Source organism: Grampus griseus (genome assembly GCF_964374135.1).
Source record: "Grampus griseus genome assembly, chromosome: 11".
In the NCBI taxonomy this organism is placed as follows: Eukaryota; Metazoa; Chordata; class Mammalia; order Artiodactyla; family Delphinidae; genus Grampus; species Grampus griseus.
The window spans coordinates 43,686,414-43,827,928 of NC_139005.1; the positions used below are offsets into that span (position 1 = coordinate 43,686,414).

The window sequence follows — 141,515 nt, forward strand, 5'->3', positions numbered from 1 at the left end:
TATCTAATCTTCTAAGATTTAAAGTCTGTCATTAATTTACCCTTGTTAATCTCAGTTAATTTGGTTCTTCTTTATGGGGCCTATTTCCCAGTTTAGTCTTAATAATTCAACAAATAAATCAGCATATTTATTGAGTGGCTATTGTGTCTAAGAGGTGGTGTTCTAGATCATTGTTTCTCAATATGTGTCCAACAGAACATTTGCACCAAAACCTCCTAGAGTACTTGTTAATGCACACTTCTAGACCCCACTGCAGACCTGCCAATCCTGAATCTCAGGAGACAGGGATTGATCTCAGTTTCTTAAGCACCTTTAAGAATCATTGTACTTAAGTGGTGGTTCTCAAACCTGGGAGAGCATTGAATTTAACCTGGAGGGCTTGTTAAAACAGAGTGCTGGATACTACCCTGGAGTTTTGGATTCAGTAGGTTTGGAGTGGGACCTGAGAATTTGCATGTCTGATAAGTTTCCAGGTGATGTTAATGTGACCACACTTTGAGAATCATTGTGCTAGAGGGATATAAAGAAGTGTTAGATACAATTCCTGTCATTAAGGAGCTTATGATGTAGTTGGGAAGATAAGACATGTACTTAAAAATATAACAAGGAATACAGTGTTATATAATGTTTGACAATGAATGGGGTAGTTTGGAGGAGTTGGAATTTAATCTAGGCCCTAAAATGTGAATAGGCTTAAGGTTCAGGAGAGAATAACATAGGCATTCTTGATGGGGATATAAAAGAGGGAAAGTATAAAGGTGGATGGGCCTGGGGTGGTTGATACTTTTTGTCTGGTGTGGAGCTTTATATAGGGCACTAGTGGAAGGGTAAGGCCAGAAAGGTTGGTGGCAGACTGTGAAGAGCCTTGAAAGCCTGCCCCTCTCCCCCACTTCCACACATTTTACAGTCTTACCAAAAATGCTGCACAGCTAGAAAGAGGAAGTCTCCCCTGCTGAGTGTGCAAGAGGAAGCACAGAAGATTTGGAGGCCTGTGAGGTGTAATGACTGCTTTCAGCCATGAGCCAATTGTAGAGGCAACGGGAAGACCAGCGCACCAACCAGGCTGGGTGCCTCCGCCCAGAGGGTGTCACCACCCAAGCTGAAAGTGTTTGGGGAGATCAGGCATTGCTGTCTGGATGCTCCTCTCTCTCCGTGGCCATCATGTCTTTGACTTCTGCCTACCAGCATAAATTAGCAGAGAAGCTCACTATCCTGAATGACCGAGGTCAGGGGGTTCTCATCCGGATGTATAACATCAAGAAGGTAAGCATAGGCAAGTGGACTAGTACTAACTATTCCAGCAGTTGTAAGGCAGGGAACCCTGAGGCAGGTCCAGCCGTTAGGCTTGCTCCTCTTTCTCACTAGTTTAACTGGCCTTCAGTCACTCGGATTATGTAGGACAGCCAGTGCTGGGAGGCAGAAGCGGAGGCTTTTTTTCAGGGCTTCCGCCTTTCTTGGTATGATTCTCACCCCCAACGAGGGTGTCTGCTTCCTGCTGGGGTTAGAGATGGGATGGGAAATAACTGTGTTCCGGGTCTCCTGGATAAAAGTCTGGGTCTAGAATTCTGGGTCTTATTGTTTAGTGCTGGTCCCCCACACTCTGAAGACAGCCAAAGTTGGGTCTCTGGCAAAAACTTTTTCGTGCAAGTACTTTCCCTAAAAGGAAAAAATAGATACGCTATTTGGATTAAAAAAAGAGTAGGTACCTTCTGAGGGACTTAGGCTCTGAGACAGTTGTTGCTGTGGTTATATATATATGTGTGTTTAGGATAGGAACTTCGGAATTGGGAGAAGCTGGTGGCAAGAGGTGGGCTAGGGGCTGGGCCTAGTGAAGTTGAGAGATAAAGACGGGTGGGAGTGGGGAATTTCTGGAAGAGAAAATAGGGGACTTGGGGGGAGGGGACTTTGGTGCATTTCATAATAAAACAAATCACTGGGGACATAGTTTCTCTGTCTCCATGCCCCCTATAAATGCCCTTTGGGATAAGATGCTTATATAATGGACATAATTGTGACACTGATTCTCCCACAGAGTCTAAGTTCTGAGCAGCTGTTTTTCTCCTTCCGGCTTCAGCTGAGGGGTGAGGAGAGAGCTTCCTCTTTGTGCCGGGCGAGCAGATGTTAAGCTTTACCCAGCAAGACGAAATGCTGAGGTTATTTAGCTCTTCTGATAGTTGGCTTAATGTCCTGGAACTTGTTCCTGACCTACTCTTATGCTTTTATAATTAATTCCCAGATTCCCTTTCCCTAAGAGAGATTGTGTGAGAATGCATGATGCAGGAAGAGGTATGTTTCCAAGGAGCGGGAGAAAGGGTTGAAATATAGTGTTATTTATTTGTGCAGACTTGTTCAGACCCCAAATCCAAGCCCCCTTTCTTACTGGAAAAGTCCATGGAATCATCTCTCAAGTACATCAACAAGAAATTTCCCAACATAGATGTCCGAAACAGCACGGTGAGAATGCTGTCCCTCTTCTCTCCTTTCTCTGAAATAACTCTGTGCTTGGATGGTTCAAACTCTCTTTTGACTGCCTCTCTTTGAACTTGGCAGGGGATGGACTAGCCTTCTTTTAGTTTTCCTAAGCTCAACCACAGGGCTTCAGGTTGTTGTAGTCTTAAGAATTCTGAGATAAGATGGGATTCTCCTAGGGTAAACTGGAGCAAAACATTGCCCCTTTCTCCATTGTAAGATTCACAAGAACACTTTGTTCTTTCCAAGAAAGACGGCTCTATCGATGAAGCAGTTGCATATATTTTATTGTTGTTTCTATTTCCCCCTCAGTGTTTTCTTGGTTATTGTCTTAGAGTTATGCATCTAGTGTCATATCCCTTACTTCTCCCTTATTAAATGTTAGCCCTAGATTTCTTACCATCTTACCTATAGCATCTTCTCATTCAGCTTCTTTTGACTTTGATATGAATAATAAACCTCTTTAGCTGAAAGAGACCTTGAAATTTCCTCTCACTTCACAATCTATATCCAGTCAGGATCGCATGCAACCATCCTGCCTAGATAGAGAATATTCTCTGTTTAAAAACCTTCCGAGTTCGAAGACTTTCCAGCTTCCTCTGTCAGTGTATTTTAACCCTCTTTAAGAATGTTTTAGGTACAACCCCTGTTCTTCTTGGGTTACTTTGATCAATTGTCTTCTTAATTTGTGTTTTTTATTTTGTTTCTCTCAGCAACATTTAGGACCAGTACATCGGGAAAAATCTGAGATAATTAGATTCCTCACCAACTACTACCAGTCATTTGTGGACGTTATGGAATTTCGGGTGAGCTCTCTCTAGCCCAGGTCCCCAATGTTTGGACGTTCTTTTATGTTCCTTATTCCCGTTTCTTGAAAAAATAAGATGTATTGATATATGGAGGGATATCTAAGTTGTATTGTTAAATGAAAGTGAGTTGCAGAATAGTGTATGATACAATTTTATTTTTGTTTTAAAAGATACATAAACTTATATACACATAGTGTTAGTATATATATATATATATAGGAAAGATGTGGAATAGTTCACATTAATCTGTTAAAAATACCTGCCTTTGGGGGTGGATTATTATGATTGGCTTTAACTTATTACACTATACATTTTTGTATTATTTGAGTTAAAATTTTAAGTATTCTTAACCAATAGTTTATTACAAATCTACTGAAAAATTTCAAGAATGGTACAATGAACATTGTTCTACTCTCCCCCTGGATCTCCTGATTTTTAGTATTTTGCCATGTTTGTTTACCTTTTTTTTTTTCTTGAACCATTTGAGTTAGTTGCAGGCATCGTGACATTTCCCTCCCTGAACACTTTAGCATACATCTGCTAAGAGCAAGAATATTTTCTTACCTAACCTTAATACAATTATCGTACTCAGGAAATGTAAAATTGCTACAATGTTGTAGTTAATATATAGCCCATATTCATATTCCTCTAGTTGTCTCAAGGATCATACATTGAATTTATGATGTCATGTCTCTTAGTTGTCATGTCTCTTTAGTCTTTAATCTAGAATAGTTCTCAGCCTTATTTTGTCTTTCATGACACTGACCTTTTTGAAGTGTCCAGACTAGTTATTTTTCAGAATTTCCCTCAGTTTGGATTTGTCTAATTGTTAACAGTGTTTGGTAGCATAATACATGGATGATAAATTGAGTTTTAAACAATGAGCATGTACTATTTTTGTAAACATAAACTGTGAAAAATTATTTAGTACAATGTTTTTGAAGGGCAGATCGATATGGTGTTTCAAAAGTCTTAAAAATATATACTTTTAAATGTAACAATTCTAATTCTAGAAATTTGTCTTAAGGAAACAATCAGAAGTGCAAAGGTATATGTACAAGAATGTACTCTGTTGCATTACTTATGATAGTGACAACTTGATAATCATATATTCAAGAAATAGAGGCTTAGTTAAAAGTTCAGAGTATATGTCTATAAATGAATATTATACAGCTGTTAAGGATAACACGTATTTATATTAATCGGCATGGAAAAATGCTCTTCACATGTTCTTTAGTATAAAAGCAAATTACAATGTAGCTTACGACAGGAGATGTCCCTAAAATGTATATTTACATAGATAAATATGCATGTAAATAAGGCTGGAACTTCTTTACACAGTGAGATTATGAGTGGCTTTAAAAATAAATTGAAATTATGTTTGTATTTTCTAATTATTCTGCAATGAACACCTATTGTTTATGTATTCAAGAAATAACACAAATTTTAGTCATCTGAGCCATTTAAGTTTGTGATGGTATTATAATATTTTTTCAGGTGGTACAAGAGTATGGGACCCTGCTTTGGGTGTCCTGTATTTTCTCTAGGGAGCTAATCCAGGCTGTTCATTAGATCATGCAGTGAAGAGGGAGGGTCAGGTCAGAGGTTAATTCATTTGGAATTGAGAGTAGTGATTAGGAAGAAGGTAGGCACTGGTGGAGGTAGTAGAAGAATGCTGGAAGCATATAAAAAGTCTGTTACTAGAAAATTTGTCCAAAGGAGATTTTAGGATATCTCTGGTTGCTGCAGTGGTAAAGTTCTGAGCCCAAGGAATCTAGTATGCCTCATTCAGGGCAGGAAGGGAAATAGAGACACGGAGGTATTGTGCATTGTAAGGTAGGTAGGCTCTGAATCAGACAGACCTGGTTTTAAATCTCAGCCTTATCACTTACAAACTGTATGGCTTTAGACAAGAAACTCTTTGACTCCCAGTTTCTTTATCTATAAAAGGGGAAATGAGATTTACTACATGGGGTATTTGTGAGAATTAAATGAGATAACACATTGAAAACATCTAGTACAGTGTTTAGCATATAATAAAGTAATAGGCCAAACAGATGTTAAATCCATTCCCTTCTGATTCTGTCTTTACAATGTAGTGACACTGGTTGTATGAGAGGCTGAAAGCAAACTTCAGTTATATCTTATATCCCTTGGGAACTGGGTTGCAGGAAGGAGTTGTAGACAGGCCCTCCCAGCAAAGGAGGCAGCATAGACCTAGACAGAGGTCTTGAGATCATGTAGTATAGACAGAAGATCATGGCCTCTGGGTTCTAATTCTGATACTTTGCCTTACTAGTTTTGTGATCTTTGGGGAGTTTCTTAACTGCTCTTAGCCTCAGTTTCCCCATATGTTACTTTAGATACAGCCTTTTGGGGAAGGTAACTTGGAAACATTTTTCCCCATACATTTAATAAGTTTGCAAATGTATACACCTGTGTAACAACCGCCACAAAGTACAGAAAATTACCATCAACCCAAAGCTTCCCTGCACCTTTTTTTCCTCAGTCCATCCCTACCTCCCTGACTCCTGGCCCCAGGCAACCACTGGTCTGCTTTCCAGATTAGGTTTTTCTTTTTCAGGGGTTCATATATATAATTAGAATCTATATAGCATGTTTTCTTTTGTGTCTGGCTTCCTTCACTCAGCATGTTTTTAAGATTTGTTTATGTTTCATGATTCATTTCCTATTTTTGCTGAGCACTATTTCATTGTATGGATACAATCTGTTTATCCACTTACCTGTTGATGGACTTTTGGGTTGTGTCCAGTTTCTGGCCATTATGCACAAGTTGCCATAAACATTTGAGTACAAATCATTTTTCATTTCACCTGGGTAAATAATCTAGAAGTTGAATTGCTAAATCATATGGTATGTATATGTTTAATTTTATAAGAAACAGCCAAACATTTTTTCCAAAGTCGTGGTTCCATTTTCCCTTCCCATCAGCAATATATTAGTGTTCCAGTTGCTCCACATTCTCATCAACACTTGCTTTTAGTCATTCTTTTTTTTTTGTTTTTTGGCCGTGCCAAACAGTTTTCGGGATCTTAGTTCCCTGAACAGGGATTGAACCTGGGCCACTGAAGTGAAAGTGCCAAGTCCTAACCTCTGGACCACCAGGGAACTCCCGAATTTTAGTCATTCTGATGGGTGTGTGTAGTGATATCTTCTCGTGATTTTAATTTGCATTTCCCTGATGACTAATATTATTGGGCGTCTTTTCATGTGCTTGTTCGTCATTTTTATATTTTTAATTGTAAAGAGCCCGTTCAAATCTTTTGGCAACATATTTTAAAAATAAAAATATATATACCCTTTGATCTAGCAGTTCCACTTTTGTAGAAATGAAAGTATCAATGTGCAGTGGATAGGGCCAGGAATTGGAACAAAGCAAACACTCATCAGTGGAAAAAAGGCTGAATGAACTGGCCGTACCATGGGCTATTATGCAGCCATTAATAAGAAGTACATTAGTGCTCTACCAGATGACTTGAGGACTTTTAGCAGGTAAGGTTGAATAAGAAAAGTAAAATGATAAGAACAGTGTAATATTATCTCTAATTTTTAACACAAATGATTTTCAAAAAGACCCCTCTCTCTCTTTTTCTCCCTATCTAATAGGATTATATAAATAGGATGAAAATTAAGAAAGGACATACCAGGTTGTTAAACTGGTTTACCTGAGTGTTGGGCAGGATGGAGGGTGGGTGCTGATGTTGCGGGGAGGGAAGTGTCCACAGTAAAACTGCATATTTATTTAGGTAAAATTATGTATGAAAAGAAAAAGAATCCCTCTCACACTGAAATGAGGTTAAATGAAGTATATGCAACTTACCTAGTAAGTACTTAGTACATAGTAGGTGATCAGTAAACAGAAACATGTAGAAAGTTGGGTAGTTTTCCCATTTGTTAATGATTAACTTCTGAGAATAAGAGACAGAATCAAAGAACAGACTGATTTTGGGATTCATCAATAAAAATGAGTCTGATTTTTGGTAGTTTAGAAACAGCCTATCAGATGGTCTGCATCTTGTAACCTTTTTTTGTGGAGGAAGGGGGCACTGGGATGATAAGATCAGGGAAAGTGTGCATAATGTAGTAGTGACTTGTGCCTGTGGAGACATGGGCATCCAGTAGGGTAGACTAATAGGGGCCCACGGACAGCTTACGGAGGAGGAACTCCCTCTACTCAGCAACCCGCTCTTATGTTATTCAGTGGCTCTCTAGGACCTCCAAGGGAGAGAACCTTCCCTCAAATTCTGGTAGTACATGTCATCTTCTCTTTATTCTTTATTCATTCTCATCTCCGATTCTACCCCCAGGATCATGTATATGAACTTCTCAACACGATTGATGCCTGCCAGTGCCATTTTGATATTGTAAGATTCTTGGCAATTCTCTTCTATCCTAGAGCCACGGAAATTGTTTCTGTTGGGACAGTGTGGGGTGAGATGGGACTGGAGGAATGGCTATTCCCCCAGGACTATAATATAATATATATAATATAATATATACTGTATAATGAATGAATGGCTATTAATTCCAGGACTATAATTCTTTTGTAAAAATGTTGAAGTTAAAGTGTATTTACGGGCTTCCCTGGTGGCACAGTGGTTGAGAGTCCGCCTGCCGATGCAGGGGACATGGGTTCGTGCCCCAGTCCGGGAAGATCCCACGTGCTGCGGAGCGGCTGGGCCCATGAGCCATGGCCGCTGAGCCTGCGCGTCCGGAGCCTGTGCTCCGTGGCGGGAGAGGCCACAACAGTGAGAGGCCCGCGTACCGCAAAAAAAAAAAAAAAAAAAAAAAAGTGTCTTTACATGTTAAGCAGATCAGCAATGTGATTTATTTAATCCAGAATTCACATAAAAATCTTCTTATTCTACCTCCTCCAACCTCTAAATGCCACCTTATTTCCTGGCCTCCTTATATCTTGAGCTCACTTTTAGCTCCTGAATTTTGTTAAAATTTTCTCCTTCTGAATTTGCAGTCTTGTCAGTTTCTCCTTCTAAATAGATCTTTCCAGAGTCTGTTTAGCACTGTCTGGAATGGTTGGGGAAATAGTGGTTAATAGGCCTTGCTGTTCTTGGGTTCCTATGTATTTTCCTTGTAGAATCTCAACTTTGACTTCACTCGGAGTTACCTGGACTTGATAGTGACCTATACCTCAGTTATTTTACTTCTGTCACGGATTGAGGATCGACGGGTGCTCATTGGCGTGTACAACTGTGCCCATGAGATGCTGCATGGACATAGGTGAGTTGAGATATACAAGATGAAGAATCTCATACATGGTGCTATGAGGTAAAGGTGGATCCAAGAGAAATAGATGGCATGCTTTCTCATGTTAGAATCTATAGTCTATATGATAACCCAGGCAAAGTAAAACAATTGCCCTGTCTCTAATGAATTTTTAATCCTGGGCTGGCTGCCACTCTGCTTTTGAGGTTATTGCAAAAGGCAAAGAAAATTCTTTTTAATATTGGTAGGAATAATATTAGTAAAGTTAAAGCCATTAGAGGTAAGTAATGTTTGAAAATACATTTGGAGCCAAATATAAATGGATTTTGGATTATCTGCAATTCTTTGCCTTTCCATTAGTGCAAATAAAAGTATTTAAGGGCTGAAAAAAATAAAGACCAGAGGGATCAGAGGGGACCGTGGAACATTGTTCTATGTATGATGTGTATTCCCATGTGCCTGCATGAATACCTAGGCACATGACTTATCATTCGCTTTGAATGTATATATATTCTTTTGGGTTGTATACAGATTTGGGTCCAGCCATATTACTTGATTTGTGACTAATCAATATGAATTTATAGAACACCTATCATGTGTCCAACCTTATTTCAGGTGCTTATAATGAAGAGACTTTCATGGACCAGCACCAAATCATGTGATTCTATCTTAGTTATACCTGGGCCTGGAGTGGGTTATCTGTATATGTAATTCACAGTTTAGTATCTTTGGAGGTGGTGGAGAATACCAGACTATGTACACATCATTATCCTATATGCAAACATGAGAGTTTACATCATGTTTAAGGGAGGGCTGTAACTCCTTTTTCCTATGCTTCCAGTGACCCCAGTTTTGCCCGTCTTGGTCAGATGGTCTTGGAGTATGACCACCCTCTGAAGAAGCTGACAGAGGAGTTTGGGCCTCACACAAAGGCAAGTTTCTTGAGAGAGTGGAGAATTCCTCAGGCAGAAGTATGTTGTCCCCATCATTGACATTGGAGATTCATTTTTTTTTCTCCACAGGCTGTGAGTGGAGCCCTGCTTTCTTTGCACTTTCTGTTTGTCCGAAGGAACCAGGGGGCTGAGCAGTGGCGTAGTGCCCAGCTTCTAAGTCTCATCAGCACCCCTGCAGCCATGATTAACCCTGCTAATTCAGACACAGTGAGTTCCCTTTTCCTCTTGTCAGTGGAAGTATTCTCTTTCCAAGGCCATCTCTTTAGAGGGTGCTTCTTTTCAGGAAGTATCAGTCCTAAGAGTGCTTTAGCCCTCTTCTAGGATATGCCTCTGAGTTGATCACCTCTTGTGGCTAAAAAAATCATAGTTGGGTTGGAGATTTTCTTTGGACCAGGATTAGTGTGTGCCTGCCCACAGAAGGAATTTAATAAATGTTCATAGAATGAATGAATGGATGAAACTGGGTCATTAGGCACCTATTCAGCCCAGCAGGAACTTGAGCATAGATGTCAATTAATTAACAAATGTTTTTATTCAACTACTATCGGCCCAAGGTCCTTGCTTCAAAGAATTTATAATCTAGTAGGAAGATATGCCATGTATTCATAAAAATACAACTGACGGTACAAGAGTATGAGAAGCACCAAACAAGTGACGTATACTTTACATGGTAAAAGAATCCAAGGGAGACGGAAATCATGAGATTTTGAGTATTACTCTCCTGAATTGTTGAAGAGAAGTTATGTCAAACCATTTGTTTGTCCTCACTTCTAGTCCAAGTTCCTTTTTCTTTTCTCAACTATATTCTTTTCTCCTCACTCCACTTCTAGTGCCTCACCTCCATTACTGGCAGCTTTCCCAGATATTGGCTTATCAATGTGCCCTTATCCAGTCTGGTAAAATAAAAGTTGGTTTTAATACTCAAACTCTAGCTTGACTGCCCTTGTCTCGACTGCCTTAGTCTTTAGCGTAGACCAAGTTAAATAACTGCTAGACCATCTCCGCCTCTCTTCTCATAGATGGCCTGTGAGTACCTGTCTGTGGAAGTGATGGAGCGCTGGATTGTCAGTAAGTTTTGTGGGATGAGGTGGGAACAGACATAGCATGTTATATGGAGATCAAATTCTAAAAGTCTTCCTCTGCACTGTTTTACCCACCCACAGTTGGGTTTCTTCTTTGTCACGGGTGCCTCAACTCCAATAGCCAGTGCCAGAAGCTGTGGAAGCTGTGTCTGCAGGGTTCCCTGTACATCACCCTCATACGGGAGGATGTGCTACAAGTGCACAAGGTCACCGAGGATCTGTTTAGCGGTTTGAAAGGGTGAGATATGAGGTCCCAGCTAATCTTTTAGCCCCTCCTGACATCCTTTTTTTTAGGGATTTTTAGCCCCTCCTTTAGACATCCTTTTCTAGTCTCCATAAGTGTCCCAAGTACAGGTGTTAAGGAATAATTCTAATTATTGAACAAATATTTATTGAATACATTCTATTTACTAGGTACTTCACTTGATACATTAGTTAGTAAGATAGCATAGAGGTTAAGATAACGGATTCTGAAACCAGATTACCTGTGTTTGAATTCCAGCTCTACCACTTACTGGCTATGTGATCTTGGGCAAGTTACTTAGCTTCTCTATGCCATGCCTCAATTTGTCTATAAATAATAATAATGCTTCCCTATGACCTACCTCATAGGGTTGTTATGAGGAATGAAAGAGTAACTATTTATAAAGCATGTAGAAAAGTGCCTGGTACTTTGTAAGTGCAATATATGTGCTTATTAAATGAAAAAAGACAGAATCTCTGCTCTCAAAGAGCTTGCAAATTAGTGAAAAATAAACTGTTGTGATATAATAAGGGATTATGATGTATAAACCTAAAGTGCTTTAGAAGGATACTTAAACTGGCCCTGGAGGATCCAGGAAAACCTGGAGACAGATAGACCTGAAGAATTAAAAAGGGGAAGCGTGTGTGTGTGTGTGTGTGTGTGTGTATGTGTGTGTGTGCTGGAGTGGTGGGGGTAGGGATGGAAAGGCAGGGAAATTGCTTAAGGCAGAGAAAGATACTTTAGGCAGAGAAACTATCAAGATTTCGAGGCAAAAAGGAGCATGGCAAGTTCTAAGAAATTCATATAGCCCAGGTTACAAAAATGAAGATGTTGTCAAGAGACAGATTTGGAGAGGTAAGCTGGGGCCTTGGATGTCCTGTCATGGGGTTTGAGCCTGTTCTAAAAAGGCTAGGGAGGGACTTCCCTGGTGGCACAGCGGTTAAGAATCTGCCTGTCAGTGCAGGGGACACGGGTTTGATCCCCGGTCTGGGAAGATCCCACATGCTGTGGAGCAACTACTGAACCTGTGCTCTAGAGCCCGTGCGCCACAACTACTGAGCCTGCGCGCCTAGAGCCCGTGCTCCGCAACAAGAGAAGCCACCGCAGTGAGAAGCCCACGCACCACAACGAAGAGTAGCTCCCGCTCGCCGCAACTAGAGAAAGCCCGTGCACGGCAACGAAGACCCAACACAGCCAAAAAAAAAATAATAAATTTATTTTTTTTAAAAAAGAGATAGGGAGCCATTGAGTGATTTTTCTTTTTTTTTTTATAATTTTTTTATAATCTAGTAGATTATAATGAACATGTAAAGGTGTGCATATATTTTCAACCTTATATAAGCAATTGATAAAAAGCAATGGATCCACATTCTACATTATATTCTTTTTTTTTTTTTTTTTTGGCTGCGTTGGGCCTTTGTTGCTGCGCACGGGCTTTCTCTAGTTGCAGCGACTGGGGAATACTCCTTGTTGTGGTGCACGTGCTTCTCATTGCGGTGGCTTCTCATTGCAGAGCACAGGCTCTAGGCGCGTGGGCTCAGTAGTTGTGGCTCACAGGCTCTAGAATGCAGGCTCAGTAGTTGTGGCACACGGGCTTAGTTGCTCCACAGCATGTGGGATCTTCCTGGACCAGGGCCCAAACCCGTATCCCCTGCATTGGTAGGCAGATTCCTAACCACTGTGCTACCAGGGAAGCCCCTCTACATTATATCCTGAAGTTATTTTTTTTTTTTTACCTTATTTTGGATATCTTTGCGTGTCAGTCTACAGAGACTTATTCTTTTTAACATTCAAACAGTATTTTATTATGTGGTTGTAACATAATTTATTTATCCAATCCACTATTGATGGACATTTGAAGTGTTCCCTCACTCCCTCCTTTTTTTTTTTAAAAAAAAAAAAACCTTTACAAACAATGTTGAAATGAACATCCTTAGACATATATCTTTGTGAACATTTCTATAGGGTAAATTCTTACAGGTGGAATTGCTGGGGTAAAGGATATGCATATTTCAAATTTTAATAGCTCTTCCCAAATTGTCCTCCAAACAGATGTATTATCTACCATCTATGAGAATACTTATTGATCATACTCTCAACAACTGAGTATTATTAAAAATTCATTGCCAGACTTAAGAGAGAGTAAATCTAAGATTAATAATTAGAAGTTACAGGAGGTAAATAGATACAGATATATAGAAACACTTTCTAATGATTACCACTTCTGGGGAATGGAAGGGATGTCTGAAGCGTGTGTTGTTCCCCATCATTAAGAACAACACTAACATGTAAGATTTATAGTTTAGGGAGTTCTTTGCCATAAATGATCTAATTTGATCTTCATGTTACTTATACTCAGGTATATGTTTAATATATTCTTTTTTTCTTTTTTTTTTTTGGCTGTACCACGCGGCATGTGGGATCTTAGTTCCCTGACCAGGGATCAAACCCGTGCCCCCTGCAGTGGAAGTGCTGAGTCCTAACCACTGGACTGCCAGGGAAGTCCCAATATCTTCTTTTATAAATGAGAAAATAGAGGCTCAGTCTCAGTGTCACTCAATTAATAAGAGATGAAATTAGGAAATCATTCCAGATTTTTTGACTCTTAATCCTCTCACTTTCCATCATACCACGTAGAGGATGAAATAATTACCCACCAGGAATGCTGTGGAGTTGAATCCTGATTTGATTAAGATACTTTCCAACTCTAAATTTCTTTGATTCTGTGCTAAGCTCAATAAGGGGTGGTTTGGAGAAGAGAAACGAAAGGTTATAAATTCGACTAATGTGGTGGCAACAGATGCAATTCAAGAGAAGACAGATATAAGGGACATAGAGAGCACAGAGCCTAAAGTAGCGTGGGACTTTTGAGCATGGGTCAGTAGTTGAAAAAAAGAAGTATGGTCAGGAGAGTCAAATGTTACGGAGAAACAAAGAACAATGAAAAGGCCATCTAATTTGGTGGTTCAAAAGTTGACGGTGACCTAAGAGAGAGCAGTTTGTTTAGTGTCTAAGATCATATGGGCTTCAAGGGTCAGTGAAAGGTGAGGTGAAAAAGAGTAAAGGTGTCTCTCTGGAGGAGTTTGGTGGTGTGGGAGAATGAGCAAAGTTCAGTAGATTGTCAGGGTCAAGCGAGGGTCCTTTTAGAATAAGCGAGGCTTATTGGGAGAAGAGAATAAACCAGTAGAGAGAGAGAGAGATTGAAGTGAAAAAAGGGTAACTGATAAGGTTAAATTCTAAGAGGAGGTGGGTGGGAATGGGACCCAGGGGAGAGCTGGAGTAACTACTTTTTTTTTTTTAAATAAATTTATTTATTTATTTATTTTTGGCTGTGTTGGGTCTTCGTCTCTGTGCGAGGGCTTTCTTTAGTTGTGGCAAGCAGGGGCCACTCTTCATCGCGGCACGCGGGCCTCTCACTGTCGCGGCCTCTCTTGTTGAGGAGCACAGGCTTCAGATGCGCAGGCTCAGTAGTTGTGGCTCACAGGCCTAGTTGCTCCGCGGCATGTGGGATCCTCCCAGACCAGGGCTTGAACCCGTGTCCCCTGCATTAGCAGGCAGATTCTCAACCACTGCGCCACCAGGGAAGCCCTGGAGTAACTACTTTTACTTGAGAGCAGTGTCATATTTATGCACTGCTTCTTTGTATTTCCCTCAAACCTGGAAGAGTACTTCAGCTTGAAGGTGTCAAGGCAGGAGCACAGGACAAGAAATCTAGTTCCAGCTTTGCCATTAAAACCCTATGTGACCTTGGGCAAGTCAGTTTTCTTCTGCAGGTATTATTTTCTTTATCTGCAAAATAATGATGAGAACTAGATAATCTCTAAACTCTATGAATCTCTTGTTAATAGGTCAGGGTAAAAAGTAAGGTTTGGAAAGATCCTGATGGTGAAGGCTGCCCATGCCCCTGCAGGCTGTAGTTTGGAATCTCTGAGGACTGGGAAGGTGGGAAAAGGCCTTTAGCTGGTGGTATGGCCAACCCTTCTGTGTGTATGTCAATCCTCAGGTACGGCAAGCGAGTGGCAGACGTAAAGGAAAGCAAGGAACATGCAATTGCAAACAGGTAAAGGCGGGCAATGAGCTCTTCCAGAGGGGATGGAATAGGAATCTCTCCTGAGATTGTTCTCTCCTCTCCTTGTTCTCACCCAAGTTTCTGTACAGCCTTATTGTCTCAACCCAAGAACTTGCTGCTGCCCCACAGATTCTTGTGTTTCCTTACCAGGTCTAACTGTGGCATTGAACCTTCCTCCTAGCTGACACCCCTTCCTAAATGCAGCTGTCTTCTGCACTGCCTTTGGAAGATTTTTAAGGGTGGGTGAGGCAATATTCTCTAGTTTCCACTTTCTTTCCTCAGTGGCCAGTTTCACTCTCAAAGGCGTCAATTTCTGCGGATGGCTGTGAAGGAGCTGGAGACTGTGTTAACCGATGAACCAGGACTACTGGGTCCCAAGGCAAGAGAAAGAAACGTTGGGAGGGGGACGATGTTCAATGATAAAAGACTCCTATGTGGGGGATGACTTGGCATTCATGAGTTTTTGCATTTCTGAGTTTTTTATTCTGTTTGTGTATGTATATCCTGATTCCCTTGAATCTTCTTAGAGTACCCTAAAACTTCTTGTATCTCTTTTTTGGGCACTATCATAGTATATCATATATTATAGCTATTTGTGTACTTGCCTTATCCTCTATTTGACTGTGAACTAATTGAAGACAGATAGTTTTTTGTGAGTCTCTGTGTTTAATATTGGATACCACTGTTGGTATGGTTACACCGTTGTTTCCATATGCATATTTTCATGATAGTCTTCTCTGTGCTTTGAAATCCATTTATAAAGTTGAAAATTCTCATAGTCCCTGTCCCCTCCTTAGGCCCTTTTTGCTTTCATGGCCCTGTCCTTCATTCGTGATGAGGTCACTTGGCTGGTTCGCCACACAGAAAATGTCACCAAGACGAAGACACCTGAGGACTACGCTGACTCGTTAGTACTTGGCATGGTTAAGAATCTTGACCTTAGATGGACTGGGAAAAGGGACGGGGGGACATCAAGTGACCTCGGGAGGTCTCAGTTTCTGCCCTGTTGTCGCTGTCTTTGTTTCGGGTCACGTTTTCAGTCTCATACAGCTCTCTGTTCTCATCCTCGACTTTGTAGGAGCATTGCAGAACTGCTTTTCTTGTTGGAGGAGATTAGGGCTCTGGTCCGAAGACACGTCAAGGTGATAGAGCAATACCACCTTCAGTACCTGGCCAGATTTGATGCTCTTGTGCTCAGTGACATCATTCAAGTATGTTTAATTGATGATACTTTGGAAATTTGGGGGTGATCCCTGGTCATTTTCCCCTGGGGGCCACCCTGGCTGAATCTCATGCTCTGTAGATTGTGTGTCAAAAAGCCTGATTTTCCCCTCTACGTTTGTTAAAATTTAAAAAAAGGACTAATAACCATAGCAATTATTTTCCCCAAGTGAGGCTGCACAGAAATAGGAGAGAAGAGTAAAAGGCAGTTGGGTGTTAGCATGGCAGGGAACTCAGGGAGGTTCCTCCCTGTCTTGTTTGGCTCTTTCTCTCTGTTTGTGGCACTTGGCAGCTCTTCCTACCTTCATACACTGACTGAGCCTTGTGGTCTTGTTTCTCTCTTGGCGGAACTTATACCTTCTTGACGGTAACTCCACCTTCTCTTTTAGAACCTGTCTGTGTGTCCTGAGGAGGAGTCCATCATAATGTCCTCATTCGTCAATACTCTCTCCTCTCTGAATCTCAAGCAAGGTAACTGGAGGGAATTGGAGGAGGAAGAGTGATGGCAAACATCTTTTTTTCTAGAAATATTGATCTCTTGAGCCAGGGAATAGCCAAGATGACTTTGAAGAGGACCTATTATACCATTCCATGCAGTTGGATAGAGGTGCTGTTTTATTATTTCCTTTTAAACTTCTATTTTTCTTACAGTTGATAATGGAGAAAAATTTGAATTTTCTGGATTGAGGCTGGACTGGTTCCGTCTACAGGTAGGTCTGTTTCTGTTAATGGTCCCCCATTCTCAAGGTTTTCTCTCCCTCACAATCCCTTCTCTTTCTAACTCCTAAGCTCTGCTGTATGGAATGATTCAACACTGAAAACTGCTGATTGGACAGGACAAATACCAGCCAAACTGTAGTCCCAAGACTGGGAGTCTTTTTCATTTATCTTGTTTTTCTCCACCCTTTTCCGAACTCCAACCATAGGCGTATACCAGTGTGGCTAAGGCTCCCCTGCACCTGCACGAGAACCCTGACTTAGCCAAGGTGATGAACCTCATTGTCTTTCACTCTCAAATGCTGGACTCAGTAGAGAATATGCTGGTGGAAACTTCTGATTTATCTACTTTCTGGTATGTCCTGACTCAGAGCTCTTTATCAATTGACCCGATCTCTTGCCTGGCCTCTGTGGAGGACTCTAATTCCCCCAGATACACAGGAAAGGCTTGTTTTCTTTGAGATCTCTTTAAAGACGGATGCTCAAACTCCACAGCTTCTTCTTTCCAGCTTTTATCAAGTGGTAGGAATTTGAAGTTGATTCCCTTTTGTGTTGGCTTTCTTTAGGAAAGCCATTTGGACTTTACACAGCATTCTCTTCTCTGGGATAATTCATTGATTATCTTTTCCTCACGGTTATATGTGGAACCTCCTTCTTTTTATTCTTGGGACATTGTGATTTAAAAGAGACATAGAAAACTTGGGAGTTTAGTGGAGAGGACTGAAAATAATTGGGAGGGCTGGGGAACAGGGTCTTTAGAGAATGCAAATGAGTTTGTCTTCCTTGGGTATCATTTGGCCTTTACTAAGTGACCACTGTTGTTCATAACTCTACCCTTTGAGGGATCAAACACACAACACAATATGTTGGCTCTGCTATCTGCATTCAGCATGAGTGGGAAGGTATAATACCCACGTGTGAAAAGGACATCAACATAATAATGGCAAATGTGCATGATGTTGAGAGAATACAGGGTTGAGGAAAGATCAGCCTCATGAAATTAATCAGAGAAAGTTTTCTGGAGCCCGAGTGTCAAGTTTTGAGAGAGATGTGAATTAGTAATACTGAGGGACTTCTAAATCAGGGCCCAAATTATGCAGAGGTTCTGAGGGAGGAATAGCAAATTTTGTATAAGAAAAGGGAAGGAGGTATTATTGGGTTGGCCAAAAGGTTCCTTCGGTTTTTAACGTAAAAATGAAACACACATTTTTCATTTTCACCAAGAACTTTATTGAACAATGTATTAACCCTTTTGTTCCACTACCTTCTGCCATTTTTCAGGCAGCTTCATAATTCCATCTTCCCAAAACTTTTTATCTTTTTGCTCAAAGAACTGTTCCAGGTGCCTTTTACAGTCTTCCAGGGAATTGAAATTCTCTCCATGAAGAGAATTTTTGTAAAGACCGAAATAAATGGAAATCTGAAGGTGCAATACTGCGGGTGGATCAGAACTTCCCAGCCAAGCTATAACAGTTTTTGCCTGGTCATCAAAGAAACACGTGGTCTTGCGTTATCCTGATGGAAGATTATGTGTTTTCTGTTGACTAATTCCGGATGCTTTTCGTTGAGTGCTGCTTTCAGTTGATCTAACTGGGAGCAGTACTTGTTGGAATTAATCATTTGGTTTTCCGGAAGGAGCTCATAATAGAGGACCCTCTTCCTGTCCCACCATATGCACCTTCTTTCGATGAAGCCCGGCCTTTGGTGTGGTTGGTGGTGGTTCGCTTCGCTTGCCCCACGATCTCTTCCGTTCCACATTATTGTACAGTATCCACTTTTCATCGCTCTTCACAATTTGTTTTAAAAATGGAACTTTTTTTATGTTTAAGTAGAGAATCACATGTGGAAATATGGTCAAGGAGGTTTTTTTCTTGCTTGAGTTATGTGGAACCCAAACATCAAAGCGATTAATGTAACCAAGCTGGTGCAAATGATTTTCAGCTCTTGATTTGGATATTTTGAGTATGTCAGCTATCTCCTGCGTGGTATAACATTGATTGTTCTCAATTAATGTCTCAATTTGATCGCTGTCAACTTCAACTGGTCTACCCGACCATGGAGTGTTGTCCAGCGAGAAATCTCTGGCACGAAACTTTGCAAACCACTTTTGACAACTTTGAGCAGCCACAGCACCTTCTCAATATACTGCACAAATCTTTTTCTGCGTTTCAGTTGCGTTTTTACCTTTCTTGAAATAATAAAGCATAATATGCCCCAAATGTTGCTTTTTTCCTCTCATCTTCCATACTAAAATGGCTACACAAAAATTCACCAATTTTGATAAGTTTTTTTTTAAAGGCATGCTGATATGACAGCTGTCACAATACAATCTAACAAAAGTTGTTTCGAATGAAGTTAAAGACAACTAAGTGCTACTAGAGCCATCTTATGGGAAAAAACCAGATGAACTTTTTGGCCAACCCAATACTAACCTGTCCTGGGATCCAGTAAAAATGTCTGAAAGGGTTGAGTTTCTTGGGTTCCCGTCTACCTTAAGGGTAGGGAAATTAAGGAGGGAGGGATGAATATCAATAAATATTTGTTGAAAGAATGAATATTCTCTCTATCTCAAAGGGACCAGCTCCTAAACCCTGATTGTAAGTGTCCTTCCCCCTTTTCCGCAGCTTTCATCTTCGTACATTTGAGAAGATGTTTGCTATGACCCTGGAGGAACCTGCCATGTTGCGTTATGCCATCGCTTTTCCCCTGATTTGTGCTCACTTTGTCCACTGCACTCATGAGATGTGCCCAGAGGAGGTGAGTACTCTGAACTCCAAACCCTGTCATCTCTTTAATCACATCTCATTCTTATTCCCCCAAAACACAATTCCAAGGGTTGATTTTGGTCCCAGGAAGGGTACAAACCTAGGTATCTGATGCAAGTCCCTAAATGTCTCAGCTTTATGTAGAATGTGTACTCTCTCTGGGTCTCATTTTCTTCTTCTGTGGGAGTGGGTGGCTCAGGCTGGGCCTCAGAACAGTATTATGAGGAAGAAGTGGTTGTCCTGGTGATGACAGCTTCTTCCTTGGGTCCTCTTTCCCAAAGTACCCCCACCTGAAGAACCATGGCCTTCATCACTGCAACTCCTTCCTGGAAGAGTTGGCCAAGCAGACCAGCAACTGTGTCCTGGAGGTCTGTGCTGAACAGCGAAACCTGAGTGAGCAGGTAGGCTCAGCCCTCTCTCTGTTTCAGTCTGCCCTCTGCAGTCCCTTGGTGCCTTCCCCTCTATCTACCTTTATCTTCTTCTCAAACATCAAGTTCTCTAACCCTTTCAGGTAGGGCTAGGGCTTTTGTGTACATGAGTTTATGGCAGGCTTCTTTTTTTAGTGTAGTCCCATCGGCAGTCTTTACTCCCTTGGGACTCAATAGAGGTGTCTAAAAATACTCTAATTTGAACAGCTGCACTGCAACAAAATCTGTGCTTTCATTTGAAGTGTTCCAAGAGATGAGTTAACTTTCTAATTTACTTCCCCTCCTCTCTCTGCCCTGTGTACACATACTTAGAACAGTGGCCCCAGATCACCTGTCTTGTCTCACCTTTCTGTCCATCTGCACCCTAATCTGTAGCTATCTGAACATTTTCAGGCACCTCCTCTGTGTTTATCCCCAGGGCTGCTTTTGTGTCTTTTTTTTTTTTTTTTTTGAGGAGTCATCCTTCTTGATTTTATTAGTATTTTGAATTATGTTAATAGATTTGAATATTGAATCACTAATTCAACATACTTCACCATCATAGTGTTATTCTTCCCTTTGCTTCTGGATTCTGTTTGCTGATTTTCAGCTGGAAATTTCTGCTTTGCTTTTGTGTCTTTGTCTGTTGTTTTCCCCTCCCCTCCGTTGACTGACTCCTGGCACCCGGTCATGATTAGCTCAACCTAAGTTTATAGGAAATTTGAAAATGAAGAACTTGTTCCGCTGTTGCCCTGGATTCTTTCAGGTTTCCTAGGCTACCCACCCTTCCTGGGTTTGAGTCAGGCTTTGTAGCAACTTTGGTAGGAGGAGAGTCAGGTTGTGTGCGTGTGCGTGCGTACGTGTGTGTGTGTGTACATATGCACAGTTATATTATTACTTAACCTTCCCATTTTCTCATATGTAAAATGGGGATAAAAATAGTTTCTTTTTATTTTTTTTAATTTTTGGCTGTGTTGGGTCTTCGTTGCTGTGTGTGGGCTTTCTCTAGTTGTGGTGAGCGGGGGCTACTCTTCGTTGCTGTTTGTGGGCTTCTCATTGTGGTGGCTTCTCTTGTTGCAGAGCATGGGCCCTAGAGTGCGCAGGCTTCAGTAGTTGTGGCACGTGGGCTCTAAGGCATGCAGACTTCAGTAGTTGTGGCGCACGGGCTCAGTAGTTGTGGCACACAGTCTCAGTAGTTGTGGCACACAGGCTTAGTTGCTCTGTGGCATGTGGGATCCTCCTGGACCAGGGATTGAACCTGTGTCCTCTGCATTGGCAGGAGGATTCTTAACCACTGTGCCACCAGGGAAGTCCAAAAATAGTTTCTTAAAAGAAGTATCATAAAGGTGAAATGAAATAGCATATGTTAAATATTTGGTATGCGATTCTCAATCGATGTTAGCTGCTATATTATTGGGTATTTATTGGGCACTAAGCCCTGTGCTGGGTTTTGGGGATGTTAGCTGCTATATTATTGGGTATTTATTGGGCACTAAGCCCTGTGCTGGGTTTTTGGGATAGGGTCCCAGAAGGAAAGGTACACAATTCCTGCCCTTGGGGAATGTCCCAATTTAAGGGAGAAAGGTGTACAAATACATGTTTGAAATAAATTTAAATAATTAATGCAAGGAAGATATGTAAACAAGTACAATCATGGGTATATTCATCGCTCAACTTGAATACCTACTACATACAAAGGACACAGTTAAAGATATTTGCTCAGTGCTGTATCAAGGTTGACTAAAACATTATGTATTATTTTCACACACACCAAAACTTTTGCAAATGAGTATTGACCCCTCCAAAGTTATCATTTTGAATAAATAGTGATGTTGCCTTACTAATGGAGTTGTGTTTTTGGAACTACTTTCAGAATCTACCACAGACAGCTTTGCATAGTTTCAAGGTTGACACACCTTTGCCCATCAAGGTAGACTTGATTTTTTGGAAACAGTAGAAGCTTGGATTTTAAAAAAAACAAGTGTGACTATTAAGTAAGAAAACCAGTTTTCTCATGGCTGCTATCGTGCTCTAAGAGTAATTCCAAATGAAGAGATGTATGGAAGGAAAGAGAGGGAAAGGCAGAACGAGAAAAGAACAGACAATAAGGGAGGGACCTATTTATAACTGTTAGATGGATTACTCGGCAGTTTTAGGAACGAATCTCATTTCTCCATTCACTTGTGTTTGTTTCTAAAGCTTCTACCTAAGCACTGTGCCACTACCATCAGCAAGGCCAAAAACAAGAAAACCATGAAGCAGAGGCAGACTCCGAGAAAAGGAGAGCCTGAGAGGGACAAACCAGGAGCTGAGAGTCACCGGAAGAACCGCAGCATTGTCACCAAGTGAGGACCTAGGCCTTAGGTCCAGCAGGGCCTAAGGGCACTACCAGCAGGGCACTACCTCAAAGAAGGGAGAATAGGAAAGAGGGAAGGTGATGCAGCAAAAGAGTGCGGAAGTGGTGGTGGGGAATGACAGATATGGAAAAGCGCTTAAATATGAATTTTCTACTTTGCCTTTGAAGTCACCATCAATGTGTACTCTTCTAGGCTGAGTTTTTCCAGAAGATGAAAGGGATCTGAGGGTCATGGGCCTGACAGATCCTCCCCAAATACTAGCAGGCAGTGCCAGACCTGTAATGGAGGCTCATTTTACTTTCTCAATTTTACTCAGCATGGACAAGCTACACCTAAACTTGACAGAATTGGCACTGACAATGAATCATGTACACAGCTTCTGTGTATTTGAACACACCATCTTCCCTTCTGAGTATCTCAGCAGCCATCTGGAGGCCAGACTCAACAGGTACCACTCTTTTGTTGTCTTCTGTTTGCTTAGTATGGTCGTTCTCAAAGCTGGGTTCCATTAGATCCATCTTGGTGGTCATTCTGATGCAGTCAATCTGGCATAGGTTCCAAGCATCTCTATTAAAAATAAATAAAAGAACCCAGACTTCCCTGGTGGTGCAGTGGTTAAGAATCTGCCTGCCAATGCAGGGGACACGGGTTTGATCCCTGGTCTAGGAAGATCCCACATGCTACAGAGCAACTAAGCCCGTGTGCCACAACTACTGAGCCTGTGCTCTAGAGCCTGCGAGCCACAACTACTGAGCCCGTGTGCACAACTACTGAAGCCCGTGCGCCTAGTGCCCATGCTCCGCAACAAGAGAAGCCACCACAATGAGAAACCCATGCACTGCAACGAAGAGTAGCCTCTGCTCGCCGCAACTAGAGAAAGCCCACGCGCAGTAACAAAGACCCAATGCAGCCAAAAACAAACAAACAAACAAACAAATAAAAGAACCCCAAACCTTTATAGGTTTCTTTTTTTTTTAAGATTCATTTTATTATTTATTTATTTACTTATTTTATTTTATTTATTTATTTATTTTTTACTTATTTTATTTTTGGCTGCGTCGGGTCTTAGTTGCAGCATGCTGGATCTTCGCTGAGACGTGTGGGATCTTTCGTTGCAGCACGTGAGCTTCTCTCTAGTTGTGGTGTGCGGGCTCCAGGGCACGTGGACTCCATAGATGTGGCTTACGGGTTCCAGAGCGCATGGACTCTGTAGTTTGTGGCACACAGGCTCTCTAGTTGAGGCGCTCGAGCTTAGTAGTTGTGGTGCACGGGCTTAGTTGCCCCGCGACATGTGGGATCTTAGTTCCCTGACCAGGGATCGAACCCATGTCCCCTGAATTGTAAGGCGGATTCTTTACCACTGGACCACCAGGGAAGTCCCTCTATAGGTGGTTTTGTTGAACAACCAGAACTGGTCATCACTGGTTTAGTAGGGTGACTGGGGCCTTTGCAGTCAGCAGATCTGTGTCGATGCTGTTAGCTAAGACATCAGAGCAGGTTATCTAACTTGTTTGAGCCTTAATTTCCTACCCTATAGAGTAAGGATAATGATATTTACCTTATAATGAGAATTACCTGTAACTGAGAATTGGTAGAGAATTAAAGATAATAATGAGTGACATATATAGGCCTCAACAAAATAAATTCCCTTCCTTCCGCTTTGCCTCTCATTCTGTTGCTCCCTGAAGCTGCAGGAACATTCCTTATATTCAAATTGGGCACTATAGTAGGCAAATTAGGGGAGTGAGGGGAAAAATTTTTTATGAATAATCTCCTAGTCTTCTGTGTTTCATTTTGCAATACGTAGTATATTTACTCATTCACTTAACAAGTATTTATTGAACATCTATTGTGTGTCATCAGTGTTCTCAAAGCTGTTAATACAGCAGTATACAAAAGAAATAAAGACTCCTGGCCACATAAAGCTTACCTTCTAGCGGGAGAGACAAGCAAAATAAGAACGTAGGATATATGGTAGATTAGAAAATAAGTGCTAAGCAGAAAGTTTAAAGCAGGAAAAGGAGATGGGAAGTGTGTAGTGGTGGTGGTGGTGAAATTTTACATAGGGTGGCCAGGGAAGGCCTGCTTGAGAAAGTGACATTTGAGTGAACTCCTGAAGGAATTGAGGAAGCCAAGTGGGTGACTATCTGGGGAAAGGACATTCTGGGCGGAGGAAACAGCAAGTGCGAAGGCTCTGAGGTGGGAACATGCCTGGTGTGTTCAGGGAACAAGGAGACCAGTATGAGCCAGGGGGAGACTGGTAGGACGTGAGGTCAGAGAGGCTGGAGGAGTGGCAGACTGACGGTTCAGGTGGCTCTATGCCATCGTAAGGATTTTGGCTTTGATCCTGAGTGAGACGGGGAGCCTAGGCATGGTTTGAGCAGAGCAGGAACATGATTTCACTCAACATTTCAGTAGGTTCACTCTGTCTGCACTAGGGGGGCCAAGGACAGGCGTAGGGAGAACAGTTAGGAGTCTGTGCCTTGACTGTAGGAGATGCAGGCTAATTTTTCAATTAGTTTTTTGCTTGGGTGACAGTAAAATTAGTTTGTTTTCATTCCGTACACTTTAGCTATATGGAAGGAAGTGTCTCAGGTGCATGTAAAATGTCAAGAAGATGACAATTTGATGATCATCCATGTGTAAACCTTCAGAAGCTGGCAATGGTTTCTAGGCCCTGGAGCAGCATGTCACTGGCATCATTGTTCCTAAAGCCTGGAAGTTGGCCTAAAGGTTTGGCCTCAATGAAAACTCTAAAATAGATTAGGCTTGCCTCCCATCTGTCCCTTCCGTAGTATTTTTCCTCAAGTGGTACCTCTTCTCTTTTCCTTTTCATCTGGGGAGTAGGCCCTCCTGTTCCCTTCCCCTCCCCTGCCATAAAGTTTTCCAAAAACACAGAACAAACAAAAAACGCCCAAACATCTGTGGCTTTAGGGAGAACCTGATGGACTCTTTCATACTGATGTGCAGATGACTGACAAAAGCTTGTGCTGGCAAAGTCTAATGTTCCTCTTTCCCCTACTGTTTACATTTTAACAAGGAAGAAAGCCTCAGGCAGAGGACTGACTCTAACTGTGAATTCTCAGGTTCCTGGGGAAGGTATTTTGGAAGGGGCTGGGAGTCCAGTAAGGAGGGGTGTTCCTGGTGTGCCCCTAAAATAATAGTGTGAACAGTTATTCTACCTTCTCTAAGGTTGGCTATAGATGTGTGCCAACCAAGTGTACCCTCTCTCCACCTGGCATCCCGTGGCCACTTGGGATTGCACTGCACCTCTAAGGATTTCTGGGTGTGGTTTTCCATTTCTGACAGTCATTGGAACTAATTCTTTCTGAGGAGAAAAGACAAATGCTGGCCCTGAGAATGCAGGAGGTTGTAAGCAAGCACGTACTGTTAGATGGCATTTGGGAGCCCAGGTCTTTTACCACCTGATTTAATTTCTCCAGAGGAGGCAGAAGAGCATGGTGATTGAGAATCAAATGTTATTTGATTCAGGTCCCAGCTTTGCCACTTGCTAGCTGTGTGGTCTTCACAGACCACCACAGCTGTGTGGTCTGTCTCAGTTTCTTCATCCGTAAAATGGGGATAATAATTGTACCTACCTTATTGGGTTGCTGTGAGATTTGCATGAGATAATGCGTGTAGTTAGATCATAGTACAGCACGCAGAACACAGTATAAATGTGATAACTGTTACTATGTTTGTCATTATGATTGTGATTATGGTTTTTGTCACCTAGAGCCATTGTGTGGCTGGCTGGCTACAATGCCACAACCCAGGAGATCGCCAGGCCTTCTGAGCTCTTGGTAGGAGTCAAAGCGTACATCGGTTTCATAAAGTCACTGGCCCAGTTTTTGGGTGCAGATGTGTCCAGAGTCATCCGCAACGCCCTCCTGCAGCAGACGCAGCCACTGGACTCGTGTGGGGAACAGACTATCACCACTCTGTACACAAACTGGTCAGTGTTGCTTATCCTCTCTCGCTGCCTTGCTTCTTTGTTAGCACTTTTTCCTTTATGCAGTAGGACCTCGGGACCAGGCATTTTAGCTCCTAGGGTCATAGACCCCCAAACAGAAGCCTGTTTCTGCCCGAGGACTGGAGCTGTAAGCTGGGGCAAACTCAGATCCCCTCTGTCCACCATGAGGTCTCTTTCTAAGCTTCCATGTAACATCCATTGATCTACTCTGTAACAATTTGACCCTTTTCCTCTTAATCTGCCGTTCTTAACCTTCCTTTTCTGGATTCTTACTGTTTTCATTTCAAATGATCTCTCTTCCTCTTTCTGAAGTTCTTTTTTATTTCTCTCTTTGTCCAGTTTCTCCCCCTGGAGACCATTCTGTCTCACACCATCTCTCCGGAGCACTGCCTCCTTACCTCCCGACATGACCGTGTCGCGTCTAGTAGATTGCTCTTCATAGCGAAAGGGGCCTCCTCCTCCAGACTGGAGGAGGCAGGGGTCAGCAGTATTTCCTTTGAGGGTTAAGGATGGAGAGGAGCTGGATTCCTACCTCCCTAAGCCACTGGGTGGCGTTCTTAATCCAGTATCAGCTCGGCAGGAGCCCGCCCGGCTGCAAAGAACCCCCTGAGGAGGGAGAAAGACTGAGACAAGGTTTACAATAAAATGCCAACAGGGGCCTGGCAGGTAAGGTAAATGGGTGTTGTGGGCTAGGTGGGGACTTTGAGTAGTTGGAGAGGGCATGCCCCTCTGAAAGGCGACGGCCACCACTTAGCCCCATCTGATCGCTGCCCCACTAAATCCATATTTTAATGTAAAATCTCTCAGTTTCAAAAACTTGACAACTGATTCAACTTAAAAGAGAAAAACCTCACGTTTGAGTGCTGGTTTTGACCTACCCGTGGTTAGCTTGTGACTTTTGTAAGACCTAGGCCCGGAGCTCGTGCCTGGGTGAGTGGCAGCATTGCCACGCCCTCTCCTGACACTGGCTGGAGGCCTTCTCAGCTTGCCCAGAGGTCAGGAGGGCATATTTGGAGACTGGATGACAAGTGTTCACGGGGCCTCTCTCTGTCCAGGAGGTTTGACTTGAGACCTGCTTCCAGGGTCCTAGGCCCTTAGTCCAACACTCTCATTGGAGAGGCTGAGGCTAAGTATATTTCAGAGGAGCCCAATTAGTAGGAATTTTTGTCTTGTCAGCTTAGGCTTGTCTCACCTGACAGAGGAAGGCCAAGGGTGAGGGGCATGCAGTAGCTGGTAAAGGTGGTAGGGCGTGCACACCGTTATGCCTGACAGCACAGCCAAATGCCCTGCAGATTAGAGGCAAAGCGGAACCACGCTACTGCCAGTTGTTCTTGAGCCAACAGCTTGGGGTGTTAATTAGAGTGTTGTACTGTCTTCTTTGAGTCTCTTCTCCCCACCCCAGCCTTTGGTGGAGTTTCTCTTCCTGAGCCCAGTGGTGGTGGTAGGGAGAAAGGATTGAACACTGATCTTCTGTGCTTTCTTGCCAACCTTGTAGGTACCTAGAAAGTCTGCTTAGACAGGCGAGCAGTGGGACCATTATCCTCTCACCAGCCATGCAGGCCTTCATCAGCCTCCCCAGAGACGGGGAGCAGAACTTCAGCGCAGAGGAGTTCTCTGACATCTCTGGTGAGCCCAGAGCCTGGTCTCCTGTCAGGGAGCCGAACCTTTCCCCTCAATACAATATCTTAAACTATGGATCCCATCTAAATTCTCCTACCTTCCCAGAGGCTCATTCTGTACTCTTCTAGATCTCTGCTAGATTCTACCTTAGGGACAGTAAAAAGAGATTTCAAGTGAGACCCAGAACTGAGGAGTGGCTTGGGGGTTGAAGGTGGAGAGGGAAGATGCGGGGAGTTAGGAGCTAGGCAGGGGCACTCAAGTCACTGAAAGGATTTATTCTTCGAAGGGTAGTAAATGGTTATTTTCCATTTCCACAAAGAGTAAAGAGTAGGACATATAATGAGGGGTAAAGGATAAATGTAAGGAGGACATTCTGATGTTTGGAATTATTAAACAGTGGTCTGACATCATGGCATCTTCTTCCTGAGGGATAAGTTTTAGAGCCTTAGCTAGTGCTTGGATTGCTGATGTTTAATAATGATGATGAGCTAATGGATGACATTTAGTGTGGGCTTGGCTCTAAATGTTCACATGTATTTAACTCCTTTACTCCTCACAGCAGCCTTGAGGTAGGTACTCTTATTACCCCCATTTTACAGATGAGGACACTGAGACACAGAGAGGTTAAGGAGCTTGATTAAGGTCATACATCATTCATAGATGGTAGAACTGGGATTTCAACTCAAGGCAGTCAAATTCCAGAGCCTGGGTGCTTAGTCACTATGTCACGCTGCTTCCCAGTATATAGAAGCGCTTTTGTGTCTCAAGGCAGGCAGATGAGGAGTGTGTCGTGAATGAGTTGGGAAGTTATTCTCTTTTTAAAGAGGGCTTGAAGCCATGCAGATCCTTTATTAATAGATTTGTTTTACTGACTGACTGATTCATGAACTATCCTACTGCTTCCTCCTTCCTCTCACCTCCATGTAAATCATGGACCCCGCGTGGTATCTGAGACAGGTAGGAGATGTTTCAATGACCCTGCCCTCTCCATTCTTCCCCTTCCTTGGGGGGTGTTATGAAAGTCAGAGTATACAGTTCTGTTTTCCAGCTCTGCCTTCTTCTTACCCTCATACTGACTCCATCAGTGAGCTGACCCTACCCTTTACCTGTTGGAGGCTTCAGATGTCCCCTTCTTATCAGCTCCTCCCACAGACTGTAGGCAGCATCTAAAATCAGCTTTAGGTCTCTCTGACAACTGACGAGCCGCAGGAGGTAATGCTGATTCCCCCTTCTACCACCCCCACCCCAATTTCCCTGGGTTACCATGGTGATGGGGCAATGCTGCTGCAAAAATAGATAGATGGATAGAGAAGGATGCCCTAGGGTTACTAGCCTAGAGAGGACCAGAGTAAGGAGAGTTGGCAGATCCAAATCAGTAGATCAGTGTGTCTTTTCTCCAGAGAAGGCAGTTCAGCCCCTCTGCCTCTCTGTCAGCCATTTTAGAATTATCTAAGTTGACCAGTTTGGAAATCCTTTTCTAGTTCTCAGCTCAGTTGTTCCTATTGTAAATAGGTGACTAAAAATGTTTAGTATTTATTCCACATGAGGCTCTGTGTCAGCTGCTGTGACCAGTTCCACTTCCTTTGTCAATGGTAGAGGTGGAGATCAACTGGTCCTGCCTTTAAACACTTGAGTGTGGAGCCTTGATTTCCTTTTCCCTCTGAACTCTTGTTAACTATATTAAACTCACCTTTCCTCTACTGGTCTCTTGTTACTTCTGGTCTTTATGGTTTTCTCTGCTGGGACCGCCCATAGCCAAAGGTCATAGCTGGAGCTCTTCCCTGTCTGAATTTGTCACTAGTGTTTCTAACATGGGATTTCCTCAGCCAGGTTTTATTTAATTCACAAAGGGCCAGAAGCAGGTTGGGTAGGGAGGGATAAGGTAATGGGGCAGACTTGAGGGAAGAAGAATTTAGGGGAAAAGACAACTGGGAGTCTGGGGATGTGTACTGATTATGCTATCATATCAACTCTGGGAGGTATTCAGAGTGGATATTAATTTCTTCATTTTACAGAGAAGTGAACTGAGACTCAGAGAGGAGCTTAACATCTGATAAAGCTAGTGCAGCTAGTCCAGCAAGAGTAAAGTCCAGGGCCATGTAAAGGGACTGGTCCAGCAAGAGTAAAGTCCAGGGCCATGTAAAGGGACTGGTCCAGCAAGAGTAAAGTCCAGGGCCATGTAAAGGGACTGGGAAAGTCTAGATTCTTATGGGAATGAAAAGTAAATAGTTATCATTTGTGGTACGTCTTGGTGTGGGTACCAGTGGGGAGAGGGTAAATTGTCCCACAGGCAGGCCAGACCTCTCACCTGAATACAGGATTTCAGGCTACGTTTGCTCTCCAACTTCCCACTTCCTTTCCTTGCTGGAAAACACTTAAGGTGTTCACGTTACCCTATAGCTATTGTGCAAACGCACCGGCGTTCTCTGAGTCCCACCTGGGGCCTCTGTGACTCTATTCCAGAGTTGCGGGCTTTGGCTGAACTCCTGGGCCCCTATGGCATGAAGTTCCTGAGTGAAAACCTGATGTGGCATGTGACCTCTCAGATCGTGGAGCTGAAGGTACCGTGGAAGCAAGCCCCCGGGAAGAAGGTCCAGCCCCCGGGGGAAGAAGGGTAGGGGTAGGAGACTGGGGGGAAGATGTACCATGGGTCTCATCTTTTCGTGCTTAATGGCTCTGTGTCCCGGCCGCAGAAGCTGGTGGTGGAAAACATGGATGTGCTTGTTCAGATCAGATCCAACTTTAGCAAGGCAGACTTGATGGCTTCTCTGCTTCCCCAGCTGATGGGTGAGCACGTCTCCTAAAGGGAGAAGGAACTGTGGGAAAAGCATTGTGGATGACAGGTTTTTGGGGCTCTGGGGCCTAGGCTGGGTCTGAAGAAGCAAAACCGTTGCCATTCTCCTGAGTTCTCTTCTTGAACGCTCTTCTTTCTCCTCAGGGGCTGATAATGTACTGAAGCGTATGACCATCATTGGAGTTATCCTCAGTTTTAGGGCCATGGCCCAAGAGGGACTTCGGGAGGTGAGCTGGGGGAGAGGGGGCTGCCACAGGATAAAGCCTTGGGTAGGGCTTGTGTGAGAAGTTGTGGAAAGGGTTGGTGAGCATTGAGGAGAACGGAGCTTAATTCGGTAGAGGTCCTGGAAGTTCTTTGAGGCTAGATGAGCTGAAGAAACCTAGACGCATGAGGAGAGAAGTGGCATGGGATGCTGGCTAGGTTCTTATCTAAGCTGAGGCCTTTTTTTTGTTTCTTTGTTTCCACCTGTTTGAAGGCATCGGCCACTGTCCCTTGGACTCATTTGTACTCTCTTTCCTCCAGGTTTTCTCCTCCCACTGCCCATTTCTTATGGGTCCCATTGAATGCCTGAAGGAGTTTGTCACCCCAGACACAGATATCAAGGTATGGGAGAGTGCAAAGTGGAATCTAATTAGGAGATTTTTGTTGTTGAAAATGGATAGAGCTAGGATCTAGTAAGGGAGAGGGGGCTCTGAAGAATACTGCAGGGAGAAGAGCCAGAATTTGAATAGAAACACGTTGGGGGAGATTTTTGTGGAGGGAGGGGCGTTGGTCAGGCGAGAGGGTGAACAGCTGGGGAGCCCTGGGGAGATCCTGCGGGGGCTAGGGAAACGTTACTGGAGGGAGAGGAGTAAGTTCTAGGATAGTTTCTACAGCTTTTCTCCTAAGATGTCCAAATTAGATACCCAACTATATGCAGACAAGTCCCCTCTTTAGTCAGGAGCCTGGGTACTTTTTGTAAATTTTTTTTCTTCCATTCCTACCCACCCTGTCTGCCCTCAGATTTTCCGTTCTTTTTCTGGCCTTTTCTTCCTCCTAGTTCTGAAACTTTCTGGTTCCTCTGTGTGTGTGTCACCTGCCTTGGGCCTCATTTCCTCTAGAGATGGGGAAAGGCGGAGGGGACTCTGTAAGCACCCAAGTTAAACATCCATTCCCCCTCCCCCACCTCACGTCAGCTTGCCTTTTGAATCACCTAGAACAAACAAGTATGTTTTGCAGGAAATACAGCTGAAGGCTGGGAACAAGGGCCTTCAAATGCACAGGGCAGGGCACTTCTCTTATAATTGATTCCGTTAACGGAGGGAGGTCTGTGAGAAGAGGAAACTGGTTAACAGGAAGTAGTCAGGAAAAAAAAAGAAAACTTAGAGAAAAAAACTTCCTTTACCTTGAGGTCAAAAGAGTTGTGAACATTTCCTCCTCTCTGCCTGAAATCAGATGATGAGGGTCAAGGGGTCACGGGCCCTGAGGGGGTGACATTTCACTGGATTGGCTGCTCCTTCAGGGCAGGTCTTTGGTGTCACGGTGAGCCTGGGGTTCAGGCAGGTGTTGGTGGTGGGGCTGAACTCTCTGGCCTGTCAGGAGTGTGTCTAGCTGGCATCTCCCAGGCAGCTCCAAGCTTTAGGCTCTGCCTGCCTGGGAGAATGAGCAGGTCGGGTGGCGTGGGGGATGACCTGTCCGTCAGAGATTCTGTTACTGCCTCAGAGGGGTGAGAAGATTAGGAGAAGAGAACAGAAGCTCCTTCAATGATCACTTTCTTCCTCCAGAAAACCACAGGTCATGGACCAGGTCCCTGATCTCCTAGGTCATGGGTGCCATGAGCAGGGTTATTTAGTTAGTAGGGAATTTAAATAAAGGGCAGAGCAGAATGTGGCTGAGGTTAACTTTCTGTGTCCAGCACCACAGGCAGTGTGTTTATTGTTATGTCTGTGGGGTTCTTTGCATAAGACACTCTACTTAGTTATCTACTGTTGAAACAGTTATCCTTGTTCTCTCAGAACATTTTCAAGTCTTTTTTTTTTTTTTTAACCTCAAAAGGGGTCTGAGTAATTTGTGGGTGGGTGTTTGGGGCTACATCTTGGGAACCTGATTCTAAGTACAGTGAGGGATTCAGGAATCAATCAATCAATATTAACTGAATGCCTTCTATGTGCTTAGCATTGTGTTAAAGCCTAGAGAGGATAAAAGAAATGCAGAGTTCCTGGCTTTGAGAGAAAGGAAGTAGAGCGAAAGGGACAACGGTTATTAGTGTCTTAGTGACTCTGTGAGTCACTAGGTTAGATACTTTACACATGTGGTCTAATTTAATCTTCACAGCAACTTTGTGAGGTAGGTATCATTATCCCACTTTTACAGATGAGAAAATGGAGGCTTGAAGAAGTTAAGTAACTTTTAGCCAAGGTCACACATTTAGTAAGTGGTGGTGCTAGGATTTGAGCCCAGATCTTCTCACTCCAAAGCCTTTTTCTCCCCTCTCTATGCCATGAGGTTAAAAAAAAAAAATTGTAATCTAGTTGATGAGATAAGCCATAAGTCTCACCTCCAATCTGAAAAGAAAACTGATGATACCAGGTGCTGTGTGTGACCACTGTGAAGTAAGTGGCACCAGGTTAAGGAGGGAGAGATGAGCTTGGGCTGAGGTCAGCAGGGAGGGCGCCATAGAGAATATGAGATTGAGTTAGGCCTCAAGGGTGGGTGTCACTTAGATATAAGTAGAGGAGAGGTAAATAGGAAAAACTCTAGACTTTTTTCCTTCCTATGTAGGGAAAAACCCAGTTCTTTCCTGCGTGTTTCTCTCCTGTGAGTCTTCTTTCCTCTCACACAGAACACTTCACTTCTGACACTTCTGGTCACCAAATGTGTGGAGGTTTTTCCCCCACCAAATCTCTGTGACACCAGTTGGGTGTCCTGAGACTTAATTCTGACACTATCTACCTGGAGATAGTGTCAGATCACACAGGTTAAGGGTTCACTCCCACAAGTCTGCACCTACTCCCCGCTTCAGAAGCCAGTTGCAAACCTGAGTTGTCACCTGTGCTTCTGACCAACCGGCTGTAGGTCGGAGGTTCCAATATCCCCCTCCTTATTTTCCATTAATTTGCTAGAGTGGCTCACAGAACTCAGGGAAACACATCTACCAGTTTATTAAAGGATGTGATAAAGGATATAAGATAAACAGCCAGATGGAGAGATACATGGGGCGAGGTCTGGGAGGATCCTGAGGGCCGGAGCTTCTGTCCCCGTGGAGTTGGGCTGCATCACCCTCCTGGTCCGTGGATGTGTCCTCAACCTGGAGGCTCTCTGAACTCCGTCCTGTTGGGGTTTTATGGAGGCTTCTTCACGTAGGCATGATCAATTATTAACCCTATATCCAGGCCCGCTCCCCTCTCTGGAGCAGTGGGGGTGTGGTGCGGCTGGAAATTCCCAACTTCTACCCAAGCGTGGTCTTTCTGGGGAGCAGCCGCCTCCGGGAGCTGTTCGGGAGCACACCCAGAGCTGCCACATAAGACCAAAAAAATGTTCCTAGTGCTTTTATCACTTAGGGAATTACAAGGGTTTTAGGAGCCCTGTGTCAGGAACCAGGGACAGGGACCAATATATATATTTTCTATCATCTCTCAAGAAGAAAGGACACTCTAGAAGAGGGAAGCACATGAACCGAAGCATGCAAGTAAGAAAGTAAGTTGTAGCTTGGAGACAGTGAATAAATTACCCTGGCTGCATTGACTGTAGGAAGCATTTGAGGAAATAAGGTTGAAAAAATAAATTTGTATTGTGGAGAATCTGAATGCCAAGCTAAAGAACTGGATTTTTTTTTTCCTCTTTCCCCTGTAGGTTAGGGAGATCTATGAAAGGAATACGCAGCAAAGATGATAGTACACCAAAAGTTTAGAATCTGTGATCCAGGAGTCTTGACTGCCTGTAGCTTCTGTCAAGCACTTCTCTCCAGGGGATACCCTCCAGAATGTTGTTTTCTTCTCTACCAGGTGACCCTGAGTGTCTTTGAGCTAGCATCTGCTGCAGGGGTGGGCTGTGACATTGACCCAGCTCTGGTGGCTGCCATTGCCAATCTGAAAACTGGTAAGATTGGGGAAAGGGGGCAACGGAGGGCTTGGGCCCTATTTTGGGGTGGAAAAATGTCAGTCTCAAAGAAACCTTTATTTAGGATTGTGAATTCAGAGGTTATAAACTGGGAGCTAAGGAAAGACTTAAAGCATAGTCTCTAATTCCCAGAAAATACTTCCACAGGCAATTTAGATTTCTAGTCAGGTTCTAACCAGTTGATCTGTCAATCAGCTAAAAAGTATTAAGTGAGAGTCTGGTACTCAGCAAGTGCTCAAAGGAACTTACAATCTGGTTGGGGAAATAAGAGTAATGCAGATGAAACGATGAGCGAACAATACACAGTAGACGTGAATTCGTACTAGGTTGTGTGGTATAGCATCCAAGTTCCCCAGAATGATCTTGTGCTCCCCCTCCCCTATAATCACCTTGACACCATGCACTTCCTCCCCTGGACTCACACTTGTCTCTTATATTTCCATTACACATTTCCTCGGATTAGCACATTCATACTTGTACACACTCAGAATAGGATGGAATCAGGGGGCTGGTAGTAAGCCCTTTTAAAATTGCCAGACTGGCTCTCCCTCTTCTCTCTCGGTTTTGGTGAGACTCTTTCCTCTCCTTCCTGCCTCTGCACCCCATCAGGTAGCTGACAGAGTGCCCTCAAACTGCATGTCAGCAGAGCCCTTTGCCAAGAGCTGTGCTCAGTCACCAGGGGAAGCCTCCAGGACTCAGGCCTCTCACTATCAGTGGAGGCTAGTACTGTCCCCTGCAGCAGTAATGACTTGCCTATAGTGCTCTACAAATTATTTTCACAGATATTTCTCATGTGATCCTCCTAGTAATTCGGCGAAGTAGGACCCCCTGGAAGAAAACTCCTGTTTGCTGACCTTACTCTCTTTTCCTTTTTCCTTCTTTCCAGATACGTCATCCCCTGAGGAAGAATATAAGGTGGCCTGCCTGCTCTTGATCTTTCTTGCCGTTTCCCTCCCCCTTCTTGCCATGGACCCAGCTTCCTTCTATAGCATTGAGAAGGATGGTAAGTAAGGAGTAGATCTGAGGAACCAGTGCAGTTTAGGTTAGTGTCCTGGGGTCGGGATATGAGACGGAGACATTTATCTGGAAAACAGAGACTTCTGACTCAGATATAAAGTTCTGTTTCAAAAAGCACTTGAGAATGAACTATTCCTAAAATTCAATTCCAGTGAAATTTCATAGGAATATCCTTCTCCTAATCCTCAAATGCCTTCCAGTCCTTTCGGTGTCAAATAGGGATGGCCCAGCCTGAAAAAATGAGAAGTTACTAGCTGGGGTCGCCTGGGGTGGCTCACTTCCCTTTCCTTTCTCTCCCTCTCTGTCAATAATTACCTAGGTTACAGCAACAATATTCACTGCTTGACCAAAGCCATCATCCAGGTGTCTGCTGCCCTCTTCACCCTCTACAACAAGAACATTGAAACTCACCTCAAGGAATTTCTGGTGGTGAGTGGGTATAGGTTATAAGGAATGGATGATTGCAAAGTCTGGTGGGAATTGGTTTGACTTAAATCCATAGACAGTTATTGTTGAGCAGGTCTTGGAGCCTAACCTCCCATCCTATTCATTAAGTAGTGAGAGGCCACTTTGTGAAAGGCAGGGGTTTCTTCTAGATTCTGTAACAGCTGGTATTTCAGCCTCTGCCCAAATACTTGGAAGGAGCATTGGCCTAAGAGTTAGCAAATCTGAGCTCTAGTTTTGGATCTGCCACTAAGCAGTTGTGTGATCTCTGAAGACCCAAACTTTTGGGTCCTCAGTTTTCCCATTTATTAACTAGAAAGATTAAACTGAATCCATGATTCACTACCTTGGTGTGCATTACATTATCCTGAGGAATTTGTTAAAATACAGATTTCTGATCCTTACACCAGACCTACTGAATTAGAATATTCTAGGGTGAGTCCAGGCCTCTGTTTTTAACAAGGTCTCCAGGAGACCAGATGTACAGTGAAGTTGGAGAGACACTGAGTTTTATCATCTATAAGGCCCTTTCCAACTCTAATACTGATAAAAAGGCAAGCTTTTTTCAACTTCTCAAACTTCATTGTAAGTCAGAATCTCCTGGAGAATTTCTGATTCCGTGGATTAGAGGTGGGGCTGGAAAATTTGCATTTTCAACAAGTTCCGGGAAATGTTGGTGCTGCCCATCCTGTGATCTCACTTTGAGAATCACTGGTCTAGATTTCTAGGGACTGGAACTTACAGTCAAGCAGCTGATTTTACTATAGGTTATGGCCAGTTTGTTTGAAAAAAATTGTTAAAATAGTTTTTAGCCGAAGTTTGACTCCCTGTAGCTATCATTATTGATCTAAGTTTTGCCTCTGGAAAATCACAGAATAAGTAATCTCTTTCCTTTGTTCAAAGAGGCCCCAGAGCTCCCCATTCTAAATACTCCATGGAGGAATCCCATCCATACACCTCTGAAACATGGTCCAGTACCCACTGCCTGCTGGAGCATTCTCAGCAATAGGGAGCTTATTCTTTTGCAAAGCACGGTCCTGATTTAAAAACTAGGTCCTTATCTGTCTCTTTTTAGGAGGAAGCAGTAGATCATATGCTCTAGGGAATCACACTCTTGTCCTGAGACTTCTCTGTCAGGGACTTCTGTCAGGGACTTGGAAGCTTAGTGAGAGGGCCTCTATTTAAACTGGGACAACAGGCCACACAAAATGGGCTCTGAGCATCTTGGATAGAAAGAGGAGTCACACCAGATCTCTAAGATGGGGTGAGAAGGGAATCACCCCCCGCCTTTCCCCTTTTACCCTCTTTGTTTGCTGAGTACAGGTAACCTGGGCCTGGGATGCAATTAGTGACATATCTTTCTCCCTCTTTGATCTGTTGGGGGCCTGAAGGTGAACGAAGAGGACAGCCATTCGGGAGCTGACAGGAGGAGAATACCAAGAGCGCTGTGTCTGAATCAGAGGCCCAGCCCTGTCTCTGGTCGGGTGGGGAGTCAGCTGTAAACGGTCTGATGACAGTGGTGTCTGGAGGCCGCCTAGGAAAAGAGATTAATCTCCTGGCATACAGTATTACCTGCCTCTGCTGCAGGTTCTTTCTTCGCCCCTTGCAGCCTCTCCTCCAGCAACCTCCTGTTGTCTGCACTGGCTAGTTTAGAGGCAGTGTGCATCTCTGAGACCTGGGGGATTTGCCGCTTGCCCACCCTGAGCCTCCAGGAGCATCCCGGCACTTCTTAACTCACCTCCTAGTCTGAGGCTGTCGTACTCTGACCATAAAAATCTGCTTCCTGGGCTTCCCTGGTGACGCAGTGGTTGAGAGTCCGCCTGCCGATGCAGGGGACGCGGGTTTATGCCCCGGTCCGGGAAGATCCCACATGCCGCGGAGCGGCTGGGCCCGTGAGCCATGGCCGCTGAGCCTGCGCGTCCGGAGCCTGTGCTCTGCACCGGGAGAGGCCACAACAGTGAGAGGCCTGCGTACCGCGAAAAAAAAAAATCTGCTTCCTTACAAGTTCTTCCCTTACAGGTAGCTTCCGTCAGCCTCCTGCAGCTGGGCCAGGAGACTGACAAGCTTAAAACCAGAAATCGGGAATCCATTTCTCTGCTTATGCGCTTGGTATGTATCTGGTGTAAGTTGGTCTTAGAGGAAGGGCCAGAAGGAGGTTCCTCTTTAGGGTCCTTGGCTCCCAGCCATTATTATCACCCAAAAGCATTAACTAAGAACTTAATTCTGCCTGAGGAGGTCTAGGCCTTACGTTCTGGCTAACATTCTAGACTTGTCTTGTAATCCCAAGGTAGTAGAGACTTCGAGGACTTCTCTGCAGGACAGGGTCTTCCCAGCCCCTAGCTAACTGGGCCCCGTTCCCTGCAGTGTTCTTGAGTCTGATGTGGTGGGGCAGCTGTGTCCCTCATCCTTAACTATCTGTCCAGTACATGTTTGGTTTTACTTGACCACTTCCTACCGCTGTATTTCTTGTCCTTAAGAGTACCACGAAGAAGGTGCTGAGTAGCACACAGCTGAACTGGGGGAGGGGGATGGGGGCTCAGAGGAGGGATGGGATTTTAGCTGAAAAGCTGTAAGGCAGGGAGCCAGGTGGGCCATGAATCAGACAGCTCCTGCTGTCTCTTCTGTCTTCCCAAGCTGTGGCCTTTCCCCGACTTTGGCAGAAAGTTCTGGGAACTCTGACCCAGTTAACTTAAAAAAAATCTTTTCCTCTTTGACCCTGTTTCCCTCTTCAACATGTTTACTCTTTTGCTCTAAAGTTTGATTCCCTCGGTTAGTGCTGCACTTAGATGTGGACAGGAGGGGCTCCTGTCCGGGGCCCTGGGTTTAAGTGGCCCCCTCTGGCCTACAGGAAGAGGACATGCCCACCTGGAGCCTGTGCCCCACCTTGAAGCCCCCACTAAAGATTTCTAGGGCCTCAGAATTCTCTGCTAAGCAGCTCCAGCCCACTTGTAGGGCTTGTGCTGAGCTTCTCCAAGTCCATCCTACTGAGGCAGACTGTGCTCTAGAGCCCACGGAATGTATGGCTGGAGTTTAGATGTGCAGACAGGAAGTTTATGTGTGTATACAGATCCCCCAGACTGGGGGTGGGAGGAGAAGGGGGCCAGGCTGGAGGCTGATTCCCTCTCTTCCCCCTATTCTGGTGTAGAACTCTGAGGGGTCTAAGAATTCTTGATTCAAACCTGTCTTCCATGAAATTGTAAAGGTACACTCAGCCCTCCATATCCACAGGTTCTCAGCCATGGATTCAACCAACCATGGATTGAAAATATTAAAAAAAAAATTCCAGGATGTTCCATAAAGCAAAACTTCAGTTTGCCCACACCAGCAACTATTTAAGCATTTACACTGTATTTACAATGGCTTATGCAGCATTTACATTGTATTAGGTATTATAAGTAATCTAGAGGTGATTTAAGTATATGGGAAGATATTGTAGGTTATATGCAAATACTATGCCATTTTATATAAGTAACTTGGGCATCTACAGATTCTGGTGTCTGAATCCCCTGAATTAGTTCCAGGGCTGGTTCTAGAACAAATCCCCTGCCAGTACCCCATGAATACTGAGAGACGACTACATATTGCAAAGGTCACAAGGAAGAATAGTTTGTCTGATTTATTTAGTCATCTGGTATATGGGCTTCCATTTGTACTCTTGGCCAGGCCGACAAATATTAGGGGCAGGCAAGCCTGGGACTCCCTCTGGGTCTCCTTCTTTAAATACACAGGCATTGAGTGGTGTCTGTGTCTCCGTTTCTCCAGCTTGAAAAAGGCCTAGGCTGGGCTGATTAAGGATTATGATGGAGAAGAGAAGAGAATGGACCTGAGGGGGCGGGGGTGAGGTGAGGGGTGAGAAGGCACAGGAGGCAAAGGAGGGCAGAGGGAAGGCAAGTATAGTATGCTAGGTAGAGCACAGTCTTCAGAGCAGCGGGACCTTGGGCAAGTTAATTAACCTTTCTGAGACTGATTCTTCAGCCATGAAAGTGGTCAATTATCCTTATGATAGAGGGGCAAGGATTCATGAGACGGTATATATAAAAGTGCCTACTACATAAGAGAGGCTAAATAAATGTTAGTCCCCCCTCTCCACTGCTTAGTTTAGTTTCTGGATGATTTAGGCACGCCTGTTCATTCCCTTGGGCAGTTTTCACCTCTGTGAGGTTGGAGGTGATGCTGTATTGCCGCTCCGTGCCATCTCCTCCCTCTGCTTTGCGTCCCACCCTCCCCCCGCCCCAAAGTGTGGGAAGCTGTCTGCCCCTTAAGGCATCACAGGCCTGCAGAGTGGCTGGAACAGAGCTAGGACCAGGCACTTTTTGTAGGAGGGAAGAGACAGAGGGCCTAGCTGCTGCAAAGCAATTTAAATGCAAATGGTTCCACAGAGAATTTGAAATGGCTGAGGGGAAGGGGCTGTATTTTGAGTTAAGAGGCTACTCAGGTAGCCCCAAATCCTGGGCAGGCACTTCTGTCTGTGGGGTCTTTCTGTCTTGGCTGTCGAGCCTGGGCAGTGCCCATCCCCACTACTGTCAGATTGTTCCTGGCTTGGGTGTCACGGGGGAAGGAATGACTCTCTCATAGGATCATGGAATCCTAGATGTCAGAACCAGATCAGATGCGGGCAGTTAGTCCAGTCCTCACAATTCATAGGTGAGAGGGAGGGAAAGATGACATCCAAGGTCTCCCCCAGAATACATGGGCAGATTTGGGACTAGAACCCATTTCTTGGCCTTCACTCTAGGGCTGTTTCTGCTACCATGAATTTCCTCCAGTTAGGAGCCCTGTGGTTTTCTGCGCTTAATAGAGCGGAGAATAGAAGTCTTGGGCAAGTGGGTCTTCTTGAAGCCACCACTCATTTCCCTGTACCCAAGGGTCATGTCCTGGAAAAGAGATCCTATCTGTCTCCTGGCTTAAGTTTTGAAAGTCTCGTGTGTAGCAAGAAGTTCCTTCTGTCATCCAACCCAAGATCAGAGCTACAGTTTTACGGGCAGATTTCCTTTCCTTCGGCCTGTGGTGTCTGCTCTTCTGAGGCTGTTGTGTGTATTGTGTGCGCATGGTTTGAGAATTGCAGTATCTTACAAATTTTAAAACTTGAAAGGGCTTCAGGGAGAGACACATGTTAGAGTAGAGACGGTAGATTCTCTTCCCTGAGTGAATTTTCAGGACTTGAAACACCAGACATATTGGGAAGGCTCATCTGTGTGAACTGCCAGAGGATATGGGACACTTCTCTCCAGAGTGTGTTTTTAGTCCCATAACCTCTTGGGTGAGGAGAGTACCGAAGGAAAGACACCCTGTTCCTTCCTTAGGGAAGGGGGCCCTCTGGCCCAACGCTAGGCTGTGCTGCTCTTCGCTAATATCTCCCTGCCCCGCTTCCCTCTGTCTTACCCAGGTATCTCCATCTATCATTCTGCTTGGCTCTGCGGGCTGCAGGGGTTACCGCAGCACACAGGCTTCTAATTAAACTAATTAATCATGCCTGCTCCTTCATGCAGCATCCTTACTGTTCCCCAAGCACTGTACTAAGGGAGGGAGGAGACTGAGGCCCAGCCCAAGAGGACCCGTGTGGATTCCAGACCCCTCTTTCTTGGCCTGTAGTGGTAATTGTTTCTTTCTCTGCAGAGCTTTGTCTTTAGCTCTTTTATCCATCTTTACCTGCATCTGTGCTGCCCACCCACGTATGATTTAGCATCCAGAATGGGAGAGAATGGGAGTTTTTCCGTTGCTAGAGAAGTGATTCTTTCCTGCTTTCTTCTTCTGAGCCCTTTATATAACCCTGAGGAGGGGCACAGAGGCCATTATAAGGAGCTGAAGAGGCCACATTGCTTTCCTAGAGTGGAATGAAGTGTGGGAGGAACGGGGGGACAGTGCCTTGGGAACCCCATTCACTTGTAACTCTAAGCACCCCAGAGGGCCCAGGGAACTGAATGAAGAGGAACAGGGTGTCACTGAGGTACGCCCTACCTGGGGTCCTCATCTGTCTTGGCCCTTTCTCTTCCAGGTGGTGGAGGAATCCTCCTTCCTGACTCTGGACATGCTGGAGTCCTGTTTCCCGTATGTCCTGCTTCGAAATGCCTATCGGGAGGTATCCCGGGCCTTCCACCTGAACCGAGTGTCGGCCAGTACCCACTGAAGGGCCCCTTGGACCTGCCTCAGCCCGCGCTGCAGTGGAAACTGTGGCTATTTTCTCAAAGGGTGGGGTCGCTAGAGAGAGGATCAGCCAGAGTTGGTGAAGAGGAATATGGGGGAACAGCCCAGGGCTGAGATATCATAGACAAGTGGGGCCCACTGGGGCGGGGAGTGGAGGATTTTTTATGGAAAAAATTTAGGGGATTGGGGCCACGGGTATGAAGTTTTACAATGAAAAAAACTTGACACACAAGTACGTTTTCTATCTTCTGGGGACTAGAGCTTGAGCTCTGACTGGCATGGGTCTCTTCGACCTTCATCACTATTCTAGGACAATGCTGGCGGGCAGAGATGATCAATCATCATATTAAACCATAATGAGCCTATAATCCTCCCGCTGGAGCTGCTTTTGTCTTCTGCACATTCATTAGGACGATTATCTCCTCTCTTCCTCCTCCAAATGTGTTCAGCAAGCGTTCGGCCTGCCCCTACTGCAAAGTAGTAGCAAAGGAGCCCCTTTTTCCCTCGTGGGAGCTCTTGTAGGAGCCGTGAGTCTCTTCCTCTGCTTCCAGCTCTGCGGCCTGCAGGGGCAACGAGGAAGTGCTCTTGAGAGGTTTTCACTGCCCCAAACCCCCCCTCACCTGCCCTACCACACCTTGTAGGTAACCAGTTAAGTCCTCTCATCTGTTGAACTTTAACCCTCCTGCTTTTCCTTGACATCGCCACAACCCAGAGCAGAGGGTCAGTCTAGATTAATTGTAGGTCACAGGACAACTAATTGGACCAGTGTCATGTGAGTTTCCGTCACATAGCATTTGGGGGTATTCTCCCCCCTGTTTGGAGGGACTAACTTAACCCAAATCCCCTTGTCATCCTGGGTACAGCTGTTGCTCCAGGCAGGAATTTCTCTTCTAGATCTTAAATTTCATAGACCTCATTAGGTTACAGGGCCCTGAGAGTAGGTATACTTGAGGGAGTACAAGCTGTTTCAGCTTCGCCCTTTTCTGCACTAATTAGAATTTCAAGTGTCACAAAGCCCAGGGCATTCAAGATAGCACTAAACTAGGTTTAGTTAACTCCGTGGCAGGAAACAGTGGCACCCATCCAGCACTTCTGTGCACCCAGTGCCAGGGAGGACTGGAGCAACAGATCATGTATGTCACAAGTCTAGAGTGGTTGGAATGGGCAAATATAATTAACTAATTGATTAATTAGGGTCATGTCTATACTTCCATGATAAAAGGGAAGCGATTTTTGGTTTTCAGCAAATCCATCGGAGTTCATTAAAGCTATTTGTTAGCTATTTTTAGATATTTGTGTGTTCGATCTTTATTTCTCGAGACCCAGGCTTAGTCAATACTCATTAAACTTGGCAGCCATAATCAATACACAAGTTTTTCTTAGCAACAATTGTCTACTCTTTAGGATAGAAGCATCAGAGGGTCCTGCTTCGTGCGTCAGCGAATTGTCCTTCTGTGCTATGGAAAGGACATTATGTTCTAAGGAGTGATTTGGGGTCAGGCCTACTGAGACTGAAGGCAAAGTTGATGAGGAAGAGAGAGCTCAGAAATATCTGAGCAACTACCCTTACCCTCTTATATCTCTGCTGGGATCTTCTCGTTGAGGAGCTGGGAGATCCTTTTTCCATATACATGTGGAATCGCTAAGAGGAGCCTCCCAGAGGACAGCAGGACAAGTTGCTGAAGGGGAATAGAGGGTAGACATAATCACTTTTTTTTTAAATTAAAATATTTATTGAGATAGTTAATCCACATGCACTTGTAAGAAATAATACAGAGTGATCCTGTGTACCTTTACCAGTTTTCCTCAAAGGTAACATCTTGCAAAATTATACTATGCCATCATAACCAGGATTTTTTTTCATGTTTACATCTTTTTTTAATCACAAGTTGCCAACAGCACTTTATCAGTCTCAATACTCGTTTCATTGTGTGTATTTAGCTCTGTACAGCTTTATCACATGTAGGTTCACACATCCGCCACCATGATCAAGACACAGGACAGTTTTATCACTGCAAGAACCCCCTCAGGGACTTCGCTTGTGGCCCAGTGGTTAAGAATCTGCCCTCCAATGCAGGGGACGTGGGTTCAATCCCTGCTCGGGGAACTAAGATCCCACATGCCACGGAGCAACTAAGCTCATGCACTCTAGAGCCCGCACACCACAACTAGAGAGCCTGTGTGCCACAACTACTGAGCCCCACGTGCCACAGCAAGAGAGAAGCCCACACACTGCAAAGAAGAGCCCACGCGCCACAACTAAGACCTGATGCAGCCAAATAAATAAATATTTTAAAAAAGAACCCCTCATATTGTTCTTTTATGTCCCTCCTGCAACCCCCTCCCCCTTCCCTAACCCCTGGCAACACAAATCTGTCCTCCTTTTCTAAAGGAGGACAGCAAGACAAGTTGCTGCAGGGGAATAGAGGGTAGACATAATATCTGTAATAATGACATTATATATATATATATATATATATATATATTTTTTTTTTTTTTTTGCAGTACGCAGGCCTCACTGTTTTGGCCTCTCCCGTTGCGGAGCACAGGCTCCAGATGCGCTGGGTCAGCGGCCATGGCTCACGGGCCCAGCCACTCCGCGGCATGTGGGATCTTCCTGGACCAGGGCACGAACCCGCGTCCCCTGCATCGGCAGGCAGACTCTCAACCACTGCGCCACCAGGGAAGCCCGACATAATATCTTTTTATAAACATATAATCACACACATACTCCTCTACCACATAAAATTTTTCAAAGTGCTCTCACATCCTTAAGACAATTCTGCAAGGTAGCCAGGGAAAGGCTTCCCTATTTCAGGCCAGTAAGCAGATTCAGAGATGTTAAATGACTTAATGAAGGTCACATGTTTAGCAGTACATCTGGAACTGGGACCCAAATATGACATTCAGTCCTAAACCTTTTCTACCTTCCCCGACTGTCTCTTCATCAGGGAAGGCTTAGTTGTTAGAATCCAGAGACCTTAGAATGAGCAAAAACAGGAGAAGGTGAGGACATATGGCCTTTACCACCTGAAACAAAAGGTGACTGTCTAGAGGTGAAGGACAGATGAGGTAACAGGACCCATTGGCATTTTAGGCAGTTTACTTCCTTGGCCAGGAGGGTCTCTGACCTCTTACAGTCTGGGATGCAATCAACAATGAACTGCTTTCTCCTCTCAGATCCCCAGCTCGCTTTAGTTAGGTCTAAAAGGAACTGCAGAATGAATATCAAGGAGAAATTCTGACCCCGATTGTTTTGTCTCACAGACAGAGAGTAGGTTCTAGCCTCAGCATTTTCATCAGTGCAGTGTTTTCATTAAAATCTCCATTAACTTGTTTGCAGCAATGAGATAGAATTATCGCTCCCACCAGACCCGGGGCGAGATGCTTGCAGAGGAGCTCCCGTTCCTTTGGGCAGTAAAAACAGTGCTTCCCCCACTATGCTGTCAGTCCAGTGGGTGGGTGAGGGCAGCCTTCATGTGCAGGGGGGCCGGGGCCTGGCCGAGGGGATCTCACCCTCTGGCACTTTGCCTGGGAGGGAAAGAACAAATGTGGTTTGCACACGGGGACCCAGAAGGGAAGGAGGTCCCCGCTAGGGACAAGACTTCCCTAACCTTAGATCCTCTTGCCTAGATCAGTTCTCCTCCAACAAAGTTTGACTTTGAGAAGCTGGCACCTGGTGGAAATGCACTCACGTGGTTGGGGGACGAGTGTTCTTCCAGTCCTCCCAGGGCCTCCTGCTCCTCCTAAGTACCTGTCATCAAAGGAGACGAGGATGAATCCCCCCTCAGCCCCCACACCTCGATGAGTTGTCAAGTCCTCTCCCTCCCACCTAAATAGGAAGCAGGAGCGGCAGGCCAGGGTGCAGGTTGAGGAAGTCAGAAGTTAACTTGAGCTGAGTTTGCAGCTCTGGAGAGATTGAGGAGCAGGCTTTTCTCTTGTCACTTTGGAGGGAGAGAATTGTGAGGCTGCCCCTTTAAATAGCATTCCTGTAGGAGGCAGATCACATCCAGCCGTCACCGCCACCCGCTGCCAAAGCATCGTTTTTCTTTTCTTTTTTTTTTTTTTTTGGTCTTTATCAAACTCAAAGCTTGTCGGCTGGGGTTAGGGGAGTGAGGAGGCAGGGTCTGGGGCAGAGGCAGTTTGGAAGCTGAAAAAGAGAGGGATAAGGTTGGGCAGAAGGAGCCTGGGAAAGCTGGGGGTGGAGGACAAGGGGAAAAGACTGGGAGAGAAGAACGGTGGTGGTCTTTTGAGCCTATGAATGCAGCAGACATACCCTGTTCTTACCTCTCTAGAGGTAGGGTAAGGCAGAAATGGGATTGGATTGAAACAAGGTTGAGGTTAAATGCCAGGACTGGGGATAAAGAAAGAGAAAGAGAGCCACAGAACAGAAAAGCACTAGAAACAGTTTAGGAGACTTGGCCCTGGCTTTGTCACTGACTCTGTGGGACCACACAATTTTTCTGGGCTTAGTTTCTCATTTGTTAAATGGATGGGGTGAGACTATATGGACTCTGAAGTATCTTTCACGAATAATTTGTGTGTGTGAGTGAATTTTCCTTAAACTGGGTTAGGACTTGGGGGCCTGAGAGGGCAGGGATGGGATATGTCATTGTGTTGACAAGAAACGTTGAGCGATCCCTCGGGAAGTACATCTCCTGCCTCTTTCCCACCTCTTCTACTTGAAATGCCTGCCTAATTTGGAGAGCTCCTTAGCTCTAATCCCAATTTCCTAATTAAAGCTCTTTAGCTGTAATCTTATTTTGCAGTTCTTTTGAATTATAGTTTCCAGGACTTCCCTGGTGGCGCAGTGGTTAAGAATCCGCCTGCCAATGCAGGGCACATGGGTTTGAGCCCAGGTCCGGGAAGATCCCACATACCATGGAGCAACTAAGCCCGTGCGCCACAGCCACTGAGCCTGCGCTCTAGAGCCCACGAGCCACAACTTTCCATGCCTAGAGCACATGCTCCGCAACAAGAGAAGCCACCGCAATGAGAAGCCCGCGCACCGCAACGAAGAGTAGCCCCCGCTTGCCACAGCTAGAGAAAGCCCGCACGCAGCAACAAAGACCGCTAATGCAGCCAAAAATAAATTTAAAAAAAAGAAAGAAAAAGAATTATGGTTTCCAGCCCATTCTTTTTCAGTTGATAAGGAAGGTGATTGCTCTCAGGTTTTGAGAGCTGGATTGTGTAGGAGTCAGACTCGGATCTCAGAGGCATCTATGTCTTGGCTGGGGCAGTTCCACTGGCCAGGAGGGGAAACAGTGTATGCTGAAGTTAGATGGACAGAGAGGCTGAAGTCTCAGTATTCTTTCTGCTTTTTTCTGCATCTCTGACTTTGCTCTCTCCTTCTGCTTCTGTATTTCCTGGGAGCTGGTTCTGCTGATACTTCTCTGTCCTGTCAGGTCGGAAGGCCTGACCTAACCTAATTGCCTAGAAGGCAATCATTTTACGTTGGGACTCTTCACGCTGCCACTTCTGTTCTTTTCTCCTCCATTGCTTGGGAAGAGGGGAGCTTCCACCCGATATTTAGAATGGAGTACATATCTTTTCCTTATCACCCCTCCTTCCAACCTCCAGAGTTCTTGAAATTAAAACTCACATTCTGGGATCATGGATTCGTTAGAGAATACATCTCCACTTTCTGTTTATATAGGATTTCCCCCAATGCCAAAGTAGATGGTCATTAAGGAGGAGGAGTTTAAGGAATCCTAAGGTGGTTCCTGCCAGAGTTCCAGGGAGGACTCAATTTGATGCAAGAGGCTTTGCCCTGTTATAAGTCTTGAGTTCAAATTCCAGATCATACATTCTACAGATGCTTTAAGCAGCTAAACTTTTATGTTGCGCCCTTAGCCATTAGATTTCTTTCACAGAAGACAGAATAAGAGGAAATAAACTGGAAAGCTACAGCAGGGGTTGAGATGAGATAGGAATGATTTCCTGGTCCTTATGGAGTTATCTATAGCCAAATGAAGATGGGGTGCGGCCTGCTCTTGTGAATTCTCTCTGGAAAGCTTTAAGCTTAGGAGAGACTCCCACCCGCCAGGTGGGTAGTTAGAGGCACCAGGGGGAAGGCCACATGATGGGTGCGTGTCAGGAAGACCGCGCTAAGGGAACGGGGGCAGAGGTGTGGGATACCGTGGCCACTCAGAGCACAAGCTAGACTTCTCGCCTCAAAGTCAGGACCACACATGCGAGGGTCTGGTCTGGGGCTGGGTTCTGGTGGTGGGTGGCCTCACTCAGCGAGTGCCCAGGACCCCAGGCAGAGAGCTGTGGACTCGTCCCCGACCCCTCCTTCACGCCTGGGACGCACCGGCGGCTCTGAAACGGCACGCACTCACACAGAAACTCAAAACACACACCCAGGGAACCCACAGCACCGCCCAGAGCGAAGTCCTGCCGCCCGCCGCCTGCGCTGCGCTCCGTGAACACGCACTCACATCCACCCGCGTGGGGCACACGCAGCCTCCCGCACCCGCTGCCAGCGTGCGTGCACTCGCCTTTGGGCGCTGCCGGTTGTGTGTGCCCCAGGCTGCCAAGCGTTCCTTTGGGAGGGGGAGGAGAGGCTGCAAGGAGTGAGAGACGAGCGCTTAGGCAGAGAAGGGAGGGGGGAAAGGGAGGGGAAGCCGGCCTGGGGAGGAGGAGAGAGGCGAGGAGGCGGCTCCGGCAGCGCACGGCGGCGGCGGCGGCGGCGGCGGCGCGGAGGGCTTGGACTGGGAGGCCAGAGCTCGGCTGGGCAGCGGGAGAGGAGGAGCCTCAGGAACTGCAGCTCTGCCAGCTTGGGCCGAGCCTAGAGACATCGGCCTGGCTGGTCCCCGCCAGCCGCAGGTGGGAAGGGGCTGGGATGGAGGGCGCGGGTCTCCCGGCTAGCGGCTGAGGCTGAGCCGCGGGGCTGTCTCCTCCCCCTCTGTTCCGTAGACAGAGGCTGAGCATGGAGCTGTCCCCCCGCAGCCCTCCCGAGATGCTGCAGTCGGATTGCCCGTCGGCCCTGGAGCTGAAGTCAGCCCCCAGCAAGAAGATGTGGATTAAGCTTCGGTCTCTGTGAGTCCCCGGGCAGGGGAGTTGGGGGAAGGGATCTTAGGGAGCCTGGAAAGGTGGGGGATAGCCGGAGCCGGGCCGGTGGATTCTCTCGGGCACACATGTTGGCAGGTGAGAGGAAATAAGCTGCCCTGACACGCGTGGCCAGACGACATGTGCAAGGCATAGGCATGTGCGGAGCAAGCCGGCCGGTTGGAGCGGGTTTAGGAGTTGCAGAGCTAACGATGTGCCTGCGGACCCCCCGGGTGACACATGCAGCGCAGAGAGGCGGCACAATATTTGCGGTGTGGCAGGGCCGCGGACGGGCAGCATTCGGGAGGTGCCAGGCTGACTCACACGTATCCATGTGCAGGGGTGTGCAGATGTGAGACACATCACATGTGTGTGCATGACTGTCCCAGGGTCACAGAGGTGTGTGTAGAGTGATTGCACACAGATGCAGCTCTACTGCCTGGGGATACTTGTGCTAACCTGTGGGCCATATGTATCTCGACTGGGATTGGTGGTTTCCGCCTCCTGCATCCAACGGGGGTGGGGGGTGGGGGGGAGGGAGGGGATGGGCCGGGGCGGGGCACCCCATACCTGAGCTGCTCACCTCTCTGCCTATTAATAATGGGGGACCCATCTGGGATCTAGAGAAGAGGTGGAACCCCTACCTGCGATCTGGAGGGGGGGGGGTGGAGCCCCTACCTGGGAGCCGGGGTGGTGGTGAAGAGAGATTTGTTGACAGGGGCAAGGTAACTGTCAAAGCCTTTTTGCTGCTGTAGGGTCTCCCAAGGATCTCCAAGCACATTTAGGCATCTTTTCTTATTGTTGCAGGAAGAGGGCATGTGGGGAGGAATAAATGGGAAAGGGGAGGACTCCGGTGTCCCATACTCCAGTTCCAGGGAAGGAAAGGAACTTTTCTTCCTGCTCATCAGAGAAGGAGAGGATTGAGTCAAAGACAAGCCATGCATCATGTTTAGCTCCCTGTCAGCGGCCATCGGGTAATCTCCGCAGTCTGTTGATTCTTAACCAGAGCTAGGGAAGTGCTCCTCTCCCTGCTAAGACTTTCCATGGCCCTAGGAAAGAGGCTGCAGATGTTTGGTGAGGAAATACAGGAAACACAGCCTCCAAACCCAGGTCCTCACCAGCATTCTCAATGGTGAGCACTGAAGCTTTTCATTTCTGGGCTCTGGCAGAGGGAGAGATGGGGGTAGAATATGGATAGATGTTTATGATTGTGTTTTTTAAAAAGCCTTCACCTGTGGTGATAAGATGACGCCTTTATATTGGGCCCGTGGGTCTGATTTACACACTAGCTGCTTAGAGAGGCCTTAGGGAGAATGGAGGCATAGTGGGCAACAAACGTGCCGTAGTGGAATCCAAATATGCTTCCCGGTCCCCTCCTTTGCTGTCTCTGACCAAATGCAATTTGCGGGCTCCATGAAGTGCAGCCTTGGAATGAGGTTCTGCGATGAAGAAATGGAAAACCGGATTGAACTGGTTTTTGTTGGGAGGAACACTGGGTGATTCTTGACAGAAAACACTGCTCTGTTAACAGGAACTAAGCTGGGAAGAAGGGTAGGTAGGGAAGTGGTCAAAAGGTAAAGAAGGGCCCACAGGGTCTATAAGTGGCAGAATTCAAGGTGTCCCAGGATGCTTCCCCACAGCACTAGTGGTTCATCATGTACTTCCCTCGCCTCCGTTCCAGGTAAGGGACGCTGCAAATGAGCAGGTTCTACCATTTCACTCTCTCCCACACCTTGCTAACCACAGGTCTTTTCTGGAAGCAAATTGCTATTTCTTCCTTTAGTGTGAGAAGTGGTCAATGGCAAGAGAAGAGGAGCCTCACAAGGAGGCACTGAAACCCAGGGAAAGAAGGGAGTGGAGGCAGCTGCCCCTACGGAGTGTGTTGGCTGAGATGTCCTTACAGGAGATCACTGTGGACAAGAATCACTAATCTTATTGATGAGACTGTTCCGGTTTTCACTCACTCCAGCAATCTGGTCCTTGAGAGTGCTAGCTACATGTAATAACGTACCCAGAAAAGTACCATCTCCTCAATGTTAATTACCAGGAATAGATTCCCAGTCTCACTTTTTCAAAGCAGAGGCAAGTCTTGATATCAAGTTAGATCCCAAGTTGATAGCTTACTAGATTTGGCCCTGTTTGAATATTGGGCAGGGGTGTGTGCTTTGCCAATCAGATGAAGGGAAATAAAAGGATTTAGGACTTTTGCTTGGTAGGAGAGGGAAACAACTCTCAGGGTCGAGTGGTTTCTGAAGAGGTGAGCAAAGAGGGCATTTCTTCCTTTAAATGGAAATAGAACCTCACCCTCACTCCCAGTCACCACTGTCCCCAAATAGGCCTGGGTGGGAAGGGGCTATTTAGTCTGGAAATAGGTAGATGGATGTGATTATCTCAGGACTAGATACTGAACAGAAATGAAGACAGATGGAGTATATAGATTCCCATGCTCAACATATCCTAGCTCCCCCCCCCCCCACGACCCTTTTAATTTCTAATCTGGGACATCAAGATTCTCTTTCGGGAACCTGGGCCTGGTGTTTTTTTCCTCTGGTTAAAAAAGCCCATAGGAATATAATTGTCCAGGGCAATTTCTTCTTGGGAAGGGCATCCATCCAGGAATTCTGCTTCCCGTACTAGCACTCTGCCAAAGCTAAATTCAGAATCTGGAGCATATTAGCTGGAGAGACTCTAAGTGTGGGATTTCACCTCTACCTAGCAGGAAGATTTTCCTACCTAAGCAGACTTATAGGCTGAGGCTTGAGAGGGGCTGAGACAGGCATTTCAGGGATGATGGGTTGGCCAGGTGAGTTTCAGCATCTCTAACCTTAAGATGGAGGACTGGACTTGCCTACCCACCCTTCTCTGAGACCAGAGGGCCTTGAGGAGTGTGGGGAAGGGCCAGTAGAAGTTGAAAGGGTTTTCGGTGTCTTTTGTGAAACAAGAAAAGCTATGAGCAGAGATTGGTTTGCCATCCTTAGCTCATTCATTCATTTAACAATTATTAATTGAGTGCCCCCTGTGGGGCAGGTGATGTGCTGGATGCTGGGCATATAGTGGTGGACAAAATGGACTCAGTCCCTGATTCTGCGGAGCTTGTAATATGGATCAACTCCAACAGATGGAGTGGAGAGTAGAGAAGGCCTCCTGCTCCTTGTTTTGCCACACCCATCCAAGTGGTAAAATTCAACCATTCTGGCATCTGCCTCACGTTTTCCTTTGGGGGGGTTACCTACACAGGAAAAGCACATATATGATTTCTCTCTCTCCCTCTCCCAGGATAGTACAACATCACTCTCTTCTCTCTGCTCCAGTTCCTCCTGGAATTTTACAGACAGAACTTCCCTCTTCCTTGGGATAGTATAGACACAATCCCTTTCTATTCTCCTTTCTCCACATGGTGTACACTCAGGCTCCCATGGTCTAGACCCAATGTCCTAAGCTGTGGTTCAAGGTCATTTCAGGGGACCTGGAGCAAAGACCCAGCTGGGGATTATTTTTGCCCATCTTTGTTTCATCAGAGTCAGTGTGGGACCCAGAACATAATAGGCACTCAAAAATTGCTCTTAAATAAAGGAACGAACAAATGAGTTAATGAATATACCTGTATATGTCACAGAGCCCAGTTCTGTCTCTGATTGTGTGTTGCGTGTGTTCCTGTGTGTAGTGGGTGAGGGGAGTAGGCATGGGGATGGAAGAAAGGGAGAGGTTGTTTTTGTTGTTGCTTTTAGAGGGTGATGTTCAAAAAGTGTGGTCCTCTCTTTTTTTTTTTTAATTTGTTTATTTTATTTATTTATTTTTGGCTGCATTGGGTCTTCGTTGCTGCGCGCGGGCCTTCTCTAGTTGCGGCGTGTGGGCTTCTCATTGCGGCGGCCTCTCTTGTTGCAGAGCACAGGCTGTAGGCATGTGGGCTTCAGCAGTTGTGGCATGCAGGCTCAGTAGTCGTGGCACACGGGCTTAGTTGCTCCGCGGCATGTGGGATCCTCCCGGACCAGGGCTGGAACCCGTGTCCCCTGCATTGGCAGGCGGACCCTCAACCACTCTGCCACCATGGGAGCCCTGGTCCTCTCTTTTGAGGACCTCAGACCAGAGTCTGGAACTGAAGGAGTTACAGAGAGGATACAGAAACAATCTGGATATATGAACGAGATGTATCAGGATGAAATTGTGAATGCCTGACGTGTATACATATGAATCTGGGTAAAGGTTGATGTGAGTGACAAGGACATTTGGTGGAGTGTGAGCTCCATGACGATGTCTGTTTTTATGTTTCTAAATGGCATGTGTGGTAATAAATATGTTGGGATAATAAACACGCGCTTACCTGAACACCTGAAATTGTCCTATGTATGAATGAGATGATGTACGTGAGTGTGTGTATAGGTAATGGGATAATATGTATGTGTGATCTGGTGTATGTAGCTGTGACACACCCACATTTTGGACAATTCTGGGGAGATCAAATGCACAGGAGGAAGCAGCCCAGGGACTGGACTGGGTGCCTCACTGATTTATCCCACCTTTTGTCTTCATTTTATATATGACCCATGGACTGATCTTCTGTGGCTCTGTTTTGAAAACTGTGCTGCTGTCCTTTCTCTGCATATGGCTGTGGAGCTGCCATGAAGACTGCAGGATAAACTGGCTCCCTGGACCTCTGGAGAAAAAGGAGCATCATTTCTCCCAGGCCTTGGCGGGAATGATTTTTAGTGTCTTCCTCCCTGGATTGGCCCTTCTTCCTTTATATTCAACCATGGCAAAGGGAATCTCTCCTCCCTGGGTTTTATATCCCCCTCTATTGTCTTGAATGAGGCAGCTATTGCCCCCACCAGCTTTGTCTTGAATGAGGCATCCCTCGATGGTAGAGGGTGGAAAACACCTGCAGTAAGGTGAAGGGGAGGTGCAGAGATACGGGAACTCAAATTTAGACCAAGGGGAGAACTTCACAAACCTCTGGTCAGAACAGGTGGCTGGAGGGGACCGGGGACCGGAGTGGTGGCGGTGGAAGAGCAGAGGGAATATTGGGAGACTTGAGCTCGAGTTCTTGTTTCCACTCTGCCGAGTATTAGCTGCATGACCTTGAAGTCATATAATCTCTGCGTCTCTGTTCTTTATTTGGTAGCGTCCATATGAATGTGGCTGTTAAATGATAAAGTCTGAAGTTCTTTCAGCATGGGAGCGCTTGCTGTGTGAAGAGGCAGCAGAATGGGAATAAATGGGTGGCCATTGGCTTGGATGGGGAGAAAATAAAGACTCAAGAGGCAGGAATATGAATGACTTAATAGGTTCGAGTCCTGGTGTCTGGGACCTGATTTGGAAGAGTCTTGCTGATGAGTGGTTGTCTGGAGGGGGTGAGGCAGGTGACTGAGGCAGGGGGTGAGGCAGGTGACTGAGCTTAGAGAATAGAAGGCTGGGTGGGATGGGAAGAGGGCTGTCCCACAAAGGGTGTGGGCCCCTGAGGTCAAAAGAAAAGAGAGAAACTTACTCCTGGTCATCTCTTTCTGATTGGTCAAACTAGAAGTGGATGGAGCAATTTTAAGTTTTGGTGGGTGTGGGCAGCCTAGGGACTGCGTTGGTGAGTTCCTGAGCATTGGAGGAATTCCCCTCTGGCATTTATCCTAAATCTGTAGGCCTGGGGGTGATATGACCAGGTATGACACACCCTATTCTAGAGAATCTCTAAAGTCCCTTAGAACCCAAAAGCACTCTGCTTGCCTGGGAGCCCCAGGAGGCCGGTTAAAAAGGCAGAGGAGATCCCACGTTTGAGGTTGCCACTTATCACTTTTGCCAGGAGGAGGGTGAAGTAGGTTGGGGATGATGCTATGGGACTGGAAGGCCAGGTGACAGACTCAGGAAGCTTGGCTGTCTCTAGACCCTTTCCACCCGCCCCCAGTCCAGGGAGCTCCTGAAGTCAATGCAGTGAGGGGTTGTGTCTCATCTTCTCCTCTTTATGTTTTTGGCTATTCCCGTCAGACTGGGATGGAGGAGCCGGGAACCTTGAAACAGATCTTTCCCTCTTTTCTGAGTCTTTACGGGGATCATCGAGGATTTGTTTGCAGCTTCTCTGCTCCCTCTGCTTTCCTCTTCTTTGATTCTTCCTGCAGCCTTTCCTCTGCCCCTTCCCTCCTTTGTTCCCATCTCTTTCTGGTTTCTCTTTCTCTGCTGGGCTCTGTTTTGCTCTCCTCTCTTGTCCCTCTTCCGCCCTCTCTTGGTCAGGAGCCAGGACTCCCCCACCCCCCATCCCCCACCGGCTCAGGTGTTGTTGCGGTGATTGCGGTGATGGTCCAGGGCAAGTTGGCTGCAGGCACCCTTTGGGGCCGCCTGACGAGTCCAGCCTCAACTCCTGTATTCTGCAAGGCCTTTCTTTTGCCATCTCAGTGACCTCATCCTCCCAGCTCCTCTGGGGAGGAAGCCAGGTAATTGCCTTTGGATCTCAGGGGGCTGATTTTCGCAGGTATGGAAGTTGAGTAGCTATTTTCCAACTCTCTTCAGGACAGCAGCAGAGAAAGGGGGACAGAACCAGGGCAGCAGGTGGGCTGCAGGTGAGACCACTGGGAGACCGGTCTCCCAGTTGTTATATAATGAGATTGTCCCCTAAGGGAGGAAGACTTAATGGTCTGCGAGAACTGGGGGAGAATCCTGGGAACAGTGAGTGGGGCAAAGATGGGACTTGAGGGGGAAGAAGGGCTACTGAGAAGGGAAAAGGAGAAAAGCGAGTTGTGATCCATTCATTGCAGGAAGGTCCCTAGTGCCAGTGTTCTCGCCCCTCTGTCTCCCATGCCCCCCGTCCTGCTGCTGCTCCCCTCCCCTCAGTTCCAGTGGCATCCTCTCCCTCTCTGGCAAGAAAACAGCAGGTTAGGATATGCTTCGGCATCCCAGACCTGGCAGAGGTCCACTGAGGGAGCTGGGATGGGGTTTTGGTGGAGAAGCAGGCTTGGGGGAGAAAGGGCATATCCAGGGAGAGGCCTGGGGGCTCAGGGCTGGGAGAAAAGCTAGAAAGGGGGTACTCAGGTGGTACTGTTGTTGATTCCGCAGCTGCAGTGGGTAGTCAGACTTGCAGATAATTACAGTGGCTGCAGCGGGATCAGCCTGCCAGCTGGTGTTGGCACCATTTAGGATGAGAAGGGAGCTTGGCTTCCAGGGGACTTAATGATTCTCTGGCAGGCAGGACCTGGGGACAAGAGAAGCTTCTTTCCTTCCTATTCCTTGGCTTCTCTGCTCCCCTGTTTATGATCTCTTGATCATCTAACTTGGCACCATCCGCCTAGTTCTCTCCTCTACGCCCACCTTGTTTGGAAACTTCTCGGGGCCTGGGTTGAGTGAGCACACGTGCCAACAGTATTATCGGGCTCCCTAAATTCCAACCGTCTCTCTACAAGCAGTAGCTTTAGAAATTCCCATCTGAAAGAAATATAATTAATCAAATTGCACCAGACTCACCCCAAAGACTTCTTTGTCCTGCCCATTCTCTTCCTTTCTGTTCTTCTTTGAAATGCCAAGAAAATGCTGTTGTTTTCATTGCAGCAAGATGGACTAAAGATAGATATGCAGGAGAACTTCCTGGAAATTTCATGGAGGTTAGAATGTAACCTTCCTACGGTAAAGAAGAAAGCCACCCTCCTCCTTTAAAGCATCAGGTTAGGGCTAAGTTGGGGGAAGCAGTGAACCAGTCAGAAAGATAAACTCCAACCAGGGACTCGAGACCCAGGCGTCCTACTTCCCTAGTGCCTCCAACCCAGGCAGTGACTCTGAGAACCATAATGTGTTACAGAGGGGGAGACTGATGCCCAGAAACAGTTGGTGAGGTGGGGGGCAGGGCTGAGACCAGACTCAAATCCTGCTGATTCACAATCTAGAGCTGCTCCCGTCACACTGGCAGTCAGTACCTTGCCAAGCTTCCAACTCACTCTCCCAACCCAGGCGCCCTTCAATGTCTGTCAGGTCCCCCGGAAGCAGGGAATCTGCTGGGAACATCTGTTGGGATGTGGTTTGGAGGCCCGGTGGGGAGATCCGTGCTCAGGAGGTTAATGAGCAGAATTAAATAGTGCAGGGATGGCGAAGAGGAGTGAGCGAGTGAGCCAGAGACGGAGTCCTCCTGGGTGGGATCCTGGGAGCCTCCTCTCAGGCTACCCTTCCCCTGACCTTCTTGCCCACCCCTCCTATTTCCTCCCTCTTTCAAGGGCTGAAGCCTGAGGGAGACGGGATTCATTTGTGTGCTGGGCAGGCAGCTGGGGTATCTGGGTTCTTATTAGTCTGGCCTGAGGCTCCAGCTGCTTAGATTACCCCTGCCTCAGCGGATCTGAGCTGTGCTGGGCTGTTGCTAGGAACACCTGTTAGAAAGGGCTTCTGGTCAGGAGGCGTAGGGGGGGAGTTGCCTTCAGACACACGTGGGGTGTGAGCCGACCACTCCCCCTCTTCTTCAGTGTTTCCCAGACCTTCTTCAGCAGCGCTTTTCAAGTGTCCTTTCTTTCCTTCCCTGCCCCCTTAATACCTCCTGCCCCTCTCCCTCATCTCCCTCCACCCTCCTGGCTCCTGTCCTTCCCCCACTACCCACCAGCTTTCCCCAAGCCCTGCTCAATTCTCCCTCGACCCTCCCTCCATCCAGCTCCTCTGTTCAGTACCTGGAGATCTCTCACCACCGCTGCCATGTCAACCTGAGGCTTGCCGCCTCCCGGGATGGCACCCCAGCTCTGTCACCAGGGGGGCTATTTTTATCTCTGGAGCCACCCCCGCCACTGTGCCCAGCCAGCTGCCAGAACTGGGGCTGCCTGTATAGCAGTGGGAAGCCAGGGGAGTGAGGGGAGCGGCAGTACTTGGGTAAGGTGGGGATCTGGTTGTTCCTAGTCTCTGGAGCTCCATGCTGTGCATGTCCCCAGCTTCCGCTTCTGCTGCTTCCCTGGTCCCTGGAATAAGGAGCCAGGGAGGAGACCCAGACATCTGGAATGGTGGTGGCGGGGAGACTGGGCTTTTCCACATCAGGGGCCCTGGGTACAAGGGTGGGCACGGGGAACTTTGTTCATGGAGGAGTTGTAATGAACCTTGCTGAACTAACTAAAATAAAAACTAAATAGTAATTTTTTGCATTTATGCATCACTTTATAGTTCCCAGGGTGCTCTCATATGATCTCATTTGATCCTTGTGAGAATTCTATGAAGCGTGTACTTACCCATTTTACAGACAAGGAAACTGGAGCCCAGGGTGTCTTGTCCAAGGTCACACATAGTGCTGAAGTCCAGGCAAAATCTCCTGATTTTAATTCATATCCTTTTTCTATTGGATTTAGATGATTTCTTTGATTTTTTTCAATTTCTGAGATTTTTGGAGCCTTTAGATCAGCCGGGTAATTCCTTCCCCAACACCCCTCCAGCCACTCCCCCTCACACCCCTCTTCTCTGACCACAGGCAGAGGCTCCTATGCTTTGCTCATCCCCTATTCCAGCTCCTGTTCTTCAGTGCAGGTGGGGAATGGTGGGGATGGACCAGGGAGGGAGGCATTATAGTTGGGCTCCTTGCTATTTTAAAACTACATTTAAGGGCTGAAGGAAACTTCATGCTGGGATCATCACATCTATGCCCTGCCTCCCATCCAGGGAACAGTCTCCTTAGCTCAGACAGAGGTAGAGTGTGGCATGTGTATATATGTGTGGGTGAGTGGATACGTGTGAAAAAAATTTTTTCCCAGGAAGGGATGGTGGTTGATCAATATCCTTTCTAATTAGGAACCGTTGATAATAGGCTGGGATGAGCAAGTACGGGGTGCACGCTGGGATGATGCAGCATGTATGCACGTGGGGTGATGTGGTAAGCCGTTATTTGTCCAACAATCTTTGGTTCTACTGGGTAAGAGAGCAGAGGGATGGACAAGACATCCTCTCTAGAGCTTTTCTAGTCTAAGAAATCTCTACCTTTCCGTAGGATGGTTGAGGTTAGTGCCTACTTGGCTCAGGGGGCTGGGCCTGGAGTCAGGTGAGGGAGGGGAGCTGGCTTGGGTTGGTGTTTGCTGGTGTACCACCTGCCCCCACTCCCACCCCATCTGTATCTCTCCAAGAGAGCTTGTCTACAGAGCAGGCTGAATAACTTGTCCCTCATCCTCTGGGTGGCAGTTCTAGGTCTCTGACTCTGGGTCTAGTTTTTTCTCTCTAAAAACACTATCTAGCGCACCGGCCGCGCTGCATGGCTACCAGGAGTTCACTAGAACACAACTTTGTAGACATTTAGCCTGCATTGCTGCTTCTTGCTGCTGCTGAAGCCCGCTTCCGCTGGTCCCAGTAATTTCCCAAACTTCATTTGTTTATAAGCCTTCAAGGCTATGGCACAGTGACAAGGTATTTTGATTTCTCCCTGCTTTTGGTGGGGAGGGGTGCGAGGCGGGGTGTGTGCGGGGGGGTGGAGCAAGACTTCCCGTCACAAAATCCTGGCTCTTGGCCCGTTTCCTTTCTTTTCTCTTTCTCCTGTCATCCTCATCCCCACGTTACCCCCAGCCCTAGGACGTAGATTAAAGAGACTGTAATCGAGCGGAACTCTCTTCACTCGCTGCGTTTGGCTTCACTCCGGCTCTCCTCCTTAGCCCCGCCTCGCCCCTCCGCTGACCAATCGCGGCCCCAATGCACTTGTATTGGTGACGTCACCCCACAGCCAATCCGGAGGCGGGCTGGAGCTGTATGCGCACTTCGCGCCGCAGAGGCCGGGTTCTTTTCTTCCTAACCTGAGCGAGAGCAGAGCCAGGAGGAGAAAGAGGGGTCTTGGTTCCCAGGCACTTTCTAGGCTATCCCATCACTTCCCTTCTCCCTCTGCGCTGGATTGAGCTCTCTCCAGTTAATTCACGGTTATTCCCCAGTCCCCGTTTTACAGATGAGGAAACTGGGGCTGGGAGTATTAAAGAAACTTGCCCAGCCTCTCGGTTTCGATGAGCAAGTCCTTCTGACTTTCAGTCACTACTTGGGCGGGGGCTTCCCTCCCTGTTGAGCGGATCTCTGGGTAAGGATCCCCGGATCCCTAGCTTTAGCGAGCCCCTCTCCTGCAGTTCCTAGTTCTCTTCCGGTCTTGCTTCCATACTTTCAGGTGGGTTAAAGCTCATTTTGAAGAATGGCCCCGGAAAAAGACCCTGGGAGGGCGCCGAATCTGCCTTAGCCTCGCTGAGGGGTCTTGCAGGGCCCTTTCCCTTCACTACAGACTTCCTCTCATGGACAAATTCCGGATGGTTCCCTGTCCCTGCACCCTTAAGCCTCCTGCTAACCCTTTCCTTCTCCCCAAAGAGGAGCCCCACCTCCTCAGAGCAAGGGGCTGGCCTGTACTATTTCTGTCCTCTCTGGGATTCTTCTGAGAACAGATTCTTGTTTTCAGTCTGATTCAGATGTGAAACTTTTCCTGCGGCCTCTCACCCACTTGCTGTGGGCTGGGTCTCTCCCTCATCACTCCTTCCTCCAGCCAGGCTCCTCCTGTTCTCCTCCTCCAAATTCTCTCTGGTCAGTCACTTTTGCTGAGACCTGGAGGAGGAAGTCAGGGGCCCAAGAGGGAGCCATTCCCCTCAGGGGCCCAGGGGGCCCGGGGGCAGCATTTTGATACTTTGAAGTAGGAAACTTTGATTCCCATGGCAAGCCCTGTTCCTGTGCCGAGGCGCCACCTCCAGGGCCCCATCCTCAGGTAGGCGCCAGGGATGAGGAAGGGGGAGGGGAGGAGGGGGACAGGCTGCTGTGGGTCTAGTTTGGTGGAGGGGAGGGATCAAGACCTGACAGCCCCATATGCTCTGTGTGTGTGTGTGTGTGTTAGCAGGGGCAGGTGACTTAGCAGTGTTTCCTCTCTTTCTCTCCTTCCTGACCCCCAGCATCATTTAGGACTTCATATTCCTCCAGTATCTCCTCATCTGGTTTTAAAACCTCCAGAGGGAAATAGGATTCTTCTCTCAATTCCCAGCCTCTTAGCTTGAGGCTGCCCTGTCCTAAGCCCTCTACTTACAGTGATCTTTCAGGGAGTGTGGGTGCTGGAAGTAGTGGCAGGGGCCTTCGGAAATTGTCAGATCATCCGATGGGGGCTGGAGAAGCTGCACTCTTCTGGGGCGTTGGGATTATTACTGCTCAGAGCCCCCTTTTCCAGCTGGCTGCCTAGAGCTGAGAGAGACTGGGGCCTCCAGCAGTCAGGACCTGAGGCTTTCCCGTCGTGGTATGAGGACTGAAGGTAAAGGAGAAAGAAGTGGTGATGGTGCACCAGGGCTAGGAGTGGAGTGGAAGGACTGTTGGGAAGCTTCCAGGCTTCGCCAGGCCAGGAAGTGTCGTGGGGAGACACGTGGGGAGAATTATGTAATTTCAGGAGGGATCCTTCCAGCTGCCGGAGTCCAGGTCCCTTCCTTGGCCTCCCCATTTGTCAAATTTATTCTTTAATCTTTCTTTTCCTCCCTCCCCGCCTCCTTCTGGTATCTGGATCGTGTTGGGTTCAGATTTCAACAGGAGCTATACAAGAGCTCCTGGACAACATCGAGAGGTGGAGATGGGAGGAACTTGGAGGGAGGGGTGCGTTGAAAGCCAGCCTACAACCGCACTCTGCTTCCCAAGCCCTGAGATCTCAATTGGGAGTGCAGATAGCCCCCGACCTGATTAATCTGCTCCCTTTCCCTTTTATTGTTTAATGAACATTTAGCGAGCATGTACTGTGTGCTCTGGGCGCAGCAGCCAGGATAGAAAAGTCACTGTCAGTGTCATCAAGACACCTCCAGTTTCCTGGGGGTCTGGTGGTGTCTGCAGACACCATCACCCCAGGAAGCCTGGACGACTGACCCTGAAGGAGCTGTGACGCAGTGGGGTCCAGCCTCGCTTTTGGTGTTTGGGACACAGTTAAGCTCCAGTAGAGTGAGTTGTAAGCTTGCCGACCTGAGTGAGATTGACAAGTTGTGTGACCTCGGACGCGTCTTATAACCTCCCCCATGAGGAGACTGTGAGGCTCAAGTCAGGTCTGTAATTATAAAGGAGAGATCACGGTCATTATCATCCTCTCATTTCCTCTGTTAGGGGGCTTCCTAATTACCAGCCTCCATCCAAACTAGGCTCACTCTTCTCCACCTGGACTTGGGATCAAGAAGGCAGGTAGGTGCTTGTTGGACTTGAAGGGAGTGAGGCGTGAGCTGGGCCAGCATGATGCTGGTCAGTTAATTCCAATTCAACTCATGTTTAAAGAGCCTCGTTTTATGTGCCAGGCCTTTCACATACATTCTTTCATTTACTCCTCTTATTAACAGGTGGTTTACTATTATCCTCACTATTTAACAGATGAAGGAATTGAAGCTTGAAAATAAAGGTTCTCAAACTTTAGTGTGAATGAGAATTATCTGGGATGTTTGTTAAAAATGCAGATCCCTGGACCCAAACTTCAGAAATTCTGGTTCAGTAGGTGTGCAGTGAGGCCCAGAATCTAAAATTTTCACAAGTATCCCAGGTGATTCAGGTGCAGTGGTCTACAGGCCACACTTTGATAGACACTGATGAAGAATTAGTGACTTGCCCGGGACTCAGAGCCAGGAAGTGAAAGGTCTGCATCCAGGAGTCCTGCCTCCCAGAGTTGTGCTGGGAGCTTGGGTTTCTGCATTGGAAATTGGGGCAGCACTGCCTTCCCTCCTCCCTCTCTCCCTCCCTCTAGGCCCATTTTGAAGACAAAAGGAGATAATGTAGGAGAAAGCCCTTTTTAAAATGTAGAGCGGGCAGCATTGTCAGAGATTATGCAAATACATGCAAATGAGCACCCATGGGCTTGGCTGTTCACTTGGGAGCTTGTGCTGGGATGTGGGTTTCCCTAGGTGGCTCAAGAAAGAACTTTGGTGGTGGGCATATTGACCCCTAGTGGGCAGAGTTTTCCGCTGTAAAAGGGGCTGATCGAAATGGAAGACTGGGGCTGGGATTGGGAAGAGATGGGACCAGAGGCCTTTTTTTCTTCCTGGGTTGTGTGTCCCCAGAGTTGAGGGTCCCTGGCCATGGGGACTGACCAGGAGAGGGAAGCTGTGTGCCCCAGTGGCAGAGTGTCTCTCTTTCCTCTGTGATCTCTGGTCAGTTCTCAGTTGCTCCTTTCCAGCCCATTGACTGGAAAGCCTTTTTTAAAAAAATTAATTAATTAATTTATGGCTGCATTGGGTCTTCATTGCTGCGCGCGGGCTTTCTCTAGTTGCGGCGAGTGGGGGGTGGGGTGCTACTCTTCGTTGCGGTGCGTGGGCTTCTCATTGCAGTGGCTTCTCTTGTTGCAGAGCACGGGCCCTAGGTGTGTAGGCTTCAGTAGTTGTGGCTCGTGGGCTCTAGAGTGCAGGCTCAGTAGTTGTGGCGCACGGGCGCGCACGGGCTTAGTTGCTCTGCGGCATGTGGGATCTTCCCGGACCGGGGCTCGAACCCGTGTCCCCTGCATCGGCAGGCGGATTCTTAACCACTGCACCACCAGGGAAGCCCCCTGGAAAGCATTTTATGTTGTCAGCCTCTATTCCTCCTCCCTAATGAAGCCTGAGCTGGGGCTGAGCTTTACTGAACCCGGACTCTTTCTTGTGGAACCACCTACTCTTTCCACGTGGAGATGGTGCAGCAGGAAGGCTGGAAGTGATATTTGAAGATAGCCCACCGAGGAGGCTGCAGTGCCACCCTCCAGCTTCCTTCCCCACCCATTTTTCCCCTTTCCCTTCTGCCCCATTTGTATTCAGACCTGTCTTTGGCCAGGACTGCTGGTCCCTGAGGTGAGAGTTGGCCAGTGACGCTTCCTGGGGCTGGCTATTCTGAACGCCCCTATTCCAAAGCTGCTGAGACCCCGGGATTCTAGAGCTGCTTCTGTTCAGGAATGCCATTGTTCTCCCTCCCCCCCACCCCCACCCCCACCCCGGCATCCCTGGTAATCGATGCTAATTTCAGCCTCCAGTCCCTGACTCATTCTCTTCTCCTCCCTGACTCATAGGGTGACCTTGGGATTCTGAAGCCCCTCTCAGTGGGGAACTGTGCTGGCCACCATTTCACACCATCTTGGTTTTAGGTGGGATGGGGTGGGGCAGGGCTGGGGGAAGGAGCCAGAGGGGAATGTTTCATCGCTTTCTTTAAAATCACCATCTAAAGTCAGAGAGCTCTGTTTGCTTTGTGACTGCCTGGGCTGGACTCAGGCAGTCACAAACCAGACTTTTAAGAAGCCTCCCTGTTAATCCCCCGGAATTCATGAGGGCAAAATATTGTTCCTTCAGGCAAAGCATCCCGTAAGTGAGACCTCCAACCCCACCCTCCCCACTTTGGCTCTGTGGGAAGCTGCCACGGGGCAGAGGTAGGGGATGGGTACAGTCCCCCTTGGCCAGAGGTTCTCTCTGGAGTGGCACTGGGGAGGCAGGGGTTAACCCTGCTTTGTCCTGGTTGATGGATTCTGGAATCATAATCGATTAGCTCTGCCGGGATGGAGTGAGGCCAGGCGAAAGACCAATTCAGATTGGTCTTTGTTCTGTGTCTTTGCCATCCCTGCCAGAGACAGCGGGGCTGTGGACATGTACCCCCTCCCCGCCAAGACCAAGAGACATAATGAAAGAATGCTGAGGGCTCCCAAAGCCCTCTCTTAGGGGGAAATAAGCAGTTTCAGCTCTTGGTTATTCAGACTATGAAACAGCTCATCCCCAAAACATCACCCCGGGAGCTTGTACCTGCCTAATTCTGCTGGGCCCTGGGCACTCTAAACAAGAGTTTTCAGGAAACACTGACTAAAAGGGGGGCGTTGAGAGGTCAGAGAGGGTGGGGACCATGGAAGAGCCTGAGATTTAACTTTGGGGGCTAGGTAAACTTAGTAAGGCAGTGGCAATGGCCTGTGATGAAAAACATTAGCTGCTGTTATATTTTAAATTCTTTTTTTAAAAATTAATTAATTTGTTCATTTATTTTTGGCTGCATTGGGTCTTTGTTGCTGCACGTGGGTTTTCTCTAGTTGCGGCGAGCGGGGGCTACTCTTCGTTGCGGTGCGTGGGCTTCTCAGTGTGGTGGCTTCTCGTTGCGGAGCGTGGGCTCTAGGTGCACGGGCTTCAGTAGTTGTGGCACGCGGGCTCAGTAGTTGTGGCGCATGGGCTTAGTTGCTCCACAGCATGTGGGATCTTCCCGGACCAGGGCTTTTTTTAAAAAAATAAATTTATTTATTTATTTATTTATTTTTGGCTATGTTGGGTCTTTGTTGTGGTGCGCGGGCTTCTCATTGTCGTGGCTTCTCTTGTTGGGAAGCACAGGCTCTAGACGCACAGGCTTCAGTAGTTGTGGCTTGCAGGCTCTAGAGCGCAGGCTCAGTAGTTGTGGCGCATGGGCTTAGCTACTCCGTGGCATGTGGGATCTTCCCAGACCAGGGATCGAACCTGTGCCCCCTGCATTGGCAGGCAGATTCTTAACCACTCTGCCACCAGGGAAGCCCAGCTGCTTTTATTCTATTAGAAAGATTAATGGGTTATGGAAGACTGAGGCTGTTTCTGTAAAATGCATCCTATTAGAGGTATCCTGTTCTCTTGACAAGGTCCAGCGCCTAAGCAGGTTATCTGTACCCGGGCCCCTACAGGCTGCGCTACATGGTGAAGCAGTTGGAGAATGGGGAGGTAAACATTGAGGAGCTGAAGCAAAACCTGGAGTACACAGCTTCCCTGCTGGAGGCCGTCTACATAAATGAGACGCGGTGAGAGTGGTGATATGGGGCTGCGGGGAGAAACTCACACACAGAGGAGAAAGATACCAGACAGACACAGTGATTCAGGGAGGGCCGGGGAGTCAGACAGGAGCCTGACCCGGCCAGAGCAGGGAGGAGGGGTGGGAGGGCAGATAGATCTATAGGTAGAAATATCGGCAGAGGTACAGGCATAGCGTCGCAGAGACAGAGACAAACACAGACATCAAGAAGAGAACACTGTTCCAGAGCTGGAAGGGACCTTAAAGCTCATCTAGTCCTAACCTTCTTCCCAGTGCGGAGGCCTTCCAGACCTGCGCGCCCTGGATGGGAGCCACTGGTCACACATGGCTGTGGGGCTTGAAACATGGCAAGTGTGAATTGAGATGTATGTGTATGTAAAATACATGCTGGATTTCAAAAGATTTTGAAAGAATGTCAACTATCTCATTAATATTTTTATATTGATTCCACATTGGAATGATAGTACTTTGCGTGTATTAGGTTAAAGAAACATTATCATTAAAATGGATTTCACCTGTTTTTTTAACCTTTGAATGTGGCTACTAGACAATTGAAAGTAACTTATACGTGGCTTGCATTTTATTTCTGGAGGACACTGCTGCTGGCCTGTAGCATCCTCGATGGGTGGTATCCATTCCACTGTCTGCTTGAATACTTCCAAAGTTGGGGTGCTCACTACCTCGCATAGTGACCTGTTTCATTATTGGAGACATCAGATAGAGAAACAGAAGTAAAAAGACTTAGCGAAAGAAAGGAAAGGGAGGGTCAGAGAAGGGAGAGAGCTGCTGTGAGAGTTTCCAAGGTGTGGCTGGGCCCGGGCCTCTAGGCTGTGGAAGCACCTGCCGTCTTTCCTCTGTGACTCCCCTCCTGGGGCTTCAGGCAAATCTTGGACACGGAGGATGAGCTGCAGGAGCTGCGGTCTGACGCGGTGCCTTCGGAGGTGCGGGACTGGCTGGCCTCCACCTTCACCCAGCAGGCCCGGGCCAAAGGCCGCCGAGCAGAGGAGAAGCCCAAGTTCCGGAGCATCGTGCACGCGGTGCAGGCTGGGATCTTCGTGGAACGGTGAGGCTCCCCCACGCCCTGCCAGCTTCTACCCCTGGCTGTGTCCCTCGTTCCCAGCCACCCTCGTCTTCCAGGACCCCACTGTACCACCAGCCCCACATGCCCACGGCCTATCCGCACAGCCCCGCCTGATCCGACCCCGTTCCCAGACCTCACACCTGGGCTCCTTTTCGTTCTTTTCCCTCAGGATGTTCCGGAGAACGTACACCTCTGTGGGCCCCACCTATTCCACTGTGGTCCTCAACTGTCTCAAGGTGATCCCGGGGGTTTCAGGCAAGAGGAGAAGCTTGGAGGGGGGTGGAACAGTCCTTGGGACTTTCAGACGCTTTACGGGATGAATTTTGCCTTCCCTTTTAACTGTTGTTTCCATATTCCTCAAAACAACTTTTCCCCACTCAAGAGGCATACTCCTGACTTCTTGTCACTCCCCTACTGAATGATATCTGGGAAGAAAGAGGCCTATTTACCACTTCTTTGTTTTCCTGCTTCCCAAGCCTCTGTAATCATTGGGAAGTCCTGCTTGAAGTCTACCTGCAGCCCTCGCTGCTGCAGGAGATGTCCCCCTTGGGAGTCTCCCTGCCTAGTTCCTTGTTTCTCCACAGAACCTGGATCTCTGGTGCTTTGATGTCTTCTCCTTGAACCGGGCATCTGATGACCACGCACTGAGGACCATTGTTTTTCAGTTGCTGACTCGGCACAACCTCATCAGCCGCTTTAAGGTTGGGCAGCATCCTATCCCTGCCTCTGGGTAGGATTCTCTACTCCCACCACCCTGTTCTCAAAGAGTCCCAACAAGCAGCAGACTCCACAGGCTCCCTGGCTCAGTCTCACTGTCAGGGAAGTCGCCCCCTGCACATCCCAGTCTAGCCTTTCCTACGCTTGCTGCAGTCCCAGCCTCTGGCTTCATGTATTGCTTTCTAGGGGAAGATTCTAGCCCTGAAACTGGCCAGCCTAGGATTCTGCACTCTCGCCCTTTGCTCTGTCCCCTAACTTGTCCTCTCCAGGCTGGCTGCAAGTTCAGCTCCCTGTTTCAGCCCTCCTGCCCCTGTCCATGGACGCTGGAGGCTTAGAGGTCAGAAGCTCTCAGCTGGTGCCCTGCAGGACTAGTGTCTCTCCACTTGTTTCGGGGGGGCCTCTCCCTCCCCTCCCCCTCCAGCTCTAGTCTCTGTCCAAGGAATTTTAGGGAGAGGGTCAGCTCTTGGCAAGGCTACGTAGGGCTGTAGGAGGGGAGGGAGGGTGTGAACTCGATTTGCTCTTCAGCTTGGCTGGCCAGGAAGTGTACAGGATTAACGTCCTCTTCAGATCCTGTGCCAGGAGGGAGGGTCTTTTGAGAACAGGGACTGGTTAAAGATCACTTGCACGTGGAAAAACCACACTTGGAAGTGGAGGGTGAGGGGGGCTGAGGAGTCGCCATGGGGATATTTGGTGAGCACTTGGGTGAGGCGTTAGGGTGGAGGAGAACATGTGTGTTCTGAGGGGTTTGGCGGGGGGTCAAAGGAGTCCAGCTGGAGGGCCCCTCCCAGAGGGCTCTGGGAGGTAACCGGCCACCTGTGCCTCCACTTCACTGTGACAGACTATTGGTGTGTGAGAGCCTTTCCTCGACCTTTGACTCCTCCCTTTACAACTCCCAAGGGGTTTCCAGAACGTCCCTGAGATGCTCAGCTGAGATTTTCTTCAGTGCCTCCCGAGCCCTGTTCTGCAGTTGCGTTTTCTTCTTCTTTCCAATCCTGCCCTCTCCAGGACGGAGAACAGCAGGCTGTTATTTTTCCTAAGACTTTTCCCAGCTCGTGTTTCTCCAGACTGGTTCTCAGGCTTACTCCAGACACCAAGTTCTCCCACAGGTGCTTCCTCACCCGGAAGGACTGGTTCCGGGGAACTCCGAGAGTAACTGCATCACGTTGGGTTTGGCCTCGCCCCAGCCCACCTTGCTCCAAGGCAGTTAGAGAGAGAGGAGCCTTCTGTAGTAGAGACCCCCTTGGAGCTGCCCTTTTCAAGCTCCACATTCCCCTCCTGGGTACCCAGCCCCTCCCATGCTCCTCCCCTTCCCTTCCCTTCCTCCAGGGACACCATGGCAACGCAAAAGCAAGGGCGGTTGTCGTGGAAACAGTCCTTTAAAATTCCCTGAATTTGGGGCACAGCCCTCCAGGGGTTGGGGCGGGGGATGTTAGGGTCCGACTGACTAGTGGCACATCCTCTGTTGTCTCGTCACTACTGCGCATCTCTACAGAAACTTCCTCAAGTCCTGAACCCCGCTCTCCTTGCAGCCTCAGAGATCTAGGGACAGGTACAGACACCAGCCCCGCCCTCTGGGAACCTTGGGCCTTTGAAGGAAGCAAACGTACCCCAGGGCACATGCAGAGACCGAGACAGGATTGAGACAGGATTGAATAGCCCGCGCGCAGCCCGACAGACCTCTGGTTCCTGGTGCTTGGGTGTGTGTGTGTGGTGGTCGAAGGGTGGGGAAAGGCTTCTCAGAGGAGGAGGTGATCCACCTCTGGCTAGAGGGGCCTCTCCGGGTCATCTTATTCTTTCGTTTGCTTCTGAGCCCCTCTCCATGGTATTGGCTTGGGGATGGGGTAAAGTGGTTGGAAGGTAGGAGGGAAACTTGACTTCCTCTTCTTAAAAATCTCCAGGGAAATAATAATAATTCTAGCTACTCTCTAGAGAACACTTACTAAGTGCCTCGTGCCTATCTCATTAAATTCAAGGTAGGTGGTATTATCTTCATTCTGCAGTTAAGCATCTGAGGCACAGGAAGGCACGTGACTTGCACAAGGTCACACAGCCAGCAGGTGGTAGAGCCAGGATGTGAACCCAGGTTCACCCGACTGCAGAGCCAGCACTCTCCTATGCCCTGTTGCCTTCCAAAGAATGGGCCTTGCTGACCTCCGTCTTCGGCCGCCTGCCATTCCCGCACATCCGCCACAAATCTCGATTTCCTCCGTCGTATTGCAGATTCCCACTGTGTTTTTGATGACTTTCCTGGATGCCTTGGAGACAGGTTATGGGAAGTACAAGAACCCTTACCATAACCAGATCCATGCAGCTGACGTTACACAGACGGTCCATTGCTTCTTGCTCCGCACAGGGATGGTGGTAGGTGCCCTGGAAATCAGTCTTCTGTGACTCAGGGTCTTACGGCTGCAGAACCGGGAAGTCTAGACTTTACTCCCATTTCCTCTTTTCTCTCTTTGGTTCCTCTCCTTTGGCATCCCAGAGTCTTTACAGATTCAGATTGGGCTTACTCACTCTAGAGTATTCCTGGGTGGACCGTAACTTCATGGGCAGCGCTGGGGATGTGTGCCGGGATGTGATGGGAATGTTGCTGGTTGGGATGGAGGAAGGTCTTTGGCCATTCCGGGAGCTGAGAAACGTGGCTGCATTAGCCCAAGAGCTGGCCTCGAAGAATGGAAGGGCTGGGCTGAGCAGTCCTGCCTGTGTGTGGAGGTCTTTGGGCAGCGGCCGGCAGGGGGTCCGCCCCCTCTCATCATCTGTCTCTTTCTCCCAGCACTGCCTGTCGGAGATCGAGGTCCTGGCCATCATCTTTGCTGCAGCCATCCACGACTATGAGCACACTGGCACTACCAACAGCTTCCACATCCAGACCAAGTGAGGGGTGGGGACGTGGCAGGGGCAGGAGGGGCCGAGTGGAGGTGCAGAGGGCCGGACACGGTGACTTGGGCTTTGCAGGTCAGAATGCGCCATCCTGTACAATGATCGCTCAGTGCTGGAGAATCACCACATCAGCTCTGTTTTCCGAATAATGCAGGACGACGAGATGAACATTTTCATCAACCTCACCAAGGATGAGTTTGTGTGAGCAGAAGCCAGGAGTGGGCATCCCTAGGGACCCCCTCACCCCAACCCTCTTTCCCCACTTCCCGGAACTCCTGCCTAGCAGTGCTGATCAATACTTGGGTTCTGTCCTTTCAGAGAGCTGCGGGCCCTGGTCATCGAGATGGTGTTGGCCACAGACATGTCCTGCCATTTCCAGCAATTGAAGTCCATGAAGACGGCCTTGCAGCAGCTGGAAAGGTGAGATATGGTGGGGTGTGGCTGGGCATAGGCCAGAGTGAGGTGTGTGTGAATTGGGGGGGGCATCCGCATGGGTAAAGGGTGTGACAAGTCTTTACCCGGATATAGAAACTCTCCTGGCTCCAGGAATCTGAGTATATCTCGTGTATGTGATGTGTACAGCCCAGGCAGCCCGTCTACTGGAGAGCGCTTGGGCTGGGGGTCTGAGATGGGCGTTCTCAGGGCAGCTTCAGGTCAGGCTTACTCCAACTCTTTGGACTCATTTCTGTATCTGTGAAATGTGAAAATGTAATGCCTCCTTCCACAATAGCTTGCCACCAGTTCCTACTCTCGTAGGGCTACTGGGAGAGTCATGTGAGGTTAAAAAAAAAAAGCACAGAAGAAATGCCATAATTACATCTAATGTTGCTTAAAAGTGGGTGGGAGTATATAAATGTAAGGGAGAACAGACTGTGTTTGCGTGTTCTGAAGGTGTGTGTTAAAAATTGTATGGTGTTGGACTTCCCTGGTGGCGCAGTGGTTGAGAGTCCGCCTGCCGATGCAGGGGACACGGGTTCGTGCCCCGGTCCAGGAAGATCCCACATGCCGCGGAGTGGCTGGGCCCGTGAGCCATGGCCGCTGAGCCTGCACGTCCGGAGCCTGTGCTCCGCAACGGGAGAGGCTGCAGCAGTGAGAGGCCCGCGTACCACAAAAAAAAATAAAAATTGTATGGTGTCTGGGTGTGAGAGAGTGTGCAGTGTCAGAGCGTGTCATTGTTGGGAAATAATAATAATTATTATTATTATAGATTACATCTACCGAGCACTTATTAGGTGCCAGACACTCTTCTAAATACTTATATGCTGTATGTCATTTAATTCTCAGAACAACTCTATGTGGCAGATTCTGTTATTATTTCCACTTAGGATTGAGGAGAATGAAATACGTAAATTTTAAGTAACTCGCTCTTTGTCACAGCTAGTGTGTGATAGGTATGTGGGGATTCGATCCCAGACCCTTTGATTCTGAGAGCCTGGGCTGCTTCCTATACATATGTAAATGTGTGTGTGTGTGTGTGTGTGTGTGTGTGTGTGTGTGTGTGTGGGTGGGTGGGTGTGTCTAGCCTCACAGGGTGTTTGAAGTTTGATCTGAGAGAGGGCTTGTGATGGGAAGTTAGGAATGGTCCAGGCTTCCTTCCCCTAAAAGATCAGTCTCCCTCCCCTTGCCATCTGCCCCAACAGGATTGATAAGCCCAAGGCCCTGTCTCTACTGCTCCATGCTGCTGACATCAGCCACCCAACCAAGCAGTGGTCGGTTCACAGCCGCTGGACCAAGGCCCTCATGGAGGAATTCTTCCGCCAGGTATGAGGCCTCTTTGCCTGCCCCCGCCCCCGCCCATGGGGCCTTCTCTCCCCTTTGTTCTCCAAGTTCCCTGTTCCTACTCCAGTCCTCATTCAGTGGCCTGCAGCTGCCAACCTGATCTCAAACCCATGGGATATAATGTCATCTCCGAAAAGCTTAACAGTAATCGCTGGCAGTGGCATTTGCATGCCACTCATTTCCAGGTCAAAGGCACAGAGATCCCTCTTCTCCCCCGGCAGCCCCTTCTACCCCCAGCTGCACCTTGATCTGGTAGACTGAGGTGCTTCTCCGCCCTGTCTGCTCCCCTAGGGTGACAAAGAGGCAGAGCTGGGCCTGCCCTTTTCTCCGCTCTGTGACCGCACTTCCACTCTCGTGGCACAGTCCCAGATTGGTGAGTGTCCCTTCCCGCAGGGAGGAGAGAGTTGCGAAGGCTAAAGGATGCTGGCTGGGCCGGGTCAGGACCTCTCCAAGTCCACCTCCTTCAAAGCCATTCTTCCCGTAGCAGCAAGCCCGCCGTGCTAGAGCATGGGGTCCTGGGGTGGAGTTCTCTGGGGTCGTAAAGACATCATCGCAAAGGCTGCCCCCACTGGGAACTTTTCAGCCCCAGGTGACCCTGTTTTACGTGCAGCCGGGGGCACAGCTGTGCCGGCCATATCCTCTGCCCGGGCCCCCAGGTCAGATGGCTCCATTGTGTTACCCCTGCACTGCAGGTTTCATTGACTTCATCGTGGAACCCACGTTCTCTGTGCTGACTGATGTGGCCGAGAAGAGTGTCCAGCCCATGGGGGAGGAAGACTCCAAGTCTAAAACCCAGCCCAGGTGAGGGTGGCCGCAGCAGCCGGGGGCCCACAGAGAGCACTGACTCCCAGGGAGGAGGTACAGGCGGGCGTGGAGAAGCAGGCGACTCCAAAAGTGGGAGCCCCTCTACTGCGAGTCACACACAGGGGCGGAAGGATGGGGGGCAGGCAGTGTGGTCTGCACCTCTGTTCCCTCCACCGTATTTATATCTCTCCCATTAGCTCTGTCTTTATTGCCTTTCTGCTAATCTGCTTTTATTTTCCTTCTAGGAGGAGGGAAGGTGTGGAGAGGGATGGGGACTGCGGGTACCTAGCAGAGGGAAAGAGGACAAGGATGAGGGTGCCTGAGCCTACTGGTCTTCTACCCCCTCCACTCCGAGGGCTGTGAAGATGGCTCTGGGGTGGGCAGGGCCTGACCTCGCAATGTTGGGGTCCGGCTTTTAGCTTCCAGTGGCGCCAGCCTTCTCTGGATGTGGAAGTGGGAGACCCCAACCCCGACGTGGTCAGCTTCCGCTCTACCTGGATCAAATACATTCAGGAGAACAAGCAGAAATGGAAGGAACGGGCGGCAAGCGGTGGGTCCATTGGGAGGATGAGGCCTTGCGGGGAGGGTGGCTGCTGCAGCAGTAGCGGGTCCCTTTTCCTTAAGCCCGTAAGCCCTTCCTCAAGCAACCCTTTGTCTGACTCCTTCCCTGAGTTGGGAAAGGGAACTGACTAGGCTGCAGTAAGATCACAGGAACGACTGACTGGCCGACTGGCCTGGGCCGTTCTAGAATGCGGACCTGAGAGAGGATAGGGACAGCCACAGGCCACGACCTGAGGGACCCCATGCACACTGCGGCCCGTCAGTGGTCCCCTGTGGATGTGGTAACCTGGTGGCCCCGGCTGGGACATCTCTTCCTTAACGTGGGAGTTGAGGGCTGTGCCTTTTAGCAAGGTTGGAGAGGCTCTCCCCAGGTAGGCGTGGGTTGGATGTAGCTCAGCTGGAAGGAAGGGGGATGTGTGAGAATCCCTTACTTGTCTCCACATATTCCTTGGGTTTGGGGGAAACATACTGCTTGGTCTGGTCCCAGCTTCCTTCCTGCCCCTTTGCAGGCGTCACCAACCAGATGTCCATTGACGAGCTGTCCCCCTGTGAGGAAGAGGCGCCAGCCTCCCCTGCCGAAGATGAACACAACCAGAACGGGAATCTGGACTAGCCTGGGGCTGGCCCAGGTGAGCCTGTCGCGGCAGACAGGGAGGGGCTTAAGGTTCTGCAGGGAGTTGGGCCAGCGGGGTGTGCCACAGCCCTCTTTGAAGGGTCATCTCTGGGGTTCAGTGGATGCAAGGTGGTCCTTCCCTCTTTCCCAGCAGGGATATGGAGGAAGTGAGCACACAGACTCGAGCGGGGCCTGAGTGGAGAGCAGAGTCCTCCCACCTGCAGGAAGAGAGGAGTGGGCTGAGCAGCTCCTTTGTGAGGGCCTGGGGAGAGGCGGCAGTCAGGGCCCAAGGCTCCGGGAGGTCAGCTGGGCATGACTTTCAATCCAGCCCCGCTCGCGCCCTGGCTGAGCTCCTTCTGCAGGGCCTTTTTTGCTCAACTGTAAGCGGGACTGAGTGGGGATCCGGTGGGACCCAAGGAAGGTAAGTCAGGCTGGAGATGAAGGAGGAGGTCAGAGCACCGAGGTGTCTCCTCTTCCCCCAGGTCCTCACCGAGTCCAGTGTTCGATGTCGTCAGCACCACCCATCGGGACTGGCTCCCCCATCTGCTCCAAGGGAGCGTGGACATCAAGGAACAGACACCCCACCCGAAGGACAGCTGCCAGAGATTGCGGGATTGGGGAAAGGGCCTGTCCCCACCCGACACCCATTGGGGCGCACTTTAATCTCCCGGCGGCAAGACTGGGGAACTTCAGGCTCCCAGTGGTCACTGTGTCCATCCCCCCCCCGCCTCTGGACTCTCCCTATGGCCAGATGGTCGGCTGGAGGGGAGCTTCCTGGAGGCTTCCCAGGGCCTGCGGGGGAGGGTTGGAGATGCCAGCCCCCTGGGTCCTCCCGCATCCTTCTTGACTCCAAGTTTCTAAGCAATACATTTTGGGGGTTTCCTCAGCCCCCACCCCAGACCTTAGCTGGCAGGTCTGGGTCCCCCTTTTCCTCCCCTGGGAAGGGCTGGAATAGGATAGGAAGCTGGGGGTTTTCAGAGCCCTATGTGAGGGTAGGGGAGTGGGCTCCTTCAGGGCATGGTACCTTTCTAGGGCCTGGGAATGGGGGGCATCCTCTTTACCCCAGACCTGCACTGCTTCAGTCCCATCCCCAGCCCAGACCCTGCAATCTTCCCTCTCTCCCATTCTGCAATGGTGACTGGGGGAAGAGGAGCCATTGCCACCAGGGGCTGAGAGGAGGCCTTTCCTGGGGTGGCCAAGGACTCGGGACTGGTCTAGGCCCCTGGGGCTTGTCATCTGCCCTGGCTGAGTCCTGAACCCTTTGCCTCCTTCCTCTCCCCTGGGGCTGGGAGGCTCCCATCCGACCAATGTCTGTACAGTGCTTTGAAGTCTCCCCAGCAAAGCACCTTCAGGATACATCCTACGGGCACAGGAGGGGAGAGCTGGGTTGGGGTCAAGGGCGCATGGGGAGGGTGAGGTGTAACCCAATAATCCTGTGTTGCTGACAGAGAGGGTCCGTCCCCCTCCTAGCCCCGGCCCAAGAGGCCCCTCCCCAGGACAAGTGGGGAGTGGCGGGTGGAAGGCAGACGGGCAGGGGCTCAGGACTGCTGCTCTCATGTCCTCTGGAGAGAGCCCAGCCAGGCCCCTGCCCCTTCCTCTCCTCAGGCTCCTCTCACCCGGCTTTGTCCCAGGAAGGGCCCAAGTCCAGGTGACTGCCCTCCTCCTTTCTTGTACCAACCATGCATTTGTACAGTGGGCCCTGTTCCTGTGAAGTCATATCCATGGTCTCTTAGACCTGCCACCTGCCACTTGTCCCTCCTACCCCACCCTGAGTGGGGCAGAGACGCATGAGACTCAACCCCACCCTTGGTCTCCCAGAATCCTGCTATAGCCAGAGATCAATAAAGAAGGGAGACCTGGCCTGGCTGTGTGTGTTGTTTGTTGGGTGAAAGTGCACTGGGCATCTTCACGTGCACTGTCTCTTCAAGCTGATGAAACCCTGGTGCGGTGTTCATCCTGTTATATATGGAGGCCCAGAGAGGTGAGGTCTTGCCTGAGGTGCACAGCAAGGGTGGCAGAAGGGGACCTTACACTTCTGAAGTTCTTTTTTCTCTCCATCGCACTACTTCTTCAGTAAAGAGGGGTGAATCTCCCCTCCTCTCCTCTCCTCTCTCCACTGCCCGGAAAAATCAAAAGCAGTAGACAGGAGAGGCCTGGCTGTGGGGTCTGAGGAAGGTTCTTCACTTCTCAGCTTTCGTCGTTTACCCTGGCCCCTTGGTGTCTTGGACAAGGGGGAGAGGTGACCTTTCCAGTTCCCAGCAAGGGCCTCTTCGTGAATAGCCACTGTGTCCTCAATCTAGCTTGGCTAACAGGTTGGAGTCTGGGTGGTGGTCTCCGCACAGCTGGAGAGGGAACACATCCTGAAGCTTGGGGATCACTGAGGCTTGGAGGGCAGGCAGGGAGGCATCGACGCAACGCCCCGCCTCTTTCCCATGGGCCAAGTGCCAGGGTGCAGTTCCCAGCTTTGTTCAGCAGATGGTGCCCACAGCAGCGTCGCAGCCATACGGGCCTTAGGGCTCCAAGGCCTCAGGGCAGCCCTGCCAGGTGGTTGTATCTTTTCCTCAATATGAAGAGAGCCTGGGGCCATCCTTCCTTCTTGGTACCCCGGAAATCAGTCCTCCTACCTATCTGACCCTCAGCTCTCTTTCCCCAGCAAGTCGGGGCAAGGCTGGGGAAAAACTCCTCCCTTCTCAAGGCTCCTGCCCAGCTTCCTTATTTCCTCCTGCCTGGAGGCAGCTGGGCAAGAGGGAGGGGGGCTATAGAGAGGGCAGGACAAGACGGGAGGGAGAAAAGATTCTCCAAGTTGGGAAAGAAGGAGAATACCAAGGACTTAACACTAAATTTATCACTTTTAAAAACAAGAGATTTTCCCCAAAAGTGAAGAAATAAACAAATCCAGTGTCCGTGCATTCCCAACTGCAGTCTTGATTCCAAGATACCTCCTTCACTCTCAGACCTGTTGCAGGGGAAGCAGGTAGAGAGAGAAAGTGAGTGAGAGGCCTGAGGTCCTATTGTCCCCTCCCCTGCTGGTGTGCCCAACCATCCCGTTAGGCATCTAACTTCTCATGTCTGACTCCAGTCCCTGGCCCCGTGTCCAGTCTACAAAGGGAAGGGGAGACTGTAGAATCAGAGCTCACAGGGTTATTTCATCCGTGTGTCCACTCCAGGCAGGACCACTGCTCACCAGCCTGGACAGGTGAGGATCTCCCTTTGGGTTCCAAATGCCTTTTATCAGAAAATCCATGGTCTACTTCCATCACCCATTCCAGGAGCCAGAAATCCTCAGACAGAGTCTAACCTCACTGCCTCCTGCTGCACTGTTATCCCGTTTCTCTTTGTCTGTCCTTCCGGGGAGATGCAAATCCTCTGGCCACAGACGACAGCTTTTCAGTGACTGAAGCTGGTCCTTTGTCCCCCTTTTCCTTGACTCCAGATCTTAGCCCTCACCCTCCCCACACAGCCTGCTCTCCTGCAGACTGGGCAGCCCAGCCCTGGGGTCTTACCGAACTGGCTCCCTTGGAATCCAATGGTGGTCTATGGGTTGAGGGTTCCTCTGTGCTGGGTTTCTCACTGCCCCTCTCCTGAGTGTTAGGGATGGATTCTGCAGGCTCTGAGGAGGAAGAACAGGTGGTGGGAGGGACAGGTAGTATTCACGAGGCCTTGCAGAGAGGCAGCTGCTTCTACTCACCCTAGCCCATACTTCAACAAGCCCTGAGAGGAGCCCAAGACCAAGTGGAAGGCAACGGGGCAAGACCAACAGGGTTTTCTCTGGTCACAATGACTACTTAGGTTCACTATTTTTTAAAAAATCTGCAATCGGAAATCGAAAAAAAAAAAAAACCCTCTAAAAAAAAGCTTAAAATTTGGGGTATGATCTCCAAGTGTGGCTAAACCTGACCTGAACAGAGATGAGCGTTTGATAGCCTGTTTATCCCACTTCGTGTGACCACGCATTTCCCTGCAGAAATCTTCACGTGTTCGATTACAGGGGGCTCTGCTGGGGTGTTATGGAACATATGGTGTATAGACCGTGTCACCTTCATAAAACTGGAAACATTCTGCCTTCCGGCCCACACCTGGGATAAGGACTCGTGGACCGGCAGGTTCCATTGCTTGCATACTTTGTGTTCTCTGCTGGGCCAAGGACCAGTCTCACTGAAGTTTCACACACAACCCAATGCGATAGGCGCCATCATTATCACTCTACTGATTGAGGTTAAGCTGCTGAAGACCTCTGGGCTGATAAAGTGGCAGAGCCAGGATTCCAGCCTGTGAAGGCTGCCCCCATGCCGCCGGGCTCCCCCGATACAATAGGGAGCTCTGAAGTCCAAGTTGGAAGGGGATGGTGTCATTCAGTAAAGAAAGATGAAGAGATGCAAACACACGCTGTCCATGCAAAGTTCCATACTCTCAAGACAGTTTCTGGCTACTGCTAGGCCCCTCCCTACAACGGGGAAGGCTGGCCTCGCCCGGGGTTGGTCCCTCCCCAGCCTGAACGTACTGTGTGTTTTCCCAGAGGTGCCCAGCCACGACTCCGCTGCTGTGTCTCCGATCCCAGGTGGGCAGGACTCCCGTGTCCCTGTGCTCTCGGCGGCTCCTTCAGGCTCCTCTCCCTCCTGCTGTTGCCCCAGGTGATGTTCGACCATCATCTGGAGCTCTGAGGGCAAACAGAAAGGGAGAGAGCATTGGACGTGACTGCCCAGCCTCCTCCATGGACCCTCAGATGTGACAGCCCCACTAGAGGGCCAGCACACACTGCCCGTGTGGTTTGACTTTCCTGTCTGAGATTGAACAAGGAGGGACATCTGCTGTACAATAAGGAGGGACTAATGTTAGGCAATAAAATGTACTTTTTTCAAAGGTAAGGGAGGGGAAAGGAAGAGCCTTTAAGATCAAAAGATCCTCCTGATTTGCTGGGATACCTGGTCTCCTTTGGGGTCAGGAGAAAAGACTCAATTTAGATTCAAGAAATATTTGAGTACCTCCTCTGTGCTGTGCACTATGCCGGGTGAGTTCACATACTTTATTTAACTGCCAAAGTGAGGTAGTATTCAGGGCCCCTGTAGGTTAAGCAGGTTCTCCAAGGCCACCCAGCTAGTGGGTGGCAGAGCTGGAATGCAGCCCCGGGCGGTCCAGCAACAACTCTCCTTTAATAAAGGCAGACGTAATGACTTCCCAAGGATTCCTTCCAAATGGGTCATCCTGGCCACTGCTCAGCGTCAGGCATAGCGGGGAAGAGTCTTCCGAACCTTTCATTGTGGGTGTGGTCCTCATCACCTTCTTCTGTTGCCGTGGAGACATGGACAAAGTGGACTGTGAAGGGCACAGAGCACAGGTGGGCGTCCGCCCTTCTCGCCCTCCTCCCTGCCGTGCCATGCTGTGGGACTGGAGACTGGGGGTAGGTGTGGGCTTCAGCAAGTGGGGGAAGAAAACTCCTGCTTCCTCGGCCCCCACCCCTATGATGGTGAGCAAGGAGACCGTGTATGGGAGAACGTAGAGGACCATGTGTGTACATCCACTCAAGAACATTTTGGGGGGGGTACAAGAAAGAGGGAGACAAAAGGTCCTAAGAGGGGGGGTTGAGGAATAATCTTCTAATGGGTCTGGGGGTTCTCTGTGCTGGGCTGAGCGGGAGGGGCCAGCTCACCTTGAGATGCGGGTTGGGGACCCGGTCTTCATCCACCTCTGAGGGAAGGAGGGAAAGGAGAAAGTGATGAGGATGGGAAACCCAGGGGGTCCCGCAGACTGACTTCCCAAGGGGAGGAGCCTCTGCCATCACCTCCTTCCTGATCCGTCCCTCACATCTGTCCCTAGGAAGCTGGCCCTGACTGTGGCTGTCCCCAGCCTCTTCCCTCCAGCTCCCTCCTGCTCTGCTGGCTGGCGTTACCTCCTCCTGCTTCTAGTCCTGTCCTTGCCTCTGTGGTCAGTCTGCATCTACATCCTTGCCTCAGACCTGGAGGTTCTTGAAGGCAGGCTTTGTGGTCCTTTTGTCCTTTTCCTCCCTGTCTCCTTCCAATCAGCCCCCCACCCCCGATCCAGAACTGAAACATGCCTAGGAGGGAACACCGGATAGAGAACAGCAAACTTATCGTGTGCAGGGCCCAGGACAGTCTTTTTTAGTAGTTGGAGGAAGTTGGAGACTCAGGTATCCTGAATTCCAGTCCGGCTTATTAGCGTCACTACCTCTCTTCCACTCTCTCGCCAGCGCCCCTGACATTCTCTGAGACCTTGTTCTCTCCCCAGACCTTGATGGAGACACTGGTGACCAGAATGCCAGCTGCTCCCTGAGCTGTTTCTAACCTTCCCCTTCCCCTCTGGGGGCCATGAGAATAGCTGATGGCGTTGGTCCCTCCCCCTCACAGCTGTCACCGCCTCTGGCAGTGGGGGCAGCAGCCTCTCAGTTGCTGGAGAAACCTGGAAGGCTGTTGCCACAGCAACCAACACTCTGTTGACCACCCCAACTCCTGGGGGGCTTAGGAACCAGGTTGTCTCCCCCGCTTCCTAGCACTGCTCTGTCTTTCCAAAGCGGAGGAAATCCCACTGCTAACCCAGCCACTGCTTCCCTGCCTCCAGGACTGAGGAGACCGCGGGCTCCTCAGATGTGCCCTCCTGTCTAGCACCCACCTTCTCTCACTGGGACCCAGCTGTCTTCAGCAGCCCCTACTCCCTTCAGCGACCCATCCTGGGGTTACCTGGGGATGACTGGTCACTGGTCAGCACGAGGGTGGCAGGGGTGGGGCGGCGCCTCCGGATCTGAGGGAAGAGGTCAAGTACACGTGGAAGCATCGCAGCCCCGCGCACACTCGGTAACATAATCCAGGCCGCCCACTTAGCACACCTCCAAAAGTGCCACGTTACACTGAACCCACGCTCTCCGGGTGGACGTTCTTGGGCCCATCCCTCTGCCCTGGGGACCCAGAAGACCACCTCCACTCCCTGCTTTCCCCAACCCCCTTTCTGTCTCCGCATCTCCCCGGGTCCTGGTCCCAGCTCTCCATCTCAGCAGCTATATCTGCGCTAATGCATCGATTTCTGGCCTGCTGTCCTTCCGTCCATCCTGGATCAATGGTCAGAAATAACCCGAGAGGGCACAAAACTTTCCCCTTAGTCTCCCAGACCACTCCCCAAATGGACATAAACCTGTGGTGGGCCAGCACCGGCGGAGAGCGTCCCTCGATCCCCACCCAGCCTGGGAGGACAGCACAGAGAAGGTGGGTCTGAACGTGCCTTCACTTGGCCCATGCCCCTCCCTCCCTCATCTCCTCCCTATCCTTGTACACACTGCCTTTCTGATTTGTCAGGAAATACGGCCTAGAGAAATCCTTGGCATGGTAAATATAATATGAGGAGAAGCGTGAGGCGGGACCCTGGTCAGGGACTAAAGCTAAACTGAAAAATCTTATCCTGGGCTCTGGGGTCCGATTCTAAGGAAGTAACAGATAAGAGCGGATTCCCTGCTGGGCCTCTGAGCCCCCTTTCCCTGCCTCTGTTCTTTTGTCTTGCTGCCAATAAAGTTGACTGTTGTTGAAGTCAGTCCAAGGACTCTTGGGACACGTAGTTTTTTCCGTTTCTCTGGAGGCTTGAAAGTGAAGGGTACCGTGGGGTTGGAGTCCCTGCGGCTCCCTCCAGGGCAGAAAGTGGGTATCAGCCCTAGCGGGGGGCAGGGTTAATCTGAGAGAAGGACACCTCAAAGAAGAAATGGGTACATAGAATGGGGGTAGGTTGGGGTAGGGACTGTTTTCTTAGGAGAATCCAGCAGCATCTGTTTCTGGTGGCATTTCAAGGTCCCTGGCAGTTCTGTGTGTGTGTTTGTGTGTGCATACAAGCACGCACAGCATAGACATTATCTGTGAGTCCGTCGCTGGCTATTCCTGGTGCAAACGTGCTGGGGGCCAGCAGGTGGGCAAGTGTGCTCCGTGCATGTGGGGTGAGGCCATCCTTCTCCTGAGACAGGACTCCTCTCTATTTCTTTCCTGCCCTGGGGGAGGGGAGCTGAGAGAGGGAGAGGGTGCGGTGGGGGTGGGGATTAATGGGGGTTGGGAGCCTGAGAAGGAGTCTGCAAGTTTGACAGAAAGGACCTCTGAGAGGGCAGCAGGGCTCTGTGATCTTGGACAGGTCCCTTAACCAATGTCCTTGCCTTGGACAAGATTTCTAAGCACTCAGAGTCCTTGAGGATTTTGATGTCCTACAGGAGGAGGGAGTAAAGTTAGACTTCCTGAAGTACCTCCCAGGCACCTGAACTACTAGCAAATGAGTAGGCGGTCTCCTATTTTCCATGCCCCGATCACAAATCCTAGTTCTCAAGGACACTTGGTGCCTTTGCCTCTGATTTCTTTCCAAACCAGTTATGCCAAGGACCTGGTAGCTGCGGGCACCCCTCCATCCCCTGCCACTCTGTGCTCCATAACTCAGAGTTTCCAACCCCTGCCGCCCTCTCATGTCACTCTGGGTTAGGTGTTCCTGCCAAGCCTGGAACTTTTTGCCTACACACTTGGGTAACACGGCAAGGGGGGTTGAAGTTAGACTGCAGGTAGAATTTCAGGCTGAGCAGACACAGATTTCTGAAGACGAGAGAAAAGCAGGCTGAAGTCCCAGCTCTTTTTCCCTCTGGCTCTATAGCACTGCCTCATTCTCCTCCCCTGCTCCCCAGAACCCTGGGCCAGCTGGCCTGCCATCCCCCAACACACACCTACACCTGCCACATCTAACGCCAAACAGAGGCAGGCGTCAGGCAGTGAGCACTGGCTGTGCCAGTGGAAGGCATTTCTGCTTGGAACCTCACCCCTGAGCCCGTAGCTCACACTCCTGGGCCCTTTTCCCTGGGTCTGAGGTTATCTTAGCCGGCCCCCTGCCTCTAGGCATAATAGCCTTTTCCCTGACCCCAAGGAGACGCTCCCCATGCCCCTGGCTCTCCACCCTCCTCATCCTCAGGAGGTTTGCAGTCCCACCACCCTCCCTCCTACTGTCACACCTTAGAGGTCTGGAGATCCGGCTCCCCCCACAGGCCAGGGAGAGGATGGAGACACAGGTCCCTAACCCCTCCCCACACTTTGGGAAGCTAACGTTATAGGGAGAGCGTGTGTACCCAACCTTTCCCTTCACATCAGACCTTATTCCACCAAACAGCTGGAGCAGCAGAAAGAACACTCTCTCCAGCCCATCCCAAGAGGTCAGAGTTTTCTCAGGTGGGGAGGCCCAGCCAGAGCCCTGGCAGCCGGTTGGGGGAAACAGAGAAGTGACCTTGTGGGCAATGGATAGTCTTTAGGAACAGGGATGTCTAGGCAAATGGATAGAGAACCCGAAAAGAGATGGAGCAACGAGCAAACGAGCAAATATTTGGCAAATGGGTGGTAGTAGCGACCGCGGGTGGTCACCGTCTCCACGCACAGGCTCACTCTCCCTGATACACACACTTGCTCACACAGTCTCATACACTGCCGCCTCTGCCAGGCTGCTCGGAGCTAAAAATAGGCCAGGCCCGGAGGCTGGGCCAGGGCCCTGGACTCCCACCCCTTGAGCCCAGCCCAGCACAGTGCTTCTCTCTTGCCCACGCCCAGCTAGGACCCCAGCCCCGAGAAAGCGCTCGTTCCGCGCTCCCCAGGGCCATTCTCTCCATGCCCTCCCCTTCCCGCCGCCCCCCCACCCCGCCCCATAACCGATCCAAAGGGCAGGAGATGGGAATAAGGACCCAGTGTCCAGACCTGAAGAGCGCGGAGTCAGCCTGCAGACACGACCACTCCTCTCCCCCAAGCCCCAGCCCTCGCAGTTTTCCTCAGCCCTTCTTGTCCTCACCCTCTGGGGTCCGGCAGGGTCGCCCCCAATTAAGAGCTGGGGGGGCTCTTTCTCCTCTTTCAACTCCCTCCATTACCTGCCCTCTCCCTTAGGCCCTCCGACACCTTTGGGCGCCCCTTCCGAGCTCAGAAACTCTGGCAGGGTGTTGACTGGGTGGGGGATGAAAGACTGGCGAAGGGGGGAGGGGTCGTGTCCTCAGGCAAGCCCCCTCCCCCAGGGCTGGGAAAGCAGGGAGCGACTCTCGCGGGGACCGGCTTCGAGGGCAGGCTCTCGTCCTTCAGTCCGTCTCGAAGAAGCACAGATGGGGAGATGGGGTTTCCACGGTGGGGGAGGGGAGAGAAGACCCCCACCCCCCGCAAACAGCGCGCCGGCGCTCGCAGGGGCGCACCGCCAAGGGAGGACTGAGCGGGGGTCTCGGATCGCACAGTCCAGGGGTCCCTCGTCCTCTGTGGGGCGAGTTCCCTGCCGCCCCGCCCCGCTCCGCACCTGCTCCGCCGCCTCGGGGTCAAGGTGCGGCTCTAGCAGCGGGACGGTGAACTGGATCTTCCGGGGGCTGTGGTCTTGCTCCATGACTGGGGCGGCGGCCGCTGGGCCGGCGGCGGCGGCGGCGGCGGCGGCGGCGGCGGGCGGGCAGGCGGCGGACTCGGGGCTGGGACGGGAGCGCTCCCTCTTCGCTCCGCTCCGGCCCGGCCCCAGCCGGGCGCGCTTGGCTCTCGGCTCCCGGCTCAGCGCTCCCGGCTCGCGGCCCCGGGGACTCCGCGGCCGCCGATTGGCTCGGCACCCGCCCCTCCCGGCCCCCTCCCCTTCCCCACGCCCGGAGCCTTAACCCCGTGGTGGCTGCGCCGCCGGCTGGCGGGGGTCACCGCCCCGCTGGCGGGCGAACCTGGGTCCCGGTCGCAGTGGACACAAACCGGATGGGTATGCGGGGATCCTTAGAGTTCTGGGCGGGGAGTGGAGGTGGGGAGTGGCCACGATGAACTTCTCCAGGCTGGGGCAGAATTGAGGGGCTGGGAATGTGGAGGGGCGCTGCCAGAGAGGAGGCTGCAAACGCTAGAGGAAGATTTCCTTTCTGATCTTAAAGGGGTCGCCTCATAGAGAAAAGAAAGAAAGGGGATCTAGGCTTGCAGCAGGAGGGATTAAAGTTAGACCAGGAGAGAGACTTTCCACTGAGAGGAGACTGCTAGAGCGGAGGTGGAAACTTGGAGGGGAGGCGTGGGGTCTGGGCACAGGTCTGGGTTCACTGTGCAGCGAGAGGGGGAACCGAAGACCTTAGAGGGTATCCAGAGCCTCTGTCTTGAAGTGCTGATGGCAGTGGGTGGAGGGCTCAGGGAGCAGGACCATCTGGGACTCAGCAGAAGGAGAAGTGGGTGTGGGGAGCCAGTAATGCTTGTGAAATACGTTTCTCTTCTTGCTTGCTAAATTCTGGGGATGTAAAGCAGGTGAAAGGCCTGCTGGGGAGAACGCTCCCCGGGGATGGAGAGGGAAACACCTTTGGTGGGGTGGCTTGTTTATAGATGGGGTTGGTTTCCAGTTCCACTATTGGCAGAATAGTGAAAAGGATCTGCTGTAACTGAAGGGATGGAGGTGAGACTATGTGAAGAACTTACTAGTTTGGTGTAGGACCAAGATGTCAATACTACTGAGTGAGGGAGATAGGATATTCACCGGAGCTGGTGGGCACTCTGCCAGGGGCTGGGGGCCACTGGATAGAGGGAGGAGAGGTGCTGGGCACAGAGGAGGGCAGGGCTGGATGAATCTTTGGGGGAGGGAGCTCTGAGGGAGGGGCTGGGCAGAGGCCGGGGCCAGAGATCTGTTTCTTTAGTCTTAAACTGAGCAACTGGCACGTTCAGTACAGATTGATGCCTGGTTCTCTGGGAACCCTGGGATCATCCTCTCCTCTAAGTGGTCAGCCTAAATCCTCAGTTGCCTCCTTTTCCAGGCAGCCCTTCCCTGGCCTGGATTTCACATTGCCCCTTTCCATCTTACCTCCCCAAATAACCTCCCCTGCCCTTCCCCCTAACCGTATCCCTTTACACAAAACAGGTCTGGCTCACTTTTCTCAGGGCAAGGCTGGGGCTATAGGCACACAGTGGGCCAGCCAGACCTCTATCTGCTGTTAATTCTCTCCTGTTTTGCTGTCGCTTGGACTCCAGAAATGACCCCCTACACCCAGCCTACACATGCATGGTCCCTTTGTGCTCTCTTTGAGGTAGCGGGGCCATTCTGGATAACAGCTGGTTGGATCCTCAGATCCCTCCCTTCCAGTTGCTCCCCTCCCCGCAGGTGACATTGGAAGGAGGGTGTTTGAAGGCACTGAAGCCAAGAAGATGAGGCTAGGGTGGGGGACAAGGGGGCCCAATAGGACCCAGGTGCTCTCTCTGGCTTTCCCTCCGCTCACCCATCTCCTAACTACACATACACAGAGCAAGGTCCAAGGTGTCCTTTAAATAGGTGACTTGTCCCTCCCCTACACCATTCCACCAGGACCCTGGAACCTGGAACTTGAAGCCAGGACTCCCACACCCCCATCTCTGGGGACTCAGATGCCCCTCATTGAGGCTTGATTTCCACATTTGTAAAATGGGCAGAATTGTCCCTACCTGATAAGGTTCAGTATCATAGGAGGTAAGGCACCTGGCACATAGAAGGCCCTCAATTCATTGATACCTGCTCTTATTATTGTCACGTTATCTCCTGGCAGGACAGCAGAGTTAGGGGAGTCACCTTTCCAGGTTCTCAAAAGAAGACCCTCCACAGCCACCCCAGTCACCCAGTTTGCCGTATTCCCTTCAAACTTGGGTTTGGTCATGGAAATTCCTCCCAAAGGCTCACATCCACACTTCCATTTCCCTTCTCAAGCTCCAGATCCTCAGACTCCCTTCCGCTGAAAGCTCCAGGTCAGGAGAGGGCCCAGAGCGCTCAGGCTTTGGAGAGATGGCTGATGGGGGCTGTGTAGGACAAGGGTTCCTGGGAGCAGCCAGCGCTGGGGTAGAGGCAGAGGAGGGGAGAGAGCGGGGAGGGAGGACAGGCAGCTCCTGCTTCTGGCAGGAGCGTGGGGGTGGGTGGGCAAAACGTTTATGGGTAGCGGGGAGGGGAGTGTGGCTGGCTGCAGCCTCTGGTCCTGGGGTTGCTACACAAGTTGGAAGGGGTCTGTCTGTGAAGGCCTGTGATGTCGTTTTGACCTTTCTTATCCCCGGAGCTGGGTGGGTGACTGTGGTGCCTGTTGGGCTTGTGGGTGGAAGAAGACGTGGGTCGCTTGCACATGAGGCTGGGAGTTGCAATGCCTGCTCTTGGAGCCCTTCCTAGAATGAGTAAGAGCGGAGCCTGCCCCGTCCCTGGCTTGCACGTGTCTGTGCAAGGTGTGCTTGTGTGTGTGCAAGCGTTCACATCCCTGCCGCAGTCCCGGCCCCACCGGCGGAGCAGCAGCTGTTCCACGTGGTGTACTTCTGGGTCCATGAAATATTTAAGGTTACAGGGATGTGACTCGGTGATGCAATTGCTTCACAGCTCCCGCCCGCCCCTACTCTCCAAGCTGGACTCTGGCTTAATGTGGCGGCTCTTTGTGGCTCTCAGCATTTCTGCTTTTATTTGTCTGTCATCCTCACCCCCCACTAACCTTCTCCTGCGTTAATTTACTAATCCCCACACCCAACCAGGAAGGAGGGCAGGAATTATGATTAGAACCCAGGAGGCCAAGCCCTTACCTCTATCTTTGAGTCTCCCTGCTGGTCAGTGTGGCAGGGCTAAACTCCTGCCTGTTGAAAACATGAGGTCAAATAAAATTCAAAAAAAAAGAAAACATGATGCATGCGCACTTTCCACGCATTCAGCTCTGAGGACTTTATACACCCAAAGGAGTAATGACCCTATCCAAGTGGTCCCCTGGGAAGCCATATGCTCCTACCAATTTGCCGCAGTTTCTCAAACATTTCTGGAAACTCCTTTGGAATCATCTCAGAACTGGTGGCATCTGCTCTGAAAAATCCTTCCTGGGGAGCGAATCTTTGTCCTTTGGGGTGGTTTTGCTCTTCTGGAAACGAGTGAGAGTCTTTAGGGGTTGTGCCTTGTGAAGAAGGAGGGAAACCAGGTGAGGAGCAGAACTGGATCTAGAACTGAGGTGCGGGTATCCTGCAGTGAGGCTGTCTGCCCCCTGGGGCTCCAAAGCCCATCTAGAAGCCATGTCTGCAAGAGAAGTTTCCAGAACTTCTTGTGAGCCCCAGCAGCACCGTTGGAGTAGATGTGTGGCCTCTCAGGGGATGACTTGGAAGGCCCAGCCTTCTCCAGCTGCATGAGTGCTGGTTTGCCTGTAAAAAACCCCATTGTTGCGATTCTGCCAGGCTTGGGTGCACACCCCCTTGCAGATGGCAGTGTTGGGAATGGGGCCAGAGCTGGTGACTCAAATCGAGGGGATGCTCATTTCCAAAATGCTTTGCCTCTTCTTGAACCACAAACTGGTAGAGGTGGAAGAGACGTAAAGATCAGTCAACCCAACCTCCTTGAGCTAGAGAGGGGAAACTGTGGCCGAGAGAGAGGAAGCAGCTCTCCCGAGGACTTGAACCCATGCCAATGTTTTCCCCAATAAGCCAGATTTGGAGGCAACGGCTGAACCTGAAGCAGGGGCATAGACCAGAGGACCTCTTGAAATGCATTTTAACCCTGTGATCATCACTAGTCTAGAAGACCCGATCCCTCTCCTTCCACCCCAGTTCTCTAACAGGTTGAATTTATACTTCCAACCAATCTTTATCAGGTATTCATATGTGCCAGGCATCGTGCTAAGCACTGGGGATACAGTGGAGCACAAAACAAGTACATTCTCTGTCCACTGGCATCTTACAGCCTAGCAGGGCTCCGGGTGGATTAGGGTAACTAGGTAATTATAAATGACAAATACTGCAAAGTGAAAGTACAAGAATGAGGTGCATCAGGGAAGGCGGAAGGTCAATGACCTCTGATTGCTCGGATAACCGTCTCCTGGGCTCAAATCTTAGCTCTGCCACTTTGGGCAAGATGTTTAACTTCTCCGAGCCTTCGTTTCTTTATCTGTAACTAACAGGTATCTCTATTATCCTAGTGAGGGTGGGATAAGGTGATGTCCACAGAGTGCCTAGCTCAGTGCCTGGCGCCCATCCAGCCCTTGTGAAAGGAACGTGAGTAACGAGGAGATCATCTTAGCTAATGTTTTCTCCTTTGACTCTGGAAAAGGCAGGGATGAAGAAATGGGAGCTTCAAAACTTTCAGAATTGGGAGGGGGTCTGCAGAACACCCCCTGCCCCTTTTTAGCCAGACCCTGCTCTTCCCACCCTTGCCTGGTCAGCTGTTCTTGATGGCCAGCTGTGTCCTCATCAGCACGGATGACCACCCTGCCCTGCTAATTAACACCCGCCCTGTTAATGATTAAATCTACTGACTTTGACTTGGGGGTGGGATGGAAAATTCCCCAGCCACACGCCGGGACTGAGGTAGGTTACTGGGAGTAGGAGGGAAGGGCCCCCTGGGCTCTGGGTGCGTTGTTGATGGTAGGTGGCCGGGGAGCAGATGCCTGGTTTTCTCCCGGGGGCTACTCAGCAGGGGAGTGTGCTTGGAGAGGGTCATTTGAAAGTCGCAGCCCATCCTCCTCCTGCACTCCTAACAAGCTTGGCGGAGGGCACTGGGCCCCAGCCCAAGCCTTGGCATTCCTCTTGCCGGGGGTTGGCCATTGAATACTGCTATAGCCGGAAGGACAGGGGGAGATGGTGTATTAGTTCCTAGGGCTGCTGTAACAAAATACCACTAACTGGGTGGCTTAAAACAATGGGGCTTTATTCTCTTACAGCTCTGGAGGCTAGGAGTCTGAAATCAAGGTGTCAGCAGGGCCACGCTCCCTCGGACGGCTCTAGGGCACAATCCTTCCTTCTCTCTCAGCTTCCGATGGCCCCAGGTGTTCCTGGGTTTGTGGCAGCGTAACTCCAGTCTCTGCCTCTGTCTTCACATGGCTCTCTTCCCTCTTGTGTGCTCTCTGTGTCCTCTCTCCTCTTCCTGTAAAGACATCAGTCATTGGATTTAGCACCCACCCTAAATCCAGGATAATTTCATCTCAAGATCCTTAATTAATTACATCTGCAAAGACTCTGTTTCCAAATAAGGTCACATTCTGAGGTTCTGGGTGGACGTGAATTTTTTTGGAGACACTCTTCGGCCCGCTACAGATAGTGAGATTGCCCGGCAGTTCGGCGAGGTGGTGAGTGCTCTAGAAGGCTGCGCCAGGGCTGGTACAGGAGACCAAGGCTCTGGGTCCCCCCCCTCCCCCAGAAGTAGAGGAAGTGCTCAGGACCCGTAGGTGGGGTTGGACTGGGTCTCAAGAGGCCTAGAAAGAAAGGCTACTGGTGGTACAGAGGCAAAGGGATGGGAGTAGGGCTGTTCTAGTTTGGAGTCAAGAAGGCTGAGGGGACTTTGAAGGGAAAATTCTGGGTCCCTGTAATTTAGTCCCATTGGAGGGGAGAGCGTAATTCCCATTACATTATATATTGTATATCGTACATATTCTATATTGTATATTGTACATGTTATTGTGTATATTATATACTATATATTATATGACAACCACAACTTTTCATGTAATAAAAGAATGAAGTTGCATTTTGGTTACCTGATAAGTTTGATTTCATGATGCAATCCTTTATACTTTATTGGGCCAGTGGGCAGAGAGAATTGACTCTCTTGCTCGTGGGAGAAAACCCAGGAAAGCTTCTTAACTATTCTGCTCACTCTTAGATAAGAGACAGGCTCAATTCAGAGATTAGAATGACCCGGCCAAAGTATGAACCAAAACGTAAAACTGTTTATTTTTTGCCTTGCTATCCTTAGTCTTTTTTTTTTTTATTGAAGTCTAGTTGATTTACAATATTGCATTAATTTCAGGTGTACAGCCTAGTGATTCAGTTTTTTATTTTTTTTACAGATTACATTCTATTACAGGTTATTACAAGATACTGGACATAATTCCCTGTGCTATACAGTGCATCCTTGTTGCTTATCTATTTTATGTAGAGCAGTGTGTATCTGTTAATCCCATACTGCTAATTTCCCCTCCTCACCCAGCCCTGCCCAGTGCGGGTGGTGCAGAGCAGACAGGAAGGGGTAGGTGAGTTTTTCCACCCTTTGGCACTCAGCCTCCTTCTCCATCAGCTGGCAGTGTCCTCGCCCTTCCTCGCCCTTCTGATGTTCTCTGGTGACCATTCTCTCCTGGGTGCTCTCCTGGCTCCTCAGAGCTTTGCCATCAGCTCTGTTTACCTGTGTTTCCTTATCCTAGAAACTTGAGCCCCCTTCCTCAGCTGCTGGGGTCTCTTTGTCCCTTGAGGAAGCCCTATTGGACAGCACCCAAGATGCATGCATGGGGATACACCTGTTTCTCCTCCAGGACCCATAGTTGGTTCTTCCTTTGCCAGGCAAACTCTGGGAGCCCAGGCTGTCCCAGAGCGTCAGCTCAGCCAGCCTGCCTACACGCGGTTCCCTGGTGCTTGTCTCTCCTTCTAAACTTCTGGGAGGCATCCAGCCCCCAGGACATGCTTCTCCCCACCCTCGGGGCCACATATTCAGCTCTTGGGGTAACCCGTGCCAGCATCCACTAGGTCCCCTTCCCTTCCTTGGGAGAGAGGGGATGGGGCTCACAGCACAGCTCCCTCCATGCATTTCCTCCTTGCAAAATCCTCCCTTTGTTACTGGATGCAATGGGTCCATCGCTTGGGATGCTTAGCCAATGAACACGCCAAGTACTTTTGATTAAAACAGACACATTTATTACTTGTGACAAGTAAGGAGACAGGGAGATAGCTCTCAAAGCCTTGTCTCCCAAAACATCAGGATCAGGGAAGTTTTAAGCTACAGGTGCACGCACATTCATGAACGGTCGAGTGTGATCTTCCACGTAGAAGTAGAGTTCCAGATGCGCTTGTGCAGTATGACACGTTCAAACATATGTTGTGCGTTCCAAAATGGTGGCAGTCCCTGCCCTTGGAGTGGAGATTTTAGCATTGACGTGAGGCAAAGGGCGCTCTAGGCTGACAAAATCCAGGCACCTCGTTGAGTGAAGTCACGAGGGTCAGCAAAGGTCAGTATTGTCATTCCCTGGGCTCCAGTGATTCTGGTGGTTGAGTGGTTGAGGGCTTTGGATCCTACAGAACAGCTCAAGAATGTGCTTCAGGCTGACCTTTACCTTTGAAAGAGAACTGGGTGTCTTTAAGGCTGATTTATTATCTTTGCTATGGTCACTTCACTTTCTGATAATAGTTTCTGCATTCTTTTTTCTTTTTAAAATCATTAATTATTGAGACTGATTCTTTCCACATGAAGACCTAGGAGCCCATAGTTCACCTTTCTCCGAATCATCAGTAAAGAGAACAGAGAGGGGTTCTGAAATGTTTGCTCTGGTTCTTAACGTAAGCTTTTCCAGGGCGTGTTAATGCTTTCTCTTATTGCCTGGTACTCTACTTCTGCAAGATATGACATACTCTGGTTTAACCCCATCCCTTCCTTGTCACTGTCTTGCTAACACCTTCTCTCTCTATAATGATGCCTTTCTGTCTCCTTGATCTGGCTGAGGGGGTCAGAAACTAGTTCTTAAACACTTCTTTTGAAATTCTTCCTATGATGATTTGGTGCTTCTCTTTGAAACTCCATCTATTGTATCTTCAACTGGTGCCCAGTTGAAATTCTAATTTTAATATTCTGTTGCAAAAGCATCTGGGACAGTTACGATTGTGCCGGGAGAGAGGGGCATCAGGTTTTAAATTCATACCAGCATCTTCTCTGTGTGGGGAACAAGAGGACGTCAAGTGAACGGCCCTGAGGTGGAATGGCCACCAGAGGGCAGCAGATGCTGCTTCAAACCCTGTTTCCTTCCTTGGACTCACTGGAGCTGGATTGTTTTATTCAATTCCCAGAGACCAGGTGCCGCCCAGGTGCTGGGTCACGTGGAGGGGCTGAGCTCTCCGGATATCTCAACCGGCTCTTCAATGTTGATCCTGCTTTCTGACTTTCTGCAGTCTAACCACCATTCTGCCAGTTGAAGGATCAAAGATGTCAGTCTGCATTTGACAGTAACAGCCAGTTACTAAACACCTACACTGTAATGGGCTTGGACATTAAAGCCATACTTCCTGGGCTTCCCTGGTGGCGCAGTGGTTAAGAACCCGCCTGCCAATGCAGGGAACACGGGTTCGAGCCCTGGTCCGGGAAGATCCCACATGCCGCGGAGCAACTAAGCCTGTGCGCCACAACTGCTAAGTCTGCCCTCTGGAGCCTGCGGGCCACAGCTACTGAGGCCCGTACGCCTAGGGCCCGTGATCCACAACAAGAGAAGCCACCGCAATGAGAAGACGGTGCACCGCAACGAAGAGTGGCCCCCGCTTGCTCCAACTAGAGAAAGCCCGTGCGCAGCAACGAAGACCCAACGCAGCCATAAATAAATAAATAAAGCCACACTTTCTGCCCTGGAGAAGCCTAACCAGTGCTGTGAACAGATGTGATGGAATGCAAAAGAGCAACTTCTGCTGCAGAGGCAGGAAAAAGGGCTTTGTATCAAACCCCTAGAACCAGAGAGCAGGCTGATGGTTGCCGGGGAGTGGGGGTGGGGAAAATGGGTGAAGGGGGTCAAAAGGTGCAAACTTCCAGTTATAAGATAAATAAGTTCTGGAGATGTAACATACAGCATGGTGACTATAGTTATACTGTATTGTGTATTTACAAGTTGCTAAGAGAGTTGATCTTAGAAATTATCACACACACAACACAATTGTAACTATGTGAGGTGATGGACATGCTAACTAAACTTATTGTGGTAATTACTTCACAAACTATACATATATCAAATCATTACATTGTACACCTTAAATTCATGCAATGTCGTATGTCAGTTATATCTCAATAAAGCCGAAAAAAGAAGCAGTCAGGGCTTTGGGAGCACTGAGGAAGGGACAGGAGCTGGAGAAGGCTTCGTGGAGGAGGGGGAGGGGAGTTGGGTTTGTTTAAGGATGAGCAGGACTTTGGGAAGTTGGGAAGAAGAGGTGTGAGCTAAGGGGGAGCCAGATGGACAAATCCTGGGGGACAAGGAAGTTGACAGGTGATAAGGGAGGTGAGAGTTAGCAGAAACTGGAGGGTCATCAGGGCTGCGCTTGAGGACTGAGGGGAGACTGGGGCCCAGTGCGGGAACTTTGGAAAGACTCCATTTTCTGCTGTCCCAGAAGCAGAGCTTCCTTTTCCATTCTCCAGTCTCCAGGAAGAGGGTCTGAGCCTAGATGACACGAGGATTTTATTGAACTTGGAAGTTTCGGAGAAAATGGGGAGATGGGTGCCTTGAGCTTCTCAGAGAAGAAACGCTTGAAGGATTTGGTGTTGTCTAGCCAGGATTAAAGACGACTCTGTCAGGGATGGGTGATCTTGCATAACAGGAGAAGTGAGGGCATGGGCTTTGGATGGAGTCAGATGGGTCCTGGAACAAATCCTCATTCTTCCAATACCTGGGTGACCCCGGGCTGATGGCTTTACTTCTCAAGTTTATTTCCTAATCCCCAGAATGGGAATAATAATTCCTACATGCTAGGGGTGCTGCAAGGATTGAATGAGATAATATACATAAAATGCTTAGCACAGTGCCTGGTAACCATTCATCAAATGGCAGAATTTATTATTAGAATACTTGCCTTCATATGTTTAAAGGTTGTCACATGGGCACAACCAGCTCATCTCTGCTGGTCCACCAGACTGAACTAGCAATGCTGGTGTGAAGGAGACAGATTTGGCCTGGCTGGAAGGAAGAACTTCTTATAATCAGAGCTGCCCAAGCCTGGAAAAGGCTGCATTATGTGTAAGGAGAGCTCAGTCTCTGAAGTACCCAGAGGCTGTCTGGGAGCTCCTTACATTAGGCCCAAAGCTGGACCTTTAATGACTCTTCCTAACTCAATTCTCTGGGATCCTGGGTTGTTCTGAAACTGTGCATCAGTATCTATGAATGGAAGATTCTGTGATTTCCCTTGGAGGAGAAGGGCCCCTGGAACAGGGGAGATGGAACCGGCAGTGGAGAGAACCAGCGTCTGTCCTGGTCCAAGGCCAGATGACCGGAGGCCTTAGCTTTCTGGTCTCCTCGGGTGAGGGAGTGCAAGCAGGAGGCTCTGTGGAGGCTGCCCTGTCCCTCCTCTTCCCTCCACGTGATGGAGTTCCATATTCTGTGTAGGGAGTCTGGGAGTGGTGGGGAAGATTCTTTTTAAAGACACTTCTCTCAACCCCAATAAAAGAAATTCCCAATGCCGGGGTCCCCCTCCCTGTGCATGTGTTGAGAAGCCCTTTCCGAGACACAGCCTCAGGCTTCCGCAGTGCAATGCCTGAACCTCTGATGCTGTACCTTGTTCTCTGGGAATGTGGTCTCCTCATCTCTGCATAAACCCTGTAGAGGCTGGGGAAGAGAGCACCGGGCCTTTGAGCAAAGGCTTCTCAGCCCTTCCCAGGATCTTTTCTTCCCAACCACTCCGACAAAGGGAGACCCTTTTCTGCTGCCCCCTCCCTGTGCCCCTTTCCATTAGAGGAGAGGACTTTGCTCCCTTCTTCCGCAGGGGGTGGCCATCTGAGTGATGGCCTTCTCGTTTCTCTCTGTCCCTTACTTGCTCCTTCCTAGGAAAGGAGTAGCTAATTTCACCATTCATTCATTCCCTCATTCAATTCACTCATGAATTCAATTGGGCTTCATTCATTGAACTCTGTTTGCCCAGTTATTATTGTTCAAGGCACCAGGGAGAAAATGGTGAATACTAATGATTGACAAGTTCCCAGGTTTCATGGAGCTCACATTTTTCTGAGGTAGAAAGCATATACACAAGTAAACAAGTGTATAAATAGGATAATTTCAGACTATGATAAGTGCAATGAGGGAATAAAGAGAGTGAGGTGACGGAAGTAACGGATGGGAAGGGAGGTGGGGCTACGCGCTGAATGGGGTGGCCACGGAAGCTGTCTCTGAAAAGAGACATTTGAGCTGAGACCTGAAGGATGGGCGGGAGTCAGCTAAGCAAAGAGCAAGAGGAACGGGGTTCTAGCAGAGGGAACAGCCCTGAGGAGGAAAACCCTGAGCTGGGAAAGATGCTGTGTGTCCCAGGATCATGAAGGATGCCAGCGTGGCCATGAGGTACTGAGTAGGAGAGTGGAACGTGAGAGGTTGGGGGGATATAGGCGGGAACATGTCGGCCCTGGGAAAGGGGTTGGATTCTACATGACGTGCAACTGGTAAACATCTAAGGGTTTAAGCAGCAGACTGGCTGACGTGATATGATATACACCTTAAAAATATCACTTGGGGCTTCCCTGGTGGCGCAGTGGTTGAGAGTCCACCTGCCGATGCAGGGGACATGGGTTCGTGCCCCGGTCCGGGAAGACCCCACATGCCACGGAGTGGCTGGGCCCGTGAGCCATGGCCGCTGAGCCCGTGCGTCCGGAGCCTGTGTTCCGCAACGGGAGAGGCCACAACAGTGAGAGGCCCACGTACTGAAAAAAAAAAAAAATATATATATATATATATATATATATATATATGTATCACTTGTCTAAATGCTGAATGGAGGGTGGTTTGGAAGGGGTAGGAGTAGAGGCAGAGGGCACTGCAGACATCTGAGTGATGAATCATGGTGGTGGAACTAGGGAGACGAGAGAGAGGGAGGAAGTCAAGGTATATTCTGGAGGTAGAGTTCAAGGCCTTATTAATGTGGGCATTGAGGGAAAAGCACAAGTCAAGACTGACTCAGGTTTTTGGCTTGAATAATTGATTATATGGAGGATATATTTAGTGAGCTAGCAAGATGAAGTGGACAAGTATATTAAGATATTAGTTCAGATGCAGTAATAAGGTCATAATACTGCAGCTTTAGCAGAAGTTAGACAGGGGTACTAGGGTGGCTCCACGATATTCAAGACTCAGGCTTTTTCTATTTTGCAACTTTTTAAAAATTAATTAATTCTTTTGTTTATTTATTTTTGGCTGCGTTGGGTCTTCGTTGCCACTCACTGGCTTTCTCTAGTTGTGGCGAGCGAGGGCTACTCTTCGTTGCGGGGCACGGGCTTCTCATTGCGGTGGCTTCTCTTGTTGTGGAGCATGGGTTCTAGGCATGGGAGTTCAGTATTTGTGGCACGTGGGCTCGGTAGTTGTGGAGCACAGACTTAGTTGCTCCGCAGCATGTGGGATCTTTCAGACCAGGGATCAAACCTGTGTCCCCTGCACTGGCAGGTGGATTCTTAACCACTGTGCCACAAGGGAAGTCCCACAACTTTTTTTTAACATGTGACTTCCATTTAGTGGCCTACAATGGCTGCTACAGCTCCCACCTCTTCATCTCATTCCCATCAGTGGGAAGGGGAGCAAAGAGAAGGGGAGGACACATTCCTCTTCTATCAAGGATCTCACACATAACTGCCCTTATCATATTTTCTCATATCCTACTGGCCACAGTCTAGTCACATGGCCACATCTAGCTGCAAGGAATCCTGGGAAATGTAGTCATTAGTTACATGGAAACAATAGCAGAGTCAGTAGATTGGAGGTCCGGACAAGGTGAAAGAGTTGTTACAGCTGGACTTCTAGAGCAAAAGAGATGAAAGGTCAGGAGGTTGTAGACGGAGGATGGGATTCCTGAACTGGAGATTTAGGAGGTTACTGGAACAAAGAGTAGGCTGAGGTACAAAAGTCAAGGGCTGAGAAGTCAGAGTGGATGAGAGGTCATCTGTGTGAATGTTGAACATCAGGAATGGTGAGAGGAGCAGGTGGGGAGAGGAAGGCCAAGTGCTGAGGTTGTCAGTCAATGAGGGGCAGTGGGGTAGAAGCAGAGATGGGGAGCAAGGAGGACGTCCCTTCCCACCTTCTGGCTCTGAGGTTAATGGCGGTAAGGGAGACAGCGGCTTCCACTTGGGAGTCTTGTAGATGCCGTGGGATTCTTAGGAAATCTTAAAATGTCACTTAAGATCAGGCACTTGAGAGAACATTCAAAACAAGACATTGGCTCAAGGAGTTTGCTGATCACAGATCAGCAATTCTATAGGGCACAGGAAAAGGGTTTGGGAGAGAGAGGCAGAGGACTGGGTTGGATTAGGGACAGACAGAGTCAAATGGAGATGGGAGTCTGGATAATAGCGTCCCGGAGGCTATGGTTTTGTTCCGGTGATGACTGAGGAAAACAGAACAGGCTTGACAAGAGTGACACAGTTGATCATCTTCCCCTAAGAGCACTTGGGATAGGATAAAGACCTGAGTATCTAGCTGGATGGTTGGGGCCTCTGGTTGGAGTAACCAATTCCTGTGGTGCCAAGAACTAAGGGGTGTGAGTAGTGGCCAATCCCATAGGAGCAGGAGATGTGTGGTAGCAGAGTAATGGCCCCCAAAGATGTCCATGTCAAAAAAACCCCCCAAACAAACCCAAAAAACAACCCAGGGGGCTTCCCTGGTGGTCTAGAGGTTAAGACTTCCACTGCAGGGGGTGCGGGTTCAACTCCCCAGTCGGGGAGTAGCACATGCCATGCAGTGAGGCCAAAAAAAACCCCCCAGAAAAACAAAAAACAAAAATACCTCAAAGATGTCCATGTCCTAATCCTCAGAGCCTGTGAATATATTAGATTATGTGGCAAAGGGGAAATAAGGATTTGGATGGAATTAACGTTGCTGATCAACTGGTTTAAAATAGGGAGATTACCCTAGATTATCTGGTTTAGTCCAATGAAATCTCAAGGATCCTTAAGCATGGAAGAGGGATTCAGAAGAGAGAAACAGATTGATAGCAAAGTGAGAACCTGGATGGATGTTGCTGGGTTTGAAAGTGAGAGAATGGGGCCATGAGCCAAGGACTGTGGGTGACCTCTAGAAGCTGAAAAGGTTACAAAAATGGATTCTCCCCTAGAGCCTTCAAAAAAGGAGTGTGTTCCTGCGGACATCTTGATTTTAGCCTAAGTGAGACCCATCTTAGACTTCTGAACTCCAGAACTACAAGATAATAAATTTGTGTTGTTTTAAGCCAGTACATTTGTGGTAATTTGTAATTAGAAATTGTAATTAGAAAACTAATACAACTCCCTCACACCATACACAAAAATAAACTCAAATGGCTTAAAGACTTAAATATAAGACATGACACCATAAAACTTCTAGAAGAGAACATAGGCAAAACACCCTCTGACATAAATCGTAGCAATGTTTTCTCAGGTTAGTCTCCCAAGGCCATAGAAATAAAAGCAAAATACAAACAAACAAACAAGAAAACCCAAACCAAATGGGACCTAATCAAACGTATAAACTTTTCCATAGCAAAGGGAACTGTAAACAAAACGAAAAGACAACCTATGGAATGGGAGAAAATATTTGCAAATGATGTGACTGACAAGGGCTTAATTTCCAAAATATACCAACAGTTCGTACAACTCAATAACAAAAAAAACTAACAACTTGGGCAGAAGACCTAAATGGACATTTCTCCAAAGAAGACATACAGATGGCCAGTAGGCACATGAAAAGATGTTCGACATCACTAATTATTAGAGAAATGTGAATCAAAACTACAATGAAGTGTCACCTTACACCGCTCAGAATGGCCATCATCAAAAAGTCTATAAATAACAAATGCTGGAGAGGGTGTGGAGAAAAGGGAGCCCTCCTACACTGTTGGTGGGAATGTACCATAAGTTGGTGCAGCCACTATGGAAAATGGTATGGCGATTTCTTAAAAAATTAAAAATAGAGCTACCATACGATCTAGCAATCCCACTCCTGGGCGTACATCCAGAGAAAACTCTAATTCAAAAAGATACATGCACCCCACTGTTTATAGCAGCACTATTTACAATAGCCAAGACATGGAAGCAACCTAAATGTCCACGGCCAGATGAAGGGATAAAGAAGATGTGGTGTATATATATATATATATATATATATATATACACAATGGAATATTAGCCATAAAAAAGAATGAAATAATGCCATTTGCAGCAACATGGATGGACCTAGTGAAGTCAGAAAGAGAAAGACAAATACCATATGGTATCACTTATATGTGGAATCTAAAATACGATACAAATGGACTTATTTACAAAACAGAAGCAGATTCACAGACATAGAAAACAAATTTATGGTTACTAAAGCGGAAAGCGGATGGGGGAGGGATAAATTAGGATTTGGGGATTAGCAGATACAAACTACTATATATAAAAGAGATAAACAAGGTCCTACTGTATAGCACACAGAACTATAGTCAACATCCTGTGAAAAACTATAATGGTTTGCTGTACGCCAGAAACTGAAACTAGTACAACACTGTAAATCAACTATACTTCAATTACAAAAAAAAGAAAAGTAATACAAGATGAAAGTGTCTCCTATTCTGGGTGACTGCTGGGCGAGATGCTGTGGCAGCTGGTGAGGCAGAACATTTCTTGGACCGTGTTTCACCAGGAAGTGGAGTTAATGCATGAACGGGAATGTTCCCAAATAGCATTGCCTCCTTCTCTGCTACCCTCTCCTGATGCAAACACACACACTTGGACAGGCTTCCCCTCCCCTCCTCTCCGCTGGGGGATGTCTGCTGTTTCCCTCTCTGTTTAGCGGCAGGAAAGAGAGGAGGCCCCTTTTGGACTCGTGTCTCAATTGTATTCTCCAGCTCGGCTTGCCAGGGAGGTCAGAGTGCTGTGGGTTGTCTGCAGCTGGTCTCGTCCTTAATAAAACTGATACTTTGTCTCGTTTTTGCGCTCTGTTCTCTGGGCGCTTTCTCCACTGGCGGGATTCAGAGGTGTGGAGGGATGACACCAGGGTGGGCCCTTCTGGAGCCTTGATGATAAAATCAAGGACTAGCCTTGGGGGACACAGTACAGTGGATTTTAAAAGGCAAAAACCTCTGAAGTTACCTCTGACCTGCAGCCTTATAGGTACAGTTGAAGCCGAATGAAATTACCCCAGTTCCACGTGGGTACAGAGCACAAGACTTAAATTTTGGCTTCAGATTATTTGTGCTAATCTTTAGTAAGTGAGGCTATAGGTTGGCTGTCCCAGATCCTGACTGTCTACTTTGTTGTGAACTTCACTTAGGGCCACAGAAGGAGCCATGGAGGGATTTTATTTATGGACTGTCCATAGGTTCCTAGAATTATTTCCTGCTGCACAGTCTCAAGGTTGTACTTTTATAAATCAAGCCCTGCCTATTTGAGAAGTTGTGTATTTCAGACGCCCGCTGTGGGATTAACCACAGAGGTGTGGTGGACTTCATACCAATAAAAAGGACCAGGACCCCTTAAATGGAGGAAATGCCAATGGGCGTGAAAGTGGAGAAAACTCAATTTGGAATTATCGCAAACCTGAAAGATAAGAGAGAAACGAACAAGTCTTGTACCTGGAACATTCTGCCTCTGGAAAGTAGACTTACTCAAGCCATCAAGGAGGCATGGGGTCCAAGAGAGATGCAAGTCTTGGACTTGTGGTGAGAAAAGTCAGCAAGAAAAGGAAAGAGAAAAAGAAGGAAGTTCTGTTGTTCAAGCTGGGGGAAAAGATAAGATTTTCTTGGGAAATAGTTTTGAGTTTTTAGAGGGCGTGCTTGAGATGTTTGAAGAGAAAAAGGAAGTTTCCACACCTAAGTGCTTTTAAGGACAGAACTAGAAAAGAGCAAACTATTTATTTATTTCAAGATCAGGGAGGATGAATGGGCAGATTTAACAACGATGCAAAGAGGAGAGGGGCCGCTAGAGGGAGTGTGGACCCAGGAAACTAGTGTAGACAGTTGCTTGCCCAGCATGAGGGAAGAAAAGACCAGTTGGAGCATTGTGTGTTGTTATATAAGTTTCAAAGGGTCACAGTTATTTGGGCGTGTGTGTGTGTGTGTACGTGTGTGTATTGCTCACATCCTGTGGGGCCAAGCCCAGGAATTTGTAGAGTCAGGACTGACCCTCCACATAGTTACTGAGAAGATGAAATGCACACTAAGGGGAATTCATACAGGAAAGAAATATCTCTAGTCCCACCTGAGTTAAATTAGTACTATTGGCAGCATTATTTTAAATTTCTACATATCGCAAGATGACAGAAGTGTCTTTTTTTAAATTAATTAATTAAGTTTTGGCTGCGTTGGGTCTTTGTTGCTGCGTGCGGGCTTTCTCTAGTTGCAGCAAGTGGGGGCTACTCTTCCTTGCGGTGCGCGGGCTTCTCATTGCGGTGGCTTCTCTTGTTGCGGAGCACGGGCTCTAGGCGCGCGGGCTTCATTAGTTGTGGCACGTGGGCTCAGTAGTTGTGGCTCACAGGCTGTAGAGTGCAGGCTCAGTAGTTGTGGCACATGGGCTTAGCTGCTCCGCAGCATGTGGGATATTCCCGGACCAGGGCTCAAACCCGTGTCCCCTGCATTGGCAGGCGGATTCTTAACCACTGCGCCACCAGGGAAGCCCCAGAAGTGTCTTAAAGGCCCCTCTTTGAGAGAAGAGATAGTAGGCATGCCCCGGCCCTCACCCCATGGTAAACAATGCCCAAATCAACCTCTCCATGGGTGGTTTCTCCCAGTTGAGGTTTAAGTTCACATGTTGGGAAAAAGCTGGCACTGACTGAGAGCATCCTGGCGAGGTGCTCTTCTCTCGGGTACCACTGAGTTTCCGCTATGGCACAGTGCTGGCATTGGCAACTTGATTGGCTGACTTCAGTGCCCCCCGTGTCAGGAGGAGACTGTCATGGAGATGCCTGGCCATCACCTCTTGTGTTTCAACTGCATTCTGCCCTGGCTGAGTGAGCCACCTTCCAGCCCCTGTGCTGCCATGAGCTGCCCACTGAAGATCTCATTCAAGGGGATCATGGATGAGACAGGCTCTTCCCCAATCAGCAGCCGAAGCAGCAGTGGAGACCCTCCGTAAAGTATGCACTCAGGACGCATCTCCACAACAGCTTTCTCTTGCACCTTGAGCCCCCATTAAGCGTTTCTTGGCCCCCATCCTCCCCCGGCAAAAGAACCCCAGAAAAAGCCATGCACTAGGTCCTGGGCACATCATTGCCCTGGAGCCTGAGAATATGCTTGTGCTTCTAAGTTTTGTGATGTGAAGCTGGTCCCATAGTATTCTGTGTCCCAGTTACGCTGGCTTGGAAAAAGCAGAACCCAGGAGCTACTTGGGGGTGGACTAAGTCAGCGTTGGAGGTGCTGGAGGAGCTGCTCACAGTTCATGGGCGGGAAAGACCAGGATGCAGCCGGCCCCCTGCCTCTAGGCATAATAGCCTTTTTCCTGACCCCAGGGGGACGCTCCCCATGCTCCTGGCTCTCTGGCCTCCTCATCCTCAGGAGGTTTGCAGTCCCACCACCCTCCCTCCTACTGTCACACCTTAGAGGTCTGGAGATCCGGCTCCCCCCACAGGCCAGGGAGAGGATGGAGACACAGGTCCCTAACCCCTCCCCACACTTTGGGAAGCTAACGTTATAGGGAGAGCGTGTGTACCCAACCTTTCCCTTCACATCAGACCTTATTCCACCAAACAGCTGGAGCAGCAGAAAGAACACTCTCTCCAGCCCATCCCAAGAGGTCAGAGTTTTCTCAGGTGGGGAGGCCCAGCCAGAGCCCTGGCAGCCGGTTGGGGGAAACAGAGAAGTGACCTTGTGGGAAATGGATAGTCTTCTTTTTTTTTTTTTTTAAATAAATTTATTATTTATTTTTGGCTGAGTTGGATCTTCATTGCTGTGTGCTGGCTTTTCTCTGGTTGTGGCGAGTGGGGGCTACTCTTCATTGCGGTGCACGGGCTTCTCAATGTGATGGCTTCTCTTGTTGCAGAGTACGGGCTCTAGGCACGCAGGCTTCAGTAGTTATGGCTTGCGGGCTAAGTAGTTGTGGCTCACGGGCTCAGTAGTTGTGGCTCGCGGGCTCAGTAGTTGTGCACGGGCTTATTTGCTCCACGGCATGTGGGATCTTCCTGGATTAGGGCTCGAGCCCGTGTCCCCTGCATTGGCAGGCAGCTTCTTAACCACTGCGCCACCAGGGAAGCCTGGAAATGGATAGTCCTTAGGAACAGGGATGTCTAGGCAAATGGACAAAACCAGATTCCTTTGGAGTGAGACCTCCTGGAGCAGAATAAGAAATTAGAAAGAGAAGAAGTTTGGACTTTCATTTCCTTATATTTTACTTTAAAAGAAAGTGTATTTAAATTTTGTTCTTTGTTACTTTTGAAATTAGGAGGGGGTTTATGTTCAAACATCCTAGGCCTGGTTCTGGGCCTAGGACTGAACTAGTTGACTTCCTGTGCCCTCCTCTGGCTGGAGGTTTCGAAGAGCTCTCTGGAACCTGTTTTTTGGATCATCTCCTGGAAGGTGAGGGCTGCTACCCACCCCGTGATGGAATCTCCTGTCCTCAGCAGGGAGCACGACTTGCTGGGCATGTGGGGTTCCCACAGAGGGTAAAGTCCCACCTGTAGACCACAGAGAGCTCTGGACTGTGCCAGCCAAGCTGGGGCATTCTCCTCCCTCTGGAAGCAAGAGGGAAGAGCCCGGGGGTTGGCCATAATCCTGTGATGGCTCAGTTGCTGCTCTCTCCTTAGGCGAGGCTGTGAAGTGAAGGAAGCTTGTCTTGGGCTGCCTCCTGCCTCTCCTTCCTCCCCGGTTTCCCCCACTGACTGGCCACCTCCCCTCTCGCAGCCCGGGGCACTTAGGAACAGGGCATGGACAGGGGAGGGCATTCACAGCATCCTCGAGAACACGGCTGCAGCCCTATAGGCTTATTTCCTAATACCCCGCAATTTTGGACCTCCACCGTTTCCAGTCTAGGCTATTTCTCACTGTTTCTCACTGCCCTTCTGGCTTGAAGTCTGTCTCCACTCTAGTCCATCTTCTGTGTTGATGCTGGAGGAATCCCTGAAGTTCAGGCCACTTCCCTGCTCAAAAGTCTCTAATGACCATCATTATCCATTGGATAAAGTCCACACTCCTTGGCCATGTGTTTGAGGCTCTCCACCTTTCGGACTTCATCTCTTGGCCCTTTGCGTTATTCCCTGCTCACTGAAGTGTTATTCCTGTTCAAGCTGTTCTTCTGTCAGGAGAGCTCTTTCTTCTCCATCTGCCAGCTGTGTTCCTACCTCATAATCCACTTCAAATAATACTTCCTTCCTGGAGTGAACCCCACCTTCTCACCATGACCAGTCTCTTGGTTAATTGCCGCACCTCTGTGGTCCCATGATACGTGGTTCATATCTTCGCCTTTTTGTGATTCCATCCCACTACTATTTATTGAGTGCCTGCCATGTTGCAAGTTTTGGAGCTATGGTGGTGAGCAAAATTTCCTGGCCCTGGCCTGATGGCCTTTGTTGTTTAGCATTTATCACACTCGATTGTAGTTCTCTGTTTAGATCGATTGCTCCTACTGGTCAATTACCATTTTGAGGACAAGAGCCATGGTTTATCTCTGAATCTCAATTTAGTTAGCACAGATCCTGACACTTGCTAAGTGCTCCAGTCTGGTAAACTGAACGAGTCAATTTGTCTGTTCAAGGCGGGCCCCTGGGGGATAAGTTTACCGTTAATGGGGAGGGAGGGACCTCTGAGAGGCCTTCTTCAATAACTGAATATTTCAACAAGAATTGTTTGAGTGTCTGCTATATACCAGGCATGTTATGGGTACCTGAGATTCAACCCTGAGCAAAACAGACTGGATCCCCGCTCTCCCAGGTAGGATTGCCAGGTAAAATGCAAGTCACTCAGTTAAGTGTGAATTTCAGATAAGCAGTGAATAATTTTTTTCAGTATAAGTACGTCTCAAATATGCATGGGACATACTTAAACTAAAAAGTTGTTTATTGTTTTTCTGATTCACATTTAACTGGGTGTTCTGTATTTTGCTGGCCAAGTTTGGCAATCCTACCCCAGGGGTCCAGACCAGCCTCCACCCTCCACCATCTATCCCTTCAAGACGGAGACTTGTCCTTTGTACTTAAGGGTTCAGGGGTAGGCAGAAGATGGACAGGAGTGGAGCCCGGCTGCCAGGCCTGTAGCTCTCTTCTGAGAAAAGAGGTCACAGTGGTTCTTTACCCACAAGTTCCCAACTTTGTGTCAGATGACCCTGTTCCTCTGGCCACTCCTATTTGGTGAGGAAGTCCGGGTCTTATCCAGAGGCAGCCACCACCAGGCTGGACATAGGGAAGACCAGTGGCTTCTGAGGAGGCCAGGGTGAGAGACGTGTCCATTTCTGGTGCTCCCTACTGGATGGTCCCTAACCAAGTCAACGAGATCCCTCTCAGTGAATTCGGAATGTGAGACGGAGAGAACGAAAACTCAACGGGATGTAAAAGCAGTAGATGCAGAGGAGGAGAGGAGAGGCAGAGAGATGCCAGCGAGACAGACAGAGGTCATTATGTGTGCAGTACTTGTCCTGGGCTGATATTTAGGGCAAGATGACTGTCACCAGAGCAGCCGGAGGGGCGCACGGCCCAGCCCCAGTTGTACCCTGCACAGCACTCCACTAGGCCTCCTGAGATGCTTTCCTGGTCGTCCTTCCTCCCAATGTCACTTGACATAACCTGAGTGAGTCTTATAAACTTGAAAAAGCCTATTTTGTTTTTTTAAAAATTAGCTTTTAGTTGGGACACTTATGTCCAAGGGTCAATCTGCCATTACTTCACTGTGTGGCTCTTGGCCAGCCATTCCCCCTCTCTGGGCCCCATTTTCCTCCTCAGCAAGGAGAGGAAGGGTCCACAGGGATGTCCAAGGACCTCTAGGATTCCTGTTCCAGGATCTGACACCCTCTTGGGTCAGGGCTAGAGTCTTTTTTGGAGATTGTCATTTCAAGAAGGATAACAGCATCAGGCTGGTTAGCCTTGAAATTCAGTGCACACCAGAGTCAACTGGGGAACTTCCCTTCCTCTCCATTTAGTAAGTTAGGATGCAGCCCAGGAATCTGCATTTTAGAACCAGCGTCCAGGGCAATTCTGATGGATGCTGATGGGAGATGTTGAGGAACACATGCCCTTTGGCTGACAGAATAGCTTCTAAGCAAATCTCAACCATTTTTTCTGGTAAGGATTTTGGAAGGCAGAGAGTCTGTGTGTGTGTGTGTGTGTGTGTGTGTGTGTGTGTGTGTGTGTGTGTGTGTGTTATTACTATGGTGGCTGCTGGCCTGAGGCACTGGGGGTTGGAGAGGAGGAGAAGAGGAGATTAATATTCTGTGAGGTCTGACCTTGAGCCAGATACAAGATGATTTAATTCTCACAGTAGTTGGCAGGGTAGTATTAATAGCCTCTGGCAGATTGGGAAAACTGAGGTTTTTGAGCCCAAAATTGAGGCTCAGAGAGGTTAAGTCAATTTACCAAGGTGACATAAATGTCAGCTGGCATGGCTGGGATTTGAACCCAGATCTGTTTGATTCCCATGCTTCCCATAATGCCCTCCCCACCCCCACCTCAAGCATCACCAGAGTCAACTCCACAGTATAGCAACCATAAACCCTTGTTTTCCCAGCGGGGCTCCATTTTACATGTTCTGTGCTGTTTCCCACAAATCATTGACTATCCTGGAAAATCACTGTTTCTGCCTCCGAACCCTCCCAGACTGCATCTCATCCCCAGGGGATGAGAGTAGGGGAGTCTGTTACTAGAACAGGGAGGAACAGAAGGCCATTGACAGGGGAGCTCAGAGGGCGACAGAGCCAGTGGGAGCAGGTCTACATTGGAGGTGGGGGAGTGCAGGGGGGTCAGGAGGGAGTGAGCATGGGGCAGCCAAGTGGGGAAAGATTCCAATTCCACGGGGCCTGGAGCAGGTGCGGGGGAGAGCAGTTCCTGTCTTGCTTCTCAGTCAGGATCCGTAAGTTCTTCCTGAATGAATCTCTAGTTCCCTCCTTCAAGGTCCATTGCTGACAAGTCCACTCCAGCCATATCTAGTTTCTCTGCAGGAGGGTCTGAGCCAGACTTGAAAAGTGGTCCCCATGTGGGAGATAGGGCCTCAAGAATGTTGTCCATGTTGCTCGCTGCTCAGTGCCCACGCATGCTCAGTGGCCCCCACGCAGCCTGGTGCGCTGGGTTGGGAGTCTGTGAGCGTTGTGGGTGTGAGAGCTGATGGGCCGGCTACACTGAGAGCTGCAGTTACCGGGATGCCTTAGGACCACTCACCCACCCTTGGGGCTCTGAGCAGGCTTTTTCCCTCTCCTCTTAAAGGCTTTATGAACCATTCCTCAAACTACATACACAATATCTAAACTGGATGTTTTCTGTCAATAACTCTGATCTGTAAGGTTTTATTCCAATGTGGGGATTGCAGGCTGTGGGAAGGGGCTACCACAAATGAGGATGGTTGGAGGTTAGACACCCCGGAGACCAGGGGTCTGTCCTCCCCACTTTGCACATTGGGAGGTGAAATAAAAATGGCAGAGTGCACAGTGGAGGGAGGGAGGTTGTTCCTGGGGCAGACTGACCATCACAAAGTTATGGAGTTTTGGATCTGGAAGGAATCATGTCATTTGTGAACCTATAGTGAGGACTCTACGTGAGGAACGACACTAACAGGTAGTGGTTGTGAGACATCATGGTCACTTCTATGTGTTAGGGGCACTTCCGTATGGCTGTTAGCATAACTGACGCCATCTTGGACACTTACAGTGATGTGGGCACTTGGCTGCCCCTTGCTGACTCCCTTCTGTTCCCTGCACTCCCCCACCTGACCGAGGACTGTACTGTGCAGTGATCAAGGGCTTTGCAGTTAATAGATATTGTTTAATAATCATTAGGACCAGGTGGACTCTCTGCTCTGTTTAGTGCCCTAACAATGATGAAAACTTTCCTTGACATATTCCTGGCACCCATGAGACGAGTTACCCATTCATAAACCTTGACTTAGGAATGCATGTCCTGTTTCCAGGCTCCTAACCTCATACCTTAGGTTAACTATAAAATTATCCCAGGGGTCCCTTGGTGGTGCAGAGCGCAGCTGTGAATGCTCCCAGATCATTGTCTGCCTGACGCTGATCCCACCCTGTGTGTAAGTTACTCTATAGTAAACTGATCCATTGATTATATGGAGCTGCCTGCCTCATCTTACAGTCTCAAGATGCCTTCTCAGTTTGGTGGGCACTTTTTGTTCCCTCTGTCCTCCAACAACTTCTAGTCTCATTAATTCCCACATGGGAGTGGGGTGGAGGGTTTGACATTGGGGACCTTGTTCAGGGATGTACTGGCTTTGAAATATAGGTTTTGAGTGCAACCCAGAGCACTCAATTTTCCTGGCTACCCGCAGATAGGATGCTTTCACATGTGAATAATGAACAATCCAATTCAACTGGCTAAAACAATGAGAAAGGTATTATTTCTTGTCACAGAACCCTGGAAGTAGGATTGGTTAATTCATCAGTTCAAACAAATCATCAAAGGCTTAGACTCTTTCCATTTCTTTGTTTTATTTTTTATTTATTTTTTCACGGTACGCAGACCTCTCACTGTTGTGGCCTCTCCCGTTGCGGAGCACAGGCTCCGGACGCACAGGCCCAGTGGCCATGGCTCACGGGCGCAGCCGCTCTGCGGCATGTGGGATCTTCCCGGACCGGGGCACGAACCCATGTCCCCTGCATCGGCAGGCCGACTCTCAACCTCTGCGCCACCAGGGAAGCCCGGGAGTTACTCTTTTTACTCTTTGTAATTAATAAGTATTTTGTGGCAAGGTACTTTGAGGCCATGTAAATATCGTATTCCTCATCAAACTTTTACCAGTTAGTTTTGCACTCATGGATATTTCTTGGCTGAATTCTTTATTATTGTAGTGGTTGCCAAATAGTGATTTTCTAGCTCAATCATTCCTTCTCCATTCATTAGCTGCCATTCTGCTGGAAGGAAAACAGCAGAGTTTCTCACTTCCCCATTTATTTATTCATTTATTTATATTAATATGGACTCATGACTTTCTATTTAGCCAATGAATTATTATCCTGTTGCTATCATTATTTATCGTTGTTATTATGATTATTGTAATTATAATCTTTTATAATGTTTTTCTTTTCCACTGAACTTGGTTAGTCTGAAACAATTTGACAGTAAGGGAATTAAGCTAGCCTTTTGGAGCTTCTGTATTCTTTTGATATGTCTCCATCATTCTTCGAGCATTTTTTAACTTTCTGGCACAACAAGGCATTCCAGGCTCATCATGTACTCTCTCTACCCCAACCCTGGTCTCAGCCATTTCTTCAAGGATTTTTGTTCTCTTAATGGTACTTAGAAACAAAGATACAGGCTCTAGGTATGCTCACTGTTCTTGGGATGTCGCTGCTTCCAGGCCCTCCCAATGGTTAAAGCTAGGGAATGGGCATTTGTATGTATGTATGTATGCATCTATGTACATATGTATGGATGGATGTGTGTTGATACAAATAAATAACACATGCCCATTTTACAGCTAGATGTGTGTGTGTGTGAGTATATATATATACATATATATGTGTGTGTGTGTGAGTATATATATATGTGTGTGTGTGTGAGTATATATATATACATATATATGTGTGTGTGTGTGAGTATATATATATACATATATATGTGTGTGTGTGAGTATATATATATACATATATATGTGTGTGTGTGAGTATATATATATACATATATATGTGTGTGTGTGTGAGTATATATATATATACATATATATGTGTGTGTGTGTGAGTATATATATATACATATATATGTGTGTGTGTGTGAGTATATATATATATATACATATATGTGTGTGTGTGTGAGTGTATATATATATATATATAGTTTGGCACCACAGAATTCAGACTCAGTCACCCTGAAGCATGTAGACCTGCTCCTTACCCTGCTTGAGCTCTGACACCCCATGCCAGGCCACTACTTCCTCCCTGCCCCCTGAACCTGTGGGCAGGCACCTTCCTCATCTCACTCCAGTTCCAACACCCTGTTCTAGCTTTCTAGCAATCCCCCATCCCCTGACCATGCAGATGCCTACCTTGCTGGGCTCTACCTACGGGCTTTTGTGATGAATTACTGGGGAGGAAGGCAGGAGTGCAGGCAAGTTGGAAGGAAGACAAAATGAAGCACTTACTTTGTTATTGATATATTTTTTAATCCATTGTTTATAGTTTGGTTTTGCTTTGTGATCCAATCTAAGAATCTTTTGCTTTCAATACATGAATTTGTGCTATTTATTTCTTCATATGAAAGGTGTTTTGGTACTAGTTTTATCTTCTTAATACTATCCCTTTTTAACAATTTTTTTTTATTATCTGTGTTTTGCTATATGATTTGTGTTTCTCTTTCCTCTTTTATGTGTAGCTCTTCTGGTAATAGAAAAGATTTATAATTTGTTTATAGTCCTATTGATTATCTTCATAACCATAACTTCAAATGATACACTCAATGCTTTATTATTGAGAGTTGACTCCCTCTACTAGCAATGATTAAAATAGTGCACTTTCTGGTATATATATATATATATATATATATATATATATATATATAGAGAGAGAGAGAGAGAGAGAGAGAGAGAGAGAATGGAATATTACTCAGCCATAAAAAAGAATGAAATATGGCCATTTGCAGCAACATGGATGGACCTAGAGAATATCATACTAAGTGAAGTCAGAGAAGAAGTATTTATATGATATCACTTATATGTGGAATCTAAAAAAATAATGCAAATGAATCTATATACAAAACAAACAGACTCACAGACATAGAAAACAAACTTATAGTTACCAAAGGGGAAAGAATGGGAGGGAAGGGATAAACTAGGAGTATGGGGTTAACAGATACTACTGTACATAAAATAGATAAGCAAGAAGGATTTATTATATAGCACAGGGAATTATATTCAATATCTTGTGAGAACCTGTAATGGAGAATAATCTGAAAAAAATATATATATAACTGAATCACTTTGCCGTACATCTGAAACTAACACCATATTGTAAATTAACTATACTTCAATATAAAAAATAGTGTACTTTCTCCTTTCTCCCCTCCTCTTCACCATCTGATTTTCATGGATCATACTATTATTATTATTAATTTTCCTAGTAATTTCCTTTATCATTATTACTTGATTTAGCAGGTTAAAATAGTTTTTGATACTCCACCTATAACAGTTGTATAAGTCTGCCTACTTATATTAACTCTACTCTCTCTTCTATCTCTACCATTCCTATTCTGATCTTTGGTTACATTCTCATACTTTATAACATTTACCTTCTGCATTGTAACCCTCATTCCCACAGCAATTTTAGCTTTTGTCTTGCATTAAAGTGGATTTAACACTCACAGCTAATCCTTTTACCTAGTTTTCTCTTGGTTGGCTAGAGTTTATTGCCTAATACTTTTTTTGAAAGGGTTCATAGGAATGAAATTCCCTGAATTCTTGCATGCTGGAAATATTTGTCTGTTGCCTTTAGCCCAGTAAAATAGTTAAGCACAAAATGCTTGGATCTCATTTTCCTTCTCCTGGAGGACTATGTAGGGATTTCTGCACTATCTTTTCTTGTTGAAGTCTGGAGCCAGCCTGAATATGTATATGTATGTGTATATATTTATTTATTTATTTATATATATATATATATATTTTTTTTCCCCCTTACCTCAGCGGGGTATTTGATAGTTTTGCCTGAACGCCTAATGATTCTTTGTCTTTGAAGATAAAGAACTTTACTAGGCCAGGCTCAGCATCGATCTTTTTTTTTTTTTTTTTTTTTGTGCGGTGTGCGGGCCTCTCACTGTTGTGGCCTCTCCCGTTGCGGAGCACAGGCTCCGGACGCGCAGGCTCAGCGGCCATGGCTCACGGGCCCAGCCGCTCCGCCGCAGGTGGGATCTTCCCGGACTGGGGCACGAACCCGTGTCCCCTTCATCGGCAGGCGGACTCTCAACCACTGCGCCACCAGGGAAGCCCAGCATTGATCATTTTGAATCCGTTTTTCCTTTCAATCTGTAGATTCAAGTTTTTAGTTTTTAATTTAAATTTTAAAGTATAGTAAAATACACATAACATAGAATTTACCATGTGGACAAAGAATGCAGCTTGCCACATCAGCGAACAAAGGGTGTTGTGACCATCAAGTCATCAGCCACTACAGCAGCCTCTCCCCCCACTCCCTCCCCCATGGTGAGCCCTGAGGGAATTCTGGATGGAGACAAACTGGATGCCTGCCAGCAAGCTGTCAGCCGCTGCAGCTGTCCCCAGCAGTGTACCCTGAGTGGATTCTGGGTGGGCAAGAACACGATAGTGACCCTAGATAGTTAAGCTTCCTATCAAAGGAGTCTTTCCATACGTAGAAAAGCGCTAAATTGATTAACTGGAGATGGCTGTTTTAACTGTCTGAGATTACTGTTTTAACAGGAATCTTTTGATGTTCCGACTACCTTTTTTTTTTTGCAAAAATTCCTATATATCCTGGCTCCTCCCCTACCTCTTCAGGGGAGGCCCTCAGAGCTATCTGAGAGGTTGACTCCTGGGCTTAAGTCCTCAACAAGTCTGCCGAATAAAACATAATTCCCAACTTTTAGGTTGTACATTTTTTTTCAGGCGACACCATCTAAATCATTTTTAAGTGTACAGTCCAATAGTGCTAAGTATATTCATGTTGTCGTGCAACCCATCTCCAGAACTTTCTCATCTTGCAAAACTGAAACTCTATACCCATTAAACAACTCCCCATTCCCGCCCCCCCCCCCCAGCCAGATTCAAGTTTTCTTTATCTTTAAGAAACACTGTCCTTGATCATGTTTTTCTTTCCTAGGTGTTCCGTTCTTTTTTGCAGGAGCAATCATTATACACATAGTGGATCTAGTTATAAATAAGGTGTCCTCGATTTCACTTTTCTGAGTATATCATGTCCTCAGAGAGCTTGTCCTTTGCCAGCTCTGCCCATGATCTGTCATTATGGGACACTGGGTTAGCATTCTCCCTCAATTTGGTTCCAGTTTCACTGGACTTGGCAGAAGTTCGTCAAAGAAAGTGTTATTTGGGGTCGTAAGTGCTTTCTATTTTCATCCAAAATGGAATTTACACATCTGTATTTATTTTTCAATTCAATTCAATTGGTTTCAGAGGTAAGAAGTTGGTAGCTATGTCTTTACTCCTGTTCCTTACATTTGGAATTGTGTTGGGACCCTGACCCTCAAACTGGGCCTGTGCAAGTGTACAATGAATGAAGTTTTGACGTCAGAGGGCCAAAAACTCCACCCTCAGATCGTGCTAACATAGCTACTTTCTGAACATGAGTCCCACGAAGAAGTATGTAACTCGATATGCCTGCACAGAACACCGATTACCTCACCTTTTCCCTGCCTCCAAACACATTTCCCCGTACCTCAGACCACTCTGCTTCTCTGTCCCATAAATATTCCAAGCTCCGTGCCTTCAGGGAGGCAGATTTGAGATCTGTTATCCTCACTTGACTGCCTTGTGAATAAACCCTTTCTCTGCCGCAAATCTCTTGGTGTCCCAGCATTTGGCCTGCTGTGTGTTGGGCAAAGGAATCTAGTTCCTGGTTCAGTAACACAAGTGCCTGACTTAAGCTTCTATTGCCAGGGCATCCACTTCAAAGATGGCTGTCCTGAATAAACACAATTCCCAGCTGCAGGACTAAAGAAACAGGCCACCTCCCTGGTGCCTTTGTTTTAGAGAACTTGGCTGGTTTTGATAACTGGCCTTTTGGGTCACTTGTTTTTTCTCTTCCCATGCTTTAAATTCCAGCTCTTATGTTTTAAATTCACCAATAAGGGGCTTCCCTGGTGGCGCAGTGGTTGAGAGTCCGCCTGCCGATGCAGGGGACATGGGTTCGTGCCCCGGTCTGGGAAGATCCCACATGCCGCGGAGCGGCTGGGCCCGTGAGCCATGGCCACTGGGCCTGCGTGTCCGGAGCCTGTGCTCCGCAGTGGGAGAGGCCACAACAGTGAAAGGCCCGTGTACTGCAAAAAAAAGTACAGATTTGCCTCTGAGTCTTCCAGTTTTCTTTTGATATCACTCCAAAGTCCTTTCATTTGACATTACCCAAAGGTCACTGATATATTCTCTTACCGACAAAAAAATGTATACGTGGATAAATGACGTCATTAATTTGGAGGGCAGGAGGTCTGTAGCCAGTTATTTTTGATATAAATTATTCTATAATAAGAATGATGTAATTTGGTTTGTATGAGGAGGGCCTGGGGAGAAGAGGAGGTCCCACCTGAAGGCTGAGGTAATTCCTTGGGCAATGGTTGACCCTTAGGTCCCTGCTGGTTCTGACAGATGGAGTGTCAGTGTCTGACACACTCTCTGCCTCTCCTCCATCCCTCCCCCTCCCACCACCCCAGATTTCTGGCTTTTTTGCCACACGTGAGTTTATTGGAGGCTGCAGTGGATCTATCATTCATATGTTTCTGGGTGTTGAAATGGAAGAGAGTTTTCTAGAATGAACACAGGCCAGGGACCAGGGAGGGTCAGAACTCAGGCGGGCTGCCTGCAGATTCCCACCAGTTGATTCCAGAGCCCCAGCAGTGGTCCTGTGAAGCAGGGGGTAGAAGGGGCAGCCCGTGAACCCTGGCAGTGAGCGCTCCCTGGGAGGCTCAAAATTCTGTTAGCTGGACTGTTTGAATCCTGGTTTTTTGTTTTTAAATTCTCTGTTTATTTTCCTTAAGTAAAATCATGCTGATCATTCCAGACTAATTCTGCTGTGCTAAACGAATTAAACAAAGGATATTTTTCCATACACAAGCCCGGGAGGACATCAGGGGACAGAATGTGGTGGTATGGCGGGGACATTCTCCAGAGCATTTCATGGGGACATTCTGGCTGCCTGGCTAGGCTCCTTCCCCTTTTCCTTCCAGCACTTACTTACTTAGCATTTCTGAGTTTAGAGTTAAGACGACAGTTTTTATATCTAGGGCTCATTTAAGGACTGAGTTTTCATGGAGGGTCAGGGGTATGGGGAATGGCAAGCAAACTAGCCTCCTTCAAGGAGAGCATCGGGGTGAGAAACAGGAGTGATAGAAAGAGACTCACACGGTGGGCTGGTTTCTGTCAGAACTGGGGACGTGCTGTGGTTCTGGAGGGGGGCTTCTCTAGGGCCACAGCCTGGGTTTCCGCATCTGTGAAGCAGTCACCTGGTCCTACCTCCCTTCCCTTTGTCTTAGAATGTTTTTCACGTTTGCCGCAGCTGATGCTTGTAAGCTGTGCATTTCTGGTCCCTGGTTATATCACGTTCACAGGAAGCCTCTGGCCACGTGTCTGGTTTACCTTTGGTCTGTGAATGTCGTTCCCTGGGAACGTTTCTGCCGAACGGCTGGGAGAACTTGGATTCTTCTCACAGCTTTGCCACTGGCTCACCGGGTCTCTCTGGAAAGCCACCACCCCTCCCTTGGCCTCTGACCCCTCCTGTGTAAAGCAAGTGTATTTCATTAGACCCCTCTCAGGCCCCTGCCAGTTCCGGCGTCCCAGTGGGTGGGCCGGCCCCTGCCAGCTCTCCCTGTGCTCTCTGGCTGATGCAAGACTGCCTGAGACTCGGGGGCTGGAACCGGGCCTGAGTGGAAAGTTCCCTTTCCGGGGAGGATGCTGAGTCCATGCTTTGGACTGACAGGGTTCACATCCCCTCACCCTCCCCTCCTCCTTTCCCCAGGCCCAGGACACTTCTGCCTGCCAGAAACACTGGATTAAGAACAGTTTCCTACCAGCTGTGTGTGTTTTCTGCCCTCCCTGGTCCCGTGGAGGCTGCCCTCTCATGAACGAGGATGGAAGTGCTTTCGGGGAGGCACATCCCAGGGCGATCAGCTGTCTGACACTTGCAGCAAATCCGGGACAGCAGAGGGTGCTGTGGGAGCAGCCTGATGGTCCCCGCAGCCTTCCTTTCCCTCCGGAGGTTATCTCAGGCCACCCCTGCCTTTAAACCAGATTCTCCTCATCTAGCCCAGCCCAGCCCTAGCCTGTTTCATTTTTGTAATTTCACAGTGCCCTGTACACGGAAGGTACTTGGTGTGTGTTTGTCAAATGAATGAATAATGGAAAGAAACAGAAATCTCTTCTCAGTTCCTACTTCTGTGGACAAAGAAGAGGCGCTCCTGCCCCAGCTGGTTTCCTGTCCCTCTCTAACCTTGCTGGAATACGGAGGTCTCCCTGTAAGGCCTGTTGCTTCCAAGTGCCTAGAGACTTGCAAGCAGGCAGTGCTGAGTCCTGAGCAGCAGTCTTGAATCACTGTTCTGGTTGTGCACAGGCTCTGTTTTTTATTTGACTAAATCCCACGAAGCGCCATCCAATGTCAAGAACATCTTTGAGAGAGAGACCAATAGACAGAGGGTCAGCAAGCCCGAGACCAGGACCATGCACCGAAGGAAGGTGGGCTGTCCTCCTGCTGTCTCTGATGGGAGAATGACCAAGGCACTGAGGTCCTGGAGGACCTGGGGTCGTGGGGCAGTGTGTCCTCCTCTCCAGGTGGTTCTGGGGTTCAGCACTGGGTGAGGCCCGGGGTGAAGGAGGATGGGGTTATGGCCTGAGCGCTGCAGTCTGGTCCCCTGGGAGAAGAACCCAGGCTGTTTGGGTTGTGCATTCCTTCCTTTGAACACCATGGAGGATACACCAGTGAACTGTTGGGCTTTTAGGGAGCTTGCCGGTGAGCAGTGTGGAGAGAAGATGAAGTGGAGGCTACTTCATAGGTGATCTGTGTTGTGTTGAATAGAGACTCCAGGTGCAAGAAGGAAAGATCCACAGGAGGAGTGGGGAGGCTTCAGGGGACAAGCAGAGGGTACGGCTGACTTAATGAGGAGGCGCTAGGTGATTCCTACAATGGCAGCTGAGAGTGGGGCTTAGTGGGGATTGGTGGTGGTGGTCATGAGGAGGTATCACCTCAGTCTACAGAAAGGACGTGCTGGAGGCCAGTAGGAGATGAGTCTGGATGGGCAATTGTGTAATGGTGGCTAGATTATGTACAAAGGGGTAAATTTTTCTTCAGTTTAAAAATATTTTTGTTATTGTTGTTGGTAGAGGGGTCTGAAAATAAAAGGATATATATTCCCTAAGAAGGAGCATGGTCAAGCAATATTGTTGTTAGGGGCACTGACACATCAGCTCTCTAAATTCCGTCTATCATCATTGCCACTTTCTAAGTCCAGGCTGCTATAACTATGTACACTAACCTCCCAACTGGTATCCTTGCCTCCAGTCTTTCTGTCCCCTATGGTTCTGCCAGAATGAGCTTTTGAAAAAAGCATATCAAGGCATGCCAGCTTTCACTTTAAAAATCTTTGTCAGCCCGTTACCTGCAGGATCAGTTCTAAACTCCTTAGCGTGGTGTTAAGGCTTTTAAAAAACGAGCCCCTTTTTAGGGGATTCTGAGAAAATGGGGCAGCTGTAGCATAGATTCAGAATTTTTCCGAATTCCCACTTAAAGACAGAGTAACTAAATGGCAAGATCCCCAAATCATGAACAATAATTATAACAAAATTAGGTTACAATATCCTCACAAACCCCAAAATGCAAGGGGATGAGGGCAAGTCACCTTCTGACCTGAGAACTTGTGTAATTGGTGTCTAGAAGGGAGAGAGCAGAGACAAGTGATGGGAAACCTTGCAAACTCAAGAGCAGAAAAACCCCTAAATGCCCAACAGGTATTCCCTGGAAGGCATTTCAGACCAATCTGAGAACAGCAGCTTAAGATGAGAAGGGTTTTCCTCACTGCATTTGTGGGTGGGTGCCAGGGCCCTGCAGGGAGTCTGAAGAGGCTGGCTGGCTGGGGAGTCAAACCCCTTGTTGGTGTGAAAATATCAGGGCTCCCTTCCAGGGAGGAGAAACCGCTGGGAGTGGAATAAAAATAGTGCAGGATAGGGACAAGAGGGGCAAACTATAGGGAAGAAAAGGTAAGGGTGAGGTAGGGGGACAGAATGGGAAATGTCAGAAGGAAGCCGCCATATATATTTTTTAACACTATGTGAAAACAACAGAAGAGGGAGCTTGTGAAGTTAGAAAAGCCACCCTGTATCACATTTCCTTCTGAAGTCCGAGAATATGAATTTTATGTAAAAATGAACAACAGAAAGGTATTAAGGTCAAATACTATAAAAGCTTTTTTATAAAAAAGGAAAAACAACAGAATAACATGCCTACAGACAAGGAAAGCATGCCAAGAAAACATACCCACAGAACAGATCAAATCTTGTAATCTTTTATTTAAAAATGAGGTAAAAGACATCAAGAAAATTATTCAAGACATAAAAGAACAACGTAAATCAGAATTACGAACTCCGAAATGAGGTGACCAAACTCAGAAAGAATGAGAAATAAAAGAGAAAAAATTATTTCAGAATGAACTTAACTAGAAGGAATGTAAGTGAATTAACACAACAGGTAATGCTTCGGGTAAATAGAAGTGAAAAGTAGGAAAATTTTAAAAATATAAGAGAAATTAAGAAAGATAGGATTCAAGAGCAAGTGACTGATACTGTTGAGAGGCAAATATTATACACGTAATAGAAATCCCTTGAGAAGAAACCAAAGACAGGGAGTAGAACAATTAAAAATCCTACTTTGAGAAATTTTTCCTGAAATCAGAAAGATTTGAAGCTACGAATGGAAAGAGCATATCCTCTACTTGAGAATATCAGCCCAGAATGACCAATATGAAGACAAAATGCAGTAAAATTGTTGGACTTCAGACACATAAAAAGCCTTTGGTCATGTAGGCAAAAACAGTAAGTGACTTAAAAGGAAAAGAAAATTAGATTATCATCAGACTTTGTGATAGCAGTGCTTTGTGTAAGAAGAAAATGAAGTAACATATTTAAGCCTCCAAGGAAAGAAAATGTGAACTAAGGATTTTATATCCAGCAAAACTGACTTGAAAATATAAGGGCACACACGATTATCAATGTGCCCTTCCTGAGGAATCTACTAGAAAATGAGCTTCAGAAAATCAGAGAGACTAGAGAGGTATCAACATAAGGAACGGTGGCAAGCATTAAAAATATAGCTACAGGGCTTCCCTGGTGGCGCAGTGGTTGAGAGTCCGCCTGCCGATGCAGGGGACACGGGTTTGTGCCCCTGTCCGGGAAGATCCCACATGCCACAGAGAGGCTGGGCCCGTGAGCCATGGCTGCTGAGCCTGCGCGTCCGGAGCCTGTGCTCTGCAGTGGGAGAGGCCACAACGGTGAGAGGCCCGCGTACCGCAAAAATAAATAAATAAAAATATATATAGCTACATGTAGAACTAAAACAAAATGAGAGTTAAAAAGAAGGGTATAGCATGAAATGGGTATATATTCAATCAGTTAAGATACAGGGTTACAAGAATGAGGAGCGTACATAGGCATTTTAAAAAAATGAATTTATTTGTTTTTGGTCGTGTTGGGTCTTTGTTGCTGTGCGCAGGCTTTCTCTAGTTGCGGTGTATGGGCTTCTCATTGTCGTGGCTTCTCCTGCTGGGGAGCACGGGCTCTAGGCGTGTGGGCTTCAGTAGTTGTGGCATGCGGGCTGAATAGCTGTGGCACACGGGCTTAGTTGCTCCGCGGCATGTGGGATCTTCTGGGACCAGGGATCGAAATCGTTTCCCCTGCATCGGCAGGCGGATTCTTAACCACTGTGCCACCAGGGAAGCCCATGCATAGGTATTTATAAAAACTATTCTGAGTATCAGAGTTGGTAGTGTTAACATTGTTATTTTCATATTATTGTTGTATAATATAGGATAATGTAAAGAAGAAGTAATTGCGGGGCTGTTCCACCATCTAGTGTTTTTAAGAACTAGGATTCTTTTTACTTTCTAGGAAAAAAAACTTGCTGGGATTTTTATTGGGATAACATTGACTCTATAGATAATTTGGGGAAAATAGACATCTTTACAGTATTGAGTCTCTCCATCATGAACATGGTCTATTCCTTAATTTATTAATAATAACTAGTAATATAATATTAACAGTAATGTTTTGTAGCTTCTGTACAGGAAGTTTTCTGTATCTGGTTTTACAATAAAAGGTTTAAAAAATGTCTAGTCCTTTGCTAGAAAGTTCTCCTTTCCATACTCCCATGCACCCCTTTAGTATCTCCATTCTGAGCAGTTCCTCTGACAGCTCAGCGATCTTTCCCCTGCCACAAATTTGTCTGACTGCTCCTTTTGCCTAGGATGACCCTCCCAGGTCATCCAGCTAATAAATTACAAAGTTGGCACTAAACCTTGGGCTGGCTGATTATTCGTGCTGGCTCTTTCCACTGTAGTACACTATTCCTCTTTCATAATCCAAATTGATTCAGAAATCTGCCTGGTCCAGCTATTACCACTTCTTCGGTGATAAGTCTCCTGGTCTCGCTCAGTGAGTGAGACTGGGGTCCTTCATCACCTGCTTGATCCTTGGGGACCCCCATCTTCTTTTAGGGTCTATGACTTTGGAACTTAGGACTGTGTTCCCTCTACTGATTTTCTTAAGAGTTTGTGGTCTTTGGCACTGCTCTCCTCCTTCTTGGCTACCCGGGAAGTTCTAATCTTCTTAGTCTTAACTTCAGGCAAGGACACACCATATATAATTTGACAGTGAGTATAGTGAATGATGAAGAGCCAGCACAGCAGGAGTGCCAGGACTGATCAGGTTCAAAATCATGGTTCTTTCCATTGACCTCATGTCCTGTCTTTGTACCCAAAACCCTGCATCAGGCCAGAGTTTCCGGGTTAAGTATCTTTTATGATCACAGCCACATGCTGGACTACAGTCAGTTCTCCCATCTCACCTCGGGCCCTGTGTAGTGACTTCCCTTTTGGGAGCCCCTGGTGTCCTTTTCTATCAACAGACTCCATTGGGATAGCCCAAGCAATGAGAGCGGAGTGTGTTACAGTTTAATCCCAGGAGGGAAGGGCTCAGTGTCTTGATCCGCGTCCTCTTAGAAGCTTTGTTGGACCCTGTGAATATTTACTCACTTTCACCCCAGGGATCTGCTCTAGCCGCTGAAGATATTAAATAAACTGGCCTTGTCTAGCCATGTAGAAAAGGTCTGATGATACCATTTCCCCAGGAGAGTGGATACCCACCCATCTTGCAACTGTACAGTTAAAATAACTATTTAGTGTTTCAACCAGAACAATGAAAATCTGCTCAGAGGTGATCCCTTCTCTTTAGACCTAGAAAAGGTTAGTGAAATCTTAAGTTCTGTCTTACTAAGCATTCCATTACATAAGTAATAATCAATTCCAGTATTCATGTAAGACACTTATAACCTGATTGACATAAGCTAATTAGGGTTGGAACATCGGTTTTATATAATTTAAAATAAATGGAGTGATGTTTTATATTTTCTCCTATATATCCTTATTAGTGACGTGTAATTATTATTAGAGTCATTGAAAGACAGCAAAGAGTTAGAGGCCCTACATTACCACTCTCATGAACTGCTAGGGATCTGGATAACCCAGGTGGGAAGCTTTGTTTTATATGACATAGATCTAGAATACACACCACCTCAGGGCTTTCTTAAAGGATGTTCCGCTGGGGCTCACACGACACATGCCCTGCTCTGCATGCTTGTTCATGTCCAATGCGGGACGAGTGAATCATTCCACAGAGGGTGAGGTCCTGCTTCCCAGTTCCCGGGAGGACAACGCTAGATACGCTAGAAGGTGGGTTTAAGGGACACACTTCCCTGTTTTGATGACAGGGAAATATAGACCTTGGTGATGGAAGCGGGTGAGGATAGCAGCTTCCTTGGAAGGGTGTGATGCTTCAGAATGAGTCCTGTGGTTTCCCCCTTCTCTCTCGGGTTTTTGGGGGCAGCTGATCAGTGCTCAGTGTGTATACAATAGGCACCTGTTAGGTACCATGTGATCTTACCTGCCTGTGCAACTTGGTACCCGAATCTGTAATATCATCAGCAGACCCTCCTCACACTCCTGGGAGAGACAGACTGATAGGGCGCAAAAAAACTCTGGACTAAAGTACCGCTCAGAAGCCCAATTCACAGCAACAGCTCAAGGAGCAAATTTGCTAACACCCATGTTCCCCTGTTTTCTCAGTCTTTTCTAGGTAAACTTTCTCTTCCCTATGCCTTATCCCTCCTCCCTTTCCTTAGAGCATTTACTTTAGAAAACTTGAAATTATAAATCCTTTCTCTGCTCCTTTGAGATGTAAATCTTTAACAAAACCTTCCTGTAGCTAGTAGGAAGCAGCTGCATAGCACAGGGAGATCAGCTCGGTGCTTCGTGACCACCTAGAGGGGTGGGATAGGGAGAGTGGGAGGGAGGTGCAAGAGGGAGGGGATATGGGGATACATGTATACGTATAGCTGATTCACTTTGCTATACAGCAGCAACTAACACAACATTGTAAAGCAATTATACTCCAATAAAGATGTTAAAAAGAAAAAAGCTTCCTGTAGGCTTTACAATCAAGGAACATCTTTCTCAGGGCCTGGGAGCCAACTCTTTGAAATACAATCAAGGACCAGAGTTCCCCTATCTCTTAGTCTGGTGGAGGCTAGGAGTCTAATTAAGGTGCCTGGCTCCAAGTAGCAAAACTACCTCCTGTCAGGACTTCCCTGGTGGCGCAGTGGTTGAGAATCCGCCTGCCAACGCAGGGGACACGGATTCGAGCCCTGGTCCTGGAAGATCCCACAAGCTGCGGAGCAGCGAAGCCCGTGTGCCACAACTACTGAGCCCATGTGCCACAACTACTGAAGCCCGTGTGCCTAGAGTCCGTGCTCCACAACAAGAGAAGCTACTGCAATGAGAACCCCGTGCACCGCAACGAAGACCCAACGCAGCCAAAAATAAATAAATAAATAAATATTTTAAAAAGAGAGAGCAGATTGCTAAAAACAAATAAACAAACAAAAAAACTACCTCCTGTCCTAAAGATGAGATAAGTGTTTTCCTTTGGATAAAGGCAATTAGCTAATGCTCATGACCACCCTAATTACCACGTGAATTTCGGATGAACTCTGTGTGATTATCATTTATCTGGAGACCGTGTATGCAAGTCGAATGTACTTGTCTATACATAAGGGTGAGATTCCTTTCTGTCTTTGCAGTCTCTTTAGTGAATTGCCTGTGATGCGCACCACATTCTGGTTTAATGCTTATTCAATAATACAAGTGTTTCCTTGTCTTCTACTTTTGTGGAAGGATTTTCTGGGTTGGTAGGAGATTTTATCTTTAATTACATCCCCTAACTCCTCTTTCACCAGACTTTTCAGCTCCCTCCTTCGCCCCCTCCTGAAACTACATTTTGCCCCCAAGAATCTCTTCTACAACTGAACCTTTCTCTGGAACTTTCTTCCACTTCCCGGCTTTAACTGAAACCTGCTACGTTTGGGCAACAGGGCAGGCAGCAGGGCGGTGTTGTTTGACCGCCTTGGGCTCTGCTGACAGACACGGTGTGTTAACTCCCCTCTTCTAGGACTTCAAACAGTGACTTAGTTTCTCTGAGTCTGTTTCTTCGTCTATAAGAGAAGGATGACACAACTTTCTGTAAAGAGATAATTAGATTTTTTTTGAAACAGAGTCTGGTTTTTGGAAGCAGAAAGTCATCTGACAAGAAGTGAACGCATTTCCAGATCCAACTTAAACCAAGCCACCGGGGGTTCTGGTTAGGACTCGGAGTTCATTTTGTGTTTGAGTTGTTGTTTATCCACTGACTTCTTGGTTAGTCTCTCAGGTTCATCAACATCTTTGGCACTTGGTTCAGAGTATTCATCTGTATTTCTCTGAGGTCATTTCATTATCCATTTGATACCCAAATATTGGGAAATCATGTTTTCCAATTTCCCAAACATATACACACACATATAAACATATTGATACATAGTGTCATCTGTTTCCATACTTTCTCCTTCTTCCCCTACCTTCACTCTCAACACCCTCACCCCTGTCCCCCAAATCTTAGTGGACAAAGCATTGTTCCTAAACCCTTGATTTTATTTCCACATTTTTCTGCAACTTGAACTTATTCCTCTTCTGGCAGTTTTCCCCCAGCCCACAAACATTATTTTATTCCTACTTTGTAGAGAAATCTCTCTTTTAATCCTATGCTCCCCTCTACCTGCTCTATCACTTTTTTACCTTTTACCAAAATTTCTTTATGCTTTTATTCTATTCCTCATCTCTCTATTTACTCCTACATCCATTTAACTGGATTCTGCTCTAACATTCCTTCTGAAAAAAATCCTTTAATCCTTATTTGATATTTCTTTTATGAATTTGATTTTGCTGACTAATTTCTTTTTTACAAATAATTCACCATTTTTCCTTAGACAAGTTCATTTAAAATCTTTGAAAATGTGGATTAACAAAATGAAGAGAACAAATCCGTCATTAAAAATGATTATTGAGGGGCTTCCTTGGTGGCGCAGTGGTTGAGAGTCCGCCTGCCAATGCAGGGGACATGGGTTCGTGCCCCGGTTCGGGAGGATCCCACATGCCGCGGAGCAGCTGGGCCCGTGAGCCATGGCCACTGGGCCTGCGCGCCCGGAGGCTGTGCTCCGCAACGGGAGAGGCCACAACAGTGAGAGGCCCGCGCACTGCAAAAAAAAAAAAAAAAAAAAATGGTTATTGAACATTGGAGGAAGCACAGGCTCGAGGGTGGATTGAAATAATGAATTCGATTCCCAGAATGTTGTATTGAACTGGCTGGGTGTTATCCAAGATGTTATTTAGGCAGTTCAATGTACGGGTATGGAATTCAGGAACGATTTCGGGCTGCCGGTATAGTGATGACAAAAATACTACTACTATGTGTTAGATGCTGTGCTGGGAGTTTTCAACTGATTTTCTTATCTAATCCTGTTAACATCTGTATGTTTTTACAAATTAGGAAATTAAAGCAAGAGATGTTATGTAATTTATCCAAGTTAATAAGTGGCATTGGTGGCATTTGAATCCAGGTCAGCCGTCTCCAGAGTCCACACGCTAACCTCTCCGCTGTACTTCCTCTCTCAATCTCTCTCAATCTCTTGTATTCCTAATTTCAATATGGGGATATTTTGGTTTATTTTCCTTAAAGATGTTTATATTTTAATGCATGTTCTTCTAGCTCCTGCCTAACTATTAAAGGATTAATTCAGAGTCTTAATATTTGATTTGTCCTTCCTCCTTTGGACCTTGTGGCTTGACTTATTCTCCTCATGGGTTTTCCAAAAGCAAAAAATAACAATCTCAATCACATGTTATCCAAGCAAGAAAATAGTTCTTAGTCTTCATTGAAAGGGTACTGAATTTCTTATGTACCTGGTGAAGGCAATGTCTTCTTTGCTGATTAGCAGATGGTCTGGCCTCCCCGGACACCTCCTCATCTGTGACTGCAGTAGTTACCGTGAGAAGGACATCTGACCTTTGACGTGTAGCCAAGAAGGGAAATTAGAGGCTAGTTCTTCTGGTGAGGTGATAAAGGGGTCGATGCGAAATGAAGAAGCAAGAACAGGGAGTAGAGACGCTTTCAAGAAGTTTGGCCTGGGTGGTGACAGATCTGTGCTGGCAGGGATATGGTGTTGAGGGAGGGTTTTTTCCAAGTTAAGAGTGGCTTCACTATATTTAAATGCTGATGAAAAAGAGACTGCAGATGAACACTGCTAATTTTTTCTTGCTTACACATTCAGATATGTTTCTTTTTTCAATGCTAAATCTCTATACTTCCACTCCTATGTGGTATTATTATTTAAAAATTTTCTTGGAGTATAGTTGATATACAATGTTGTGTTAGTTTCAAGTGTACAGCAAAGTGAACCAGTTGTACATATATCCACTCTTTTTTAAGATTCTTTTCCCATATAGGCCATTACATTTCCCATATAGGCCATTAAATTACAATATACATTTCTATACATATACATATAGTAATTTTAGAAAATAAGAAATATATAAAACAGTCAAAAGGGAAAAAAAAGAATGAGAATGAAAAAATCACTTGGAATGTCACTGTTGAGAGTTAGCTGTTGTTAACCTTTTCAGGTTTGGGGGGGATATATATATATATATGCATATAGATATGGCAGGACTTTTAGCTCCTCTAGTTCTGTTCCAGTACCTCAAGGACTGTTTCTATTTCTTTCCTTCCCCCAGCCTATACTGGAGCAGATACAAAGATTTAAATCTCAGCTTAATTTCAAGACAAAAAGGTACAGTTGCTTGCTTGCTGAGCTAGGGGTTCCTCTCCCAGAAACCAGACAAGGCAGGGCTAGAGGAGAGAAGGAGGGGTTGAGTGGAGTTGGAGAGGACGAGGAATCACAGTCCTTGGATTCCATGCTGAGGACCTGGGAGCTGCCTGTCAGAACTCAGTGCTGAACCAGTTCTTAAGGTAGACTCATCCACTCCACTGATCCTGTAGAAAACTGTCTACAACAATCCTGGACTCTTCCAAAGCCTCCCTGGGCAGGTGGTCGTGTACTTACAGATCTATGATGAGGCTGAGCCCGAGGAGAAATCGTCACCTCTGGACCAAGGGTAACTAGGCAGAGCCATTGAGAACCTTCCTATGAGCCCGTGCGACAGTGTGACAGATACTGCCACTGTTAATCTATGTAAGTTGTTTATTGAACAAGCTGGACCTGGTAGGAGGAAAGTAGAGAAACAATATTCTTCTCACCACCATCTTTGGAAACCTTTTCTGTAAAACCATTTTTTCTACCCCCGGATGAAACTGCAAACTGTTTTTATAGCTTTTCCAAACACTGTCAATAAATAAGAAGTGAATTATAATATCAAAACTCAAGACTGTCATCCATTTAAAAGCTTTCCCTCTCCTTATGGACTGTTCTGGCTTGGAAGCATGCAGTATGTTTGGCCTGGTTGCCAATGCCCCCTGCTGTGTCCCTGATCCCCTCTCTCCTGTGTCAATTCATGGAGTGTCCTACTGGTAGAGTCTATCTCAAGGAGATCTAGGGAGCCTTCCTCCCAAGTACTCTATCTCTGGCCCATGGGAAACTCATGTACCATTTGCCCTGCCAGTTTCTGGACACGTGGGCTGTGACCAACACAGACCTTTTGATTCCATTGTGTAGAGTAGTGTGACGGGATAGCTTCTTCGTTTTGGAATTTTCAGGAGAAAGAGTGATAGCTATGACTCACCATTCCTTCAGATCCGGAAGACACATGTCATACTCCCTAAGTGCTTCTATGGAAGCCTCTCTCATCTAGTTTAACATGAAGGGAGGAAGCACACTCTTCCTCCCTGGCACACTGACATTCCTCTCCAAAGGAATCCCCAGTGACGGGCTTTAAATGCTCCATGAATTCTCAGGTTTGTCTCATAGAATCTGGAGACGGGTGATGAGGAATGGAAAAATCCTTTGAACTATCTACGCTCTGCACAGGTGGTATAACAACACGTTGCTTTAGAAGTGAGGGTACTTGGTACCTATTATTTGTTTTTTTCTTCCTGGGGGCTTTTGCCAAAACAAAGACAAAAAGGTCGCATGGAAGCATCCAGTTACATACAAAGACACAGATACATTCAAAAGAATTTCGTCATACTATATATACACTGCTTTTCTCAATGGACACTATATTGTAATACTTTTCAATGTTAATAACAGTACAACCATATCTTACCTGAATGGAGTGTATTTTTCAATTTAATTATTTAAAGATTGAAAGGCAGTACATGCTCATATAAAAATTCAGAAAATATGGAAAGGGGAAAGTTCCCATTTGCTACTGAAATTCTTCTCTCCTCTCTATAAAAAGCCATTTTAATTTTCTATGTGTCCTTCTGAGTCTTTTTCCAATTTACAAACATACGTATAGACTTAAAAATTAAGAATAGGACCATATTTTTATTTACAGCTCAATGTCTTAAGATGACTTCTCATCTGTGCATCTTTCTTATTTTATTAGCACATACAGCCTCATCTCATCTTAAAAAATGGTAGCCTCGTATTTCAAAGAATGAATGTGCTCTCTTTAATTTAGTTACTTCCCTATTGATAGATCTTTGGGGGTTGTTTCCAATTTACCTCTATGTTAATAATGCTGAAGTGGAATTCTTTGTGTACATGTGTGAATATTTTTGAAGGACAGACTCTTCGAAGTTGAATTGCTGGTTCAAGGGATATGTTCATTTGACATACTTTCCTAACTAACCTTTTGTTTATCATATGTTGTTAGAAGAGATATCAGCTTTCTTCTATTCAGAATGGCTCTTTCCATGTTAAGAAAACTCCAAGCATAACACTCATGGCCTCTCTTCACCCCTAAGCAGAAGTGACTTGAAATGAGTGGGGAGTTTGGAAGAAGAGATTGAGTAGGTGTGGCGGGCTGAGCACCTATTCTCCTCTTTCTCTTGGGACCCAAACTGCCCTTGGAGAGCACGTGTCCTGCTGTCCTCCTCCACACTGGGGACCTCCTGTGGGATGGCCTGGGGTGGCCCAGCACCACCTGTGAGTAGACAGGTCACTGTATTTAACTCTGGGATCCAGTGGTAGAAAGTTTCTTTTGTATAAATATGAGCTTTATTCTCCACTATCAGATTTATCTGTAGGAAAGGTAATATCTTAATCATCCTTTGCCATATTCTGTAAAAAAAGGTCAACTTTTTATTCTGAAATACTTTCCAACTTCAATAAAAGTTACACAAATAAACAAGAAACTTCTGTATGCCCTTCACCCAGATTTCCCAATTGTAAATAATTTACCACATTCGCCTTATCATTCTCACTTATTTTTATTATTTTCAGCCATTTGAGACATGATACCCAATTACCTTTAAATAGTGTATATTTCCTAAAAACAAAGACATTAATCTAAATAACCATAGTATACCCATCAAAGTCAGAAGATTAACACTGATACAATACTACCATGTAATTCACATTCAAATAATGTCAATTGTCCCAATCATATCCCTTGTAGCAGAACAAATAACAACAAAAGAAAACCAGCAACAAAGAAACAACAAAACAACAGAAATCTTCTCTTTTGTACCTTGATTTTCTTTCCAGAATTGAATCTAGGATCATGCATGATATTTGGTCTTCATGTCTCTTTAGCTTCCTTCAATCTGGAAAACTTCACTGCTGTATCTCCAGGGCCCAGAAAAGGAACTCAATTTAGTATTTGTTGAATGAATTAACACCAAACACTTTTCCAATTGAAAAGCTAAAAGAAAAAGAAAACTTTTGGGACCAGATGATGGAGAAACTCAAGCAGAAATAAAAGCAGGACAGGGCTACTGCCAGAAATGTGACCTGCTCTGCCCCCAGGAATCCTGGAGAGCCTTGAAGCCAGGAATAAATAAACTCAAGGAGAAACTGACCAAGGGGATAATCATAAAGATAAATAAGCAAATGACTGGAACAGTCAGGCTAGTCATTCCCCCACCTCTCCTCATGTTTACAGAGTGACTGAAGGGTTTGCCCTGGAGTGAGCAAACAGAGAGAGGAGTGAACCAGGGCCTGCAGTGACTCTGGACCTTCAGATGGTCACAGAGGAGAAAAGAAAGGAAGGAGTGTTCTTCAGGAGGAATACCGGCTTACCTGTTGACCCCATTTTCATAACATCCACATACCTTAATAAGAAACCTTTCTGTCAACAGCCTCATCCTGCTTGCTCCTTTAGGCCTTCCCGGAGAAGGAGAGTCATCTGTGATGGAAACAGACATGGAGAAAGTTGGAGGAACCTATGCCAAGTATTTATAGCATTATAAAGCGCTAGGAGAGGAAGGCCTTAAGGTGCCTCATTTAAAACGAAGAATTATGAAATATTTGCAGAAAAAGAACAGTTTGGAAAAAAAAGAACGAAAATACAGAATAACTAATTCTGGTTTTTTTTGCGGTACGAGGGCCTCTCACTGTTGTGGCCTCTCCCGTTGCGGAGCGCAGGCTCTGGACGCGCAGGCTCAGCGGCCATGGCTCACGGGCCCAGCCGCTCCGCGGCATGTGGAATCTTCCCGGACCGGGGCACGAACCCGCATCCCCTGCATCGGCAGGCGGACTCTCAACCACTGCGCCACCAGGGAAGCCCAGAATAACTAATTCTGGATGAAGCAAACTTTTTTTCATTTCATACAAAAATTATAATTACTTAGGAAACCTTGAGTGAATACTAAATGCACAAAACTAGGGCAGATTTTGTTGCAGAAGAGCCAATTGCTAAACAAGAAAGATTTATGATTTTAAAAAGAAAGCAATTAATAGGAGGGCTAAGTAACTGAAAACACATGGCTAAAGAATAAATCAGTGATTTGGAAATTAAGGTGTTTTTGTTTTGTAATGTAAAGCAAAAAGACAACAGACATTATGGGACAAAAGTTAAGAGATATAGAGGATATGCCCAGGAGAACAAATATTCATTGAAGAGAAGTTAAAGAGAAGAAAACACAGGGGAGACAAAAAGTGAAAAATAGACAGAAATTTACAAAAATAGAAGGAATTTCCCTGAGGGCAACATATACTCAAGACTTTAGATCCAAAGTGACCACTAAAGGTTAGCTAGGTAGGAATACTGAAAGAAGACACCCACATCTAAACATGCTTGAAATTTCTGAATTTCAAGTGTAAAGAAAAACCTTATTACTTTACAGAGAAAAAAGTCACTCACAAAGGAAAGTAAATCAGATTAGTGCTGGTGTCCTATCTACTACCCAGAACGCTAATGGACTGTGGGTCAGAGCTGCCACCTTTTAAAGCTAGAGTTCTGTAGCCAGTTAAATATTCTGAGGGCAAAATAAAGAGCTGTGAAGGTATTTCACTCATGCTTATTCTTTGAAAAAAAAATTGGTCTACAAACAGCACAATTTCAAGGAAGGAGAACCTGATATACAAGAAAGATTGGTAAACAGAGATACCAACAGAATGTATAATTAAGTATAAACAATTCTCTTTTTTATCATGGTGTTTAATAGCATTGTTAAGAAATGATTCCTAAAATATATAGTCTCTATTATATTGACTACTATTATATTATTATACATGTATATTTTAATAATATATAATATATAACCATATAAAATTATATATAAAATATTACTATGTATTATTATATAACAACAAAAATTAACAATATCTGAAATAAAATTAAAGATAATTTCATCAAAATTTTGGAGACTGGGGCTTCCCTGGTGGCGCAGTGGTTGAGAGTCCGCCTGCCAATGCAGGGGACACGGGTTCGTGCCCCGGTCTGGGAGGATCCCGCGTGCCGCGGAGCGGCTCGCCCGTGAGCCATGGCCGCTGCGCCTGCGCCTCCGGAGCCTGTGCTCCGCAGCGGGAGAGGCCGCAGCAGTGAGAGGTCCGCGTACCGCAAAAAAAAAAAAAAAAAAAAAAAAAAAATTTGGAGACTGAATAGGAAAGGAGTAAATTATATACAAAATTATACATGATGCAGGTATCACTTTTTTCAGGGGGAAAGTCATGCATATTAATTGTTGATATTAATACAAAAATATTGAAATAGGTTCATTAGAAATAGAAACATATTTACTAATAGAATGAGTATAGTATGCAGCTGTGGCAGTGTGTTACTTGCCTACTCAGTATCCATTCTTGGTTCCTTCCATAGAAATAGAATTCTGATGTCATTTAGGGAGGTAATATGTCTACTGAAAAGATGACATTTCCCAGCCACGCTTGCAATAAGTAGTGGTCACATCAGTAAATGTAAATGGAGTGCTGTATGAAATGTCAAGAAAGTCTTCTCAAAAGGAGCTGATTCAGCTGACACTTTGCCCTTTGTGCCTTCGTTCTCCCTACTGCTTGGAAATTGTACATGATGGCTAAAGCCTGAGCAGCTGCCTTATGACCTTGAGAAACAGGAGTTATTTTGTAAGAACCATGGAGCAGAAAGAGGAAAGGTGGCTGGATTCTTGAAGCCAATGGAGTCTCCATTCCAGTCCTGGTATAACTGACTGGTGTGGACTGACTCTCGCTAGACTTCTTTGGCTTAGAAAAAAAGCGCTCATGTCTTTAAGCTGCTTATTTTGGGGTTTCTATTTCATGCAGCCGAACTGAATCTTAACTGATTTCTAGTCTTCCATCCTGGGAGAGGGAAAAGAGGAGCAACAACAAAAATTTTGATCGACCCAGTGAAGGTTAAGAAGGCAAGGTGGGGCTTCCCTGGTGGCGCAGTGGTTGAGAGTCCGCCTGCCGATGCAGGGGACACGGGTTCGTGCCCCGGTCTGGGAAGATCCCACATGCCGCGAAGCGGCTGGGCCCATGAGCCATGGCCGCTGAGCCTGTGCGGCCGGAGCCTGTGTGTCCGGAGCTGCTCCGCAATGGGAGAGGCCACAACAGTGAGAGGCCCGCGTACGGGAAAAAAAAAAAAAAAAAAAAAAAAAAAAAAGAAGGCAAGGTGAAAAAAAGAAATAAAGAACAACAAGAAACCAAAGTAAATAAACGGCAGGTTAGAAAGTGAACTGAAGTCATAGATTTCTTTTGTAAGAGACACACCAAGAATAAAATGACACACCAAAGTTGAAAATAAAGGGATGGTTAGAGAAATGTTAGGTAAATAGGATGGCACTATTAATATATGGCAAAATAGAATTCAAGGCCAAAATAATTAAAGGGAATGTAAAGTGTTACTTAGATAGCATAGATAGGAAAAGGTAAAATTCGCCAAGAGGATAAAATATTTGCAAACATTTATGCACTGAAACAAAGCAGAGACTGTTATAAATATGAAGAACATTTGACAAAAACACGATCTCTGCAGGGAATCTCAGGAAGGGATGATTTTTGTGGACTGAATATAATTTGGTCTATAGAGGATTTGAAGTAGCACAATGGACAACCTTGCTATTTTTATTTTATTTTATTTTTTTGCGGTACGCGGGCCTCTCACTGTTGTGGCCTCTCCTGTTGTGGGGCACAGGCTCCGGACGCGCAGGCTCAGCGGCCATGGCTCACGGGCCCAGCCGCTCCGCGGCATGTGGGATCTTCCCGGACCGGAGCACGAACCCGCGTCCCCTACATCGGCAGGCGGACTCTCAACCACTGCGCCACCAGGGAAGCCCTGACAAGCTTGCTTTGAATGTTATACCCAATGATAAGAGAATAAACATTTTTTTCAGCACCCACAGGACTTTACAAAATTGATTAAATACTATGTACCAGAGAAAATCTGAATTAATTCTCCAAAGAAGAAATTGTGAAGGGCACTTTCCTCTTACCACAGTATAATATGTTAGAAATTAAAAATGAAAGGGAGGGCTTCCCTGGTGGTGCAGTGGTTAAGAATCCGCCTGCCAAAGTAGGGGACGTGGGCTCGAGCCATGGTCTGGGAAGATCCCACATGCCGCGGAGCACTAAGCCTGTGCTCCACAGCTACTGAGCCTGTGCTCTAGAGCCCACGAGCCACAACTACTGAACCCATGTGCCACAGCTACTGAAGCCTGCGCACCTAAAGCCCGTGCTCCGCAACAAGAGAAGCCACTGCAATGAGAAGACCACGCACCGCAATGAAGAGTAGCCCTGCTCCCCGCAACTAGAGGAAGCCCGAGCGCAGCAAAAAAGACCCAATGCAGCCAAAAGTAAATAAAATAAATTTTTAAAAAGAATGAAAGGGAACTGACAATAATTAACAAAACTTACCACTGGGGTAAAAGAACAATCTTCTTAATAATTTTTGGGTCAAAAAGAAAACTGAAACTAAATTATGATTGTTTGGAAAGAATGTTATATGAACACTATACACTTTTACCTGGATTGCAGCCAATGGAGTTCTTACAGGATCCCTGGTGTTTAGTGCTTCTATGAGAAATGAATACTTAGCAAAAATAAATTCGGGTTTAGTGGCTAGGAAAAGGCCAACCAAATACCCTGAGAAAAAGAAGAGAAGGGAATTAATAGATATAAAAATAGAATTAATTTAACTAAATTTAAAAAGAAGCTAATAACCTATAATGGAAAATTATCTGAAACTAACACAATATTGTAAATCAACTATAGTTTAATAAATAAAATTTTAAAAAAGTAAAAAGAAGCAATCCCAGCTGGAAAATCACAGCTCTCCAGGCATCTCCCTTTCTCTCTGAAGTGTGGCCCACTCATTCCCACAGCTGTGCTCCTCAGGTTAGCGGTGGCGGATGCTACAATGTTGATCACTTTGGACTCACAGCAGTGTCCAGACGTGTCACTAACAACTCCTCCTCCGAGGAGTCCCGGGTCATCTGTCTACCCCTCCTCATCACTTTATCTGCTGAGCTCTCAGTCACTCCCCCTCCTTCATGGAAGACTGACCCTCGGATGGTCGTCTTCTCTTTTGTCTCAAGATTCTGGACAACTTCAAGGATCGTGAGCATGACCCACCCAGCAATCTGGGTTCCCAGTTCCTTGAGCTCCTCATGACTTTCATCTGAACTCCCATACTCAGTATGGACCTGGTCATCACTCAGAGCTACTCCACTTCTGAAAACACCCACTCTCTGACCACAGTCTCCTTTACTTCCAACTGTGTTATTTTGATACTTCCTTTACATCTGTTTTTCAAAATTCACTTCCTTGACCTTTTAATTCTCTCTCTTTTTTTTAATGTATGCCTACTCCAGCCTTTACTTGCTTCCATTTCCAAGTTAAATTGCATGGTCCACCAACTTAGACAAGTTTTCTGCCAATATGTACTCCTCCCTGGTCCCACTTTTACAAAGTCTGGCATAATTTTGATCCTTGAAGAAACTAGTCATCTACTTTCTCTGGTCCTATTCCAGGCTACCGAGCACATCTAGAGAGGAAAAGATACAAAATTATAGACATAATACATTTAAACTTCTGGTGTGTAATCTCAACTAGGCTCTCAACTTTGTCCAAGCAAATCCACAATACTTTCCTAGTCAGTGCTGTCTCCTATTTCCATAGAAGCTATAGTAGACCTTATTCTAGCTCCTTAGACCACCTATCCCATCACATCCTGTCTCACCCACACCAGGTAACCCCATCAGCTTCACAGAGAAAACAGAAGGTTTTGGACATATAATCCTTTTATTTCCTGGTAATATCTACAATCTTACGTGTACTTACATCCACCTTTTGTGCCTCTTCTACAGTGACTGTGTGAGAGTTTTTACTTCTCTTGTCTAAGACTTAATCCTTCATCTATTGTCTGAATTCTCATCTTCTGTCTTCTCAGAAATCTTGCTCTGCTGGTTATCTCCATTCTCTCTTGCACTTTCTCCTGGCACTTAAAAAAAATTGCGATTAATGAGAATGACAAGGAATTAATCTCCAAAATATACAAATAGCTCATATAGCTCCATATCAAAAACAAACAACACAATAAAAAAAATGGACTGAAGACTTAGATAGACATTTCTCCAAAGAAGACATACAGATGGTCAACAGGCACATGAAAAGATTCTCAATATCACTAATTATTAGAGAAATGCAAATCAAAACTACAGTGAGGTATCACCTCACACTGGTCAGAATGTCCATCTTCAAAAAGTCTGCAAATGGGGCTTCCCTGGTGGCGCAGTGGTTGAGAGTCTGCCTGCCGATGCGGGGGATACGGGTTCGTGCCCTGGTCTGGGAAGATGCCACATGCCGTGGAGCAGCTGGGCCCGTGAGCCATGGCTGCTGAGCCTGCGCGTCCGGAGCCTGCGCTCCGCAACGGGAGACGCCACAACAGTGAGAGGCCCACGTACCACAAAAAAAAAAAAAAGTCTGCAAATAATTATGCTGGAGAGGGTGTGGAGAAAAGGGAACCCTCCTACACTGCTGGTGGGAATGTAAATTGGTGCAGCCACTATGGAGAACAGTATGGAGGTTCCTTAAAAAACTAAAAATAGAGCTACCATATGATCTAGCAATCATATTCTTGGGAGTATATCCAGAGAAAACTCTAATTTGAAAAGATACATGTGTCCAAATGTTCATAGTGGTGCTATTTACAATAGCAAAGCCATGGAAGCTGCCTACGTGTCCATCAACAGATGAATGGATGAAGAAGACGTGGTATATATACACAACAGAATATTACTCAGCCATAAAAAAGAACAAAATAATGCCATTTGCAGCAACATGGATGGACCTAGAGATTATCATATTAAGTGAAGTAAGTCAGAGAAAGACAAAAATCATATGATATAACTTATATGTGGAAACTTAAAAAATGATACAAATGAACTTATTTACAAAACAGAAACAGACTCACAGACATAGAAAACAAATTTATGGTTACCAAAGGGGAAAGGGGCAGAGAGGGATAAATTAGGAGCTTGAGATGAACAGATACACACTATTTTATATAAGATGGATAAAGAACAAAGTCCTACTGTATAGCACAGGGAACTAAATTCAATATCTTGTAATAACCTATAATGGAATGAATCTGAAAAAGGATATATATATATAAATGTACGTATATATATATAAAACCGAATCACTTTTCTGTACACCTGAAACTAACACAACATTGTAAATCAACTATACTTCAATTAAAAAAAAAAAGCCTTCCCCAAATCCCCCAGCAATTAAACATAGTTTACAGGGTCCTTCATGGTCTGGCCTCTTCCTACCATCTCATTGGCTTTTGGGTTTTTTTTTTAATCTCTTTTCACCTCTCAATCTGTGTCCTAGCCTTATAGATTTTCTTTCAGTTCCTTGAGCAAGCCTTGTCTCATTCCTGGGAGTTTGCACATGCCAATCATTTTTTCTGGAATGTTACCTTCCCCTTCACTTCCAATCTCCATATTTGATTAATGCTTTTTACATCTTTCATCTTATATCACTTTCTCTGGGAAGTACTCTCCTATTCTTTAAGTTCTGATTAGGCATGGTTCTAATAGACTTTACCTGCACCCTATACTACCCTTGCATAGCATTTACCATTTTGAAATATACTGAGAGATTTATTTTTCTAACCTTCTCTACTCTTTCTTCCTCCAACAAGACCAGGACTTCTTATTCAATGTTGAATTCCTGACACCTGGAACACGTCTGGCACATAAAAACCACTCAACATTTATTTTTTGTTGGATTGATTCAATCATTTGACTGACTCTATGGCCTCAAGGCAAAATATAGAACTTTAGGAAGCTTAATTGGTCCATATGGGAAATGTATTTTGTGTGGCTAAGAATCCTAAAACGTGCCATTTGTTAAGCTCAAATTTAAGTCTTGGAATTTTCCACTCAGGAGAGATGAAATCCACAGCCATCAGTGTCAAAGGAAAATGAGCTAGAGAGAGGTTTTCACTGTACACAGATATTTATCCCACCCTGCCCCTCTGTCCGCAACTAGAAAACAAGGTTCAATGAGGGTCTGCAGTCTGCTCTGGCCTCCAAGTATTTCCTCTCCTTGAAAAAGAGTGAAGAGGGACCTTGAGCTTCTTCCCCTAGAGACCAATACAATGATATCCTTCAGTGGAGAAGTTTAATCAGTGAAACTGAGAAACAACATTTGAGCTCTGTTAATGCAATTCTGCTTAGGCATCTTAGTTTGGGTATATTCTTAGCAAACACCCCTTATTTGAATAGTTTTTTTAAATTGAGGGATTTGATTATTACTATGAAATTTTATGTTTTCTGTGGTGGAAGCAGACAGTGTAAAATGCTTAAAGTAAGTACTAAGTAAGGTGGCCATATGTCCTACTTTGCCTGGGACAGTCCCAGTCTAGGCCTGTTTTCTCCCAGTGTTCAGTCTGGGTTAGCATGTGACCTGGAATTTACATATTTTAATAAGGTATTAATATGATTATTAATAACTACATTACAATAAACAGGTAGTTTGGTAGAACTTCCCTGTGCATTTCTGCCATGGTCTCATTGAGAAGTGTGAGAAACCCACGTACTCACTTTAACGTGTGATTAAATCTGAAAGACAGCTAGTGATAACCTTTCCTTCTTACCTTTTATAGATGCAATTTGACTAACACCTCCCTTTCAAGGACTGCATGCAGGGCACTTCTGATAAAAAATAATGTGCCTACTTGGAACAGTTAGGGACACTTATTTCATTCAGGCCTTGCATGGTGGTGGGAAAAATATTTGACACTGTTCTTCCTTCTGGCCACTTGCTGTGTCAGCCAGTTGTTCAATGATCTGTGAAAAGACCTGCGAAGTGCAACAAAAATCAGGGCACAGGTTGACAGAGTCAGTAGGAAACCTGGGAAGTTACGTGAGGTATTTGTGGGAGAGAGAGGCTGATCAGTTTTGTAATAGATATACAGCAGATAGCCTGATTTCCCTAGCTAAGTGTTTTGTTTTGTTTTTTTAAAAATAAATTTATTTATTTATTTTTGGCTGCGTTGAGTCTTCATTGCTGCGCGCGGGCTTTCTCTAGTTTTGCGGCAAGCGGGGGCTACTCTTCATTGTGGTGTGCAGGCTTCTCTGATGTTATACCATCAGTGTCATTGGATATTTCAAGTAGAAAATTAATTAATTCCAATCATTCAGTTTTGTTCCCATTCAATTCATGGAATCAAAATAAAGCTTCTGGAAGTTCATTTGATATTATTGAGAATACTAATGTTAATTTAGTTAAACAGCTTAAGTTTGAAGATAAAATCATTTGTTTTAGTGGTGATAATATGAGTAAAATTTTTGGAGGATCATAATGTTGTAGTAAAAATGTTTCAAAATTAATAAAAAACTATGAACTAGAAATGTGCTTGTGGTGCATATATAATTTATAACTGAGGCCAAATAAGTGACAGTGTTCTACCAATCCAAACAGAGCTATAGTTGTAAAAATTTACAAATATATATATTAAATTTACAAATATATATAAAATTACAAACTCATACATAATTTATATGAGTGTAAACATACATATATACATAATAAACATACATACATAAACATACACATATAAGTTAGATATGTATGAGCATAGATATGTGTGCATTATACATGTATGAGCTAAGATAATTTATCAGGAAGCTGATGTCATCAACTTAAATGTTCTACAATGGTATGAAAGTTTTTAAAAATGAGCAGAATAATTATTACTGGTATATACTCATGAACAGTAACCTGTGAATTGTGAGTGCACTTTGTTTAAAATTCACTGGAAATATTTAATAAAAATATTCCTTAAATGACATGCCCAAAACTTCAGCATTTGAAACTTTTAGTAAATTGCAACAATGGAAAATACAGTTTGCTTGTGGAGACATTGAAATTTATCTCCAGAAAAGCAAGTGAAAATCAAACAAATCAAACGATGAGCACTCAAGCAGTTTACAAGGTTTAATTCCGAGAATTTAGAATATCTCAACCTTGTGGGAAGAGTGTTTTGATAGAGCCTCTATATTTAAACAAACAAACTGATATTCTCTTCTCGCATTAGATGAATTGAGAAGCCCTATGATATTGCAGGATCTCAATCTGGTGAAATAGCCAAAGAATCATAAATTAAAGACTACTTGTCAATTCCTTTTGCCTTCTAAAAATATTTGCCAACAGGTTAGAAGATAGTTATCTGTGAAAATTTCTGGGCCAAAATATTTACACATTTCAAAAAGAAAAAATTAGGATAGAATGTTCTATTGGGCAGAATTTTCTGAGTTTACCAGGTACTTCAGCAATTGTAAAGAGAGTATTTTCTCACTTAAAATATTATGGTCTACAGAAAAGAGTTAATTAAAGATGTCAACAATTTCAAATTTGTTAATCATAAAATGCAAATTTGGGAATGGTCACTGGCAATTTTAATAAGAAGTAAAAAAATAATAAAATGCTGTTGAAAAAATATCCTTCAGAATGAAACCAGTGACATATGGTGTTAGAGGCAGAGATGGCTGAGAAACAGTTAAAGTCTGTGAGTACATACCCAGAATAATTATTCTGCTTATGTTATTTTTAAATGTATGGTTTGAAGCATGAGGTGTCTATTACATTCTAGCAATGTCAACACTTGCACTTGTGTTATAACTTAATATAAAAGATTATGTGATTGCTAACCTGTAATTTTTTTTGGTTGCTCTCTAGAACTGTTGGAAATAAATGGTCTTCCAGAAATAGTCCACCTTGAACTCCCTGGGTGAGAGATATTTAATCACATTGCTTGCCAATTTCTGGGGACCTCTGGAGACCTACCGGGTCATCAGGATCAATATATCGGAATGTTTAATACCTTGAAACAATTTCTTTTTCAGAGATAGGCCACCTAGGTCTCTTAAAAATATAGCACTGGGAGCTGGCCTTGTTGCCCCAGGCCTTTCTGTCTGATTATTCAGAAAAAGAGGAAAACAGTAGTGAAACTTCTCATGACAAAGGCTGCCCTTAGCTGTCAGGTCTGACCCCCATGGAGAGGAAAAAGTCAAAGCAGGATTTAGGGAAACCTTCTTTGCCAGAATCCACACCTCACAGAAATCAGAAGGGAT

The 141,515-nt window shown here is 47.1% G+C and overlaps 3 protein-coding genes and 1 long non-coding RNA gene across 6 annotated transcripts; 2 read left to right on the plus strand and 2 right to left on the minus strand.

Moving 5' to 3' along the window:
• The first annotated feature begins 1,147 nt into the window (after positions 1-1,147).
• Positions 1,148-43,679, plus strand: NCKAP1L (NCK associated protein 1 like). The gene is made up of 31 exons (XM_082665107.1): positions 1,148-1,263; positions 2,344-2,454; positions 3,183-3,275; positions 7,607-7,663; positions 8,395-8,537; positions 9,364-9,454; positions 9,545-9,682; positions 10,495-10,543; positions 10,639-10,795; positions 14,805-14,861; positions 15,153-15,249; positions 15,668-15,777; positions 15,949-16,081; positions 16,481-16,562; positions 16,743-16,801; positions 17,018-17,163; positions 19,433-19,565; positions 19,855-19,974; positions 22,180-22,325; positions 22,654-22,785; positions 26,074-26,292; positions 27,806-27,936; positions 30,394-30,491; positions 30,624-30,717; positions 30,869-30,951; positions 31,247-31,327; positions 34,708-34,801; positions 35,709-35,825; positions 36,159-36,268; positions 38,303-38,392; positions 42,279-43,679. The coding sequence occupies exons 1-31, from the start codon at positions 1,162-1,164 to the stop codon at positions 42,408-42,410; spliced, it is 3,405 nt and encodes a 1,134-aa protein (XP_082521233.1). The 5' UTR covers positions 1,148-1,161; the 3' UTR covers positions 42,411-43,679.
• Positions 43,680-49,186: 5,507 nt separating this feature from the next.
• On the plus strand, positions 49,187-76,419 carry PDE1B (phosphodiesterase 1B). 2 transcript variants are annotated; one of them, XM_082666110.1, is made up of 16 exons: positions 49,187-49,255; positions 49,346-49,468; positions 66,000-66,113; positions 67,005-67,187; positions 67,375-67,441; positions 67,790-67,906; positions 70,143-70,283; positions 70,696-70,796; positions 70,878-71,003; positions 71,121-71,222; positions 72,443-72,563; positions 72,873-72,954; positions 73,274-73,382; positions 73,805-73,935; positions 74,456-74,575; positions 75,042-76,419. In XM_082666110.1, the coding sequence occupies exons 2-15, from the start codon at positions 49,359-49,361 to the stop codon at positions 74,557-74,559; spliced, it is 1,608 nt and encodes a 535-aa protein (XP_082522236.1). In that variant the 5' UTR covers positions 49,187-49,255; positions 49,346-49,358; the 3' UTR covers positions 74,560-74,575; positions 75,042-76,419. The 2 variants fall into 2 exon arrangements, with proteins under 2 accessions (XP_082522236.1, XP_082522237.1); XM_082666111.1 differs by lacking the exons at positions 49,187-49,255; positions 49,346-49,468 and adding an exon at positions 60,974-61,118.
• On the minus strand, positions 53,166-58,150 carry LOC309829838. The gene is made up of 3 exons (XR_014297436.1): positions 58,096-58,150; positions 56,915-57,034; positions 53,166-53,487 (listed from the first exon to the last, which is right to left on the minus strand). It is a non-coding gene; the product is annotated as an uncharacterized lncRNA (long non-coding RNA).
• Positions 76,420-77,387: 968 nt separating the features above from the next.
• Positions 77,388-85,168, minus strand: PPP1R1A (protein phosphatase 1 regulatory inhibitor subunit 1A). 2 transcript variants are annotated; one of them, XM_082666353.1, is made up of 7 exons: positions 84,838-85,168; positions 81,252-81,312; positions 80,207-80,244; positions 79,809-79,842; positions 79,061-79,216; positions 78,063-78,169; positions 77,388-77,515 (listed from the first exon to the last, which is right to left on the minus strand). In XM_082666353.1, the coding sequence occupies exons 1-7, from the start codon at positions 84,919-84,921 to the stop codon at positions 77,510-77,512; spliced, it is 486 nt and encodes a 161-aa protein (XP_082522479.1). In that variant the 5' UTR covers positions 84,922-85,168; the 3' UTR covers positions 77,388-77,509. The 2 variants fall into 2 exon arrangements, with proteins under 2 accessions (XP_082522479.1, XP_082522480.1); XM_082666354.1 differs by having other exon boundaries at positions 79,809-79,872; positions 84,838-85,136.
• Between the last annotated feature and the right edge of the window lie 56,347 nt (positions 85,169-141,515).

What these genes read in the sequence shown, in the direction of transcription:
- NCKAP1L (XM_082665107.1), top strand. Translation starts at nt 1,162, where the DNA reads ATGTCTTTGACTTCTGCCTACCAGCATAAATTAGCAGAGAAGCTCACT. An exon ending in TGGACGTTATGGAATTTCGG is followed by an intron (nt 3,276 to 7,606) that starts GTGAGCTCTCTC and finishes TTCTACCCCCAG; the next exon opens with GATCATGTATATGAACTTCT. An exon ending in CAGGACTACTGGGTCCCAAG is followed by an intron (nt 15,250 to 15,667) that starts GCAAGAGAAAGA and finishes TCCCCTCCTTAG; the next exon opens with GCCCTTTTTGCTTTCATGGC.
- PDE1B (XM_082666110.1), top strand. Translation starts at nt 49,359, where the DNA reads ATGGAGCTGTCCCCCCGCAGCCCTCCCGAGATGCTGCAGTCGGATTGC. An exon ending in ACCTCATCAGCCGCTTTAAG is followed by an intron (nt 67,907 to 70,142) that starts GTTGGGCAGCAT and finishes GTCGTATTGCAG; the next exon opens with ATTCCCACTGTGTTTTTGAT. An exon ending in AGCTTCCACATCCAGACCAA is followed by an intron (nt 70,797 to 70,877) that starts GTGAGGGGTGGG and finishes TGGGCTTTGCAG; the next exon opens with GTCAGAATGCGCCATCCTGT.
- PPP1R1A (XM_082666354.1), bottom strand. Translation starts at nt 84,921, where the DNA reads ATGGAGCAAGACCACAGCCCCCGGAAGATCCAGTTCACCGTCCCGCTG. An exon ending in TCCCCAACCCGCATCTCAAG is followed by an intron (nt 79,873 to 80,206) that starts GTGAGCTGGCCC and finishes TGCCCTTCACAG; the next exon opens with TCCACTTTGTCCATGTCTCC. An exon ending in GACCACACCCACAATGAAAG is followed by an intron (nt 79,217 to 79,808) that starts GTTCGGAAGACT and finishes GTTTGCCCTCAG; the next exon opens with AGCTCCAGATGATGGTCGAA.